Source organism: Panicum virgatum, chromosome 9K, assembly GCF_016808335.1.
Source record: "Panicum virgatum strain AP13 chromosome 9K, P.virgatum_v5, whole genome shotgun sequence".
In the NCBI taxonomy this organism is placed as follows: Eukaryota; Viridiplantae; Streptophyta; class Magnoliopsida; order Poales; family Poaceae; genus Panicum; species Panicum virgatum.
The window spans coordinates 16,724,403-16,857,423 of record NC_053144.1 but is presented as its reverse complement, the minus strand read 5'-3'; the positions used below and the strand labels follow the sequence as shown (position 1 = coordinate 16,857,423).

Below are 133,021 nucleotides of genomic sequence, written 5' to 3'. Positions count from 1 at the left end.
TTCCTATATGAAATTTTGAGTTTTGAGCGGTCAAAATCAAACTAATTTCATTTGCAACTCCGCAGTGCTCCTCCCGTACACGCGCCCATGCCGCGACCGGCACAGTCCGGCGACGACCACCACGCGTCGGCCGTCGGTGAACCTCGGCTGCCACGCGAGTGCGTTCTTTTCCTTTCCAGAGTTATATCCTTTTCTCTCCGTCCCCTTCGTCCTGCTCGAGCTCGAGCTGGGCTAAGCCGCTACCGTGCCGCCGCCGGCGTCCGCGCCATCCACCCACCGCCGCCCCACCTCGACTCCGCACGCCACGACCTCCCTTGCCTCGCCCCGAAGCTTCACCGCCCCTCCCCGAGCCATTCGAGCTCTTCCCCAACCGAAAATCGGCCCGCCAGCCCGGCCGCCATTGTTGCAGCACACCGAGCTCCGCCCCCAACGTTCACCTCCACCTTCCGGCCCTTCTCCGCCTGAGTGGACCACGCGGTGAGCTTCCCCATGACCTCCTCTTCTTCGCCGGCCCTTTGCCCGTTCGCTCTCGGACCACCGACGCCAGAACGCCACCGCGCCGCCGTTAGCCCGCCCTGCTCCCGCGGCCGGCCCTCCTCCGGTCGCCCCAACTCCATCCAAACCCACCCATGGATAGCCCTCGTCGCCCTCATGCTTCCCCACCCCTCCCTTGCCGCCGGCCGGCCACCACCTCGCCGGGATCGAGCTCCCCGTGAGCTTCCTCTGTTTTGTTTCTGCACAGGGACCTTGTGCAAGAATTTAAACAAATCCAGGAGGCTAAGTGCACAGCTATAGACTCAAATGAATAGTGCCTCGAAGGGTCTTTTTCAAAAATTTGGCTGAAAGTTTGGAAAATCATAGTAAATCATAGAAAAATTAGAAAAATGTAAGCTAAAATTTGTTGGATTCCTTGTCCTAAGATCTACAACTTTCCTTACAGGTTGATCTTCAGTTTCTAAATATTTTTTGCTCTAGTTTAAATGTTATTTTAAGTGGTTGCAAGCTTTGAAAATGCATAATAAATAGTAGAAAAATGGTAAAAACATAAAACCAGTTGGGTTAGCTTTGTTTTGACATGTAGAACTTAGGAAAAATATTTAACCTACTGTTTGTTTAATGTTTTCATGATGTATTGATTTAATCATGGTTAATGCTTGTTTACGCTTGTCTATTTAATATCTGCAGTTCTGGATATTCAAAAATTATGAAATTTATGCAGTAGCTTACCCTTTGCATGTTTAGTTCACTGTAAAAATTTCAGAACTAGAAGCTATGTGCATGTTTGTAAATCTATTTTTGTTCTGTTTGTCTTGCTAGGGCTAAATTAAATGTTTTCTGTTGTCAATAAATGTTGGCAAAATATGGTTGCATGTTTTATCAATAGCTCATCATGGTGGTAAATTTTGGTTGCTAGATCATGTCCTCAAGTTAAGTTTTTGCATTTGTTTAGTTTCTAGCTATATCTTTCACTTTCCAAAAGTATTGCTAAGCCATTCTTTTCTGCATAGTTCAATACATCAAGTATGTCATTTTTTGGTGAATCATGTTAAATTTTGTTGGCTAGAAGGTTTGGCTAATTCCTGAATGGTGGATGCTTACAATGGTTTAATTTAAGTTAATTTGTGTGGCATGCTTGATGTGCTTGTCATCTCCTATGAGATGCTTAAGTGATGGTTAAGTTAAATAGCTCTAGGTGCTTATGCTAGTATGTTGTACTTTTATGAATGCCTTGCGTGTTGTACTTCCATGCATTCATACATATGCATTGTCGCATCTCATTTAGGTACGATAGATGAACCGTATGAAGGACGTGCTATTGGAGCCGAACCCGAAGACAATGTTGGTTGACATATCCAGAAGACAGATGGATGGATCCCGATGTGCATGACCGAAGGAAGATGCTCGCCAGCAAGTATCATCTAACTAAACACTGATTTAGCGTTACCTCAGGCAAGCCCCGGAGCATAACCCCTAATTTGAGTATTCAATATTTATTTAAGTATTTGTGCATTTATGTTTTTAGGAGTTGTATGGAACCCTAGTATGCATGTTTCTCCCTAGAAACCTATGAGTCTATACTAGTATACAGGTGTCGTTAGTATTGCCATGCTTAACTAGGATCCGGTAGAAGTCTGAGTGATTGCTGTCACTCGCGAGCTATAGGTTTTTGTTACTTATGGCAATGTGGCTTGAGAATGAATCAATGAGGAAAGAGAAATGGAGACCAGGCGGATATGATTTTGGTTATGGATATGGAATGGATGGAAAGTAAGCCTCCGCCTATGTCGATTGAGGACCGTACCATTGTTGGCAGTGTTGACCGAGTTTGAACAGTACTAACCACATGCCGGAAGTAGGAGATAGTCGAAATCGGTAAGCTAATTACCTGATTTGCAACGATACTTTGAATTGTGACCTGCTACTCTAGGAGTGGTATGATGGCGGGTGATGGATTGTATGTCACCTTCGGGTTCTCTGGGAGTTCGCTGTGAGGGGCCCATTCACCCGGGTTTTGGCAGGCGTGGTTCAGACGTCGGGGTAATGATGGAAACAGTTGACATATGTGGTCTGGTGTGGCTGCACGTGTCGTGTGAGTTAGGTCCACCTTGCAAGGTTAAATCGGATTGATTCGCCGTCTCTCTCGGTTAAGAGAACCTCGGTCACTTTGTCACATCGTAGTAAAGGTTTGAGATAAGAATGGAAAGGTGAGCATATGAGATGTCTATGATTTTTTGAAAAGATAATGTGATCAACCATGCGTGCTCTAGATGTTCAGGCAAATCTAGTTGGTACTTGATAAACTTAAATTGAGCTAAAATATTGAAAGTAAGGATCCAATTTTTAGTAGCTTTCCAGCAAATAAACTCCAGAGCCAGATGCCTTGCATGTCTAGGAGTCGGCTAAGTATATACCATAGTCGGGTAAGACTTGCTGAGTATTAATATACTTAGGGTTTGTTGTCACCCTGTTTTCAGGTAACTGCTGCTGGTTGGAGCTAACCAGGATTCACATCGGTGGGCTTGATGTGACGTCCTCACGTCTTCATAGTATCGTGGTTTTTGAATCAAACTTCTATTTAAATTCCGCTGCAATTCAATGTGATTACAAAGAAAGAGATGACTGGACAATCCTTTATCGAGTAAACACAACAAACAAACTTATAGGGCAAAAAGGGTTGGTGATGCATTACTAAAGTTCATTCAATTTATCTTAGCTTGAAGTATTTCCTACAAAAAGCATTACTAAATTTATCTAGGAAAAGCCAAGCAAAACATAAAATAAGGAGCAACTAGGAAGATTTATTTGACTAGCAAGCAACTTAAGCAAGTTAAATAAAAGCAACCTATAAACTGGTTCTAAGAGGGATTAACATGATTTACACAGGAACAAGAATCAAATTGCTGAATGTGATCATGCTGAAGAGCATTTATTAGCAACAATAATAAAAGGAAACATGTAGCTAGGAACCAAACAAATGCAAAAACATAACTTGCATGTATAAACGGGTAACCAAATTTTACCAACATTATAAGATATGGATAAGGCATGTATAAACAATTAACCAACATTTATTTATAACATAAAGTATTTATTTTAGCCTCAACAAGACAAACAGAACAAAAATAGATTTACAAACATGCACATAGCGTCTGGTTTTGAAATTTTTATAGTGAACTAAACATGCAAAGAGTAAGCTACTGCATAAATTTCATAATTTTTGAACATCCAAAACTGCAGATATTAAATAGACAAGCGTAAACAAGCATTAACCATGATTAAATCAATACATCATGAAAACATTAAAAAAACAACAGGTTAAATATTTTTCCTAAGTTCTACATGCCAAAACAAAGCTAACCTAACTGGTTTTACATTTTTACCATTTTCTACTATTTACTACCACTTAAACTAACATTTAAACTAGAGCAAAAACTATTTATAAACTGAAGATCAACCTGTAAGGAAAGTGGTAGATATTAGGACAAGGAATCCAACAAATTTTAGTTTACATTTTTCTGATTTTTCTATGATTTACTATGATTTTCCAAAGTTTCAACCAAATTTTTGAAAAAGACCCTTCGGGGCACTATTCATCTGAGTCTATAGCTGTGCACTTAGCCCCTGGATTTGTTTCAATTCTTGCACAAGGTCCCTAGGCGGAAACAAATCAGAGGAAGCTCACGGGGAGCTCGATCCCGGTGAGGTGGTGGCCAGCCGGCGGCAAGGGAGGGGTGGGGAAGCATGAGGGCGATGAGGGCTATCCATGGGTGGGCTTGGATGGAGTTGGGGCGACTGGAGGAGGGCCGACCGCGGGAGCAGGGCGGGCTAACGGCGGCGCGGTGGTGTTCTGGCGCCGGTGGTCCGAGAGCGAACGGCCAAAGGGCCGGGGAGGAAGAGGAGGTCGTGGGGAAGCTCACCGCGTGGTCCACTCAGGCGGAGAAGGGCCGGAAGGTGGAGGTCAACGTTGGGGGCGGTGCTCGGCGTGCTGCAACAATGGTGGCCGGGCTGACGGGCCGATTTCCGGTCGGGGAAGAGCTCGAACGGCTCGGGGAGGCGCGGCGAAGCTTCAGGGCGAGGCAAGGGAGGTCGTGGCGTGCGGAATCGAGGTGGGGCGGCGGACGGCGCGGACGCCGGCAACGGCACGACAGCGGCTCAGCCCAGCTCGAGCTTGAGCAGGACAAAGGGGACGGAGAGAAAAAGGATAGGGCTCTGGAAAGGATAAGAACGCGCCCGCGTGGCAGCCGAGGTTCGCCGATGGCCGACGCGTGGTGGTCGTCGCCGGACTGTGCCGGTCGCGGCATGGGCGCGTGTAGGGGAGGAGCAGAGGAGCATTGTGGAGTTACAAATGAAATTAGCTTGATTTTGACCGCTTAAAACTCAAAATTTCATATAGAAATTTGAAATTTGGTCAAAATAGAAGTTGTAGAGGAAGGAAAGATCTACAACTTTAATATTGGGCGAAACTTGATTTGAGGCCTGGATTAGGGAGAAAAATGGGGGTTGAACTTAGCTAAGGTTGGTGTTTACTATGCATGCTTAATTAATGCTAATGACTAAAATAGTACCATGATTAGCAAATTAAACATAAAATTAACACCGGGGTGTTACACCAAGATGAGAGTATATGATCACATGAGGTATTGGTAAGAGTGACCCTGTTTAGTTCCAAAAAAATTTCCTACAGTACCCATTACATCGAATTTTTTGACACATGTATGAAGCATTAAATGGAGTTGAAAAATAACTAATTACGCAATCTAACTTCTTAACACGAGATGAATCTTTAAGCCTAATTAGTCCATAATTGGACATTATTTGTCAAATAACAATAAAATGTATTACAGTACCAAAATCTAAACTTTTTCACCAAGTAAACACACCCTAAGTGATAATGGCTATAGTAAATGTGTTAAACTTTAGCACCGGTCCATCTGCTAACATAAGTGCTAATAGGGTAGGCTAAACTTAAGCTAAGATTTAAAATTTTAGCAAGAGTATAAATGCTAATAGGTGTTAAAATTTAGTAACTAACTTAATCCATCCAAAAAAAAATCCTAAGACAGACGATCCAAATTACTCCAATCTCACAAATCATGTGAGGCGCGCGTAAACATTGTTAATCCGATCCGAAAGAGGAAGAAAAAAAATATCGTGAGAAGGAATAAAATTAAAATAACGAGATAACTTCACCTGACGAGTAAACATGACAAGTGGAATGAGATGTTTTCTTATCTTTGTTTTTGGTTGCATGCACGATATCAATTTGACATGGGGTGCCGAGTCTAGGAATTTTCCGTTAGAATGATGTGCCGTCCCATTTAAGAAAATTAGCCGAACTAACATCTTCTATCAGATTCTGTAATTACTTGCTGTTACTGTTGATAAGTGACTACTTGTGGTTTTAGTTAAGAAATAGCTTTATGTGCGATTTTTATCCCTGTATACGTAGAGTAAAGTACATGGATTCTTCTCTCCTATTTTTTTAAAGTTTTTTATATTTTTCAGAGAACTTAAGTTCTTATGTTTTTTTGAGAAAAATTTCTGTTGTGGTGTGCAAACCCACAGGCGGGTGGCGTAATGCACCCGCCTAAACTCAGAGGGTGAGTACTCAAGGGTTAACTAGGATTAGCCCAATCTCAGAGGAAGAACACGATGAACGCAACAGATTTTGAGTGGTTCGGACCGCCGAAGCGTAATACCCTACGTCTACTGTGTGTTGTATTGCTTGCACTCTCCCGCTGAGTATCCAGAGAGACTTGGCGTGTCTAGTGCGGAGTCTCCAGAGAGTCTCCAGAGAGTCTGAGGATGTGTCTGTGTAGCGAGCGCCTCCAGAGAGTCTCCAAAGAGTCTCTCTCTCCTGTGTGAACCCCCGTTCTAGCGGGCGTGCTCTTATTTTTATATGTCCAAGGAGAGCACGTACACTGAGTGGGCCCCGACAGGTGGGCCCGGTGATATATTATAAACTACACTTTGGCCTTCAATGCCTCAGATCTGGAGATCTTGTCGTCGGCTTTCGTGCGTAGTTTCTGATCAGGGATGGTCTTGAGCTGTCCTGTCGGAGTAGAGTCTAGTCTCTGGAGCCGCGCGTCGAGGTCATGATGAAGCGCCGAACTACTGACTCAGTCCGCTGTAGCAGCGTGCACTGTTGCTCCAGTTAGTAGCTGGTCATTATGACTTGTTGCTCATGCACGCGGCGCTAAGTCTTTAATGATTGCCTTGGTAACTGACGAGCCGCCTCGGTAACTGGCGATCCACAGTGTGGACTGACAAAAGCTGTCCCGTGCTCAGCGGCAGCAGAACATGCCTCAACCGCTCGCACTTAATGCGGGTGGGTGAGGAAGCTTCCAGCGGATGGCTTGCGCCCGCGCCCGCGCCCGCGTCTGCGTGACATGTGGCGGCTCCAAACCCCTCCCGAGCAGCTAGCTGAGCCGAGAGCTCACGGGGTCCGGATAGCCACGTGGAGGTCCCGGACCCATCTGCGGGAGTCCGGATGGCACGTGGAGGTCCCGGATCCACCTGCGGGGGTCCGGGTGCGCGGCCACAGGTGCTGAGCATTTCCACCTCTGGGACATGTGGTGACACCGGACCCGTCCCCGAGCGGGAAGCGGGTCCGGGACCGTTGGTCCGGTGAGATGGAGTCGGACCTCATGGGTCCGGCTGCTCAGCTCCTTAGGATATAGTTACGGATAACTACGTAAGTCTTGGCACAATAAAAATGGGTACCCCAGTTGCAGGGTACCGACACTTTCTATAGAAAAAATAGTGGAGTATGGGCTATGGACTTATGGTACGGGCTCCGGCCCAACCAAAGCCCCGTAGGAAAGGGATCCGCTGCAGTTCGGCAGCCTGCAGTTGGGCCACTGACAGATGGGCCTGCATGTGTGGGGCCCACGTGTCAGGGACACCACTGCAGGGCACTCAACTGCAGCGGATCTCGTTCCAGCCCCGTATCCGTTCCGTTTATAATACATACACGCCTGCTTGCCTGTATTATACCCAAGCAACTGAAGCGAGCGCCCAGAATTGCTGCTGGCCGTAGGGGTCGAATCAAAATCGGCTGGGGCGAGAGATCGGAGCGCAGCATGTCGGAGGAGCAGTTCCTCGACGTGGCGGTGGAAGCCGCCAAGAACGCCGGCGAGGTTCCCCCTCCTCATCGCCGTGGATTCTTTGCTTTGCGTTTCCTTGTCCTTGGGCCGTCTGTTCACCGGTTCTTGATTTCCTGACCAGATCATCCGCAAGGGATTTTACCAGACCAAGAATGTGGAGCACAAGGGCCAGGTATCATCTACTCCTGTTCTTATGATTTAGTTCCCCATGTCGTCGATGTCGATGTGCCGATTGGATTGGGATTTGGACTCACGGTGCTGCGCATTGCTCGCCGATGCAGGTGGATTTGGTGACGGAGACGGACAAGGCCTGCGAGGACTTCATCTTCAACCACCTCCAGAAGCACTTTCCGGACCACAAGTTCATCGGGGAGGAGACGTCCGCGGCGCTCGGCGCCACCGCCGACCTCACAGATGAACCTACCTGGATCGTCGATCCCCTCGACGGCACCACAAATTTCGTCCATGGGTAAAGTTGCTATACTTTTTATATTTGCGTGGTAGGGACCTTCACTGCACATTCTTTTCCCTCTTTTCATATCAAGTTTGTCTGCATTTTCTGAACTTGCAGCTTCCCCTTTGTGTGCGTCTCGATTGGCCTCACCATTGGGAAAATCCCCACCGTTGGAGTCGTTTATAACCCAATCATGAATGAGGTATTGAATGATTCGACACAATGTTCATATCTGTAGTGTTGCATTGAGTCGAAGGATGATATAGATTCCATCCCTATATAGAATGTAGTCACGTAGACTAAAAGAAAAGGGAGGTTGTTTTCTTGTAGTATCAGATTTGTATTGTCTTGTAAACCCCTTACGTTAAATGTCTGTTATATTTTGTCACTGCATTTTGAAAAGAATGTTAGTCTAAAGTCTAAACTCATGCTGCATGTTCCATTTAGCTTTTCACTGCAATTCATGGAAAGGGTGCTTTTCTGAATGACTCTCCAATCAAAGGTATACCCAGATTTGGTTTCAATCAATCGAAGCAACATCTTGGCCCTTGCAGTGCTTGCACACTGTTTTCCTCCAACTGACTATTCTTATTTGAATATGTTCATTCCATATGCAGCATCATCTCAAGATGAGTTAGTGAAGGCTCTTCTGGTAACAGAGGTAGACAACTTATACCATGCAGTTTACACACTCTTCAAGTTTGTTTAACTTGAGGATGATAAATCGATATGCAGAAACTATATTGCTGCTTGTCCTAAGTTTTCATTATTTTATCAGAACAATTTAAGTTACTTCTACAAAAATGAATAAAAACTACCATCTAAAACTATAATAACTGAACAAATGACCTGTGTTTGTTTCCTGAATTTCTTCTGGTCAAACATCCTTCCATAAAGTTACCTTAGAGGGGCAACTGCCCAAGTTCAAACATGGATAGGGCATGAGCATCATTGAAGAAAGTTAATTGTTGTATGGTTCTTTTATTCGTCACCTAGCATTCTTGATGTTTAAATTTCAAATGCTCCCATGTAAGTTAACTAATACATCTTCTGAACTCTGGATGGCAATTTACATCCTAGAGCCTCTTACTCAGAAGAACTTACTGAAAATATTGAACTGATAATATACTGATTGATCAGGCTGGAACCAAGAGAGACAAGAACACTCTGGATGACACAACCAATAGAATCAACAAGCTACTATACAAGGTAAACCCTGTAAAGTATCATCAGGTGCATCAAATACAGCATGTCAACATTCTTAACTTTTCTTTTATGTTTTTTAGATTCGATCCATACGGATGTGTGGCTCCTTGGCGTTAAACATGTGCGGGGTTGCCTGTGGTAGGCTTGATTTGTGTTACGAGCTGGGATTTGGTGGACCCTGGTATGGTTATCCAAATTAATAACAGCAGCTCATATCATCTGCCTGTGCATCTCAAATTGCTAATTTTCCTGTAGGGATGTTGCTGCTGGAGCTGTGATCCTTCGGGAAGCTGGGGGCCATGTTTTTGATCCGTAAGTCAGCAAGTCTTGTCAAACAGCTCTTGTGACCGTAACTCAGAGATTGTCTCTTTCTCTTGGCTGATTGTGCCTTCCTTTCTTCTGATTTGCAGAAGTGGGGGAGAATTTGACCTGATGTCGCGAAGAATGGCGGGATCTAATGGCTTGCTGAAGGATAAGTTCGTCAAGGAATTGGGGGATACCAATTGAAACGAATGCTATCATTATTCCTGAAGTAGAATAAGTGCAATAAGATTGCCTTGCCGTACCAATAATACCATATTGTTTCGGCAATTTTTTCCATGTAATTCTACACAGGGAGTGCTGTCTTGTACAACTATCTTGGATTGAAAAGCATTTTGTTGTTTCCTGTGATTACATGGGAGTTGATGCAATAGTGCCAGTTTGACGACAATATCATCATATACTACTTGAATGGAAGGGTAGCCCAATTTTTTTTAAAAAAAGGAAACATCCTGCTTTTATAGGAAGCAATAAGGTTTGTTACAGTACCAGGTGCGCTGGGAATTCCAGCTGCAGTGAAAACAAAAGGGATTGCTGAGGGCGCAGGCGCGCAGCCTTGCAAAGAACATAACACAGTGTCAGCTAACAGAAAACCACGGCACAAAACATACGTAAATTTCCGCCTATCCTTCTGCATTTTTCTGAAGGGAATCACATATTCTGAAGGGAAATATGAGTGCCAGTTCGTTCTCCTGCTATTGATATTATTTTGAAGTATCAATTTTTTTACGATGGTATTATTTTGGTGACCAAACTTTTGATGCCAAAATACACCGAAAGGCACGCATTGGCGAAGTTGGCCAATGGCTAGTGACCAGTATGGCAACTTGCAGGAATTCGGCGGGGTCCGGTCGGCAAAGAAAGCAAGGAGAACCTATTCCTCTTGACTGAATTCACCCTTTGCCTGTCGGCTGTCGCTGCCTGGTCTGCTCTCTCTTGAGGCATTCAAGCAGCAAGGGGGTGCGGAGCGACCGAGGACGCTCGGCCGCTCACCATCCATGGAAGCGGCGGCGGCGACATCGGTCGGGGCCGGAGTCGGACCCCAGCCACGTCCCGCCCTGGGATTCAGGCGCAGCCAGCTCCGGGTCCGGGCCCCAACCTGTTCGTGCCTGGGCACGCCCCGGCCGGCCTCGCGCCTACTCTGCGGCGGCGGGGGAGCCCGTCCCCGCGGCGCCATCGCCGCGGCGTCTGGCGACCAGCGGCGGAAGCAGCAGCAGCTGGGAGAGCTCGAGGCGGAGGCCGGCTCCGTGTTGGGTCCTCCGAGGAGCAGCCCTCACGAGGTCACCGCGCTCTCACCAGCCGCAGCTGGCATCTCCCTCTCCCTGCTCGTGTCGATCCTGGCTCGTTCGTGGTCCGTGGACTGACTGGTGGTGAGCCGCCGGCTGCCTGTGCAGGTGAGGGAGGAGATGGCGCGGTGCTTCGACCTCGTCCGCCGCCTCGGCCGGGGCGCCGTCTACCTCGGCTCCTCCAGGGTCCCGCCCACGCACCCGCACTTCCTCCAGACCGCCGAGCTCGCCAGAGAGGCAAGCACTACCACTAGAGACCACTTCCTAGCTGTTTCTTCACTAGTTACTCAAAACATGTTGCTAGCTTCAGCAGTCAATCGGTAGTTCAGCAATCAGCACTCTATTCATGACCTCACACAATTCACAAAAAAATTTCACTTTCACTGTGAGGGGATGATGCCATAGTATTGAATCCGACTAGAAGTAGCTGTAGAAATGCTGAATTGGAGTGCAGTATAGCTTGGTGCATTTACTCCAAAATCTGTGGAACAACGGGTGCTGAGCCTGAGCCTGCCTGTCTTAACATCAAAACAGATAGCTCGGCTGCTTGACTGCACCACATGGACCGGAGCCGGACCTGGCCTCATGGACGCCGCCATCCAAGGCGCCCTTGAGGCAGACAAGCCAATCGGTGGCCTCAAGATTGCCAAGGAAGCTGGTGAATGGACAAGCTCAGGCTTCCATCCTTACCTGCCTTCAGAGACCTACCTCACCTGCAGGTACCTAAATGCTGACAATGCAACACCAAGATCAACTAGAGGGTTGTCGGATTCATGGACTTTTACTCTGTGCTAAGTGCTAACTGCTAAGTTGAATTTCAGGTTCTTCTCGGCAAGGAAGCACGGACTGGTGGATGCTGCTGTGCGGAGCAGCACTGCTGACAGAACGGCTGTGATTGCATTGCCAGGCGGGATTGGGACACTGGACGAGTTGTTTGAGATCATGGCGCTGATCCAACTGGAGAGGATTGGGTCGACACTCCCGGTCCCATTCTTGCTCCTCAACTATGATTCTTATTACTCCAAGCTGCTGGACTTCCTGAATGACTGCCAGGACTGGGGCACTGTGGCTCCAGGGGAAGTGGCGGCACTTTGGAAGGTTTGTCATGGGAATTATGAAGCCCTGGAGTACCTGGCAGAGTTCTACAGTGTTCCTGCTGCCAAGAGAAATTACCAAATGTCACCACCATTGAAGCAGCACAGTACTTCATACGCCACGAGTTGATGTTGGAAGCTTTTCACTAGATTTATCTCTTTTTTTTTCTTTGCCTCCCTTTTGATTCTCTTCTGCACAGAACAGATTGTCCTTGCTTCAGTTTTTACAAGTTCTTTGAGCGGATCATATCAAGCCCTTGGAAGCAACATTTCGAAGTAAATGGTGGTGATGAATGCAATCAAAGTTTGCATGAGATTATTGTCTTTGTTTGAGCAGAAAGCATCTAATTATGCTCAGCCATTCTCTTTAGATTCAATTCCTGTTTGCTGTAGCTCAACTGCGGATAAACTACTGTTGCAGAAAGTAGAAATATTTGCTGAAATGAAACTATTGCTGTGTCTTATACTCTTACCCACTGTACAATAAAAAGTAGAAATATTTGTAATAAAGTTATTATAATCACAGCTGCAAACTCAAACACTACAATTCGAATACAATCCTCTTACTACAGTATAAACGGAAATTTTGCCCGGTCAGAGGGCTATGAATCAGCCACATACTCGTGTGTCCATGTAATTAAGAGCATACATGTAAGAAAAAGAAGAAATGACCCTTTCCCAATTGTCAACTAGGTTCAGTTGACGAGTCTCAATTCCCAAGCAATCAATCACGCAAACTACATTCACTCGTACGCAGTTGCGAAGGCAGAACGCCATGACTGGTCATCATCTTGCGTCGTGGATGGAGCATCGCACGAGTACTCCGGCGTCTCGTTCTCATGGTGGTAGAAACCGTCCAGAGCAGACTCCGGCAGCCGGCTCTCCGCAAGGTGCACCTTCATCGTCTCCAGCTCCATCTCGTGCTTCTTCCTCAGCTTCTCCAGCTGCTTCTTGAGCTTCTCGTTCTCTTGTAGCAAAGCGGCACTCTTCTCCTGCAATAAACAAAATAGCCAAATTGCATTGGGTTGCTGTTCACACGTAAATAGTTGTATTACAGAACATTATGATTGTGTTTGTTTGGACTGACCTTTTCTTGTGTCGATGCTTCCTCTGCTTCTCTCAATCTGACGAGCAGTTCGCCAGCAGCATGAACGGCTTCAGCAGTATCGCGGAGCTGAATGCGGAGCCTTCTGTTCTGTTCTTTCAGCTGCGTCCTCTCCTTCTCTCGGTCAATCCTCACGGTGGAGAGCTCCGCGGCAAGGGCAGCAGCAAAGGCCGTCCCACAGCCCTTCCTGCCTGCTTTAGCAGCAGCTCTCTTCACCTCAGAGATCGCCTCCATCACTCGGCGGTGCTTCTCAAGAAGATCATTGTACAGCTCCTGGAGCTCAACATAATGTTCAACCATCCTGGCATGGCCATACATCGCTCGTTGGAGAGCATCATCCAGCTCAGCTGTGCACTTCTTCTCATTGCAGAGCTCCATCTCGGTCTTCTCTGCATGCATCCGGTTCGACTCTAGATCAACCCTCAGCTCTTCAGTGAGAGAGATCCATTTGCTCTCAGACTCCATCCATTTCTGTCTTTCTTTCTCCAGTTCATACTCCTGGTCTATGCTGCCATTCCTTATCTGATCCAGAAGGCTACCATTTGTTGACATATTAGTCTGGTGTTTTAGTTGCTCCTTCAGGCTCTCAATTTCAGTAAGAAGTGCATCCCTCTCCTTTTGATTGAGTGATGACACCTTACCATCACCACACTGTTCATCAATCTTGCTAGTTAGTTCTTCTGCAGGTGTGACACCATTTGGATCTGGACCATCTCTTGACCCATTCCTATATTGATCAATCTGCAATAAAACAAAGGAAACGTCAAGCAAGGTAAATCACTGTCTGAAACATAATTGATTCATTACAGTATGTACCAAAATGCTCAGCTCCTTGATCTTTGCTGCCTGTTCTTCACATAAAGCTTCAAGCTCGGTCTCTCTCTTTGAAGCAATTGCTGCTTTAGCGTTGTCGTCCTGGCCAAGTTAAATTTTTAAATAGATGATACAATTTGAATGCAATATACAAGTCAAAACAACTTTGCATACCTTAACTGAAGCAATAGCTGATTCATTGGATGTAGTGCCCAAGGCCAGGACAATCTGCTTGGCTGAGTTTACATCTTCTGCCTGGTTCTCATTTGCATTCACTGGTTTCTTGCAGGATGTACAAAGGATGGTTCCTCGGCCCTCAGGTAGCGCCTGAAGAGCTGAACTGACATTTGCTATTGACTGACGTGGATTCACCGCGAAATGATCAAATGAAAGGCCAACAAATGATCTTCGTGGGGCTGGATTCTGTTGATGGTACTCTATAATGTGCAAGCCTCGTTGGAGACTTGCAGCCAGTGAGTCAGTAGGGCTAAGCTTGCTTGACTGTAGAGAGGAACGAACTGTACTGTTTTTGCACGCTTCAACAGTTCTATCACTTGGGCTCTCGGAAACCCTAAGCTTGCTTGGCGATAGCCCTGGTGAAGTGATGCTCTTTCTTGCTTTGTTGTGGATCTTCGGAGAAGAGCACAATGTAGGATCTTGTATCGATGACAGACTTGGGGAGGCACTAACTGATAGACTAGATTTCCTATCAGAAATAAGGTCATCATCAGCATTTGTAGTGTCAGCCACTTCTTTGCGCTCTTGCTGTAGTGGACTTTCAAAATCATCTATGATTGGCTGATCATCTTCTTCACTTGTTTCCAGATTCCCCTTGGTGTAAGGAGTGTTGTCATCCCCACTCTCTGCATCCATGAAGTCATCAAAAGTTTCAGATGAAGAGTGAAGCTTGCTAATTTGATCACGCAGTTCTTGCACATCTTCTTCGTTCACATCCACTTCTTCCTCTGAATCAACTTCAATGTGAGGCAAGATTAGAGAGCGATTAAGGCTCATTCGCAAATTATGCAAACTTTCACGGGCATTTTGTGCACTGGAGTATCCAGCCTTGCAAGTTGCGGTGTCTCCAGACTTTGTTCTTATGAGTTCATCCTGTAAGGAATTAAATTTTTAGCAAGTGTTCGTAAAGCTGTAAAATTGTTCTACTTCTATGTGCTTCTGAGGTAATACCTTCAACTGACGTATCTGATCACTCAAACCATTTACATCATCTTCTGATATCTCATTTATCACAGCTTTGTTTGGCAAAAGCTTTGCTCGTTCACCAAATCTTAGTGTACTTAATGTTCCAGATCTGCACCTGCATTTCCCAAGCACCAGTCAGCACAACAGAATCTAGAAGGCGTAAAAAGAAATGCAAGAACAGGAAATACCTGTGCTCTGAAGAAATTGCACATAAAAATGTAACCCTCGAGTTGCCACCTAGTGTATCCTTCAGCACATGTGTCAAACGGGATTGCTCATAGGGCAAATCATCTTTTTGGGATTCTGGTGTTTCTGAAAGAATGTTAACTAGTTTCCTGAAATGAAACCATGTAACTGTGAGGTTTTGGCCTTTCTTAATACATTTCATATATTGGAGTACCTCAATCATACAATGTTTGTATTTGGAAGAAAACAAGACGATTTGGTATATTGCATTCAGAGGCCCATAGGACATATCAAGACAGAGAAACTAAAGTGAAACAAGTAGAAAAAAAACGCGGCCAGGGGGTGAAACGGCCCCCACCGTATTTCATTAAGAGGAAGCGACCATGGCTTCTCCGACCGCGGAAAAACCCCCCGAACCCTGGCCCATGCCCACAAGGGCCATGCCTTGCGGCGAGCACAACGAGGGAGATTTTTTTTACCCCTGCACTGAGTGCTGAAAAATCCGTCCCCAACGGGGATCGAACCCCGGCCGGCAGGCAGGGGGCGCTACTGAGTGCTGCTAGCCAAGTCGGCCGGCAGGCCGTTCGCAAAGTGAAACAAGTAGCAGAATAAATAATGATACATAGTATTTTGTATGACAACAAATAAGTTTAGCTAATGAGAAAGATCATCACAGAATTTTGACATAAATTTACATACCCAAGCCTTGAGAGAGACTTCTTCAGATGCCTCTCCTCCTTTGTACAATTCTTTGCTGCACCATCAAGGTCATCATTTTCAGGGCCAGCAAGGTCAACAAAAGTAATTCTGCTAGTTCTTGAACTACTAAATCCATTTGATGAACCCTGAAATGTTAATTGAACAAGGTAAATACAAAATATATATCGGCACATGTCTATCTGGTAAATATCTGGCATAATTATTGAAAAAGGATAGAATAGAAGGATCCACACTGACATGAGAAAATTGCAATTATAGAAAAGAAAAGAAAAATTAACATCAAAACATACAATGGTAAGAAGGTGTTTACCTTGCTCCATGCTTCAATAATGCAGGTGAATATTACATGAGAACGTGAACTTTTCAAGTTCATACTGGTGGTGCCAACTTTCCTATTTGAAAGTCCCTGTAAAGAAAATAAACTTAGTTATCACGAGAAGTATGATTGGAAAAAAGGATAATTAAGACAAGCATGCTTACAAAACAGAACCTCATGTTGCATGATGTAATCAAAGCAAACTTTTAGATTAAACAAGCGTGATGTCTTGGTTTCAATCCACAGCAATACAACAACAACGACAACAACAACATAGCCTTTTGTCCCAAGTGAGTTGGGGTAGGCTAGAGATGAAACCCAAAAGACACAAAGGTCACGGTTCAGGCACGCTGATAGCTAGTCTCCAAGCGCTCCTATCCAAAGCTACCTCTTCAGAGATATTCCAATCCTTAAGGTCTCTCTTAACCGACTCGTCCCAAGTCAGTTTAGGTCTACATCTACCCCTCTTTATCTTATCGACACGCTTTAGAACCCCACTACGCACCGGCGCCTCAGGAGGCCTCCGTTGGATATGTCCAAACCATCTCAACCGATGTTGGGTAAGTTTCTCCTCAATTGGTGCCACCTAGGCCCTTTCCCGAATAACTTCATTTCGGACTCTATCTTTTTTGTGTGCCTGCAAAACCACCGCAACATCCGCATCTCTGCTACACTCAGTTGCTGGCCATGTCGCCTTTTTGTGGGCCAACATTCAGCATCATATAACATCGCCGAGCGAATCACTATCCTGTAGAATTTGCCTTTTAGCTTTTGTGGCACCCTCCTGTCACAAAGGATGCTAGAAGCTTGACGTCATTTCAACCAGCCAGCTGAGATTCTATGCATAGCAATCAATGTCACCATCCTTTTGTAGCATCAATCCTAAATACCGAAAAGTATCCTTCTGGGCCACCACTTGCCCATCGAGACTAACATCTCCACCCTCATGCATATCAAGTACTCGGTCTTGGTCCTACTAAGCCTGAACCCTTTCGACTCTAACGTACGTCTCCACAGCTCTAACTTCCTATTAACCACTGCCCTACTCTCGTTAACTAGCACCACATCATCAGTAAACAGCATACACCAAAGGATATCACCTTATATGTCCCTTCTGACCTCATCCATCACCAAAGCAAATAAATAAGGGCTCAATGATAACCCCTGATGTAGGCCTATGTTAATAGAAAAGTCAGTGGTGTCGCCATCACATGTCCGGAAAAACATCATCGCATCCTTGTACATATCCTTGATGGGGGTAATGTATTTAGTTGGGACTTTGTGCTTCTCCAAGGCCCACCACATGACATTTCTCGGTACTTTGTCATACGCCTTCTCGAGGTCAATAAAGACCATGTGCAAGTCCTTCTTCTGCTCCCTATAACTCTCCATCAATTGTCGTATTAAGAAAATCGCCTCCATGGTTGACCTACCAGGCATTAACCCAAATTGATTTTGGGTCACACTTGTCACTCTTCTTAGGCGGTGCTCGATAACCCTCTCCCATAGCTTCATCGTATGGCTCATCAGCTTAATTCCACGGTAGTTAGTACAACTTTGAACATCTCCCTTGTTTTTGAAGACCGGTACTAATATACTTCTCCTCCATTATTCAGGCATCTTATTTGACCGAAAAATGAGATTAAAAAGGTTAGTTAACCATACTATCGCTCTGTCACCTAGACATCTCCACACCTCAATGGAGATACCATCAGGGCCCATCGCTTTACCTCCTGAATTCTCTTCACAAAGCGTCTGTAAGCGTCTGTTGGTATCGTCAAAAGAGTCATCTAACTCAAGAGTAGGCCCCTCATTCTCCCCATTAAACAACTTGTCGAAGTACTCTCGCCATCTGCCCTTGATCTCCTCATCCTTCACTAGAAGTCGATCTGTCCCATCTTTGATGCATTTGATTTGGTTGATGTCTCTTGTCTTCCGCTCACGGATCTTAGCCATCCTATAAATGTCCTTCTCCCCTTCCTTCGTGCCTAGCCGTTGATACAAGTCATCATACGGCTTACCCTTTGCTACACTCACAGCTCGTTTCGCAGCCCTCTTCGCTAATTTATAGCCCTCGATGTTGGCTGTACTCTTGTCAAGGTGGAGGCGCTTGAAACATTCATTCTTCTCCTTAATAGCCCTTTGCACCTCGTCATTCCACCGCCAAGTGTATTTCCCTCCCTGTTTGCCTCCCCTACTCACGCCAAACAGCTCTTAGGCCACATTCCGAACACATGTTGCCATCTTTAGCCACATGACGTCTACATCTTCTCCTTCTTCCCAAGGCCCCTCACCTAGCATCCTCTCCTTAAACATTTGCGCCGCTTCCCCTCTAAGCTTCCACTACTTCGTTCTCGCAATCTTGGCATGTTTGTCCTGGTGGACACGTACCCGAAAACAAAAATCCGCCACCACAAGTTTGTGTTGAGAGACAACACACTCCCCAAGAAATACCTTACTATCTAAGCAATCCCGTCTATCCTCCCTCCTAGCAAAGATATAGTCGATCCGGCTCGAGTGTTGTCCACTACGAAAGGTCACAAGATGGGATTCCCTCTTCCTAAAAAAACGTATTCGCTATCAACAAGTCGTAGGCCAACGCGAAGTTCAAAACCTCCTCCCCCTCTTGACTCCTGCTACCATACCCAAAACCCCTGTGCACTCGCTCGAACCCTACATTAGTCGCACCCACATGGCCGTTGAGATCTCCTCCTATGAAAAGTTTCTCGCTGATAGGCACGGTACTGACCATACTATCCAGATCTTCCCAGAACTGCCTCTTAGTGCTCTCACTAAGACCTACCTGAGGGGCATAGGCACTGATCACATTCAGAGCCGAATCTCCAACTACCATCCGGACTAGGATAATCCGGTCGCCTCGCCTTCTAACCTCTACGACTCCATCCTTAAGGCTTCTATCGATCAAGATACCAACACCATTACTACCCGATGTTGCCCCCGTGTACCAAAGCTTGAAGCCAGTATCCTCAACATCCTTCGCCTTCTGACCCTTCCATTTAGTCTTCTGAACGCATAGAATATTTACACGCCTCCTAATTGCTATATCAACTAGCTCTCGCAACTTACCCGTTAGGGACCCTACGTTCCAGCTACCTATACGAATCCTAGTTGGCTCGGCTAGCTTCGTTACCCTTCGCACCCGTCGAGAGAAGTGTGAAGACCCTTGCTCATTTTTCACTACACCCGGGCGTAGATGTAGCGCGCCACTCAGGCTGTGACGACCCGACCCTTACTCACTTATCATCGTACCCAGGTCACGATACGACGCGTCATTGGGGGGATGGCGACCCGGCCCTTGCCATTTAACACCACACCCGGGTTCCGATGTAGCGCGTCGCTAAGAGGGTTACGCCCCAACGAATTTCTTATGGGTTTCATATCCATTAGAGTGGCTTTTTTACGCTGGTTCGCCAAACCTAACGCAACCCTCCTCCTTTACCCGGGCTTGGGACCGGCTATGTTGAGACGACTCAAGAAAGTTTTCCAGTCAACACAGGCAGAGTTTTCAATCCACAGCAATACAAAGATAAAATATCCCAGTTTCAAAAAGAAGAGAAACTAAAAGGCAACTTGTTTGTGAATTGAGATGCTCTTGTTTCTCAAATTTGTTCTTAGAGAAACATAATAATAACTTGAAACAGTATTGTTTAGGAAAGCATAACAACTATATTTAGAACACATTATGGGTGCTATAATGTCTGGTCCAGATGAATTTATATCTTAAAATTATTGAACCAACCAATTTAATAATGTAGAAAATGCCAAATGTTTTGCATATTCCTAACTAGCAGATTCAAGTTAGCAGTAGTTGTCATATAAAGTTGCAAATTCGTGCAACAACTTCCTAATCAGTGCATCTACTATCCAGAAACAGAGAACAACATAAATGGGAAGTTGTTGTGCATATACCTTCATCAAAATCTGATTAATATCCTCTACCGTTGACACATACTCATCGGTCAAGTTTTCGACATGGATACCATTGCCAGCATTCTCCCTTATCTAAAGGAATGAAGTTGGATAAGATACCTGCATATACCAATACCAATTGCAAATGCAGAATAATTTCCTTGTCAAAAAAGATACCTGCAGGTCACGCTGAGATGGTTCCAAGAGATCATTGATCTGCTCGTTATGTACCTGCAACAAAGTTGGGAAAGCAAAGCATGTGTTTCATTTCTGATTCAGTTCCAGAAACCATTCCAAGACATGGTTCAGTTGAAAGTAAACAGATTACTACGCACCTCGAGGAACGAGCACCGGCATTGGTAGCTGGTCTGCTTCTCAGGAGAGCTCTCTTGCGCCTGCACCGAGAGAGGAGAGAGGCAACATCAAGTCAACAAGATCACAGCGATTTACAAAAAGTATTGAACATGTGAAGAATTTCCTTACTGTTTGGATTCGAGAGAAGAGGTTCTGGAAAACCCGAGGCACAACACCGCGGTCAGTGTGGTCAGAGCCGCTGTCAACCATGGCGCCGAGAGGGCCCCACATGGTGTATGTCTTACCAGTGCCGCTCTAGAAGCATTCAACAACACATTGACGAGCATCAGAAAACAGGAGCAGAGAACAGGAAACCGACTCCTTGGATTAGCAGTACCTGACCGTAGCAGACGAGGGACGTGTTGAATCCGGCCAGGGCGTTCTCGATCAAGGGCAATCCAACCAGATCGAACGCATCGGCCTGCAAACAACCACCAATTCACAGAGTTCGTTCAGGATCGCGCACAGTTCGGCCAAGCTCCGCAGTGTAATGGGGTCAGGCTGCCTGTATACCTGCGAGGCCCTGTCGTCGAGGACGCCATCAACCGCGAAGGACCGGTCGCCGACAGCGACGGCGTCCGGAGCGGTCTTGCGGACGAACCACAGATCCTTGCCGTCCACCGGCCGGATCACCGTCGGCCGCACCCTCACCACCACCTGCTCGCACACCCCCACACATCACAAACAAGTACCAAGGATCGCTTCCTCACTCCCAAATCACTCTCGCAGGAAGCGGAATCAGGTGAGGTGGGCGCATGATAAAGGCACCTTGACGGAGGGCTCGTTGTTGCCGGCTGGCGCGGCGGCCGCGGCGCGATCCTCCTCGGCGGTGGCCGTCGGCGGGGGAGCGGCCGCCGGGTGCTTCGGGCGCGGCGAGGCGACGCCCTTGACGGCGGGCGACGCCGGCGGAGAGGGGGCGAGGTTGGGGTGGAGGTTCTCCTGGTCCGCGGCGCGCGGGGAGGCGGCGCCGCCGCCGCCGGCGAACGCGGAGAGCGAGCGCGACGCCTGCCGCTTCAGGTTCCGCCGCAGCATCTCCATGGCCCTCTCCCTACTCCTGCTTCTGCGTGCTGCGGCGAGACGCCGATCCACTCGCGGAATCGCGGAATCTGCGGAATCGAGTGGGGAAGTGGGGAATCTGCGGAATCGAGCGGCGAGCGCTTGCTTGCTTTGCTTGTGTGTAATTGTAGATGCGGGTGGGATGTGCGTGCCTGTCCGTTGGAATTAATTCGAAAACTTTTGAAACGGGGGAGGCGGCGGGGGTGCGGTGCGCCGCTGGCGCTGGGGGAGCGGGCGGAGGGCGACGCGGCCGGCGCGATCCGACGGGCCTGATCGGCGATGGACGGCTGGGGGATTACCCACGTGGGGTGGTGGGCGGCAGCGAGCGCTGGCGTGGGGTCACCGGACCGCACAACTAGCCGTAGCCCGTTGGGGGGTGGGGGGGGGGGGGGGGGGGCAAACGGGAAAACGCCGGCCCGGCGTCGTCGGATGCGCCGTGGAAAGCTGGCTGGGCTGCCTGGCGGCCCAGCCCCAGATCGCTTGTGTTTTCTTTTTTTTTTTGGCAAAAGCGTTTTTGCCTTGTTTTGAGGTGAAATGGTGATTTTGCTCTTACTTTTTAAACTTTCTGATTCTACCGATTTTACCCCTGCGATTTCAAAACAAAGGAATACTTTACCCCTAGTCTGTTAAGTCCCTCTAACGGTGTTAATTTTTGGAAAATGGACAACTTTGTCCATTCATTTTTATTCCTGTTTATTATGAGAATTGTGCTTTTACCCCTGTAGATCAAAATTGTGGTACGCCGGGCTCCGACGCTCTCACCACACTGCCACTCTCGTCACCGCCGTTTGCTTCGAGCTGCCGATTTTGCTCGGCACCCACACCACGATCAAATTGAGAAACAAATCCACGACGTGGGGGTGCATCAGGCTGACACCGTCCATCCCAGCGGCGAGCTGCAGGCGGGGAGGCACAGCCGGCGGCGGGATGTGGGGAGCCACGGGCAGGGGCAAGGATGCGGGGCCCGGGCCAGGCTCCGCACGCCGGGTGCCAGGCGGGCGCGCGCCGATGCCGAGGAGTGGCGGGGGGAGGTCAGAGGGTGGGGAGGGGGCCGCCGGTTCCCCCAAGCTGGGGAGGCGGCGGACAGAGAAAGAGGGGGGCAGGGGCATTACTGTCTCTTCCTCTTGGTGTTTTTTCTTTTTCATTTTTCCATTTAATCCCAGCAAAGCAAACGGTGTTGCATAGTAGGGGCAAATGACTTCTTTGTTTCAAAATAACAAGGGAAAAATCTCAAAGTTTAAAAAGGAGGGGTAAAATCACAATTGAGCTTTGAAGTAGAGGTAGAAACACTTTTTTCCTTTCTTTTTCTCTTCCCATTTTTGTTTCAAAATATCCTTTTCTGTTTGTCATAGAATCATGACTCAAATTTCCTTAGATCTTCCGAACAATTCCTCAAGAAGCTCGAGTAAGCTATATGGGCAGAAAAAATTGAACATGTAGTGTAACTTGGGCATTCAAAAAGATTCGCAAACCTCATGTAAAAAAAACTCAATGCAACAGTTTTGTAAGGAAGCTTGCACTAAAATATGAGAGAATCATGTAGGGGAATTTGGCTAGGTAAGCAAAGCCATGACAGCAAGCTCTTTTGTTTGCCCTTTGCAGACTCTTTTGGCGGCCATACCTTTTTTTTTATGCAACAGGAGGGGCAAGCCCCTACTGATTATATATATTAATAAAGAAAAATAAAGAGCCAACAAAAGTCCGCGGCAAGTGCCGGGGAGCAGTCAAAGAAATTCAAGAAATGAAAAAAGAAACAAAAAAGATGGAGAGGATTACATCAAGGCTTCTAGCCATAGGGACATAGCAATTTGGGTGGGACCTTTTGCTCTAAGAATAACCAGAGCAAATTCAGATTTGCACCTAGCTCTAACCGAGTTTAGAGTTGCAGCAACACCTTTGAAGATCAAATCATTTCTTGTCATCCAGATACACTAGGCCAGGATGATAATGATATCCAAAGCAAAAGGGACACTGAGCTGATTGATGAAGCCATCCAGAACTTGGATGGGATCATTAGAATTGATTTGTAAGTTAAGAATGCTCCAACAGTTGAGGGCAAACGGGCAATTCAAAAACAAATGGAACTGGGTTTCTTCAGCCTGCTGCTGGCAGAGCACACAATTGAAAGAGGGCAAGTCCATTCCTTTTCTTCTTAGTAGGCTTCTGGTGGTTAATCTATCTTTCAATAGTAACCAAAAGAAGACGATATGTTTGTGTTGACATTGAGTTCTCCAGATTTTTCTGAAAATTTGGTGTATCTGCCGTGTTCCTACAGATGTTGATAAACTTTAGAAGATGAAAACTGAAAGGAGCCCCAAATAAAGAACCAGACATCATGCTTTTCACTGAAAACTACATCTTGGATATCTTGAGCCAACTGGACCAGCTGCTGAAAAGCCAACTCCGAAAGATGTAAATGTAACAAACTTTCAAGGGAGGGTGTGTCAGCCATTTTCTTAAGAGAGGCATTTTTCAGCTTTGCAAAAGAATAAAGTTCAGGGAATGCATGCTTGGGGACCCATCCAAGACAAAGATCATCCCATAAGGAACAAGATTTTCCATCAAAAGTTACCATTGAGGCAAGGCCCTTGAATTTATCCAGGAGTTTCAGGATGTCCCTCCACCAAAAAGAACATTTTCTTGTTTGCCCTAGCAATCTCTCATTAGAGTAGTGTTTGTCCCAAACCAGATGAACCCATGGAATATCTGCTCTATTGAAGAATTTATGCAGGAATTTGAGCAGGAGTGCCTCATTTTGGGTTTGTAGTTTTATAACTCCCAAACCACCCTCTTTCTTTGGCAAACAAACCATTTCTCAAGTTGCTTTTGGGGGTTTTCTGTCATTGATGTCAGCTCCACGCCACAAGCAGTGCTTCCTAAACTTGTTGATCTGTTTTATTACTGTTTTAGGAAGAGAAAGTGTGCACATTGTGAACATTGGAAGAGCAGAAAAGATTGAATTTGTTAATTGCAGTCTTCCAGCTTGGGATAGATAGATTGAGGTGCTCAGAAGCCTTTTTTCACATCTTGAGACTACTGGTTGGAAATCCTCGATCTTTGGCTTTGATAGACTAAGTGGTAACTCCAAGTAAGTGAAAGGGAAAGATCCAATAGAGCAGCCAAAGGTATTTACTAGGAGCTCAATTCTTTCTTGCTGAATGTTAATGGGAATCATCATGGATTTATTATAATTCACTTTAAGTCCAGTTGAGGAAGAGAACATGTTGAGCAAGTTTTTCAGAAAGAACAGCTGCACTGGGCAGCCTTCCATGATGATTAGAGTGTCATCAGCATACTGTAAGCAGGGGCGGAGCTGCAGCCAGCCACCGGGGTCCGCCGACCCCGACGACCAACGGCAAATCCCCTTTAAATCACTGTTGTCTATACCAAATGACCCCGTAGAAAATCAAGAATACTACACGTCGACCTCCGGTGCTGAAAATTTCTAGCTTCGCCCCTGACTGTAAGATTGGGAAATCCAGAGCATGCTGTACAAGGATAGGCAATCTGAGCAGCTCTTGTTGTCGGCTTTGTTTAGAAGACTTTGGAGAAGGTTAGCAGCAAGCACAAAAAGAAGTGGGGAGAGTGGATCCTCCTCCCTGACTCCTCTTTTGCAATGGAATGTTTTCCCAGGAACACCATTAAGGAGCACAACTGACGTTCCAGAGTTAAGGATATCTTTAATCCAAGAGATCCATAACTGACTAAACCCTTTTTGCTGCATGATCTTGATCATGGCTTCATGCTCAATTTTGTCAAAGGCCATCTCGAAATCCAATTTTAACACAATGATTTCTTTTTTTTTGACTTTTGACAGATATGAATATATTCATAAGCCTAGGCCAAGCAATCCTGTATTGTCCTTGATCTGATGAAGCCATATTGGTTTTGGTGTATAATTTCCATAATATGTTTCTGCAATCTATTTACCAGCAATTTGGTAATGATCTTGACTGAGATGTTTAGCAGAGATATGGGTCTGTAGTCATTGACAGCTTTAGGGTTATCATTTTTCGGGGTCAGTGTAATGTATGAGCCATTAATGCTTTGCAAAGTCACCTCTCCCCTTTGAAAGGCAATGCAAAGTTCATAGAAGTCATGTTTGACTAAATGCTAGCAGGACTTTATAAAGTCAGTGTTAAAGCCATCCGGACCTGGCGATTTGTCTGAGGGCAACTATTTGACTACCTCATCAATTTCCTCAGTGGAGAAGGGAATGTCTAAATCATGTAAATTGGTGGCTGGATTAATGAGCACCTGCAGATCAAAGAGCATTTGCTGAAATTCAGTCTTCCCAAGTCTTTCTTTAAAGGCCTCCCAAAGAATGGTTGCCTTTTGCTCATGATTAGATACTAGGGATCCATTAGGGTCTTTTAGTGTGGTAATCAAGTTTCTATTGAACTTGATAGTGGCATTTGCATGAAAGAATTTTGTGCCCTCATCCCCAAACTTGACCCATTTAATGGTGCCTCTTTGTTTCCAATATATACGTTGTTGCTCCAGTAGGGATGTGAGTTTATCACAAAGGACTGTTTTAAAATTCCACTCAAAAAGTGACAGATCTCTGAATTCCTCAAGTATTTCCAAGAAGGCCAGAACCAATTTAATGTTATGAATGTTTGCCTTTAAACTAGAAAGATGGGCTTGCCATGCCTTGAGAACTCTCCTCAGATTCTTGAACTTGGCCGTAATAATCTTGGCTTTATCTGTGCTTGGGACTGACAGAGACCATCCATGCTGAACCGCCTCCATGAAATGAGGCAGCCATACCTTTCACTTGGGTTGGGTCAGATCCCGCACAAGCTCGATAACTCGTTCCACATTTTTTTTTGAAAGACCTGGACAGATTCCGGCTTGTATGAAGAAAGCAGTTTACATGAAAAATGTACTTAGAAAGGTTCTAAATAGACGGAGCATCGGAAAGCTCCCCACTGAAAAGAAAGCAAAAAAGATTACTCGCTACTTGGGTTCACAACTAAAGCGGCTAGGTGTTTTGCACCCGCCTGGCACCACAATCTTGCTTCATCCTTGATTTCCTCAACTAACTTTTCAACTATCTTCTCCGTGATGTTGAAAACACGAGCGTTTCGTTCCTTCCAGTTGGACCAAGTCACCAAAATCGCAAAGTGACCGCGATCCGGCTGCCATAGTCGAGCTAGAGTCGCCTGCCAGCCCGTGGAACCAGTCCATTAACATGACCGTTGCGTTCCAGTTTGTTGGGTCCAGACCTGGAGAACCGACCCATGAATTGATCTCTGTCCAGACCCTCCTTGACTCTGCACATTCCGAGAAGTTCTACATTTCTGACACAGTTCACTCATAGTCCCCTTCATCTCCAAGCGGATTGGCAATATGGTGGAGCACTGAAGGCGTGACAATGAGTTATTTTGCATCCTGATACCTACCATTCCAATCTCATCTTTTATGGTCATGCATGCCTATCTTTTATATGGAAGTGGTTTCTTTGTGTGCTACTCCTAGCTGATGATACTAGCTGAGAGTACATGCAGAGGGTGGTGGTGAAGCAGACAAGCAGAGCATACATATTAGTTGATACATAAATACTAGTTTGCTTCCTGATCATTTGAGAGGGGCCCTGTGTGCTATTACTAAATGTAGGTCCCAATAAATGAAAAACTTCTAGATCAACAATGTGTGGGCATTTATTTGGGAAATGTTGCATTGCAACGTTTGTCCATGCTAACACTCATTGTAATTGAAAGTGCTTAATACTGTTTGTTAGCTAGATGGATCACAGGAATTTCTCCATAGTACTGGTAGCCCGCACCCTAATAGGATAGATGCAGAATTTAAGGGCCCTGTTAGCCATGGGGTCCTTGTCATCTTCTTCACTGCTGTTTAATTTATACGCCTTTACGCTTGCTTTGCTCATGCCATTTTATAGATGCCACATGATGTGGCTGGTTTTCAACTTTTGATGTATGCGCTTCCTTTAGAGGGTGGGGCTATATCGTTAACACAATTGATTTGCTCATTAAACTTAACTTGGACTGATTTCTTATTTGAACTATCCATGTGAACATTACATATTGCAACTTTCTCTCAAAAAGAATTATATGACGGTGCTATATATAGTTACCATAGATTGTACAAAAAGAATTTGCGGGTATTCTGCAAATTTAATGAGTAAAAAACATTTGATCAAATTGCTTTTTTGAGGTTGTGGCACCAACGTTGGAAAGAACAATTTTTGGGACACATAGCTAGCCATTCTGTCCAAATAATCATTTTTTAATTTTATAAAGTCAGCCATCATGTAGAACAAAATTCTGTATGTAAAATATTGCTCTGTAATTGCCATTGTGCCAAATACACCAGCTGTGGTCATGCTATCTCTTTTTTATTTGGTGGAAGTGATCAACATGTCATCTGCGCAAAAGAAGATTTGTGTAGTCACTTGTCTTAACAGGCTTAAAAAGCCGTGATGCATTAGTCCAGACCCAACAATTTTACGATCTACGCTAATTCACTAAACGAGATATTGAATTGGGATTTTTCATGCGCTCCAAATCGCATCTTACTCGACACTTCAGAAAAAAAAACAGATTAGGTTTTGCATCTATTGCCTGTTACTACAATAATGCTGGATTATTTCACTTGGGGATTGGGTCTCATGGTCATGGGGTTGAAATGGTGAGGGCAACAGGCAACAGATACAAATCTGGTATGCAAATTAAAAAAAGCTGCGCCGGGAGAGAGTGAACGTCTCCACCCCACCCCTGCCGCTAGAGGCATTTGAGCATACCAATCTCCACTTCTCACATAGTCACATAGTCTAGCACATACCTCACATCCTTGTGGATACATGAATGGTATATATAAATAGTTGGCCTAAACTTGCTTTCGTGTAATCAACGTGATACTGTCAAGATATGTGAAAGTTATGATCCTGATTCCTCGCATGCCCAACCACCATTTTAGGAGCACAACTAGCAGCATGGACTGCACTGATTGACCTGAGGCCTAAGACTTGCATGATCTTGCCTATCAATGTGCTAGTAAAATGCAAGGGGCGTCTTATATAGGCAGCTAGCGCAGCACATGGATCTTACCTAATATTTAGTCACCTTTATGCCTCCTGCTTGCCTTCCATTATGCCTTTTCATTAACTCACCAGCAAATTAAAGGTGTTATTGTTCATAAGGATATAGCTAGTTTCTCCAAATTCATACCATTTTTTCTGTATATATTGCACTGATAGTTAACTTTAGGGCGCTGTATACCAAAAAAGGTCCAAATTCGAAGAAACTATATATGTGTGCGCATTTTTTCCAACCAGATTATATGCCTAGTGTTCGGGCCATACCTTGTATGATATTCTGACCAGCTGACCTATGAATCGGCTGTATACTAGCCCTTGTTAACAAAATATGGATAAAAGAAAAGGCACTCCAAATGGACTTGGATCAGAAGCACATTATATATGTCATTATGCCTCCCTTGTCAATAGTAAACAGAAGCACGTCACATATTTATGACTTCACTTACATCACTGAGAACTGAGAATACATTTTCATCCGATAGACAGTTCAAAATACCCAGCTATAGCCTCTGCTATCTCACGCTATAGCCGATTGAGAAGGTTGGTGCTATCTCCCACTATAGCTGCTTGAGAAGGATACTGCTATTTGCCTCCATGTCCATTTTAGCCATTATAGCTCCAGTTAGCTAGCTATTAGCTGTTTTAGGCTTAGTCCGCTACTTTTTGTACATTATATGACATATTGTTGATCCTAATTGAGTACTATTAAATGGGACCATTTACTAATTGCAGTGATTTTGTTATCACAATTAGCGTGAATTCTTTTCGAACAAAACTTGTTCTATTCTTGTCCGCCATAAACCTCCTCTAGACACTTAATGATGTTCCTGATAACCATAGTTTGGTTATATTTTGCATGCTAACTAAAAGCACAGACAATCTCTGCTACAAGGTACCGAATGAGGGGGTTCTTTGACGTGCCCTAGTAGCATCTTTAATTTCTAGACAGGTACTTCGATACCAATTCAAAGAACGACTAGGCTTACTTTGTTGTTTCGACTGATTCAGCTTGCTGATGAAAGTGATGCGTACGACAGCTAGCAGAGCGGATTTTGCCAATGGAGGCAGTAAAACTCTTCTACCCTACCCATCCTAAGCCTCCACTTGAACAGACAATTTTCTATGTCCAGACATCACATTTCATCGTTTGTACATCGCTACAGATTCGTGAACAATGTAGATAGATAAAGAAGTTGTATACATGTTCCTCATTCCTCGCATGCCCAAAAAAAAGAGTAGGGGACAAGCGCCAGCCTTGGTTGCATTAACTGATTTGGGACCTAAACTTCAACTCGTCTTTACCTTGTCACATATTGATCGAGATGTAGAGGGCATTTTTTATAGGCAGCACAACGCATGGATCCAACAATCACAATTACAGACCTACAACTTCTGTGTGCCTTCCATTAATTATTAGTTTCACCAGCCCGTCAGCCTAGACATTATTATTATTATTGTCCACAAAAAAATGTAGTACATCTGCTCGAAGCTCCTCACCCTTTTTTTTTCTTGACTCACTCTTAGGCAATCCCAATCCATGATGTTTATAGATGATGTCTATGATGCCACATAAGCAATACATCACTTTTAAAAACTAAACTCTGCAACCCATGGTTTCTTAGATTGGATTTTAATAAAGGGATCCCTTTAGTAAATTTATTCTCTCACCTCTCCACCTATCATATTCATTTTCCATCTATCGTGAAGATACTATCTTCTCCCAATGCAAACTTAATAGTAGTGTCTAATATATTGGGTTTCATGTTGAAATTGAGTCTTGCATGAGACTCAGTTTCTTCCCCCTCTCTCTTCTCTATCTCTCATTTATTATAGTGCCACATAAGATAAAAATCTACTTCATTCATCTCCTCTCTCTTCTCTATCTCTCATTTATTATAGTGCCACATAAGCTAAAAATCTACTTCATCCGTATTGTAAAGGAAGTTGTTTTGAGTTTGTCTTAAGTCAAATATTTAAACTTTGACTATAAATAAATTCTTTTGGGTTGAGTTTCAAAATATAAAAGCGATATAAGAAGATTCATTTAGAAATGTAGTTTCGTAAAAGTATATGGTGACTATATTTTATAAATTTTTTATAGTAAAAATTTAGTGGTCAAAGTTTTTTTTGAGACCGTGTCAATATCCGAAACGACTTACTTTACAATACGGAGGGAGTATGTGACAATATATTTAATATCATGGACATCATCCTACATAGAGGGTTGGGAATGCCCTCAGTGCCAATATCATTTCAGTGGAATGAGTGTCTCGACTTATAACTTCCTGTTACATCTTCAAGAACAACTACTTACCATCGCAAGTTACAACTGCCAAGTACTTTCCATTCAAAGTTGCATACCATAAATATCAGTTCATAAGTGCGTGCTAAATTTATATACAAAAGCATCACCACCGAGCTCCCAAATTGCATGTTACATCTCCACTCAAAGAAATGCAGATTTGACTATTTGAGCTACCTAGTCATCATGTTAAGAAATGACAGAACAAGGAAGATAATACCATATAGCCCATAGGTTCCAGGGACACCTTAGCGTTGATTCGAATCTGATGGTGAAGTGCGAAGCTTCAATCCATTTATTTAGTGCAACATCAAAGCTCTTCCCATCCAAAACATTTTTTTTTTGAAATGATTTTTTTTTGAAACGACCCATCCAAAACATTAACCTCTGCAGAAAAGCAGGCAAAAAAGTTAAGTGATTACACAATGATTTTGCAGGATAACTTGAAATATTTGTTCTATGAATCTTGTAGGAATGCCACCGTACCCTGCATAAATGGCTGCAAGCCAAGTTTGTTTTAGTGAATCACTTCAATGGATATCAAGAACACCCAGGGAAGATTTGCTAATGGTTTCAGGAATGTTCTGACTCTTGCGAGCCCAAAGATCTTCCAGTTTCCTAATGGATGCAACACTTGATGTTTTGACGAAGCAGAATCTAAAATATTCAAATTTAATCTAAAATATTCAATCAATTAGCATGATACTTGTCTGTTATTCAAATTCAATTTTTTGTGTTCATAATATTTGGTTGCTTCTAGTTATGCCTATTATATTTGAAAAACTAAGATTCAAGTAGAGCAATAAGCCAATAAAAGATACGGTACATGTTTAGAAAAAAAATTTGGTAGCAGTTTCATATTTTTAATCTAATTAGAATTTTTTATATTTTAAAAAATATAAAACCACCTTAGAGCATCTCCAAGACAATCTACATTTTTTACTCTCTATTTGCCTCTCAGTAAAGATTCTACTCTATATTGAGCATTTAACTCTAACAGACTCTCCATTTTCCGCACTTCAAATCACAACATCTACATTCAACTCTCCCTGCGCATGGGGCCATACTTGGCAAGCCATTTTAGCTAGCCGGACTGGCTAGCGAGGTGGCCAATTTAGAGAGCCGGATGGTTTGGCGAGTGGATAGCTAGTCTATTAGAAAGTTATTTTTTGTGTTAAGTAGCTAAAATTTGGATAGTTAAGCCATTTGGTCAGTCTCTTGGAGATGCTCTTAGGATCCACCCTAAGGGCTAAATTTATTCGGTACCGTTGGATGGTCTGCAGTTGAAGTTTGAAAAATGAACCTTTATTATAGTTTAAGGGTGTAAATCGAAAATTTCCTTTTTTTCCTATAATAATAAAAAGGGCCGTATCTTGTGTGTGTTCATATCTTTAAAATTAACTTTCAGATCCTATATATTATTGCTGTTGATTCCATGTGCAGTACGTGTTCAATTTGTAGCATGTGATATTTGTTTTTTCTTAAATAGTAAATAAAAAGACGTGTCTTACATGTGTGCGTATCTATCTGCAAAATCGGTGGCAGTTGGATGAGGATCCTGCATGCTCTGCTATTGTCTTCAAACCTTCACTTCCAGCTTTATTCTGTTTTGTATTACGTAGGAGTTTACTGTTTACTATTGTAATGAACAAATTAAACTTTGCCAAATGCTCTCTCACCGCGGCGCTAATTAACCCGAAGAGTCCTCACATCGAAGCCCAATTAAATGGCTTATTAAGCCCACAAGTAATCCAAACGACGGCCCAACCCAACCCAACCGTCCGAGACCGCCGCGCTCGTTCCGGAACGCAACTCTCTGAGAGCCTTCTAGAAGGCCTGCTCTGCTCCGGCCGGCTCGTCTCGTCCGCGGCTATAAAGCACAGGCAGGGGCGCATCCGTGTCGTCCGCCGCTCCCCCCGTCTCTAAACGGCAACCGCGATGGACTCGCGTAACGGCAACGCCGCCGCCGCGGCGGCGGCGGCTCCGCTGCCCCAGCACCCGCTGCACGCCCTCCTGGCGCTCCCCGACCTCGACCGCCCGCCGGCGGTCTTGGAGACGTGGGAGCTCGAGGCGGTCGCCGCCGCGCTCCCGGCCAAGAAGCGCCGCCTCCGGGAGACCTTCGACCGCCTCGCGGCCTGCGCCCCCGCGCCGCTCCCCTTCCGCTGGGAGGACCTTGACACGTACATCTCATCGCTCCAGTACTCCGGGACACTCCGACGCCGCCAGCTCCGGGAACTCGACGAGTCCCGCCCCGCCCCGGCCGCCCTTGCGCCTGCCCCGGCCCCGGTGTCCGCCACCGGCGATGGCGTCAGCCAGGTGGCACGACCCGTCCATGCCCCTCGCCCGATCTCATCCGCTATCTCCGAGCCGGCCGCCACCGGCGCCGACGCCCGCAAGCTTCGGGCCCTCGAGGTCGAGGAGCCCGAACCCGCCAATGCCCCTGACCCAGCTCCCGCTCCACCCGCCGTACCCGCGACGGCCGCCACCGCCGTGGACGCCGAGAAGGGCAAGAAGCGGAAGACGTCTAGCCACGAGGCGGACGCAATCCACGCGGAGATCCGTGTGCAGGAGGAGGGCCAAGCGGGGATGCCAAAGATACATGAGGGCGGCGCAGCGGCGGCGTCTCCGTTGGAAGGCTTGAATCGCAACGGCAAGAAGTCAAGGCCGGTTCCTGATGCAGGCCCTGCCGACAGCAATGGCCTCGCGGCGGAGCCGAGCGCGACAGCGCGGGTGGACCCCGTCGGTAAGATCGCCGTCGTTTCGCAGGAGCTCCCTGGACCTGCCGCGGCGCGCCATGCGCCGAACGCCACGAACAGGGCCGGGCGGCTCCCGCTGCAACGGATGAGTCGCCCGCCCCGCCCCATCCCAGCCTCAGCCGCAGCGCCCGTCACCGGCGGCCAGGAGGTGGAGGCAGCCAACCAGAAAAAGGACGACCTGGTGGTCGTCAAGAACGCCTCGCACGACGGCGGCGCGGCCGACGCGAGCTCGTGCCATGCTGGCCTCGGCAGCGGCGATGGCCTCCCAAGGTTGGGTGCGGATCCCATCAGCCAGATCACCGGCGTTCGACACGAGCCCCCCGCCTCGAACGCGGCTAGCCCTCCGAAGGGTGTCGCTAGCTTTCCGCTTGCCATGGTGCCGAAGCAGGAGCAGCAGGCCGTCGAGGAGGAGGTGCCTGACGTAGAGATGGAGATGGAGATAGCAGTGGAACCCGATGAGATGCAGGCGCTCAACGACGACGCGCCAGTGGCAGACGAGAAGGCGTCTCCGTTGCACGTCAAGGCTGAGGAGGCCGACGAGGTGAGTCCGCTTCCTCTAGCCTGTAGCCATGGCCTTGCACAGGCCGGTGCTCGCGCGGCGGCCACCGCGATGCGGGCGCCACCGTGCGCGAAAGCTCACCCGCCGCGACGCCCGACGCCCCGAACCTCGTCGAGGCCGGTGCCCCGAAGAGCGCCGGCGAGGGCGCCGCCACGCGCGACGCCGCGCGGCTTGCACCGGCTGGCTCCGGTGACGACGCCAGTACGGTGAGTCCGGTTCCTCCACGTAGAGGCAGCGGCCTTGCTCCGTCCGGCTCCGGCGTGAGCGCCGACGACGACGCAATGCGGACGGTCGCCGCGGGCAAGAGCGCCGCCGCCGTCGCACGGCGAGATTCCCCGGCCGCGACGCGCCACGACCTCGGGCCGGCTACGGGACGGGAAGCCGCTGGCCCTCCGCAGGCCAGCAGGGCTCCCCCGAAAGCCAGCAATAAGCAGCATGTGCTCCAGAAGCAGCACATGCCCAAGCAGGGCTACCACCCTGACCCGAGTTATTCAGCACACAAACAGAACGAACACCATTCGTTCTCGAGGAATCATGGTCATGGCGGCCGGCCGGCGGGTTTCCGGCCTGTGCCTGAAGCACAGGCCGCGGCTGCTCGGTGGAACGGGCCACCACCCGGCGAGTGGAGAGGCGGTGGCGGGCGCGGTGGGTCTGCAGCAGCCGGAGGCCTGCAGGAAGACGGCAGCAGGAGCAAAGGCGGCAACGCCAAGGGGAAACCCCCCAAGTTCAAGTTCTGCAACAAGTGCGGGTGCAGGGGCCATCTGGCTGAGAATTGCCGCACGGCGAAGCACCTGGTCGACCTGTACCAGAGGGCCAAGGAGGAGGAGAAGAACCAGATCTGCTACAGGTGCGGGTGCACAGGTCACTGGTCTCGCAAGTGCCGCACGCCCAAGCACCTCGTCGACCTCTATCAAAAGGATCGGGCGGCCAAACGTGCGGCGGCACGGGGGGACGCTTCGTCTTGATGGAATAGCATCAGATGGCACAGGTTAGGAATCTCTCTCCTCTCTTTATTAAAGCATATGTGTTTTTGATAAGGGGGTTGTTTGTTCTCAATTTAATCTCTACTTATGTAGAGTTCGCCACTAGACCTATATCCAAATAGATAGAAGATAGTCTTTAGAGAACATATTTTGCAAAATGTTATCTTACTTTTGGTGTTGTATTTGTTATGTTATAAATACCCCAAATTTGTCTTTCCAAACAAGACTTGATTTTGTACTAATTGAGCTACTTTTGAACTATTTGAGTTTGAGTTTTATGAATTTCAAATGCATTTCACAATCTGGTGAAATATAAGGCCAAGTTTGTTTGGACTTCCCCATGCTTGGCTCCTAAAACATGAAGGAGATACTAATGAGACATTTTTGAACTACTTGAATTTGAATTTTACATAGCATGTGGTTGAATCCTCCTTGGAAAAGCATTATACCCAACAATAATGTTGGCCAATGTTAGGGAACATGTGGCTGGTTTTGACTCTCCTTGGTTCACCGATTGGGCTATTAACATTTCTGAAGTGCCATTAGCTTCTCTTCAATTTATACATCTAAGGTCATTAGTAGTCCATTTAGCAACGATCAAACATGTATGAATTCAAATCCGTAGTTATGAAGATACTTCTAATGTGTGCTGTTCAATTTGTAGCATGTGAGAGATTAATATGTAATTTACCCTTCTTATGATATATATATATATATATATATATATATATATATATATATATATATATATTCTTAGCATTTGGTGTGGTTGAATAAAGATTTAATGAATGATTGTCATACTCAAAGTAGTAAATAGAAGATGGTTATTTAAATGTGTTGGGACCGCCACCTCCGAATGGTACCTAAGACCACCGGGTTCTCAAAGATAACCTTCGATTAAGTTGGGATCGATGGCGCACTATGTTTCTTCTCTCTTTCGCGTGCAGGATCAAAGATCCGAGGTTCGAGGGTTACTTACGAATTGTGAAAGGCTTAGACCTTAATGGAGAAACCTTCGACTAGAGAGTTAACAACCGCATATGATGTTTTCCTCTTGGTTTTGTCTGTAGGAAAGGAGGTCTCGCGTCTGCAGGGCATGAACACGATGAGGAATCGTTGGGGGCCAGGGGGGATTCTAGATGACATCGTGGTTCGTGGATACTTGAAGACGAACAACACGTGTGAAGACGATTGAAGGTCACCCCAAGATCACGAGGACCCATGTAGGAATTCAAATTGCACACTCCAAGATGTGAAAAAAACCTCGAAGTTAGAATATTCCGGTAGGATGAGGGTAGACTAGGAATTATGTAACCGAGGTAGGAAGGTATAAATACCCCCCTCCACCACTGTAACGGGATGGTGTTTTAAGATTTTGAAGTGCACATTTTACTTCCCATCGAGATCGAATTGTTTGTTCCCATTTCTGTTTGGAATTTGCTTGTCTGGTACCAACAAAATATGCATTACACTGGTGGTCGCGAATGCTAAGTTACAAGTAGCTAATTATACATATATCAAGACTTCCTCCTTCCATAAAAATCAACTGAAATAGTCTAGTCAATTAAAAGTTAGATTTTAGAAGCATAATTTGCATATAACTGGCACAAAAATAAAGAATAAGATAAAAAATATTAAATAAGAAAAATACTATATATACTATCGGCCCTGGAGAGGGCGCGCTAGGAGCAGCCCGCCGCTCCCCGAGCGTTCCTCGGGCGCCACGTGCCCCGGAGAGAGAAGCCCGACACGGCCCGTGGATTTGCCGCGCCCATGTGCCGCGGTCGCAGCGCCTCAGTCCGTCCGCGCCCGGCCGGAGAGAGAGGGGGGAGGGAGGGCCAGCCCGCCGCCGCCGCGAGGAGGGAGGAGGAAGGAGGAGGCCGGTTGCGCGCGCAGGGGAGGGGGAAGGACGCCCGGCGCGGCGAGGAAGTGAGGAGAGGGGTGTGCCGATGGGGAGGGAGGCCGCCCCTACTCCTCCTCCTCTGAGGACCCACGCCGCTCGAGGCCCACCGCCGCGCGCGGATTCGGCCGGCGAGGAGGCCGAGGCCGGTACTCCCCCCACCGCCTGGATCTGCTCGTGAGCACCTCAGCCGCCGCCGCCGGAGAGGACTGGCCACCGGGAGCAGGGGTGGGGTGGTGGTGGGGCCCCGCGCCCGCAACGGCGGAGCCTGCTCCGCCCGTCGGAGCCATGCCTGCCGCCGTGCCGGTCCCACCTCGCTGCAGCCGCAGACGGCCACGTGCGCCGCGAGGAGCGGCCATCGGCACCTTCGCCGGCACGCCGCGGGCGGGGAAGACAACTCGAGGCCGGCCGAAATCCCGCACGCCGCGGCAGGTCCGCTGCTCCGGTTGCCCGGCGTCTCCAATCCGGCCTCCCACAAGGCCTCTCCGCTCTGCTCCGGCCGCCGCGCGCAAGAGAGAGGGCGGCGCCGCGCGGCGAGGCAGAAGGGAGGAGGAGGGGGCGGAGCTCGAGCAGGCCAGGGATCCGCCGTGGCCCCGTGCGACCTGGGAGGGGGGGTGCGCTCGCCGCCGGCGGAGGGAGCAGGGAAAGGACGGCGAAGGGAGTAGAGAGGGACGGCGCGTCGCGAGAGAGAGAGGGGCTGGGGGAGGCCGGGAGGAGAGAGAGAGACCGGATGTTTACTCCACGATCCAGCCTGGGCGCAGCGTAGCGCGCGAACTACCTAGTAGACTTTAAGTGTGGTAGTAATAATCCACTAGTAGAATCAAATAGGGGCTGCACTCTGTCAACCTAAAAATATCAACCATATAAGGTGAGTCTAGGTCTCTTGTTGTATCTATCACGAATCTCTTGTCATACCTATTATTTCCGGTTCGGATAAATCCTATGTAACCGAACAAGGCCTAATGGAATAACATCATATATGGCACAAAGGTTAGGCTCACTCAGGTTAGAAATCTCTCCCCTCTCTAAGGCATGTATGTTTAGATAAGGGGGTTGCTTCAGTAATTTTCTTGATTTAATTCATACTTATGTAGTGTTTGCCACTTAATTTGGGCCTTTAGAATGTCTTTAGAGAACATACTTTGCAAAATGTTATCTTACTTTTGGTGTTGCACTTGTTATATTAATACCCAAATTTATCTTTCCAAACATGACTAAATTGTATATGTATGTTTCTGTTTTACATGGTCAATACTCAATAGTAATTGAGCTACTTTTGAGCTATTTGAGTTTTAATTTATGAATTTTAAATGCATTTCACAATCTGGTGAAGTGAAGTGAAGTTTGGACTTCCCTATGCTTGGCTCCTAAAACACGAAGGAAATACAAATTGAGACATTTTTTAACTATTGGAATCTGAATTTTACATCACATGTGGTTGGATCCTCCTTGGAAATGTATTTTACCCAACAATGTTGGACAAACTTAGGGAACGTGTGGTTGGTTTGACTTGGACTATTACATTTATTCTAAAGAGGCATTAGCTTGTCTTAAATTTATGCATCTAAGGTCATTGGTAGTTCATTTAGAAACAATCAACCATGTCAGACCGCATATCCGTGGACCATGGTTAAAAAAAACTCGACTTGCGAGGGGCATGCAAACCGCCCCAAGCATTAATATAAGAAGAAGACCTCTCACGCAGGATAAGAAAACCCCCGAAACCCCGCCCCATCCTTAGATTCCTTACGCGGGGGTGTCGTAACCCATGCCATAACCTGTGTGAGATCGGGCCGGGGTGGGCCGAGACCTATTTCCATGTGCTTTGGTGTGTAGGAAGGTGAGGGGATTTTTTTAACCTCGGCTTGAAATTCGCTCCCTCCAAGAGTCGAACTCAGGACCCGAGGGAGTGCTACCGAGACCACCGAACCAATCCGGCCAGGGTTAATAATCCCGACCGGTCCGGTCAAACCGCCGCCCTCCGGTACCGGTTTACCGGACCGGTTTGACCGGAAACCGGTTGAATTCAAATCCAAATTCAAAATCACATGTGTAATCGGTTTGGACCGGTTTACCGGCCGGTTTGACCGGTTTGAATTCAAATTCAAATTCAAAATCGCATGTGTAACCGGTTTGGAACAGTATACCGGTCGGTTTCACTGGTTTACCGGCCGGTTTGACCGGTTTACCAAGTGGGCCTTAATGGGCCGTCTCATTTTTTCCTTTTCTTTTTTGGTTTAACTTTAAATGCCTGAAAAGTATGTTAGATGAACAAATTTTTGAGAAAATTTGACACCATTAGATTCGTCGCACCTTGAAGTATTTTTAGGAATTTTTTTTTTCATTTTTTTGAATTCAAATTTGAATTTTGAATTTGGGCTGGTTTGGTACCGGCCCAAACCGGAACCGGGCCGGTCCGGTTTGACCGGTAACCGGTCAAACCGGATCGGTTCCCACCGGTTTTGTAAACCCTGAATCCGGCTAGGCACCTGTTCATTGCATATCAGTGGTTATGAAGATATTTCTAACTAAGTGATTCTCTGCGCGTTGCTACGAGATTTGAGAGAGTTTTTGTCGGAGTTTCGAATCACCGACTAGTAAACTTATGCGCGCATCACTGGTTCGGATAGTAATGCAAGAATGAGACACAAGGTCTATACTGGTTTGGGCAGAACATCCCTACGTCCAGTTCGAGCTCTCGTGCTCTTGCACTCAAGTTTGCAGTAGGGGTTACAAACGGGCGAGAGAGGGAACGGGGCTCCCAAGTCTCTCTCTCTCTCTCTGTGTGTGTGTAAAATGCGGACCCCCATGGGGTACGTCTCCTCCCTTTTATAGTCCAAGGGAAGAGTGTTTACATTAGGAGAAGAAAAGGAAAGGCGTGGGGGTCGGGCACCTCCCGACCCCTACCTATTATCTACAGAGTGCGGTGGGCCCTGCTGGCCTGGCTTGATGGTAACAATAGGGTGTCTGTCCCCATCCCCGGCATTGTGCCAGTCATGGCAGGATGGGGGCACGGGATTCGTGCTACCGCACACGTCGTCAACTGTTGGGAATGGACGGTCCACCATGTCCCGGCGTGGCATTCGTCACCACTCTCCCTGTCGATGATGTCTGGTGGAGTGGTTGGGCCACGTCTTCCTCTGGAGGACGTGGGTTGACCCGTCGCCCACTCCAGTCCATACAGGGGCGTGGGATGGTCACGTCCCTGTCTCACTGGGGCCACGTCCGTCGACCTCCCTTTGACCATGGGCACTCTCCCTTTCACGGAGATCTGTCGTTATCACGGACGGAGTGGGCCCTCTCGGGCGAGGCTAAACCTTTCCCGCAGGAGTCGGGGATTGGATCGGGCAAGACGGAGTCCTCCCGCGGGGGTCGGGGGTTGGGCGAGGCAGAGCCCTCAGATGAGTTCTAGGCTATCCCAGGCCGCTGGGCCTTGATTCGCTCCTACTGATCCTGCGACCCAGTTAAGGCCTTTACCTGATGGTTAGGTCTTGACATGCGGATTAGGGGTACCCGTTACTTTTATCCTCATCGGTTTTTCTAATAAACTATGAGAGGTTGGGCATCTTTAAAAGTTGTAGGAAGGAAGTAGAGAAGTCAGACGATGAGCTGAAAAGCCATCAGTAGTGGCGTTCGAGTTATGATCATTACGGTTGATGCTAGTGGATAATGATGGTGATGATACATGGACAGATGGATTTTAGAGGACACCGATGATATGACGGTAATGAAAATAGAAGTGACGTGGCTTAACGTGATCACAGAGAAATATGAGTAATTTACATTTACGCTTCTTATGTAGTGGGATATAATATATCCCTATCATTTGGTGTGCTTGATAAACATTTAATGAATGATCGCCATATCCAAGGTAGTAAAATAGCATATAGCTGTTTAAATGGGGGGGGGTTGTCTATTTGTTGCTTTAAGCGACTTGAGCCGATCGCATCGCAGTCGCAGAAGAAAGCCTCGGTGTGGGCGGCGCGCGCAGCGCGTGCGAGGAAGCGGACGCGAAAGCTAGGCCCGGCCCATTAAGCGAATTGAATGCATAATGTTAGACCTGCCATTGACTTATACTTTTTCATATGTTAAACAAGAAATTTCAGAGTGTTTCTGAAAAAAAAATATTTGCAAGGAAAGTTCAAAAATAAGTGTTGTTAAACACTTCAGAATGTTTCTAGTTTTTGTAACATTCTAGATTTTGTTTGGAAAACATTTCAGAGTGTTCCGTAGAAAATTGTTTGTCAAACATTCTCAATTGTTCCAGAACAAGAATATCAAAAATGTTTCGAATAAAGTTTTGCATCTTTTAAAATGTTCCTGAAAATTCAAGAAATGTTTGGAAACATCTTAGAGTGTTTAGTGGAAATTGTTTAGCAAAAAAGTTAGAACAAAATGCAGTGTTCTGAATGAATGCGAAAATGTTCCGAATAAACATTTGCATCTTTTAAAATCATCCAAAATTCAAGAAATGTTTAGGAAACATTTCAGAGTGTTCCAGAACAAGACATAGTGTTCCCACGAATACCGAAAATATTTCGAATAAAGTTTAGCATTTTTTAAAAATGCTCCTAAACATTCAAGAAATGTTTTTGAAAACATTCTAGTGTTTCGTTGAAAAATGTTTACCCCAAAAAAGTTCCCAAAAAAATTGTTTGTCAAACAATCTCAATTGTTTTAGAACAAATCACAGTGTTCTAAATGCAATAACAAAATGTAAATTTGTTGAAGAACAAATCACAGTGTTATGAATGAATGCGAAAATGTTCCGAATAAAGATTTGCATCTTCTAAAATTGTTCCTATTCCTAAACATTCAAGAAATGTTTTGGAAACATTTCAGAGTGTTTCGGAACAAAAAATAGTGTTCCAGTGAATACCAAAAATGTTTCGAATAAAGTTTTGCATCTTTTAAAATGTTCCTGAACAATCAAGAAATGTTTGGAAAAATTTCAGAGTGTTTTGTGGGAATTGTTAGCCAAAAAGTTCACAAAAAAAAGTTTGTCAAACAATGAAAATTTGTTGCAGAATAGATCACAGTGTTCTGAATAAACATTTGCAGCTTTTAAAATCCTCCAAAATTCAAGAAATGCTTAGTAAGCATTTCAGTGTTCCAGAACAAAATACTGTGTTCTAGTGAATACCAAAAATGTTTCGAATAAAGTTTTGCATCTTTTGAAAAGTTCCAAATGGAATGCAAAAAGTTCGGCAACATTTTGAAAATGTTATGTAACTTATCAAAAAGTTTGGACCATTTCAAAATGTATTATTCTATAATTTTTGAAACATCATTAAAAGTTCAAAAAGTAATGCTCAAAAGTTCGGCATCATTGTGATTTGTTTGGGTCCGAACTGCATTGCTTCGAACTTTTCAACCACTAGTTTATACGAGTTGATGTTAATCATGTCACTGATCTCTAAGTTGGCCGTACACCAACGGTGTCCTCACAGTTCCACTTCCATGTCCTAATAGGACAGTCGTTACGCTAGAGGATTTTTTTAGATACAGTCATTACGCTAGATATCTTAGCAAATCAGGCATGGGCACTGCGCTGCGTATCAAAGGATTAAAATGGGCCGTCGTGGTTAATGGGCCGGGGGACACGAAACGGACAGTGCAAACAGGCGCAGGGGAACCTTCTGCGACGGAAGCGCACGCAGCAGCGCTTATTATGCCTCCGCCGTTTAAATGTGCATTACACCGGTGGTGGCGAATGCTAAGTTACAAATAGCTAATTATGCATATATCAAGACTTCATCCTTCCATAAAAAATCAACTGAAATAGTCTAGTCCATTAAAATTTAGATTTTAGAAGCATAATTTGCACATAACTGGCACAAAAAACAATAAGATATAAGATAAAAAATTAAGTAATAAAAATAGACTTTAATGAGATAGTGTGGTAGTAACAAACCACTAGTTGGATCAAATAGGGGCTGCACTCTATCAACCTCTAAAACATCAACAACGCTATTGCGGCAACGCTATTTATTACATTGGCTTATCAAACGATGGTACGCCTATGGTGTTGGGCACTTGTGGCTTCATTAGTACCATGGGATCTCTCGGAGAAAGGAATATGTGCTTATGTATACCACAGGTTTGGTCACATTTTTTGTGTGTACGTGGGAGTCAAGATGCCTTATTAGCTAGGAAATCATGTTCGAAATGGTTTTTTTACTATTTTTATATCTATAAGTAATTATGTCCGTGCGTTGCTACAGATAAAGTTGGTATAAGTATCAGATACGTATTGGTGCCCCTGTGTTAATTTGTAGCGATCTACATGATCGAGTCGTGGACGGAGTGGTCGGTCCGACTCGCATACGAGATGGACTAAGACCCACCTGTCAATAACACAGGCAGACCAAACCAACGTACAAAACTAAAATTTTGGGTGGAAACCTTACTCGCTTTACTAATATATATACTAGGCAATTATGTCCGTGCGTTGTTACGGACAAAGTTGGTATAAATATCGGATATGTATTGGTGTTCGTGTGTTAATTTGTAAAGATCTGCGTGATCGAGTCGTGGACGAAGAGGGTTGGTCCGACTCGCATACGAAATGGACTAAGGCCCACCTGTCAATAATACATACGGACCAAACCAACATACCAAACCAAAAATTTGGATGAAAACCTTACTCGCTTTAGTAATAGATATAGATTAGGCAATTATGCCCGTGCATTGCTACGACAAAGTTCGTATATGTATCGGATACGTATTGGTGCCCATATGTTAATTTGTAGGGATAATCTACGTGATCGAGTGTGGACGAAGGGGGTTGGTTCAACTCCCATACGGGATGGACTAAGGTCCACCTGTCAATAATACAGTCAGACTAAACTAACGTACCAAACCAAAAATTTAGGTGAAAATCTTACTCGTTTTAATATATATATATATATATATATATATATATATATATATATATATATATATATATATATATATATATAAAAGAGAAGGGCGCATGCAGTTGGATTCTATTCATGGTGCTGCTTAGCTCGCTCATTCGATTCCGCCGTATTGGACGCGCCACACCTGCTAGGACAAGAAGAGCGATATTGGATTGAATGTTTGTGACATAGGGGAGCCGGAGATAATCTCGGAACGATGCCAACACCAGTGTACACTAAAAGAAAGAGCCCAACGTCATGAACACTAAGCGTCTAAGCAGGCTCACCCACACGGACTCGAGAATCAGGGTGTCACCATGTTACGGCACACGACAATTATGGAGGATGGAGAGCGATTCGGACTGGGACCGGCAAAGACGGCGTGGCACGTGGTGGATATTGAATCGGACTTGGTCCAACATGCGACAGGGTAATACGAAGGAAACCGGTGGGGACAGTACGATGTAGGTCCACATGTCGGTGTTTAATAACGAACCAAAAGTCAAAGTATTGCAGAAACGGTCCGCTCTTTATAAATAGATAAAGATAAAGATATATATACACAAATGCAAAAAAAAAGATATAAAAAAATGCGAGCGCGGGGAGGAGGGCACGCGGCCGTCGGTGAGCGCGCGCCATGTACCCGCTGTAGACCAGCGGGACGCGGCGGAGGACGTCGGCCGTCGGCGAGAAGACACGCCCGGCGATCTCTGAAATCTGATGAGTGATGACCGGGCAGCCGGAAAAAAAAAGAAGAAGAAAAGACCGCACCGAATCCAACTTGACAGATAAAAACGGCGAGGCCGCCACGCGAACAGGCCCATACCAAATTAGTATCGGACTTCTCCCTTTATCCTGCAGCCCGGCCCAGCTGCAGCGCCGCCCGGAAACCACCTCGGGCCAAGAGGAGGGAAGGGAAATGATTTCCATCGTCGGGGCGCCACCGCTCCTCCCGAGGCCGTCGCGAGTCGCGACGGGCACCGCCGCCGCCGCCACGAGATCCCAATCCCCTCACCACCACCACTGATGGCGCCGCAGCCCGGCCCTGGACACCCGCCGCCGGCCGGGGAGGTGACGGTGGCGGAGCTGGAGGCCGCCGTCGCCGCGCTCGCCGGCAAGAGGGACGCCCTGCGGGAGGCGTTCGACCACCTCGCGGCCTGCTCCCCGTCGCCGCTCCCCTTCGCCTGGGAGGACCTCGACGCCCACCTCTCGTCGCTCCAGTCGTCAATCTCGCTGCAGTTTCGCCAAGTGCGGGCGCTCGAGGCCGCTCGCCCCGCACCCGTTGCTGCCGCGCCGGGGAAAGCTCGCGGCGACGGGACGGGAGAAAACCTCGAGGAGGAAGAGGCGGTGGAAGTGGAGGAGGAGGTCGTGGAGGAAGAGGAAGAGGTGGTGGAAGTGGAGGAGGTCGTGGAAGAAGAGGAAGAGGTGGTGGAAGTGGAGGAGGAGGAGGTCGGGGAAGAAGAGGAGGAGAAGGCCGATGAAGAAGAGGTAGAAGTGGAGGAGGAGGTCAAGGAAGAAGAGGAAGAGAAGGCTGATGAAGAGATGCAGGAAGGCAGCGAGGATGAGGCAGACGATAAAATTGGCAAGGATGGAAAGGGCGAGGAGGCGGCAAGCAATGAGATGCTACAGGAAGAGGAAGTCGAGGAGGTGGCCGACAACGGGATTGGCAATGATGTAAAGGATGGCAACGAGGCAATGTGCGAAGAGCTGGATGCTGGCGAGGAGATGCGGGTGGTCAATGAGGAAGTGCAGAGTTCCGACGATGCCGAGAAGGCCACTCAGGAAAAGGAGAAGGATGCCAACATGGAGGAGCAGCAGAGTATCGAAGATGCTAATATAGCTTCTCAGGACAAGGAGGAGGATGCGGAGGATGAGCAGGATACCGGCATGGCCATGGAGGAGGAAGTGACCAAGAAGGCACCCGTAATGCAGGGCAAGGTGGAAGAGGCTTGTGGTGTGAAGCAGGAGAAAGAAGAAGAGCAGAAGGCTCGTGAGGAGGAGGAAGGTTCCAAAAATGTTACGATAGAGGAGACAACGGTGGTCAAGGAGGTGTCTCAGGACCAGGGTAATCGAGCTCTTCCAGGTGACTTCAGTGATCCCACTGGAGCACGTGCAAACATGGATGCGCAAAGGATTGTCAAGCTCTTATTCACCAAAATTGGGCTCAATTTAGAGTTTCACACTGCACTGCACCATGCCCCAGATGCTGCAGCACTGGCTCTCCATGTAGTTGAGTTATTCCTACACGACAAGATGCTTAAAACCAACAAGGCCTGGGTGAACTGTGTGGGGCTAATTCGTATGGTACCAGTAGTTGTTACCGAGCTTTCTGCAGACACGATTGAGCAGGCCAAGCCGGTGGCTAAGGATTGGAAGGAGATGATAGATAATTCAGAGTGTTGCACAGTCCCGGCAGCCTGGCCTCGTGGGGTTTCCTCTACTTCCTTATCTCCTATAACATTGTATCAGAGTTTGAGACAAAGGAGATCTTCCATCTCTTTGCAGCCATGCCACGCAAACAGCAGAAAATGAACTATGCCATGCTCTTTAAGGATCTCCGGCTCACCGATAAAATCCCAGGTAAGATTGCATCTTTCGCCATTATTATTATAGTAAGTTCTGCACGTCTACTCAAATCTGCTCTCTTTTTTTAATGGACCTGCTCAAACTATGCTGGACAAACATGATATATTTGTTGTTTCCACTACCGAACTGTGAAAATGTAACATGTACATTATTCCTTTGGCCTTAATAACAGAATCGGTATTTTAGGAGTTAATCCTTCCATGTACGACATAGCTTCTTAACTACATAAATATTGCACTCCTTGTGATGCAAGCTGTTAATCATAATAAATTGAGATGTGAGCTCTTAAGGAAACTTCACAATTTTTGAATGACTTGAGTGACAACACCAGAGGCTTAAATAACTGCTTAATTTAACTCGAGTTATGATTGAAGCATGTTATTTTCTGTGTTATCAGCCTAGTATTACTAAGCTCATAGATGGATGTGGCAAAAGTACATCTAAATATCGAAGCTGAAACACAAACACAGTATCTCATTAAGGAAAAATGGGTCTGTTCTGATCCATATTTTGATCTGGTACTTATCCCATGATATGTGAAAATTTGCAAACCTGAGACTTTTCAAGTGAGCAGTAGCAATCAATGCAAGTTGGTAGCTTAAGATGCATAAAAAGGGAAAGTTGATGCTATCCTAGTTTTATTGATGAAATTGTTGCTAATCTGGGGCATGCGTTAAATCACTTGCCCAGTTTCGTGCACTCTTCCTATATGAACCTATTCTTTGATGCCTAGCTTCTGCCTTTATGAATCAATTTCTTAATGCCTTGCTGCTAAGAATTGTGCCAGCTTGCCACGGTTCCACCTCATGTCAAAACCATGTGCAAGAAAGTTTCTGAATTCTGGGGCCAAAATGATATTTTGGTTCATTTGATTGACTGAACCTCACTAGATATGATTGCAAGGATATATCGATTGATTTGGGTATAAACTATAGCCTCCGTAGTAAGTATATCACTATGCAATGATGTTTTGGTTCATTGCTGCAGTGCATATTTGCATGTTGAGTTATCAGAATTCATATGTTCAGCGCCACCATCATTTGAACTCTATGACACTACCTCATCTGCAGTGCAAGGTCTGCTTGTTAATGTTTTTCCTGCCTTCATCTTTTCTGCAGAGTTAATGGACTATCTGATCGAAAATGGGCAGCAAATCGACGTTTTATATTGGGCACGTGTTTTTAATTTGGTGGACAAATATCCTCCAGTTTCTCTTCTGAAGGGATATGTTGAAAAGGCGAAACAGACTGCTATTGAAATATCTCAAAAGAATATTACACGCGAGTCCCTGGTATGTGCTAGAAATAGACTTAGTGGCAGAATATTTTTCTAACTTACATGGCAGAGTGGTTGTACCACCCAACTGCATAAGAAAAATCACAGAGATTTGTTATGCTTGAGCATAGGAGTGTCCCATGATCTTACTAAATTTAAGAACTGTAAAACATATTATATCCATACAGAGAGACTCAATCTGCTCTATGTTCGCAATATATGATTAGTTTAATGCTTTTGCATCTACCTGTGTGCAGAGTGCGGTAGTAAAGGAGCTTGATAATCTAAGAAGGGCACAAGTTCTAGCTGAGCAACAAATCACTGATTCCAGCCTAAGAACCAGTATTAGGGAAGAAATCAACGGTTTGTTACAGAAGTTCAGAAAAAGGAAGCGGAGTTTAGCAAAATCCTACACTGCTTCAACTTCAAATTCACTGCAGCAGCATACGGAGTGCAACAAGAAGCATAAGAAGGAGCAAGAGCATCATGAGGGACAAGAAAACCAGCAGCAAGGGCAACAGGGTAAGCCTGGAGAGAAGCTGGAGAAGAAACGAGACAAGCCACAACAGAAGCAGCAGCAGAAACATGAAGATAAGCTGCAAGAGAAGCAACAACAGAGTATGCAGCAACATGCAAAACAGCCGAGGCAATGTACTCTCAAGCTACGTGCACGGGTTTCTCCGACGGCACAGAATTTGCCATTGAGAGGCCACTTTGGGCATCCACCACACGCCGCAATTCATGGAGTCTATCACGGTTACCCTGTCCAGCCAGGCTGGCCTGGAGTTCATTTTGTACAACCATTCACGCCACAACTTGGAGCACCTGAGTACATAATACCCTTTAATCCCCTCTACCCTCATCCAGAGTTTTATCCCTGGTAGCAGCAGCTGCTGCACTGGTTCCTCAGCTGCTTAGTGAAACATAGATTAGGCATAGGAGTTCAGTTAAGAGAAGTAGCTTGGTAGGAGTTGTGCTTATTCCAGCAGCTTTTGGCGACATGTATATATGATGTGGGTCACACTCTTATTGGTGATCTTCAATATTCTTCTGAGATAGCACAACTCTTGTTATTGTGTACCCGCCGATTCCTCTGATCCAGATCATCAGCTGTCGATCCAAACACGATGCAATGTAGGTGATTTATTCGACTTCATTCGCAGGTCCCTGCCAAGGAAGGTTGTGGGACCGAAGCCGGCGACCAGAGGGGGGTGAATGGGAGCCGATCAAATTTTTTTCCGAAATTCAAACCGTCGGCCTATGTCCCGAAAATCACCCGAACCCTCAAGCGTTCTGGCCAAAGTTTGGAATAGCTATGGAAAAGCTAAACCAACACAAAAGACATCGAACGAGCGAGCGAAACCACAAAGCAAATCGGAAGCGAATTGGGAAAACTGCAGAACTGATCTGCCTGGACCGGTCTAACCGGTGCGCTCGACCGGTCTGACCGGTGCGCTGGACCGGTCTAACCGGTTGTGCCTACCGGTCTGACCGGTAGCACCCAGAAAACCCCCGAGAAATTGGATTCAAACGTTGAATCTCGAGCAAACGACCACGGAAATCGGTGAAACTTGGGGATTGCTTCGCCCCTACCCCGTGAACATATCCCCAAAAGATCTCGTCCTAAAGATCAACGATTCTTGAGAATTTGAGAGGAGATCAAAAGGGTTGGGGTTTTCTCTAAAACTCAAGAACTCGAATTCGAAAGAGCTCGTGATTCCAAAGGGAGTAGGACAGGGCTAGATGCACGGGAATCACAGCTAAGAACTCGTAGCCTCCTCTCAATCAAGTGTGCCAAGAACGAAATCAAAAATCCATTGCACAAGGCACAAAATCAGGGGATTGAATCGAATCAAAAGCCCAGAGGGCACGAGGAGGATAGGGCCTCCTTTCCCAATCAAATCCCTTACAAGGTTTCAATAATCCATGGACAAAATCAACTCAAACGAGAGGAACAGAGGGAGAGAGACGCAGGGGCGGCGGCCTGGAGAAACAGAGAGTCCACGAACAGATTACAAAAGCCGCACTTAACCTAACACAAGTGAAGGGGTATTTATACCCACGGGACCGGTCAGACCGGTACGCTGGACCGGTCAGACCGGTTGGTTAGACCGGTCAGACCGGTTGGTTAGACCGGTCAGACCGGTGCCAGGGACCGGTCAGACCGGTTGGCCTGCAGCACCCCCTGTACAACGATCTCATCCGACGGCCGAAGTTCTTTCTTCGAAACGAAGTCTTCTCCACGATGCCGCCGTCTTGATGAAGATCCAGTCCGCGGTTTTGGAGGGTCCGCGAAACCCGGGTAGGTGGCCGGTTTTGAGAAAACCGCCAAAACCTCACGCGCGGGAAGATTCCCGCCTCCACGCCGTGGCCCTAGACGCCGTTCCCGCCTCGGCCTTCTGACGGCCCTAGACGCCGCCCGACGCCCGTCACCTCCTCGCCCGCAGCGAGGCCCTAGACGCCGTCGACGCCCGTCGCCTCCGTCAGTCCCGAGACCGACGCCCGTGCCTCCACGACTTGGCGTCTTCAACCGCCGTCCGCCTCCTTGGTTTTGTGGCGCAAACCAAGAAACCCGCCTTCCGTCGCCGCTTGCGCCCTCGATCTAGGAGTGGACGCCATAGCTGCCGCCCGGTCCGAGCTCCGGTCCCGGCTGCCCTTCACCGCCGTCCACCGCACGGTCCATCGGCCACAGCACCTCCACGGCAGCTCCCCGTCGACACTCGACGCTCGTGTTCCTGCAATCCAAAGACCAAGCGCACGATCACACCGCACGGTTGACAATTCACTCATCACAGGCAGGATAGAGTACTCTCGTTCCTCAAAGATCGCCTGCTGCATGCTGCTGGAGTAATCAATTGGCCAGGTAACCTTATAACTCCCCTGCTTTGTTTATTTCCAAACAAAACAGATGAATTATGTCAATACAATTTATGAAAACTTGAATAATTTTTTGTTTCAGCTTGAATACTTGAAGGAACTTCTGTTTACACGGTAACCATGTATGTTTCTGCAAGAATTGTAAAAAATGTGATGTGATTTTCCTAGCTGTTTTGCAGTTTCTCCAGTGAAAACTAACTGCGCAAAAATGACCGGAGACAATTCTGGATGGTTTACTTAACTCCGAACTGCTTAGCTAAAGGAATGCTTGGGTCTGAATTAATTCCTTGTTCAGTTTGTACCATCCCTTATTCTTGCAAAGTTAATGTAACGAAAGGTGACTTTAGATCCTAAAGATACAACTCTGCAATTCCTAGTTAATTTACAATGTATTTACATACTGCATTTTCCACACACAAAATCTAATAGAAAAAGAAAAGTTCTTATATTACACTGCTAGTATATGTCTTTGCATTGTATACTGAGCTAAGATCCCTGCTTCCTTTTGTGGACTAGCAGATGTGACATACAATGCTTCGACAAACTCTTGGCATGACACATTTGTGTCAAGATTTGGTGCACTGCCAGCTGTGCACTAGATGCCATGCATGCCCGGGTGGGGTTACGGTGTGCTTTCAAGCTTGGGTGCCAGGAGAGTTTCCTAGAATTTGTGTTGCAGTTCTCTGAAAGCGAGCGGCCCGCTAGCCGGCGATTGTTCGACGCCAAGTGCTGGAATACGTAATTCCGTCCACCACCGGTGAATAACAGAATATCATCGTTCCACCGTATTACTAGTTACCACGCCTCAAGTTTTCATGCACGTGCAACTTTATCTTCCCGAGCTATTCTGGCAGTCCGGTTGGCTACAAGGACGTCGACCAAAAGATATCGCACCCAGCAGGAAGTGGCGCACGGTCGCTGATACCCTACAAAACAACAACTGGATACGTGAGATAAGAAACACCCCCGCCTTAAGCATAACACACTTTATAGAGTTCGTGCAGCTGTGGGAGCTGGTACAGCCAACCATGCTGCAGAATGACGCACATGATACTATTAAATGGAAACTCTCGGCGACTGGCGAATATTCGACTGCATCGTCATACAAGGCACATTTCATTGGAAGCACCACCGCACCCAATTTGCCTAGTATCTGGAGGACGTGGGCACCACCGAAATGCAAATTCTTCGCATGGCTTATACTCCAACAGATAGGTTAGCCACTCGTGGGTGGCCACACAATGCCACTTGCGCCCTGTGCAGGCAGACAATGGAGACGGTTCTACACCTGATTGATGATTGTCACTTCACAAGGAGAATTTGGGACCATATGGCGCTTTGGGTCCAAGAGCCCCTTCTAAAACCATCAAATTGGAAATTTGCGAATACTGCACTTGAGTGGTGGATCAATATCACGACCATAGCAGGAACGCCACGGAAGGCAATACGTAGCCTAGCGCTACTTATTATGTGGGTCCTTTGGAACGAGCGCAATGCAAGAATCTTCAATCGGAAAGAGTCCAGCTTCATCTCGGTAATGGCAAGATTAATTAAAGAGGACGTGTCTGCTTGGATTGCGGCAGGAGCGCGGCCCCTTGCGGCCTTAATTGTGCAAGATTAGTCCTTTATAACTGTGTAATTTTGGCTCTGTACTCTCTTCCTCTTTATCAATAAAATAGGCACATTCTCCGTTCGTTCAAAAAAAATTCACTTACCCATTTCCCTGCTCGGGTCATGCTGTGCTTCTCTTTTCTCATTTCAATGTACATATTTGAGACTTCATAACTATATATAGTTCCAAAAACTTGACTTACATCGTTTAAAAATCACTATCTTTCTCGAGCTTTTAATTATATACGCAAAACTTTATAGTTGATCATATAAAACTTTTGACTGGCTAAAATTCAAAACATCTGAATGTGCATGTTAAAAAAAACCCAGGTATTCATATTTGAAAAATCTTGAGCCACTTATATAAAACTTTGGACCTACATATACCATGCTTTAAGGCAGAATAAGCAAAACTTTAACTCATATGCCAAACTTTCTGGAATCATTAACCAACTCGCAATTAAGTTACGAAACTTTTGCATCACATATACAAAATTTTCTACAACCCAACTTTCAATTCACAAATTAAAAATTTCATACTTGAATATCAAAAACTTACAAATCTTGTATACTAATAAACTTTCAAAATACATAATTTTCAATTTACATATTTAGAACTTTATGCTTGAATTTCAAAAACTTCCGAATCATGTACACAGTTCTTTTGACACCGCATCTTTCAATCATGTATAGGAAACTTCACATTCAGCTTTTAGAGACTCTAGAACCAAGTATATTAAACTTTTTAGATCCCTAGCTTTCAGTTCAATATATTTAAAATTGTATTTTTGTATATCATGATTTGAATCCACTTTATACGGTCTACTTTGCAAAAGTCAATTTGTAAGTGAGACATCAAAACCTTTGCACCTGAAATTCAAAAGTATTGAATTATTCATTCAAAATATTTCTTGATTGCATAAAAAAAACTTTCTACATCCGAAACTTTTAAATTGCATATTACATTTATATGCTACCGGCTCTCTTAAAGAAGTCTGAACCGCTGATTAGCCGAAGGTAGAGTCGGAAGCATTGATTGCTAAACAACATGCTGATTTTGAGAAGGCAGAATTATTAAGCTATCAGGTACAGATAATCAGAAAATCATCACGACATTTTGCTCACACCCACTTGGCTCTAATCTTGTCAGTGTGCCTGAACTCACAGGTGAGTGCCAGGCTGCCATCCATCCTCCTGAGAAGGAACCTCTCCACCAGCAAATAGCATGCAAACTTGTGCCACCGCCCCTGCCCGTCACGACGCCTCTCCACCCTCTCGATCCTCTCGTCGTTGGCGCCGCCATTGGCGGGCCCGACCCACCCTCCCCGGCCCAGCTCCCACCACATCCTCTCCCACAGCACCATGTCCAGCCCCACAGTGGCGCCCGCCGCCGCCGGTCGGAACCACACCGTCCCGCCCTCCACCTGGGGCCCGCCCTCTTTCACCGCCCAGCTGGCGGCGCCGCCCAGCAGCGCCGTCGACCGGCGCACCGTCGCGGTCACCGCGACCTCCGCCGGCGGATGCTGGATGCCCTCGGCCTCGCGGCCGTATATCTGCTCCCAGCTCTGCTCCATGGTCATCTTGTAGAACATGCACCGGCGGAACTGGTCCTTGAGGCTGCGGTCCCCGTCGGCCTTGACGAACATGAACGGGACGTACCATCTGCCGACGACGACGACGCCGGGGTCGTCGAGGTCCGGCATCCGGCGGCGGAGGGCGGAGTCCACCCCTTGCGCGTCGCCGGCGAGGTCGTAGGCGCGCTTCGAGGACGCCATGGTGTTCACCTTCCAGCCCTTCTTCCGTAGGTAGTGCGGCGGGATGCCGTCCGCGGCGACCGCCACCGCCTTGAAGCCCTTGTCCCCGGACGGGAGCTGCTGCACCTCCACCTGCTGGTAGACGTCGCCGAGGTCCAAGGCCCTCGGCTTGACGTCGTTGACGCAGGAGCCGAAGCAGCACGCCGTCTTGTCCTCCTCCCTGGAACACGCCGCCACCTTCCTGCACGCCATGCATGCCCCCACACACTCGAGGACGGTGAGCTAGCTGTCGCCGGCGGCGCGGCGGCCGGCCTGGAAAGGTACGGTCACATGATGCATACACATGGGAAATTAAAATTTGTTACAACATGATGCATACCCTGTGTGTTTGCCCTCGGCCTGGACGACGTAGTAGCGGCCGGACGACAGCGGCTGGCCGACGACGGGCACCATGACGACGTAGTCGGGGAGCGCCCTCACGCTGCCGCCGCCGGGCGGCCCGCCGGAGTCGGAGCCGATGCATAAACCTACTACCTCCGAGAGAAGATCCACAAACTTGGCGCACGTCTCCAAATGCGAGGAGGAATTGTTTTCCCGCAGCGCGAGCTGCCGGCTCTGCGGGAAGGGGAGGCGGCGCACCTCCCTGTCCAGGCACAGGCCCCAGCAGAGCGTGCTGGCTTGCTCCGCCGCCTCGTCCAGCACGACCAGGATGCCGGAGCCCGGGCCTTCCGGCGGCGGCTCCGCCGCGGCCTTGGGTTCGGCCAGGTACAGCGACAGTGGCCTGGTCACATACATTATTGTTATTGTGGATGGGATCGATCCATATATCTGCATGGCAAGAAGCTGCTCGTATATATATTAGTCATGGCTAGCTGCGGCCCCCGGGTGACGTGGCTAGCTTCGGGTTGCTGACGCGCGCATGCCAGCTGGCTAGTGCATGCATGGAAACAGCGGCGTCTGCATGCTGACTGTACATGTTTGGCCTTTGCAGCCGGGGAGATGTATCCACCGTACCGACTTGGAGCAAAGCACCAAATAAAGCAGCGACCCGGCCCCCTGTTGGCACTTGGCACTATACCCTCGCCGTCGATACAGAGCCCTTGATCGTGACTCCACAGACCACAGCGATGCCATGTCGTCCTTGGTCATCGTCAACTAGCAGCTCCACTGACCCCGACCGGCCGGCCAGACCAGAGTAACCCCACAGCCAGCCCATAGATTATCCACTCTCCTAGACCCGGCCATAGACTAATTAAGGCTCTGTTTGGATTGTATGAATTGCATTTGCTAATCACTTTTGTAATCTCTAGCAATAACTCATGGGCCTTTTTGATGATGAGTAGGCGCCATCTTCCGAGAGGTAAGGGTACCTTCCGCCCCATCTTCCGAGAGGTAAGGGTACGTTCGATTAGTGGAGATCTCGACGTTGACGATCCGGCTTTAAATCAGCAAGATTCGAATTCTGCCACCGCTACACCACTGCTCTGTTGGTTATCAACCAAGCACAATTTGATTGATCTCGCCAAGAAGGCTTTTCCTGCAAGCGAATCGAAGAACACAAGCAAGAAAGGGTAAACACACAATCTGATAATTGCAAGTATGGATGAAGCGAATCACAAGAGGGGTTCAAGAACTCGATTCCAAAGAACTAATCGACACAGTGGAGGAGATAAAAAACGGGGGCCCTGGATCAATGTATAAGGACTTGTCGCCACAGATACAACGATGCAATGTCTGTTCCTCGAACGAAAACACAAGACTAAACAAAACACTCTCATTCTAGGCGGCGGCTACTGAGTTTATACCCTAAGGGACGTCCTAGGGTTGCTGGTGGTGGCCAAGGGGGCGTCCACCACTTGGGCCACTTGGCCCGATACAGTACATGAGACAACAACCCAAAAGACGGCGGAGCAGTGCCCTGGCAGATTCTGGATGTCACATTATTTCGATGATTTCCGTTGACTCCTAATGAATTTGGGCCTGAAACCGGTGCCATTGGAAGCTCCTTGAAATTATCTTTTCATCCATATAAAGAACGTTAGAAATGGACTCCGTATGCGACCTGTGCGTTATTTTTGGTGCGGGCTGCTCCTGTACTCCGAGGTGAACTCGAATTTGAGTTGTTTTGGACCTCCACCTTGGGGGTTCGAACTGGATAAGCTTTGGACCTTCTTCTCGACTTGAAAAATCTTGTTGGTATCCTTCATCTTCACACTATTCATCATGTTTGGCCGTATGCATACTTGTCATGTCCTCATCACTTTTAACCTCTAGCAGGTAATGTGTGTCGCTAGAAAAACATATATTTGCACTAGCGGTTTTCTTAGTAAATGGTCTCTATAAATGTAGCCTTTTCATCAAGCAGTTTTGCTGACAAACCGCCAAAAGAAATGTTTGTATGCCTATTGTACTTACTGAAACAATTTTGCTAAAGGAATGCTTGAGTCTGAATTAATTCATTGTTCAGTTTGTGCCATCCCTTGTTCTTGCAAAGTTAATGCAAGGAAAGGTCCCAGATACTCCCTGCTAATGATGTAATTATCTTCGATCAATAAAGCTCGGGATTTTATAAAAAAAATGCAACGAAAGGTGACTTTAGATCCTAAAGATACAACTCTGCAATTCCTAATTAATTTACCATTAATTTACATACTGCATTTTCCACAAAATAATCTAATAGAAAAAAGTTCTTATATTACACTCTAGTATATGTCTTTGCATTGTATACTGGGCTAAGATCCTTGATCCTTCCTTTTGTGGACTAGCAGACATCTAATGCTTCGACAAACTCTTGGCATAACATCTTTATAGAACCACCAACCTGCAAAATGAATAAGTGATACATGACCTGCATCTCTGTACTGTTAAAGCACGCAGCACAAAAAAACAGCTTCAGGGGATAAACATTCTGTGCACTAAAGTTTATGAGAGAATCATGGTCCCTGTCACTAAACTGGCAATCATGCTTTTACATGAGCATATGGAGAGGTATTCAGTATTCTGTTGATTTTGTCGGATGGATAATAATTATTTCATTGCACTTACTAGTAATCTAGAAGAACAAGTTTACTAGAGCACCTGCAATAGTGCAACTGCACTAGCTTAGCCTTGCGTTTACTTATTTATGAAAAATAAATTGGATGTACACCTGTTTTCTCGGGCTGACCATTCTTGTCTAGACTCGCTCAAGCAGAAGCAGCAGCAGCAGCAGAACAAGGCCACAAGCTGGTGCATCGGTTGTACACATATTTGTGGGGCAGTTGCGTTATTAAACCATTTTTTACCATGTCCTTGTGCTAAAACAATAACGTTGTGCTAATCACAAACTACCCAGTGGGCAAGGTCTCAAGGAATCATTCCAGTGACCTAGAGATAGATGAAGCTTTGAAGATTGGAGAAGATGCTGGCCTTGCTTTGGATAGCTTCAGTTCTTTTTTTCCAAAAAAAATTTGGCAGTAATGTTTGCATAATTGTATCGATATATAAACCAATATCTGAAGACTTGATTTACACATTTACTAAGCAGTAAAGTCTTGGTACCTGTTATGGGCATGGCTTATCAGTTTTTACTGTTCTCTGTTTTCTGCCTGACTATATTAAGCTGAAAAACAAAGAAATAAGATTTGAAGTTAATGTACACAGTGTTAGAGAGTAAATTGTGAGTTATCTTTGAATTGATTCTAGCAGTCATCATTTTTATCATTCCATCATTTGATTCTTAATCAGCAGATAATGTGGTGGTTTTTTAGTTCGCACATACTAATTTGGATGTTAGAGAGTAAAATACAGTGTAAATTTGTAACTAACATGATTCATGTAAGCACATACTAAGAACACTTATTAGGTTAGTCATCTCTAACCGGTTAGTGCTCATTAACGAGCAACAATACATTTGAGAACTCATGGTGTCCCTTTAGATGTCAGCTTGCATTGCTCTCTCCATGTTTGTTCATGGCTTACATTTTCTATTACTGAACTAAAGCTTATGACTCCATATATTTGTTGGTTGTAATGCAGGATTGCAGGCGGAGAAAATTTATGCCTATATATTCACAGAAATGGGTACAAAACAAAGTTGATGGTTGCCGCCATGTGGAATAAGCTGCATGTATTTAACCTTCTGGGGTAATTCCTTCTTGCTAATTTTGCTATACTTTGCAGAAGAAGATCTCATATCCGAACCGTCTAACTGCAACCAATGGAATATGTACAACTCTGAGTGGGTAATTGATCCAACCTTGGGGAGAGATCTTGGGAACTTTAATAAAAATAAACGTTATATATTACGATAATAACATATCCGTTTAACAATACGTTATAGAATTACTTTAAATTGACCATTCAGAATCGCCTGAGCCATAAGGGTAGTGAAGCCAGCTATCTTCACCAATCCCTGGGTGCTGTCTACAACTCTTCGTAAGCTAGTTGATAATGTCTGTAATATGTATATTGTATAGTTACATTTGTTTCTTAGTCAAGAGGACTACGTTTGTGAATTTATGTTGTCTAAATATGTTCTCGTGTATCTCGATACTACAGAATTCTATTTTGCGAGGCACTTAAAAAGGGGCTCGGAGGTGGGCGAGGCTCCGGCCGGCCTTGGTTAACCGATGCCGGGCCGCCGGCCGTACAACCATCTCGGCTAATAGTTTAACCGAGGCTAAGAAAACCGTCTCGGTTAATCATCTTAACCGAGGCTGTTGCTTAAAGACAACCGCCTGGTTAAACTACTAACCGAGGCGGTTGTCCACCCGCCTCCGTAAGCGCCTCCATTAACCGTGACGATGGCTTTGAGGCAGTTGGGCTGCCCGCCTTGAAAAAGCCTTTTTGCCCTCCTCCAAAAAGGAGCTCCGGCCAAGAGGAGGCAGCGGTGGCGCGGTGAGCTCCGCCGAGGATGCGGGGGCGGCGTGGTGAGAGAGGAGAAGAAGATGGTCTAGTTCCCAATGCCAAGGTATGGACATCCAAACATGAATTGAAATCTATTAGCTCGCTGAATTCCATCTAACAATTTTATCTACATCTAAACAATGGATTTGGTATTGGAACCCATTACCAATACTACTCTGCTTTGGCATTGAACATATCTACATCCAAACGGAGCCTAAAAAATAAAATACAATGTCTAATTATGTCATTATGTTGCTTGCAAAACCCATTGATTTTAGTCACTACCTGGTGTTTCTTTGTATGTACAAATTCTGAAGGAATCTTCGGTGAAGAAAATCCTTGTGACTCATGCATTCCGCAAATGGTTCAGTAAACTACTCCAGTCTGAAGAAATACCATTGCCACAGCCGGTGTCCTGTGTCTTCGTCTCTTGGGCTTAACAGTGAGGACTATTTTCAGCAACTTGTCTAGGTAAGGAGAACAAAAGGGGTGAAGTAGCAGTTAGGAATTTCGTTTCATGAGATTTTTTTTAGAACAACAGACTGTTTACATGAGACAGGAATTTCGTTTCATACTCCCTCCATTTTTATTTACATGTCCTGTTAGTTTTGCCCTAAGTCAAATTTATCCAACTTTAATTAAGTTTATAGAAAAATTATAATTATATTTACAATACCAAATTTGTCTCATTGGATCCATCATGATATATATTTTGATAATGCATATATTTGATAGTATAGATGTTATATATTTTTTATAAACATGGTCAAAGTTTGGATATTGGAACCTCACACGATAACTAAAGTCTAAAACTACTTCTAAACTAAAACACCGGCTCGAACACCACAGGCCGAGGACACCAGAGCCACCACGCGAAGATCAGTAGCCCAGTGAGTTTTTTTTATTTTTTTTTCAATTTATCAAAAATATATGTCTTGTTTTTTTTTTCAAAAATGTCACCCAGCCGCCGGTTCATCCGGCGGAAGGTTGTTACCGCCGGATGAACCGGCGGTAGGATCGGTCCGCGCTGGGCCGTGGTGGGCCGAGCCTTACCGCCGGTTGAACCGGCGGTAGGTGGAACCTTCCGCCGGATCATCCGGCGGTAAGCACCTACCGCCGGTTCAACCGGCGGTAAGGTCCCTCCTTTAAACCCCGCACGCGCCCGTCCCCCAGCGCCGCCGCCCGCTCGCTCCGCTCCCTCCGCCCGCGCCGGCTGCGCCGCCGCCCGGCCGCCCCCCGTGCGGCTCCCGCACGCGCGCCGGGCGCTCGCAGCGCTCTCCCGGCCGGCCGCCGCCGCACCGAGACGGCGCGCGTAGGTACAATTTAAATTTAAATTTTATTAATAATAGTTTGTAGATTAGAATTAGAAATATTAGTGTTTTTAATATAGTTTTATGTGTAGAAATAGTTTTTAGCGTGTAATTATTTGAGTATAGTTTGATGTGTAGAAATTATTTTTTTATATGTAGAAATATTAGTGATTTGAAAATAAATTATTCGTAGAACATGTAATTGAAAATATTAGTTTACATACGAATATAATTGAAAATATTAATGAGTTAAACAGACATATTTGTCGCATAAAAAATAATATTAATTAATATTATATTACAGAAAAATAGAAATTGTTGTCAGTAATAAAAATTGTAAAGAAATAATTAAGATATATGCAAAAATAGCAGAATTATTTTTTAGCGTTGATTAAATTCTAAGGAAGAGTAATTATTGTCGTAAATATTGACAGGCATGTCAGATGATTTGTATTTTCAAGTGTTCTATGGGTCTGGAGAAGTTAGATATGGTCCTGAAGGGGTAGATTTGTCAGAGTTTAGCTCGATCACAAAAAAAATACCCCGAGCTAGAGAGAGGACTTGGATTTCAATATCCAATTGGCTATTTAAAGGTTTTGGCCTTAGTCGAGATGAACATGAGATCTCTGTCATGGCAGTGGTTAGTCGAAGGGAACCAGTATTTTGGGAGCTATTGCCGCTTGAAGGGACGCAAAACTGGAGGAACTATGTCAATATAAGTAGTAGCCAAGGCTTACCGCTTGTGTCGTTTGTTCAAGCATTCGAGAAGATTAGTTTTAGAATTGAAGCGGGCGGGGATCATGAAGGCCAGGGAGATATAGTTTCCGAAGAAACTGAGAGGATGCATGAATCTCATGAAGAAGATGGTGAACTTGAGATTTTAGAAGATGATAGACATGCTGCACACGAACCTCGTCAAGCAACTGGTCAGGCTGATGAAGGGGAAAACATTCCAGAGATAGTTGAAGAGTTTCAGAGGGAGGGTGAAGAACAGCACAATGCAATGAATGATGACTCCTCGGATGATGATGATGATGACGACGAAGATTATCATGTCCCACACAATTGGTCCGGTTATGAATTTTCAAAATTAAGTGTAAATGAAGGTGAAGCGGTGTCTTGGGAGTACATGCAAAATGAGGTATGCATCGGTTCGGTGTATGCTAACAGTGACAACATGAAGGAAGCTATAAAACGTTGGTCGACTCTCTCTTTGCAAAGACAGTTCAAAGTTCTCAAGAGCAGTCCGAGAACATATGACGTGCGTTGTGTGAGAAACGAATGTCCTTTCAGGGTGTATGCTTCTATGGGCAAGTGGCAGGATTTCTGGGAGGTTAAAAAAATTGTGGAGCACACATGCTTGCTTGAGCAATTAGAACCACAGCACCGCAACCTCAGTGCAGGTTTCATAGCTAACTACATGTACCCTTTGATCGTGGACAATCCTAGTTATGAACCTATGTCAATCATTTGTGCTGTTGAGGAGGAGTTTAAATATAAAATTAGCTACAACAAAGCTTACAGAGCGAAACAGAAAGCGCTGCAGATGAGGTGGGGGACGTATGAAGCTTCGTATCACAATATACCGGCATTGCTGCACACTATATGTCTTAGAAATCCCGGTAGCTACTACGACTTGAAAACGTATCCATGTGCCCAGAAGCCTGGAAAGCAGGTACTCCAACGGTCGTTCTTGGCCTTGGGCGCTTGCATTGAGGCGTTTCCGCACTGCCGGCCAGTCATTTGTATAGATGGGACATTTTTGACAGGAAGGTATAAAGGCACAATCCTCACAGCTGTTGCAGCTGATGGTAACAGACAATTGTTGCCTTTGGCAATTGCCTTTGTGGAGAAAGAATCAGGGGATACTTGGTATTGGTTTTTGCAGAGGGTGAAGCAGATGATTGTTAAAGATGTAGAGAACGTGTGTTTGATTCATGATCGGCACAAGGGTATATTACAAGCAATCGATGACATACAGAATGGTTCTACTGAGCGTAGTAGGACTGCACTTTGGCCGGACCTAAAGAGTAGGTGGTGCATGAGGCATATGGGGGCAAACTTTCATACCCAGTTCAAGAACAAAATCCTTATGAAGCTATTCAAGCGGTTATGCAGCCAGAATCAGGAAAGGAAATTCAACTTCCTATGGAAAAAATTGGATGAGCTAACAAAAAAGCAAACGGCGGAGCTAGCGAAGAGATCTGTCAATACAGAGGAGGACGACCAGGTCTCGCTTGAAGATGTGGGCTTGGACGGTCCGAATGTCAGGCGCAAAAGGAGAAAGGCAATTAAGACATTCTCTGAGTGGATTGAGCACGAACCTAAAGAGAAATGGGCTTTACTGTTTGATAAAGGCGGTGCTAGGTACGGTTTAATGACTACGAACCTAGCGGAGGTATACAATTGGGAGTTGCGTGGTGTAAGATCATTGCCACTTGTTGGGATCGTGGAGTTCTTCTTGTATCGCACTTGCGAGTACTTCAGGGACCGTTATGCTGTGGCACAGAAAGATATGGTCGATAATCGCAAAGTTTACGGATACAAGGTTACGAAGCATATGGAGGAAGCTTTCAAAAAGGCCCGTTTACATCGGGTGACTCCAGTTGGCTCTATGAAACGTCGGTACGAGGTGATGTGTAGGGACAAAGGCCGAATGGGGGGCCGGCGTGAGAAGCATGTGCAGGAGTGTGTTCTCCATCCTGATGCTTGTATTTGCTCATGTCATAAGCCAAAGCTGCTGCACCTGCTGTGCACACATGTCATTGCTGCCTGTTTTGAAGCTGGTGGACTACAGGCTCGTATGTATGTCTCAAATTACTTCATGAAGGAAACTATTTGGATGACTTGGAGGCACGAGATATATGGGTTTCGCATCCTTGGAGACTTCATAACTGATCCTGGACACAATGCAACTTACATTCCAGATCCAGATCCAGAAATGTTTCAAGGGGTGGGCCGACGCAAGAAGAAACGCATTAGAAATAACATGGATCGATCGGAGGCTGGTCGAGATGTCCGCCTCTGCTCGAAGTGCCATGAGACGGGTCATACGTACAAGTATTGTACGGCATTGAGTTATGGTGGCCGCACAGATGGAGCGGGCCCATCTGAAGCTGCTCCAAATCCGGCACCGCAGGCAACGGGTCGTCGTGGCCGCCGTCCTAACAACGATGGCCTTATGTGACCGATGACGATTGTCATTTGTGTCATTCGCTATTCAATCATGTTCGATGTTAAATTATATAATATTAAGAACTAATATGTCGTAAACTGATTTCGTCTTGCCGTACGAATATTTGTTGTAATATGTACCCCAAATATATGTTCAACTTTATTGCTGTAATTGGAATTTGAAGTTATATAATATGTAATTTGTTGTGCATCATTTATAAGTTTATTATGTTATGTTTTATTTAGTATTTTATTAAAAATTTGTTGTATTACTTAATTTATGTTCTAAAATTTTATTTAGTATTTTTTTACGTTAATGTTATTATGCTTAATATTGTTATTTATGTTCTGAAATTATTTGTAATAAATCTCATTATACAGGTATGGCGCACGAGGAAGGAGCTACCCCTGAGTTGCTAGATGCTCTCGTCGACAAGCGCCACCGGTCGTACATGTCTGCGGTCCGTGGCATCAGCTTAGGGACGTTTCGGGCTCGTGTGCCCATGTCGACGATGCCGATACACCGTCGCTGGGTTCCTAGGTACGGATTACATTTGTCACATATTTTAGTTGTTTCCTTAACCGTTTGTTCTAACTTGATTTTCATTTTCGCGATGCAGGTTACGCGCTTCAGGTCTTCTCCCGATTGCGCGACTTGTGGAGGGAGATATGGCCGACCCTGCACGTCGACCTAGGGACAGGGCTCCACGGTTCCAGTTCGACATGTCCCTCCTCGCGGCACTTCTCGACCGTTGGCATCCGGAGACGCACACGTTTCACCTCCCGGTTGGTGAGATGACCCCTACTCTTCAGGACGTGGCGATACTTCTAGGCTTGCCGTGTGCTGGACGAGCTGTGGGTAGGGGTGGTAAAGGGCCCAATATTTTGAACTAGAAAATCTAAGGATCGGACCCTAAAAGGGCCGGGCTCTAAACATATGTATTTTTGAACTAAAAATTTTAAGGGCTTTATTGGGCTGTGAAGATGCCACTAGGGCCATGGCCCATTACCACCCCTAGCTGTGGGTGCAGAGGACGTGGGACTCTCGTGGCGCGACGACCTTTTTGGCTCGGTTCGCCGGGGTTCAGCGCAACGAGCTAGCGTTGCCGTACCGGCCCTTGCCTGCGAACCACGCACACGGACCGACAAAGAGGTGGCTTCTACAGTTCAGTGTGAGTACATAAATATTGATTCTTTCCGTACTTATATTGATACGTATTTGCAATGACGACTCGTACCATTTTGAAGGCGGACTACATGAGGGCAGACGCAGACGACTTTACGGTTGTCAGGCACTTCGAGGCCTACTTACTGTGGCTGTTCGGCTGGGTCATGTTCTGCAGCTCGCAGGGTGACTCGTGCCCCAAACAGCTCATTCCTTTGGCGAGGTCAATAGCTGACGCTCCACTTCACGAGATGCCACAGTTCAGCTGGGGTTCTGCTGTTTTGGCTGCGAGTTACAGGGGTCTTTGCACGGGCGTGACGAAGGTCTCAGCAGAGGAGTCCATTTTTGTTGGGTGTCCTCTACTGTTACAGCTCTGGTTTTACGAGCGCTTTCTCGTTGGTAGGCCAGAGATGGACTTCGAGCCGTACATCCAGCTGTTCGCAGACCACGACGACGTCGACAGACCTACGATGGGTTCGTTGTGGTGCCTCAGGAGGGTACGTTACATAGTTTCTTTTACTTATTGTTACATGCGTGCACAAATGTACGATTTAGCGGTTAACTTTTTTTTCATTGTGCAGCCTTCTTGGGTCGGCGTGCAGACGAGGAAGTCGTACCACGACTTCGTTGGTCAGTTTGACGCTCTTGTGGACACGAACGTGAGGTGGACTCCTTACACTGCAGCCGACATTTACGCCTGGGCACCGAGCGGTCTTTCATCCTTATGCCTGCGAGATCACGAGTACTGGATGACGAGGAAGCCGATCCTTTACGACATCCACGTCGAGGAGTACCATGTTCACCGGGTTATGAGGCAGTTCGGTCTCTACCAGCAGACCCCGGTCCCGATTGTGCACTCAGTGGAGGCCCACGTCCACAGGTACCGAATAAATAGTTTTGTTAATAATTAATAATTTTTTAACCTACCATTTAGCATTGAATCGCTCAAGCTTTCTATTATAGGTGGACACGGCAGGGTCAGCCACCAGGCTCGCGGTGGGCCGACAAGGTCCGTCCTTACGTCGACTCTTGGGCCGCGGCACTCAACGACGTCGTTTTCGAGGATCGGCCGCACAGCGACGAGGCGTTCGCGGACTACCTACGGTGGTACCTGCCGAGGACGCGCACACATGTCGTGCACGTTCCACCAGAGGCTCCGATCGAGGCCGCAAGGGTGTCGGAGACGTATCCCGTAGTTCGAGATCAGAACTTCGCCATAGCGGTACGTTTCTCTGATTGAATTTGCAGTAAAAAAACTGGTTGCATATGATGTTACTACTTTCTCGGTACAGTACGATGTCATACGAGCGATTGAGTCCGAGGCTTCGTCGAGTATGGGCCAGTACCATGACATGACGCCCGCCCAGCACCAGAGCACACTGCAGAAGATTGTTGATATGTGCAAGCGATTCCGACGAGCCATGACCTGTCGTGATGACGACACCTTCCTCCCACCTCGCAGTTCGGGGCCGGTTCCTGTGACCGGTCCATCGTCACGACGGTCTGCACCCGCGGCACAGTCAGGTCCACCGCCACCGCCACCGCCACCTGAAACGATGACGATACCTTCGGGTTCTGCAGTTCGGCCCACGTACGTGCCGCGACCGGCACATTTGTACTCGGCAGGTAAATCGTACTCCAACCTCGTGTCACTTACAATACCGTATCATGTTAAACTTTATTTATTAATTTGTACTTCTTATTCGTGTAGCGCCCGGCTCGTCGCTGTTTCCGTCGATGAATCCCTACGGCGCTGGATCTTCGTCTCTTCGTTGTCCAATACACGATTTAGGTACGTCTAAGACCAGTTGTTAATAGGCGGTAACAAGTGCATTTTTAATTGAATATTGATGGATTGAAGTTTGTGAATCAGAGTACCGGCAGGTGGGAGGGACAGACGACGATGAGGAGATTCAGGAGGTAGACGACCTCGCGCAGATGGAGTGGGTGAACACGTTCTTCTCTTCTGCACCGACGCAGGAGGTCATCGGCACTTCACAGTTGGGGGGTGCCCCACTCGCGACGCAGGACTACAGTCAGGTGGAACAGACGCCTGTTCCTGAGCAGGGTCGTCGGTCGACTCGCCAGACCATCCCGTCGGAGCCACTGACGTACTCACAGCACCACACTAGGGCGGGCCAGGCTGCAGAGCGACGTGGCAGGAGGAGAGGGGGCAAGCGCGGACGCATCTAGTTTACAGGTTGTAGCTTGTTAATTAATTTGTTCCGTCATACTATCTTATGTATGCATGTGCAGACTATGATTCGATGTGTCCATTACGTACCATTATGATGAGTAGGCCGGTGCAATGATTCAGGCGATGGTATATGTCCGTGGAGTGAAATTATAACGATTAGGCCGGTGCCGTGCAGTGTTTCGGGTGATTGGAAATGTCGGGGTAGTGCAATAATCACGCGTGAGCGCTGTGGAACGTGAAAGTGCTGAAGTCATGAGTGGTGAGACGTCGTGTCGTTGTTTAAAGTGGGAGCAGTGAGCGGTGTTGAGCGTGCGAGGGTACAAATCAAGAGCAACGAGAGGTCGTGTCCGTGTTTAAAGTGGTACGAGTGAGCGCTGTGGAGTGTGCGAATACAGTAGGCTTTTCATGTGCATTTACACTCCACACTCCGGGTATCAGACCTTTGTGCGCCTATAAATACTCACAAGGTTGTGAGCTCCCAGCAGCACTCAAACACCAAAGCTCATTGTATACCCGATGTCTGGAGGTGGGTCTAGCGGGAAGAATTACTATGGTTTTGGCAAAGGAAAAGGGGGAAGAAAGGGAGACCCCATAATATGGGAGGGGCCTCTTGGACCCGATTCCTTTCCAGAACCAGTGTTTGAGTTTCCGCCACAACACAAGAGTGAATTTACCAATGAAACTCCTCTTCGACAATACGATAACCGTAGAGAAACGTGGCCAAAATGCAGACATGGTGAGGACTGCTTAGTGCAGATGTGCACCGACGGAATGGATGGCGGTCGGCGTTTCTTCAAATGCCCTCACGCATGAGTAATGCTCGGTTGTTTTATTTCTTTATTCATTGAGACATCTTACATGAAATTTGTTTTGCAGTCTTCAGATGCTCCAGAAAACTGTGGGTTTACCAGGTGGGTCGATCCTGCACCAATTGATTCTGTTCAGGAGTTCATCAAGTACCTCCAGATTAAGATATTTGATCTGGAGTGCAAGGTGAACCATTACGAGGAAGTAAGCGAGGGTAACAAAGACGGCGAAGATGATGATAACAGCAATGCTGCCGCTTCACAAGATGAACCATGCACTATTACTTACTGCAACTGCCCTTGTCACAAGAACAAGGGCCCTGGCCCTCCGGCACCACCGCCTGCGCAACCTACAATGGGTGGATATTGCGGAGAAGGCTCAACGCAGTTTGCTACGTGGGGGTACGGCTATTAGGACTACCTAGTCCAAGTGACATGTTGCATCGTTGTATTTGTTGGGTTTTTTTTAAATTACCTAAGGCATGTTAACTTAGATCAAAATCTGTTTACCGTAGTTGTAACGGGTTCTGCCATGCCACTGCATTTCTGCTGTGTGTTTCATTAACGTTGTATTATGATGTAATTCCTATGGTTAACATTGTGACGATTACGCCGGTACCGTGTAGTGTTCCGGGCGATGGGATGTGTCAGGGCAGTGCAATAATCACGAGTAGGTCGATGCAGTGACAGTACGCCGAGTTTAAAGTGGGCGATGCGATGAGTAGGTTGATGCAATAATCCGTGTTTAAAGTGGTAGCAGTGAACGCTGTGGAGCGTGCGAGTGCTGATGGTACGAGCAGTGAGAGGTCCTGTTGTTGTTTTTAGTGGAATGAGTGCGCACTGTGGAGCGTGCGAGTGCAGAACCGTGGACGACTATGGAGCAGTGAGAGATAATATCTGTGTTCAAAGTGCTTGGACATGTAAGCAGCCCTGCGTCTATAAAAGAGCACCTTGTGGTTCCTGAGAGCACAGACTTGCAATTCAGTTTCCACTTTTTTTAATTAGCCCAACCAAACAGCTATGAGCTCCTCATTCTCCTGGGCAGCTTTCCGTCGGGAAATGGAGGCTAATTTAGGACCCTCTCCTAACGATCTCAATAGATGTATTACAGATTGCAAGGTATGGCCGAAAGGTGTAGAGCCACCAGATTGCTATTGCCAAATGCGTTGTGTTCCGAACATATCTCGTGATTACGAGACTTTTGGCCAGAGATATTGGTGTTGCAAGAATATCGAGGAAGTCCAAAAAAGAGGTGCAACATCACAGGTATAGATTAATTTGTAAATATGCTTTTATTATTTTTATTAATTTTGAATCGTTTCTTGTTTGCAAAAGTACGCTGGTGATGACACGCATACTCATTGGTGTCATTTCCATGAGTGGGTTGACACGTGGATCACCCATCGTGATCAGCAATATATGGAGTGGTTAAAGAAGGTGAATGAAGATTTACGCAAAGGCGAGCGTGCAAAACCAGACATCGCGGGACGTGATAAGGGTACTGCCCTGTGAATGATTGATGTTGTACTGCTACGTCTGAATAAATAATGTAACGTTTGTTCGAATTACCTAAGGCATGTTAGGTTTAGTATTGGACCTCGTTACCGTAGTTTGCAACAGGTCCTGACATGCCATGTCATGTGTTCTGTGCGTTGAATTGTGTGGACCACTATTTAATTTGTGTTCAATGTTTGAACGGTGATTGTTTTCATTGTTTTTATTGTGTGTATTGACCGATATATGCCAACGGAGTTGTTATCGCGTCCGTCTGAAAAGTTTATTTGTAGGGCAATACTTCTGAATAATTTAGTTGCAGCTAGTACAAATTACACAATGCCGATTAATTTGAGATTGAAATTACAAAAACAATTGCACTGGCATGTACATGGAACACGGTAACGTCGTATTCCATCTAGACCTAACATGCCTTAGGGAATATGAAATTCGAACATTACATGATAGTCATCTACTGAGTGCACCGAGGATACTTCCCCTTCCTAATAGCCTCGGGTCCCGCCTCCTTCGCACGGCGGGCCCTCTCTCGCTTCCTCTCCCTATCAGCTTCACGCTCCTCCGCCTGCCGACGTTCAACTTCTGCGAACCTCTTTTCGATCTCTTCTTTATCTTTTTTGCACTTCTCCTCCATTTTTTCCTCTTGCAGCATTCGCTGCCACCTTTCCGCAGCCCACCTTGCTTGGCGCTCAACGTGTTCCTTAGCTTCGGTCGATTGCTCCGTGTCCAGCCACTGTATGAAATCACAAAGAGGTGGTGGACTCTATTTCGAAGCCGAGTTAGAATTAACATACTGAACTCCGAAGGCGCAAACTAGATAGTGCGAGGTGATACCTTCGCTTTGTCCTTGCCGTAGCGCTTTGGCGGATCGAACTCGTAGTTCTCACACATGAAGAACCTCCTGCCGAAGTCATCGCCCAAAACTTTGGACTCCATCAGCTTGCACAACGAACCGCAGAAGCACATTGGAACCTGCACTCCTTGAGGCACAGGTTCTCTAATTTTGTTCCACGGAATGTAGGTAGAACCAGAGGAAGACATGGTGGCCGTGCGTGGATGGCTAAAGACTCTGTATGAGATGCCTACTGACTTCATATGAGATGGGGCGATGTTTTATTTATAGATGGAGCTATTTGGTCTATAGGCATGGTTCACGCATGTCTATCGCCGTTTGAAACGGCGGTAAGTACTCCCATATTTTTAATTATAGTGGGGGTGCAGAAGAATCTGATGCAAGGTGACAAGACATCGAAATGGTAATTGAAACTCATGAATATCTCATGAAAATATATTTTCACAGATTATTAGAGTTAAATCTAATTTGTATAAATTTTTAAAAAATATTTCTCTAACCTCCGCTATCTCTATTATTTTCTGAAATATCTCTAAATGTAAAGATAATAATTACAGTTCAGATAGTCTTTAAAATAATTATACAATTATTTATAGCAGTGAAAGCTTATAAAACAATTAAAAATAAAAATTATAGCAGTGAAAGGTTATAAAACAATAAAAAAATATGGGGAACACCTACCGCCGTTTAAAACGGCGGTAGAGCGCTGCCAGCTACAGCCGGCTGTAGCAGCCGGCTATAGCCGGGCTACAGCGCGGCGGTAGTACTTACCGCCGGATCGATTAGCGGTAAGGAGCTACCGCCGTTTGATCCGGCGGTATCTTCCATGGGCCGTGGGCCAAGGATCTTACCGCCGGATGAACCGGCGGTAACTCCTTACCGCCGAACCAACCGGCGGCAGGGTGGCATTTTTGAAAAAAAATTATAGCCACATATATTTTTGATAAATCGACGAAAAAAATATATAAAAATAAAAAAATTCGTAGCCCAGTAGTAGGCCCTGGCCCATCGCTCGCTTGGGGTTTTCCCTTTATCCCAGCCCGGCCCTGTTGTCTGCCGCCGTTCGCAACTACCTCGGCAAGCCCCGTCGGTTCCATTCCTCGTCGCCGTCGCAGACGCAGACGCGATGGGCACCACCACCGCGCAATGCCCCGCCGCTCCAAAACCCCACCAATACCCTCCTCCGTCGATGCCGCGGCCCGGCCCAGGCCATCCGTCGCCGGCGACGATGACGGAGGCGGAGCTGGAGGCCGCCGTCGCCGCGCTCCCCGGCAAGAGGGACGCCCTGAGGGAGGCCTTCGACCGCCTCGCGGCCTGCTCCCCCTCGCCGCTCCCCTTCGCCTGGGAGGACCTCGACGCCCACCTCTCCTCGCTCCATTGGTCAATCGCGCTGCGGTTTCGCCAGGTGCGGGCGCTCGAGGCCGCCCGCCCTGCACCCACTGCTGCCGCCGCGCCGGGGGAAACTAACGGCGACGGGACGGGAGAGAGCCTGGAGGGGGAAGAGGTGCTGGAAGTGGAGGAGGAGGTTGTGGAAGAGGAAGAGGAAGAGGTGCTGGAAGTGGAGGAGGTCGTGGAAGAAGAGGAAGAGGTGCTGGAAGCGGAGGAGACGGTGGTGGAACAAGAGGAGGATGAGATGGCCAATGAAGAGATGCAGGAAGGCGCCAGCGGCGAGGAAGGCGATACGATTGGCAAGGATGGGAAGGACGAGAAGGAGGGTAGAGGTGAGGTGATGGAGGAAGAGGAAGTTGGGGAGGTGGCCGATGACAAGATTGGCAATGAGATAAAGGATGACAAGGATGCAAGGGAGGAGATGCAGGTGGCCAATGAGGAGGAGCAGAGTACCGAAGATGGCAAGAAGGCCTCTCGGGACGGGGAGGATGTCAACATGAAGGAGGAGCAGAGTACCAAAAATGCCAAGAAAGCCTCTCAGGACAAAGAAGAGGAGGAGCAGAGTATGGAAGATGCTAAGAAAGCCTCTCAGGACAAGGAGGATGAGGAGCAGAGTATGGAAGATGCTAAGAAAGTCTATCTGGACAAGGAGGAGGATGGTGACATGGATGAGGCAGCGACCAACAAGACATCTGCAGTGCGGGGCAAGGAGCAAGAGGCTTGCAATGAGAAGGAGGTGGAAGAAGATGAGCAGGAGGCTCACAAGGAGGAGCAAGATGCTAAAAATACTACAAGGGAGGAGAAGGCCAAGAATGTGTCTCAGGACCAGGGTAGTGGAGCTCCTCCAGGTCCAGTTGAATTTGATGATCTTGCTGCGGCAGTCATAAGCATGGATGCACGGAGGTTGGTCAAGCTCATACATTCCAATGTCGGGCTTAGCTCAAAGTTCCATGCTGCAATGAGTCGTGCCCCGGATGGTGCAGCACTGTCTCTCCGCATAGTTGAGTTATTCCTACATGACAAGACGCTTAAGACCAACAAGGTCTGGAATAACTGTGTTGGGCTGATTCAAACAGTACCTGGAGTTGTCACCAAGCTTTCTGCAGAATCCATTGAGCGTGCGAAGCAGCTGGCTAAGGATTGGAAGGAGATGATTGACAATCCAGGGAGTCAGACAGCCCTGGGCAGCCTGTCCTCATGGGGTCTCCTCAACTTCCTCAGCTCATATAACATTGTATCAGAGTTTGACACAAAGGAGATCTTCCGAATCTTTGGCACCATCCCACGCAAACAGCAGAGGAAGAACCATTCCGTGCTTCTTAAGGGTCTTGGACTCGCTGATAGGATCCCAGGTACATTGCATCTTTCGTCATTATTACTGATGATATGTTATGCACTTCTGCTCAAACGTGATATCATGATGTTATCATTCTCATCAGAGAATATGTGTTTTTCATATTATTTCTTTGGCCTTTAATAAGAAAATCAGTACTTTAGGAGCAATCATGTTTAGGAGTGCGAGTCCTTCCATGTAAGACGCATTTGCTGTGCCCCCTCATTCTGGTATAGTCAAACTTGTACATTATTTTGATTCCAATGCAGAACACACTCACCAACAGTTCTTATATTAGCTGGGGAGACAGTGTTGCTACAGTTTGCTTAAGTCACATTGCAGCACCGTATCCTAACTACATAAAATTGCACTCCTGCAAAGGCTTAAGAAATGCTCTGTGCAAGAAAGTTGATCTTCATAATAAATTAGTTGAAATATTAAGCAAACTTTACACTTCCAAATAATTTGAGTTACATCAGTTGAAGAGGCTTTAATATCTGCTCATTTTTAATTTTTAAAGATGTTTTATTGTTTGATCATGTTAGCTTTTCTGCTTCCAGCCTAGTATGATGCAGCTCAAAGATGAATGTGGCAAAACTACATCAAAAGTCTAAAGAAAATAAACCTGAAACAGACAAAGTATTATATTTATAAGAAATGTGGAGCTATTCTGACCCTTCTTTTGATTTGGTGCTTACCATGTGATTGGTGAAAATTTGTAAACCTGCGACTTTCTTCAAGTGCTCTGTAGCAACAAATGCAAATCTGTAGCTTGAGATGCACTAAGAGGACCAGTTGGTGCAACCCCTTGTTTTGTTACATAATGAATGAAGTCACTAATCTTCGGCATGAGATCAATCATCGAATCTCTAGCCCAGTTTCGTGCACGATATGGTTCTTCAGTTCTGTGCCTATTCCTTGATGCCTAGCTATCAGCCAATTGTGTTAGCCTGCCACAGTGCAGGTTCTTGATCAAAACTAGGTGGAAAAATGTTTCCAAGTTTGGGACCAAAATGACATTGACTAAACATCACATGATATAAGTCCAAGCAGTGGCAAAGCCATGTTGAGCCAAGTTTATGCACTGGCAACATGCTAAAAAAAGTATTAGTCGGATGTACATTATTTTGATTACCTATAAAAGGCTAAACAACTATAATTGGCACTGTTGCTTCGGATTATAAATGTGCATAACCATCAATTTCCTTCTAGCTTTGCCCCCGAGTCCAAATATGATATTAATGGATATGTTTGATTTATTTTGCATGCAAACTATAGCCTCTTTAGTAACTATATCATTATGCACTTTGTTAATTGATGAATCGATTAACTGCCAATGTGCATATTTACCTGCTGAATCATCAGAATGCATGTTCTTTTCCATCATTTGAACTTGTGTTGCTGTTTCATGGTGCTGCTAGACTACGTTAAACTAGCTGACTTTGTCTTTTGGACAATTTACTTATTACTTTGACATAATTGATGATATTTGTATGACTAACTCATCTGCGGCACAGAGTCTGGTTGTTAATGTTTTTCTGCCTTCATATTTTCTGCAGAATTAATGGACTATTTGATTGGAAATGGGCAACAGCTGAATGTTTTATATTTGGCACCTTTTTTTAATTTGGTGGACAAATATCCTCCACTCTGTCTTCTGAAGGGATATGTTGAAAAGGTGAAACAGACTGTTATGGAAATATCTCAAAAGAGTATGACACGCCAATCCCTGGTATGTGCTACTTCTTAGAAATCGACTTTAGTGGCAGAGTGTTTTCTAATTACGTGATAGAGTGGTTGAACCACACAATTGCATAAGAGAAATCAAGGAAATTTGGTGTGTTATTATGATTGAGCTACTGGAGTGGTCCATGAAATTTGAGAATTCTGAAACATATTATATTATTCTAAGACAAATGTATTCATCTCAATCTACCTGTATGCAGAGAGAGGTTATAATAAAGGAGCTTGTTGATCTAAGGGTTGCGCATGATCTAGCTAAGCAACGTATCACTGATTCTGGCCTACACACCGGTATCATGGCAGAAATCCACGGTTTACTGCGTGAATTTGGAAAAAAGAAGCGGAGTTTAGCAGATGCCTCTACTGCATTAACTTCAAATCCACAGCAGCAAAAAGCGGAGAGCAGCAAGAAGCGCAAGAAAGAGCAGGCGCAGGATCATCACACGGGACATGAAAGCCAGCAGGAAAGGCAGCAGAGTAAGCCAGGAGAGAAGCTGGAGAAGAAACAAAAGAAGCCGCAACAGGAGCAGCAGCAGAAGAAACAAAACGAGCCACAAAAGGAGCAGCAGCAGAAACAAGAAGATAAGTTGCAGGAGAAGCAACAGAAACGGCCGAGGCGACGCACTCCCACTTCTCCCTCGGCGTGGACCATGATGCAGAGAGGCCACTCTGGGCATCCACCTTACGCCGCAATGCAGGGAGTTCATCACGCTTACCCTGCCCAACCAGGCTGGCCTGGGGTTCAAGGAGTCCATCACGCTTACCCTGCCCAACCAGGCTGGCCTGGGGTTCATTGCGCACCACCTTTCGCACCACAGATCGGAGCACCTGAATACATAAGACCTTTTGATCCCTTCTACCATCGTCCAGAGTTCTATCCCCGGTAGCTGCTGCTGCTGCATTTTGGGGGTTGCTCCCATGCCGAGCGAAACACAGGTTAGGTGACAGTAGGAGTTCAGTTCAAAGTAGCCTGGCATTTTGGTTGGTTTCTTCGCTACTGGTGTTGTGTTTCTTCTAACCTCCATGTATATATTCGCTACTGGAGTACTGTACTGTACCGCGGTGGTCTTGGGTGACATGAATATATTCGTCTGTGGCCTGTGGGTCACTTCCTGTCCTGATGGACTTTCTGATACACTCGTACTCCAAAACTCTTGTTATTCTAAGTGTACCTGGGGAAAAAGAAAGAGAAAGCAAGACTCATGTTATGGTAAGCTCTAAGCAGCGATTGCTGGAGGCCTAATTGGGATCACAGGCCCGTGAGCGGCTTGTAGTGCTGAGGCGATTGGGATCAGCCGCACATCTCTCTGCTGAAACCGCGGTGAGGAGCTGCGGCCTCAACCTTGCCGGAAGCTGCTGGGTGACGGTCGGCAATAGTTGGAGAGCAAAGTCTGGCTTGCCGCTAAAAGAGTAGGATTGGTTAAACGACCTTTTTATTTCGCTCCCTATCTTCATTTCCCTTTTGAGGCTTTAAAAGGGGGGCATTCCATCTTGGTTAAGGATCGGAAGGTTTACGTCGTTTTTGTGCTGATGGATTTCCTGTAGTACATTTTTTTAAGCAAAGTACTCCTAAGGCTGTAACTGAAATTAAATGGAAAAAAACTATAATTGTGTTTTGCTAGCATTGCCACGTATTCCACTGTTCTTTTCACTTAATGATATGTATGTATATCACTTAAGGGTTGAAGAATAAAAAATAAATATAGCTAATTTTTAAAAAAAATGAAGGAAAAAGGATTGGGTAAAGGCAAAATTAGGTCCACAACATTGAAAAAAGGTAGCATTTGCCACAACACACTAAAAAAATATTTCTTTATCCAAACACACTAAACTTTTAGTAATTAGGTGCTGGACACTACACCTATTAATATATTCCTTTCATTCTCTATCGATAGTCCTATTTCACATCGACACAATGATCAAGCCAAAACAATGTGGCTTATCATCTAAATAATATAGCACAAGGCTTTTTGCTAATCCTTCAATATCTTTGCTAGAAACTCTTCGTTACTGGTGCTATTTATTGATATGGTCCTTATCAATAATAATAGGACTATCATTCGCAAATATTTGAGTTTTGGAAATAGGACTATCAAAAAAGAAATGGAGAGTAATTATTTTTTATAGAATGATACGCAAAAAGACGAAATTACCCCTGCCCATTCCCCTGCTGCCTTCTCCGTGGCCCGTGGGTGAAACCCATCGGCTCCCCGCTCCTCCCTGCGCCGCTCCTCCGGTCCTCCCTGCTCCCTGCGCCGCTCTCCCAGCTCCTTCCGGCCGGCCGTCAGTGCAGCACTTGTGCCCCTCCAATCGCGCCCTCGGCCGGCTCGGGGCAGGGCGGCTGCGATCGGGGCAGGCCGGCGGCGCCCGCTCGGCGGGGAAGGGCAAACGGTGGGCTAGGCAACCCAAGCAGCGAAGGGATCCAACTCCAACTCCGGTGGCGGAGGGCGGCCCAAGCGCTGGCGACCTGGCGTGCAAAGCATCCACCGCTGCTGTGCTAGCGTAGCGTGGCGAGGCGAGCGGCGATTCCTTGAGAGAAGCTGTAGATTTCGCTCCAGACCCAGCCCTGGGGATTGCAGCGCCGGCGGTCATGCCACCGACGGAGGGCCTGGAGGCGGCCATCGCCGAGCTCCCCGCGAAGAAGGAAGTCCTGCGCCAGGCCTTCGACTGCCTCGCCGCCTGCTCGCCCTACCCGCTCCCCTTCACATGGGAGGAGCTCGACGCCCACGTCTCCTCCATCCACTCCTCCATCTCGCGCCGGTTCCGACAGCTGCAGGTCCTTGAGGCCGCCCGCCCTGCCCACACTGCTAAGAACCAGGAAGAGGCTGAAGAGGTGGAGGAAGAAGAGGAGGAGGTGGAGGAAGAAGTAGAGGAGGAGGAGGAGGAGCAAGAAGAAGAGGAAGGTGAAGAGGGGGAGGAGGAAGTAGAAGAGGAGGATATTGGGGAAGAGGAAGAGGAAGAGGAAGAAGAGGAGGAGGTGGAGGAAGTAGAAGAGGAGGATGTGGGGGAAGAGGAAGAAGAGGGGGAAGAGGAGGCCGACAAGGAAGTGAAGGATGCCAACATCGGCAATCAGGCCAAGGATGACAACGAGGGCGGCGTGGGTGAGGAGCAGGATGCCAATGAGGAGGCAGTGTCTATCCAGGTATCCGCAGGGCAGGACAATGAGGCTGAATGGGGGATGCAGGAGGTCGACGAGGATGCGCAGGAGGACAGAGAAGAGGAGCAGGATACCGAAGAGGAGATGATTGGAAAGATGACTAAGAAACAGCTTCGACGGCTTCCTCCATGTGGGAGGAAGGATCTTGTAGCGGCATGTGAGAGAATGGATGCACGGATGCTGGCCCAGTTCGTGATATGTGTCGGTGGCATCCTCAAGAAAAAGTTTCTGGACTCAATGTTCCATGCCCCAGATCCAGCGGCACTTGTTCTCCAAGTGGTCAAGCTATTCCTGTCCAGCAAGAAGTTCAAGTGTGCCAAGGTCTGGTTGAAATGTGCCAGGCTGATTCGTTGGTTGTCTATGGCGTCTGCCAAACCTTCTGCAGACACAACAGAGGAGGCCAAGCTGGTGGCAAAGGATTGGAAGGAAATGGTTGACGGGAAGGGTTCTTGTGGGGAACTTGACCCGCCGGCTGCTTGGGGCCTTCTCCAATTCCTCATATCTTATAATATTGTATCTGAATTCAATATTCATGAGATCATCCGTATCTTTGCTATGGTTCATCATAAATATAATAAGAAAAACATTGTCAACTTTTGCAAGGATCTTGGGCTCACAGATCAGATCACAGGTATGGATGTATCCTTTCTCCATTCCTTGTTATGGTATGTTTACTGTTTTATCTTTCTGCAATTTTGCCCAGTCTATGTTATGCAAGCACAAATTCACATTATAATTGATATATGATATTATCAATTCTCATCTCCACTGCTTGATGGTGAATAGGTACCGTGTATATGGTGCCTTGAATGTTTGATATATATGCTTAAGTTTTAACCCCTCTTTTCTGGCTATCATTGAACAACTGAAAAGACATGGAACTGAATAATGCATTCCTTTTCCTAGTTCGATGTGCTACATTTTATAGTTTACAGAGTTTTCATTTTTATGGACTTTTCAATAATGTTTGGCAAGCTTAGGTTGAGTGAAAGTGCTGCTACAAGTTTTTGCCTTGTAGTCATATTACAGAACCATAGCAGCTTGACTATTAATGACCACATTCTTGCAAAAGCATGGGAAATATTTCTTGCAAGCAGGTTGTTCGTTCATAACAGATATGAAATGTTGTGTGACAAAAACCAATTGGAGAGGCTGCAAAAACCAATTTATTGTTTCTACTTTCTAGACACAGCACCTTTATTTCACCACTGATAGCAGCATCTCAGACATCACCTGATGGTAGGTCTCAACCATTCTGATCCTTCTATCCTGAATTTTACATTAAACACTGAAGAAAGTTACCTATCTTCTTTTGAATTCTTAAATTCTAATTGAGACTCATTGTACTTCTTGTTGGACATGTATGAAGATGTGCCTGGCTACTAAGGGGCTTTTGATGATCCCCAATGGATTCACCATGTTTAATAGTCAATAAAAACATCAAACATCATTCCAGAATACATACAGTATGCATCCAATGATTATTTTAATGATATATTAAAATATACTCGTCACTAATCTGGGGCATGCTAGAAAGAGTGATTCATGAAAGTATTTGCAAACAACTATGCTCACCGTGTGGTTCTATGGTGTTGTGCCTTAGTGAGGCTGTTCCCTGGAAGAGTGCTTACATGCTTCCCTTTGCTGCCAGCCTATCATTTGTAAATACAGTGCATGAAAAAGCCTGAATTCTGTGAACAAAAACTATTTCATTTAATCGATTGATATCAGCCCAACTAGTATAATTTATATGGATATGCTTGGTGAATTTTCGGTTGAAATTATATCTTGTTTAGGAACAATGTCAGTATGGACATCTGTTGATAGTCTATTGCTGCATGTTTGTATGTGTAGTGCTGAGCCATCATTTGGACTTTTACTAGTGTTTTTATGTGCTGCTAGACAATATTAAATGTACTAGCCTCTATCTTGTATGCATTTTCTCTTTATTTTAACAGGGATGTAGACATTTATCCCCATGTCTCTCTCTCATTTGCGGTACAAGGGTTGGCCTGCTTATTAATGTTTTCTTCTTGCCTTCATCTTTTCTTCAGATTTAATTGACTATCTGATTGGAAATGGGCAACATATCGAAGCTTTTCGTATGGTACAAGCTTTTAATTTGGAGGACACGTATCCTCTATTTTCTCTTCTGAAGGGATTACTTGAAAAGGTCAAGCGTACATTGGTATGCACTACCCCATATACGACTCTAAAAACAAAAGTATTTCAGTGATCACCTTAGTTGAGGGTAGTAATTTTCTAGCACTACAGAATTTTGGAACAAGTTTTGTTGTAGATATAAATGTGTATTTATCCAACAAATCTGCTTTCTTGTCAACTATATTACTTTCTATTCTTTTCTTTTTTGCCTCACTTTATTTACATTTACAAGGAAGTAGGGAAGACTTGCGCATGTACACATACTGCACTTGCTTCACTCACACGTATCACGCCCCTATGAAGTCGCGTCCGACTGCTGTTTTTATTAGGGAGTTATTCATGCTTGTGTAATGTGTATAGATGTTTCATCTGGATTTGAATTGCAGTGGGTGGACTCGTACTCTCAAAAACCCCCCACCCCACCCAAGAGGTGGGTCTTGTACATTGTTGTATGTTAGTTTGATGGTTTTGCATCTACCTATGTGCAGAACTTGGCTACACCGAAGGAAGTTAAAGAAAATCTGTGGGTTGCACGTCATCTAGCTGAGAAGGAACTCGCTGATTCTAGCCAACGCGGTGCTATCATGGCAGAAATTGGATATCTGCTAGGTAAATGTGCAAAGGAGCGTAAGCAGATCAACACGAAGCGCAAGAAAGAGGAGCAGGAGCGCCATGAGGGACAACACAGCGAGCAGCTGCAGGAACTGAATCAAAACAAGTTAATTCAAGGGAAGCAGCATCCACTGTTTCAACAAGAAAATATAGCGCAAGTGACACAGCAGCAACAGGATGCCAAACGACCAAGGCAGGCTGCTCTTAAGCTACCAACACCCACCATTCCTCTGGTTCCAAATGTAGCTCAGATCCAAAACTTTGGTTGTCCACCGTATGTCGCTATGCCTGGAATTGACAGATACTGTGCCCAGCCAGGTTGGCCTGGAGCTAAAAAATATCGTGGCAAAACAAGGGTGTGCTACAGATGCAAAGAAAAAGGCCACCTCATTGCTGCATGCCCTATTCAACAAAGTGAGGTTAGATCTAACTTAACCGGTCGGACCGGTTGGTGCCCAGAGAGCCCAACCTAACTCCTACAAGAGCAAGCAAGAGCCAAGAACAGTGGTGAAGCTCAAGGTGGAGCAAGTGCAAAATTTCAAGGATGATTTTGAGTCAAAACCACCTCAGTATATGATTCCGCCATTTTGCCCTTTCCCCCCTCACCCTCCGTTCTGGCCCAGATAGCATAGAAGTTCTGCACTGGATTGCTTAGTAACACAATGAAACAGCCATCTTCTGGCTGCCATCTGCCATTCGGGGATCCAGCTTGTAAATAAACCTGTCATTGTTCGGGTCTTTTTTTATGGTTCTCTGCCGTAGATTGCATCTATGAAGGCCACCTCATTGCTGCATGCCCTACTGGGTTGAGCCCTCTGCAGGGGAGGGGGGGTACTTCTTTTTCCTGGAAACTGTGTCGAACTTTGTAATTTCGTTACCCAAAAGCAATGAAATTCAGGCAAGGCCTTTCCCTGGGGGAAAAAAGAAACAAACAAAATGAAACGGCCTGATAGCGTTTTGTTCTGTCAGTGGTTTTTTGTTCGTTTACTATAGTGAACCCCATGCTGAGTTGGAAATTCTTTTCGTAACATTTGCATACAAATTTGTTAGCAGTTGCCAATCGCTCGCGTTGGCCTTGTTGAAGAACGTCGTAGACTGCCAGACTGGGGTATGCAATGCACGCACATTTTTTTTTTTGGAAAACTCATGCACATTGTCAAGCATAGGAGTGGCATCGTTTTTCCTTTCCGTTTAGAGGAGAATGGTGTGGCACGTGCGTTATTGAGAAGGAAAAATCACTCAGAGCAGCTCATGATCCAGTGGCATCGGCAGAGAGAGAGGCTTGCGAATCAGACGGTGCTCGTTGTATTTGTAGAGATCTCTGTATTTGTAGTAGCGTTGCCAAACCCAAAACCACCGAACTGGAGGTGGTGGTCACGCGAAGCTCATGCAGTTCCAACCAACGCCCACGTCGCTGCCGCCGGTTCGCGCTCCCACCCGGACCCGGCCCGCGGCGGCGATGGCGGCGCAGGCGGAGCTCGAGGCGGCCGTCGCCGCGCTCCGGGGCAAGAGGCGGCGCCACCGGGAGGCCTTCGACCGCCTCGCCGCCTGCTCCCCGGTCCCCGTCCCCTTCCGCTGGGAGGACCTCGACGCGCACCTCGCGTCCGTGGCCGCCCACTTCGGCCGTTTCGAGCTCGGCTCCCCACACGCCGCCGACGCCGACGCCGCAGCCGTATCCGCAGCCGGCGCGGGCCCGGCCACTACTGGTAACCTCGTCGAGCAGCTGGAGGAAGAACAGCGCGAGGAGCGGGACCGGGAACGCCGCGGCGAGCGCGGCGCGTGGGAGGAGGGGCAAGGTAGCAATGCCGAGGAAGGGGAGGAGGGCGGGAGCGCGCCCTTGGACCAGGAACGAGTGGAGGAGGAGGACGGGGAGGTCCGGGAGGCATCCGTTGTGCTTCCCGGCCGAGAAGGTGACGAGGCGGCGAGCGAGCGGGTGGAGGCGGTGCCAATCGTTCCGCCTCGAGAGCAAGACGACGGCGAGGAGGAGGATGATTCCACTGGGGCGACCAGGGGGTCTCCCCTGCTAGACAACGACGATACTACCGAGATGATGGAGGAAGCGGAGGCGGCGAACGCGAGCGCGGACCGAGACGGCGGAGAGGACGAGCCGGAGGGGGAGCTGCCGCGCCCGCGCGCTACCGCCGTCGGCGGCGAAGAGACGGCTCTGGCGAGAGCCATCGCGGCGGACCCCTCCACGCTGGCGGGCCTGCTGCGCCTCGGCAGCAGGAGCTCCCTCCGCGCGCGGCGCGAGTTCCTCCCGGCGCTGCTCGGCGCCGCGGACCCGCACGCCATCCTCGTCCGCGCCGTCGGGGGATTCCTGGCCTCGGCGGCGCGCAAGACGGAAAGGTTCTGGGGAAACTGCGTCGCGCTGATCGAATGCGTGCCCCGCCTCGCCGCGCCGTCGGCGGGCGCGCTGGAGCAGGCCGAGCGGGTGGCGAGGGACTGGAAGGAGATGGTGGTCGGGAAGCCTTGGAGTGGCGGGGACACGAGCCGGATGGCCGGATGGGGCCTTCTCTCCTTCCTTGCTTCCTACAACATTGTCCTGGAGTTCGATGCTGATGAGATCGCCCGTCTCTTTGGCAATCTCGCGCCCGAGATGAAGGACGACTGCGTCGAGCTCTGCAAGCGCCTTGGCCTGATCGAGAAGATGACCGGTATGGTTCCACGAATCTCACTGCTGAATTTGACTGCCTCAAATGTTGTAGTTACAGTATGCTACGGCGCAAATGCATGCAGATGAACGTTCACCTGCATATTTGTAGTTAACTTGTGAACTGTGATTCAGAAATCACACTGCTCAGAATTGCATAAGCTTGCTCTTCAGCTAGGCGTAACTGTCTCCCAGTTAACCACAATTTTAACCGCTTAGAAGTTCAAGCATGAACCGCAGCATCCATCCTTTTCTGCCCCTCTACGATGCCCATGAAGATAGGCGACCATCTGCAGGTATCATCCCCCCTATATGCATGTCCTAAATTAATTCATCCTTCTGCAGATTCAATCAATCATTTCATCGAAAATGGGCAGCCACTTGATGCTATCAGATTGGCACGCACATTCAATTTGACACACAGATATCCTCCACTTACCATCATGAGTGATTATGTTGAGAATGCCAAGAAGACTGCTGAAGACATACTAAGCAAAGAAAGCTATACACTGGACTCTCTGGTTAGTTCTATTTCTTGGAAAGGATGTCTAGTTATGCTAATCAGACATATGAAATTGAACATTTATGTATTTTAGCACTTGTACTAGTGTAGTAGTGTTTTTCTTTTTACTTTGAGAATTTCTGATTTTTTTTAAAAAAAAAGACAGCACAATTTCATGCTTTTTCACAAATCTTGAAGCGGTGCAGTTGAGGTATTAAACTAGGTATGGTGTGCACTGCCACCAGATAGGTTTGGGTCCTGTTTGTGTCAGATATTGGATGCAATCCTGACATGTATTCTTGTTTTCTTTCTACAAGCTGTGTTGCTCACTTTACGAGAAAATTACAGAACCTCTTCCTTTCTCGTAAAAAAAGACTCCTGGATAAATTGCTGCTTCCACATACATAGACATGTAATACTTTTTAACTGTTTTAACGCTGTTGCAAACATCCTTGGGCAGAATCAAGTGATTGCAAAAAAGGTCAATGCTCTATTATTTTCTTGGAGTGCGATTGATGGCTGCAATATCGATCCTGCCCATCGTAACAGCATCAAGGCAGAAATTAACCACTTGTTACACAAGTATGCAAACAAGCAGCAAAGTCTAGAAGGTGTTGCAGCCTTCATTTCAAGTACACGTCAGGAGCACGATTTTCAAGAGCAGTATCACGAGCTACAAATGCCACTGGAGGAGCAGCAGCAGCAAAGGCCACAAGAGCTGCAGCAAAGGCCAGAAGAAGAGGAGCAACAGCACCCTCAAAATCAACAAGAACAAGGGTGGGTGTGTCAAAACCGAAAAGGCAGAAAGCAAGGTAATAAGAATCTCAAGAGAAAGCAGCGTAGGCAGAAACAGCAGGAACTGAATAAACGCCTGAGGCTATCTTCATATGTCAGGCCAGGAATTCACAATCAGTGCGGCCAATCATTTTCAGGAATTCGAGGAGCGCCATTCACGGCCCGTACCAGACCTCCATATTTTGGTCATCGTTTTCAGCCTCGACGTAGAGAGTAGTAGTTGGCAAAGTGATTGTTTGCCTAAACTGATCGTCGAAAACAGAAGAGAAAGTTGTTCAGTGCTGACTGGTTTTGCTTAGCTTTTCATACTGGATCTGTACTGATTAAAAGATTATGACTAGTGTATATGCTATGTGCAGTTATCTTGACAAGTTGACATTACTGGAGCCTGAATCACGACCCGTGACTTAGTATGTTATCAAGTTGTTACTGAAATATGATTCTCTGAACTGTGAATTGTTAGTTTGTCAGAAACCTGAGGAATCATAATTGAGCTTTCTGGATGCTCTATGGCACCTATTCTAACGTGGGGTTTCTTATTTGGGTTCGTATAGCAGATCAACAAAACTTGAGATAATTTGATACACCTGGATGTTAGAAACACAGCACACAAGCTAGCTTTTGTTTTACATGTCTAAGAAAAAAATATCGCAACCAATACATTCGTGTAAATTACTCTCACGTACTAGCGTTTTATACAGACTCAGTATACCAGGCAAGTAGTAGAAAGCAACGAGGCAACAGTTTTGCACCAAAAAGCTTCAATCAAATCAGTGTAGTTCGGATTCTGGGCCTTCTACCTTAAAGAGTTAAGACAAGAGTAATCTTGCCGTGGACATGCTCCGTCTGCAGCGAACTGGATAACATATCGTAATAAAACGGCTTAGGCCTAATCTTCTCAGCGCTTTCCAAGAACTCAAGAACTTCATTATTTGGTCAGAACAGTCCTTTCGCCGTTCTGACAGTTCAGAACAGGGAGGGACGCGGTTTAGATTGGTTGGTTTGAAATTTGAAAGAATACCACGCCTGTTTGAATGGGGCAAAACAGGGCCGACCTAAGGAATGTGTCAAAAACGCATGTATCTGGAGCAAGTGATTATGTGTGCCTGGACTACATTATTTTGTTCCACGTTTCTTGAGGTTTTGACTACGCTACTAATTTGATTATCAAGATGTCATCGAATTCAGGAGTTGAAGAATTTTCCAATAAAAATTCTTTTCTGAACACCAGTTAACACCTTTTTAGGTATTACCATGTTACCAAACACTAACAGAAAATGCGGACCTGGTGAAACACAGACAAGCCTACTCATCTTCTCATTTCAAATAAACGTTTCATAATAGTTAACATCTATCATCTTCTCATTTCAAACAAACTGAGCATAAAACTGTCGCGGGTTAATTTTGCAACCCACCACATGCTCATTTTTGGCACTCAACACACATTGAAGAAGGGGCTACATTATTTCACGTGGTCATCTGGTCATTTTCCTTGTCTTCATCTCCATCATCTTTACCATCAGCTGCTGCCTCGTCGCTCTCATCATCCCCACCATTGGCTGCAGCATCCTTCATTTGATAATCCACCTTAAAATCATAGTCCTCATCCATGTCGTTCAGCACGCTGAACTTGTTTGCCTTGCGCCTTTTCTTCTCTGCTTTTCTCTTCCGAGGATCAAGTATGCCCTCGGCGGTATAAAGCTTGTCATGCTGTGTGCTAGTACTGCTTGCCTTGCTTCCTTCGCAGTCATTTGCATCAGACATCGACTCCTCGTGGCTTTCCTGGACAGGTTCGCTCGGCTTCTTTCCATCCTGTTCAGTGAAGACAAGAATTTTACATCAATAAATATTTGGTTTGTAACAAAGCACATTGGCATGAAATACACCCATATGATTTACATCGCCGAATAGACCCCAAGAGTGTTCTCCCCAGAACAGCATGCACTAACTTTCAAATCATGAAGTTCATTAGTATGCAGCTTAGTGCTTACAAGCATTATCCACAGATGATTAAAAATTTTGTGGATCAAACAGAATCACTGAAATCTCCTACCTGAGTATATATATAGAGCTGAGACCACAGCAGGAACCACACAGACATGAACTCAAACAAACAATGACTTCAAATTTACAAGGAATTAATAATCACAAGGAACAAAACTGCCTATCAAATATACTTAATATCATAGTAAATAATCAGCTGAATTTAGTGAAAACCACTATGGTAAAACATATTACCTCCAGCATCTCTTCATCGATCCCTGGTGGGGCATTCGGTGGAATCTCTATATGATGGAAACCCTCAATAGATTTTAGACCACCAATATAAGAAGACTCGGCTTTGTAAATTTCATCAATATTAAATTCTTTCCCAGATTCTGAAATAATCACTGCATCTGAGTCCTCCCCAGCATCTCTTTTAGGTGGCAGTGTATAATATGGTATTTTACCTAAAAACAAGAGGGTCAGGTCACTAAAGACATAAATAATTAAGAAAAATTAATTAAAGAATATCAAACATACACCCATACCTTCATTCCAGTCATGAAGCACGATTTTTGCAGCAGCTTCAACATCCACTACACCACCTTTTTTCAATTTCCCCCGGAGTGTTGCAACTTTCTGAAGGAAATCATCAACTGAACTAAAGCTTGGCACCTTGTACAGAGACAGCAGCTTCTCATGTGGGCAAAGACTTAGTATCTCCTTAACTAGAAGCATTAAAAATAGATAGAGAACAAAAAAAATTGAAACATGTCAAGTATTGCAGTTTTAGACGCACTGTGTACAATCTAATTATCAACAAAATAAAGCAATAACAGGACTAACTACAAACAACAAAAAACTTTAGCAAAGCTAACAGAAATGACAGAGAAACATGAAAAATAGCCTTACCAGGACTGACTGGATCTTCCATTTTCTCAACTCTTTTGCAGTTGCGAAGGGCTACGGACACACCACTGTTAGAAGATTTGAGCATCACAACACCAGGACAATCCAGCAACTTCACCTTCTTGTCTAATTGAACTTCTTGCATTGATCTAGTAACCCCTGGAGTGGAACCAACATTAACCACTCTGGACCTCCTCAAGCTGTTGATCAGACTGCTCTTGCCAACATTAGGAAGCCCAACAATACCCACTGTAATTGCCAGTTTGAGCTGCAAGCACACCAATAACAAAACTTAAGTAAAAGGCCCCAAAAAAAAGAACTAAAAACTAGAACACTATATGCACATTTCAGGAGCAATAAAAGTTTGGATTACTGAAGCCCAACAAGCAAGAAACTGAAGCAGGGAAACATGACTAATCAAACCGTCATAGTAAGATACTGCATAAAAAACTAAAACAACGACACACATTAAGTCACTAGAGCCAGATACAAAATTAGGAAGCTTGCCGTTGAAAACCAAAAGGATTATGTTAATTTTTTCGACATGGTATGGTTCACACAAAAAGAAGGGCGGGCCTGGTGCAGCGGTAGAGCTTACCGTCTGTAACCGGAAGGTCCCGGGTTCGAGCCCCAGCCTCTGCACATTTGTGTGGGTAAGGCTTGGGGCTTAAAAACAACCCTTCCCCAGACCCTGCACAGTGCGGGAAGCCTACGGCACTGGGTACGCCCTTTTTTTATGGTTCACACAACGTAGGGCACATGAGAAAGAAAGAGGAAGCGATGGTCCAAATTATAATGAAGTCAAGTGGTGAAGCACACAGGATGCTGCAGAATAAGAATTAACAATTAAGTCTTAACAATAATCAACTTGTGAACCAGATGAGAGATGAGCGAAGCTAGATATGCATAAACATTATCTGAGAACAGTATGATCGTTTACCTCATGGCTTCTGGAATAATTCTTGAGTAATCTGATTAGATTCTCAGCACCAAGACAATCACTGCTTTGTGGGATGTTGCTTGTTTTATCAAGTTTTGAAGATTTCCATCCCAGCTTGGTCCTCTGTTCTTGGGTATTGCACTTAAATGCAACAGTTGGCATTTCTTCTCTTAGATATGTAAGCCATTTCTCTACCGCCTCCTTGGGAACAAGATCTAAAATTCAAGAATCAGAAATTGGGATGTAGGAAGATATAGATCATTATGAGTATAATCTAAACTTAATAAAGCGCTGCATAATACCTATCTTGTTCAGAAGTAGCACAATCCGTTTGCTTGGGTCGGCCTTCCTAACCATATTTCCATGTCAATGCAACGGGTTCCCAATGGGTCCCTTGCATCAAGAACCTCGAGAATCACATCAGAAGCTTCAATTACTTTAACAAGTTCCTTGTAGAAAGACCTCTCTGAATGATCTGGGGACACATCTTTAGTCAATTAGTGTAACTGCATCAAGTAAGGCCAATTAAATCACCAGTGAGTGACAAAAATTTTACCATGGTTCTTTGCCACTGCTAAAGGAGCATTCTCTTTTTCTGCATCTTTTTGTGCAAACTCACTGCCCTGCGCAGAAGCTGCAGAGGCCAAATTAGTAATGTCCTCATCCTCAAGCAACCCGAGCTTCCTCTTCCGAGCCTAAGAAGGGGGCCATAAAATGTACCATTGTTCAACCACCACAAGGGAAAATAAAATAGATATCTATAACACTAAACAAAGAACATAAATGAACCTTATTGGAAGAAATTACACATAGTTCACCTGCCTAGCCTAGCAAAGGGTGGCAATATTTAATCATTGCTTGGTCAAGTATAAGGAAAGTTCATGATTGTAACAGAGTGAATGCAAAAGTTTTACAGAAAATATATTTAGTGTCATCATACAATACTTACTACCACTCAGACCCAACCACTAAAATAAGGGAAAATTGGCTGTAGGACATCCATCAATGTTGGTTTTTGCTCTAGACCACTAAAAAATTATGTCTTTGCTGTGAGACACTCTTCAACTATTCCAATTTGCTACAGGACACTAGAGTCTATTCTTTATTCAGATTAACTGAAAAGGAATGGTAAATGACCAAATTACCTCATACCTACGGCTTCTGATTCGCACTTTGCTCCCTCCTGCTCCGGCGAGCAGCGGCCCTCCTGCCTGCCCCTGCTCCGGCGTGCGGAGGCCTTCTTGCTTCCCACCCGTTTCGTAGCGCCCGCCACAGCTTCGGTCCGCAGGCCAGGGCGCAGCAGCCGCCGCGCCACCACGACGACGCCCTTCCTGGGGCGCGGTCACCGCCGCGCACCCATCCGCGCACGCGCACAGCTCCGCTAGCAGCGTCATGGCCAGCTCCGTCGCCCTCCTGCCACCCGCCACCGGCGGCGGCGGTGCATCGAGCTCGATGGCCTCCTGCTTCGTTCCGCGGGGTGCGGAGGTTCTAGACGCGGCCCTCCTGCCGACGGCCTGGTCCGGCGCGCGGCGGCCCTCCCCTGCTGCCACCCGTGACCCGCCCATGCCGCTGCGTCACTGCTGCTTCAGCACCGCTGCCCGCTCCGTCTTCTCCAACCTCGTGCCGGGAAGGGATCGCCGGCCAAGTTGCAAGCTGGTCCGTCCGTCCATCCCTCCCACGCGTGCCGCGCGAGGAGCACATGGTGGCTTGGCCGTCTATTCTGTAGCGAGGAGGAGAGGGGGCACCGCCGGGGTAGCACGCCCGGCCGGGCTGCGAGCAGGAGAGCTGCGCGCGGGGGAGGAAAGCGGCGCACCACCGGTGGTACGCGAGAAAGCATAGGCTTGAGAGAGAGATTGCTGTGCGGGAGAGGATAAGTCAATAGGGGCAAATTCGTCATTTCGTGTGATTATCCAATTAACTTGAACAAAATAGTGGGCGTGATGTCTCCCAGCAAAGACACCTGATTTTTTAGTGTCTACGAGCAAAGGCAATTTTTTTTAGTGGCTTCTAGCAAAAAGCATCATTGAATGGTGTCCAAGAGCAAATTTTCCCCTAAAATAATGGTCAAAATTTTCAGAAACGAAAATATAGAATACAGAGAGCAAGATGTTTTTTAAATTCTTTTACTTTTTTGTAACAGAAAACAAGAATTAGAGCCAAAAGTATCAAGGCAGACACCAATGACAGCAGGCCATCTACCGAATGATACGTTATCTACATTAGTGGCTAGTGTCCACACGACAACACCTGAGTTGTTGCTATCCAAAAATGCACAGCAATGGATCTGATGACATGGTTGAATCGAAACTGAACAGATAGCAATTGTGATATTCACATTGCACACTAACTACCAAAGCGTCTAAGAAAGAGAATATATGCAGGATGAAATTAAACCAACAGGAGGGTGAATTAGGCTGTAAGACTGAATATATAGTACTGGCTCCAGACACAAACTAACAGCATGCATTTCACCAATAGTAACAACAGATGGACTGACGGAGGGCAGGCAGGTACGGCGAGGCCGGTGACATACATACCCTCTCCTTGCGCGCCTCCTTCTTGAGCTCGAGCTCCTGCAGCGCCTGCGCGCGGCGCGCCTCGAGGGCCTTGATCTCCTGCTCCTTGAAGGGCCACTCGTTGGGGATCCCGGGGTCCTTCTCGACCTTCTTCCGCTGGCCCGCCCTGCCCTCCTTCTTGGCCTCCTTGCGCTTCTTACGGTGGTGCTCCTTCACCTTGCGCAGCACCTTGTGCTTCTGACGCAGCGTGACGCGCTTGCTCTTGCTCTTCTTGCTTTTCTTCACCATCTTGCCGCCGCCGCCGCCGCTTCGTGAGGGGGAGGAAGGGCGGGGGACTAGCCGACCTGGGCAGTCGGGAGCGGAGGCGAAGGCGACGGGCATGTGGTGGTTTTTGGCGGCGTCAGCTGGTGAATGGGCGGCCCACTGACATTTTGGACCTTCCTAACAGGCCCGAATATCTGGTCCATGTGGAGACCCGGCCCAGATCCCAAAACGTAATATTTAAAAATTTTCTTCCTGAATGCACCATTAAAACTATTTTTAAATAGAATTTCACATTTTTACCAATATAATACGAAAGACATTAAAACTACCATATCTAAGTTTTAAGACAAGCTAGTTAACTTATTTTAAGACTAATTAGCTTGTGTATATGTCATTTATGTAAAAACGGTGAGCATTTCCAAAGTACAGTCCTCTCCCCTATATGTAGTGCCGGTGCTTTTCGCCACCGAGCCCCAGTGTGAGCATTGTCTAGATGTTATTTGTGTGCTTTTGAAAATTTTGAATGTAACCTTTTCCTGTCAAAACCGTTCGTTCATGCTTAAGCCAAAAATATGAAAACAAAGATAATGTCTATCTAACGTGAATTTACCATGAGATCTTGGGCACGTTTTGCAAATTTCCGTCCTTTGGCTCACAAAGTCCCCTAGAGATAATTATCTGAACCAAAATGACAGGGACGGCTCGCAAATAAAACATAACTGTGCGAGGCAAAAGGATCACGATATTTTCGAAGCTTCAACCTCACAACATTTTCACAAGAGTAACAAAATACAACGGCTAGCTAGTACACAGACATAGTCCAATACGTACAACGACTGTGATGCCTGAGCTGCTTGTTTGGTCCAGATAGCGTTGGATTTGGGCGAGGCGATCTTTGCCTCCACCTGGCGGCCGGCCATTGGGCGCCCTGGCCGCGCGATATCCAGGCGGCGCGGCGGCAGCCAATGGGCTCGCCGCCGACGTGGCGCGCCGCCCGTCCACCAGTCCCGCCGCGCGTCCGCCAGCCGGCGGCCGTATAAAGATCTCCTCTCCGGCGCCGGCCATTCCCATCCACCACCGCTCGATCGGCCGAACAATCTCCCCGGACACGCGCGCAGAACCGAAGATGGCCGCGTCGGCGCTGCACCAGACCACCAGCTTCCTCGGGCAGGCCCTGGTACCCCGCCCCGCCGGCGCCGGCGCCGACGCCGGCGGCCGCATCACCATGCGCCGCACCGTGAAGAGCGCTCCCCAGAGCATCTGGTACGGGCCCGACCGCCCCAAGTACCTGGGCCCCTTCTCCGAGCAGACGCCGTCGTACCTGACCGGCGAGTTCCCCGGCGACTACGGGTGGGACACCGCGGGGCTCTCCGCCGACCCGGAGACCTTCGCGCGCAACCGCGAGCTGGAGGTGTTCCACTCGCGGTGGGCGATGCTGGGCGCGCTGGGGTGCGTGTTCCCGGAGATCCTGGCCAAGAACGGCGTCAAGTTCGGCGAGGCGGTGTGGTTCAAGGCCGGCGCGCAGATCTTCTCCGAGGGTGGGCTGGACTACCTGGGCAACCCCAACCTGGTGCACGCGCAGAGCATCCTGGCCATCTGGGCTTGCCAGGTGGTGCTCATGGGCTTCGTCGAGGGCTACCGCGTCGGCGGCGGGCCGCTCGGGGAGGGGCTCGACAAGGTGTACCCGGGCGGCGCCTTCGACCCGCTGGGGCTCGCCGACGACCCGGACACCGCCGCGGAGCTCAAGGTGAAGGAGCTCAAGAACGGCCGCCTCGCCATGTTCTCCATGTTCGGATTCTTCGTGCAGGCCATCGTCACCGGCAAGGGCCCCATCGAGAACCTCTTCGACCACGTCGCCGACCCCGTCGCCAACAACGCCTGGGCCTACGCCACCAACTTCGTCCCGGGCAACTGATCAATCTGCTCTGCTTGTAGGCGTGTAGTAGTTGCACGCGCCGGCGTATGCTCCGTGTGCTCTCGTCAGATTCAGATTCAGATCATCAGCAGCTGCGTCTGCCTGCACGTGATGTAAACTTGTAAACTACGCACGGAGATGCATGTGTAAGATCAATGGTGTACGTGTACCATACCATTCATGAGTGGATCTTCTTGTCACTCATCCATCGATGCTGATTCTTTCTCTCAAGTAGTCCGGATGAGGAGGAGCAGAGGAGCTGCCCGTTCCCCTCCCAACGAACGACGCCATTGTGCAATTCAGATCATGCACTCCTCAACCTTCACAATCTAACACTCTGTAGTAGGTAGGGTCTGTGAGCTCTTGTCTTGAAAACAAAAAGGTATAACGCGCAACCTGCATGCTTGGGTCTAACTGATAAACGGAATAATTAAGAGAGCAAGAACCTTCAGTTAGTTACTTCATCGAGCTATCAGCAAAGGAACTTCAAGTATTAGCTACAGCACATTTTATTTAGGAGTCCTGATCTCTCGTGCAGGGTTGGATTATGAGAGTGGTCGAACCATGGATTCAACCAGTCTAGAAAACGTAGCGCCGTTGACTTTGGGTTGGGCTTCGCTTCACCCAGATTCAACATAGAGATCACTGTGAGCGAGCCTCTTGAAGATGATGACGCAGTTGACTGTTGACACTCAAGATGCAGTGATTATTCAGAAAGTGCATGCAATAATTAATTAATATCAAATATGGATAATAAATAGGGGTAAACATGATCATTTAGCTTCTTATTATTTGTCCTAGAATATTTAGAATGACTTGTTTTTGGGACGGAGGGAGCTAGCTAGTAACTCTTAAATAAGCATGCATGTTTTGCGTAACAAATTGGTGAGTTGGGGTCGATCTCCTCATCCACACATTAGAAGGCCCTCGCACTTGCCGGTTAAAAGGAGCGTGTCATCATATATAAAATGCATGGTTTGGGCTAACGAATAAAACTTTTTGAATATAACCACTAGCTAGCTAGTAATTGGTGGTCCATGACACGCATGAATAGTGTGTGCACACGCACTCCATTTCGTGCATGCATGTGTTTTCCTTGTCCTTAGCACTTGCAAGCTCACAACATGCACGAGTAGTAGTAGTTCATTGTACAGCAAGCAAGCAGGACAAGCAAGTAGACGTTCCCTGCATGCGTGGTCAAAGGAAGAGCCAGGCACCTGTCAACACGAAGCGCATGTACGGATGCCGGACGACACATCGTAGGAACAAGAACAACCCCCCCTCTAAATCTCTCTCTTCCAAACCTAATACGCCATGAGCTACAGGTCGGAATACCATCTCTCTCTCTCTCATCAGCTAATGCGCCATGAGGTATACGGCCGGTTCAGATAGAGAGTTGGGCAGGTTGCGGAGTGTCCTTACCGAGAGCTGCATGCATCCCTCACGCACGGTGCCACACGCAAGCAGAAGCATCCCAATGGAGGTACGTAATCTTTATCGGATGCAAATTTTTTCCTAGGCACTTACTCCTCCGATCCCCCACCAACTAGGGCACATCCTCCTCGAGCCACGAACAAAACTATCCATCCATCACCTTTGGCTTTCACTTTTCTGTAAAGCAACGGGCTCTTTGCATTGCTAGGTTCACACTTTACTATATGCGTCATTTCCTTGTGATGTAGTACGATCGACATTTCTGCATGCATCACGGCTTTTGCCACTGATCAAGACCGGACAGATTATTGAGGCATCAAAATCACCCGTCCCCTACTAGTAGTAGTAGGTCATCTGATCTTTTTGGAACACGGTAGTAATAACAAGTTTTATCTGATCCTGCAGAGATTGACGAATGAATGAACAATCCTAATCTGCTAATTGTCTGCTGAATTCAGCAGATAAGTAGCAGATTATATATGATCTCTTCTGCAAATTCGCAGCCTCTGTGCATGCAAAACTCCAGCAGCAGCAGCAGCAGTGCGCACTTACCAGCGCGTACCATAGCACAGCAGTCAAAAATGACAGACAGAAAGACAGACGGACGGAAAGAAATAAAGATGCATGTCGATGATGGAGCGAGCCATGCATCTGCACCAGCTCTTTCTCTTTCGGCTTCTCGTCGTCCTCTAGCAGGCGTTGCCTTGCGCCGGCGACGGCGACTGTGCCGGCCCGGCCGGCCGGCCGCGAAAGCAAGTCGAAAAGATGGGAGGGGAGCGACGACAGAGGAAAAAAAAGGCCATGAGAGAGAGAGAGGAAGAAGGAGCTAGGGCGGTCGCTAGGCGAGGCGAGGCATGCACGAGAAGCTAAGGGCGGCGCTTTTAGGGGGCAACCGAACCCCGACGCCATGGAGGCCATCGATCAGGCCATGGATGCGTGATGGGGACATGCATGAGGGCTGGCTGCGATCGCAACGCAAGCGCTCTGCTGCAGCATGCCGCTCGCGTCCACCGGCGCCGCGACAAGCAAGGGATATGGAGCCGTCCTTAAACTAGCGCCTTCTGCGGTTCTGCCCACGCCGCTGCCCTATCGATCGCCACCCTTCTTCCTCCTCGATCGATCACCCATCATTCTGTCTTAAAAAATTACTCGCTCCCATCTCTCTCTAGAATGTTAAGGTGAGTATGCTTAAATTATTACTGAACTAGTTTATGGGTGAAGCCAGGAATAGAAGCGGCAGCCGCAGTAGTAGATTAAAATACTGGAGCAAGCATGGAAAGGTTGGGTACGTACGGTCAGGATCGTAGCAGGGAATTAGCAGGGCATGTTTGGACATTGTGGGCTGTTATTGGCTAACCAGGATAAACAAGTTCATTGTATATGCATGCCAGGCACCTCCAGTTCAACCACAAACGAGGAGATGGACACAAGACTCCAAGTAATTAAGCTTGGATGATAGGTTAGTTTAGAGCTAGATAAGGCTCACTTACCGAGCATCTGTAGGTTAACTACGCCTAGTAGTTAAGGCCCGTTTAGTTCTCAAAAAATTTTCTACTGTACCCATCATATCGAATCTTTGAACACATACATGAAACATTAAATGCAGTTGAAATAAATAACTAACTACATAGTTTTACTGGTTAGGACGAGATGAATTTTTTAAGCCTAATCAGTTCATAATTGAAGATTAATTATCAAATAACATCGAAATATGCTACAGTAACAAAATCCAAACTTTTTCGCGAACTAAACATAGCCTTAGTCTCTAGCACGAAACTCAACTTCCCTCCACACGTATGGGACAACCATTTTTTATCAGAAAAAGAAAATAACGAGTGAATTAATAATTATACAAAACACAATGTTTTAAGGCCAGCTAGCATATTGTCACATTACCTCACCAGTTTAAAGCAGTAGTTGCGCCTTATATCAGGCTCTAGCCTAATAGTATATACCTCATTTCACATGTTTTCATCAAGTACTTCAAATCAATTGATATGTTTATGGGTGGTTCTCGACTTATTAATTAAAGAAGAGGCAAGGTTCGTTTGGGAATCAGAAAGCACAGTAAAAATGATCAAATATTTCCTCTCTCTTTTTGCCCCCCCCCCCCCCCCCCCCCCCAAACGGTGTCCGATTACGCAACGAGAGTGGCGGCGGTAGCCGTAGTGGCGCGACATGTGCACTAGCTTCTTTGTACAACGCTGCCGTCTGGGCCGCGGAGCGAGGCAGCCAGCAGTCTGCCGGATATCGGCAGCAGCGTAGGCTGGCAACTACGGACAGCGGCGGGGCAGCGGAGCCACATGCATGGTGCAGCTGACATGGTTAATGCTTGCAACGACGCAGCCAGTGTGGTGGCAGACTGGAGGCCAGTGGTGCAAAGACCTGCGGGGGTTGGTGCTAGCAGGTCGTGCGGCGCGTGGATAGTTTTGTTGTCACTGTGATAGCAAATAGAGTAGTTGGTGTGGTTGCTATCGTTGCCTGACCCCCTATCCGGCCATTTTACTACTATTTTTTTCTTTTCGAAAAAAAGGAAAACAGCAATTGTCTGTAGCAATATATTTTTCCTAAGGATATTTGTAATGTAATATCTCGGTAACTGTTGAGGCATCCCGTGAAAGAGCCGTTACCGGTCCGTTGGCTATTTACGTGCACCGATCAATCAACTTTTTTCTGAACGCTTAAAGCAGCACGCAACTTCAATGTCACTCCTTTTTTTTCTCACAGAAGGATGAGATGCTGCTCAAATTAACACCACGTGCGAGCGTGCTGCACTCGCAGCCGGATCGTTCGGCGACGCTCCGGTCAAGACCGAAGAAGCAAAGTCCAACAAGGACTTTCTGCTGCCAGACCCCCAAACACGTTCACACAGCCAAGAGGACACGGGCTCATGGAGGCGCACAGTGCCGCACCTGAAAGTGCCGCTAGATTTCTTTCTAGCAAGCGCCTCTATGCGTGGCAGGTAACGCCACAGCTGCTAAACCCACCCCACAGCACTACTGCTATGACACGTACAGGCCCCAGCCCCCAGCGACGCCATTATAGAAAAGCACGCAGCGTCCATCAGCCCGTTTTAGACGCTACTCCGAGCAGCAGCAGCGGAGAGGAGGAACAGCGAGCGGCAGGCAGCGCGGCAGGGCATGGCATGCAGCCGCCTCCGCTGCCTGCCCTGCCGCAGGCTAGACTCTGCGCTGCAATAGTGGGAGAGGGGGCGCAGGAAGAAAAGGTGACAGACAAACAGGGGCGCAACCATGGCCACCACCCCACGACCCACACAGGGCGATTCCCACCCGCGGGAACGCAACAAGCGCAAGCGTCCGAGGCCCATTTCCTTGGACTCTCCCACGCCCTTATTCTCCTCACTCTCACCTGCACGCCTCCCGCTTCCTTTCTCGGGCGACGTGACATTCCCTTCACCTCCCAGATTCTCTCTCACACACAGCGGTGGCGTTTTTTCAATCAGCCCATAACATAGTACTGTGGCCGATAGCACCACGGCATCACATAATGGAAGAAAGAAGAATTAGCCCAGCAGCTTGCAAGACGACCACAAGGCGACGACCGGCGCCGTGACAAAGCTTTGCGGCTTATAAATACGCACATGCCCACAACCACCCCCCTCAAACAACAAACCCCACACGCACCCAACGAAGTAGACAGAGACACACACAGATACACAAACGGGAACTCAGAGGAGCTGCTGCTGCTGCTGCTGTTCCTGAGCTCGGCTCGTCTCAGCCATCATGGGGGTGCAGAGCAGCGACGGCCAGGTGATGTTCTCCTCCTCCATCGCGCTGCTGCAGCAGCGGTTCAGGAAGCTGGAGAGGATCAGGGAGAAGCGGGAGGAGAGGCTTCTCCACGTGCTCGCTCCCCGCCCCATCGCTGTCCCGAGGGAGACGCCCGTCAAGTGGTTCTTCCACCCGGAGCTGCTCTACCCGTGCAGGCCGCTGCGCGACACCGCTGCCGCCGCCTTATTCCCAGCCGTGCCGACCACTGCCAGTGAGTGCAAAACCTTCCAGCTCCGCGGCGACCCCATCACGGTGGAGCTGTGGCCTAGTAAAATCTACAACTACAAGCATGTCTCTGGTGAAGTAGACGTCGACACCTCGCTGCACCTCTAGACTGCTGCTGCTGCTGCTGCTACTGGAAAAATGTTGCAATGCCCTAAGCTGCTGTTAACCTTGCCAGTCTCATCGCTCGTAGGAGTTGCTCTCGCTGTTTTTGTGCTAGCCTACTACTATGTTTTTCTCATCTTCTGTTGTAACAAGGGGTATTAGGAGGGGTGATGGTGAGCTGTAATTATTACCCGTAGTATGATGGTCTTGGAGTTGTTTTCTTGTCACCTTCGCGCACTAGAACTGCTTGCATCTTCCAATTCGGCACTGTTATCGTCCGAGCATGAGAGTACTTCTGCAGGGCAGCCATTCTCTGTAATGTCTGGACACTCGTCATCATCGCTGTTGGACGAATCACCACAGTCTTTCTTCTTCCGTTTGATGATCTTCTTGGAAATCAGACGGTTCACTCCCTTGTCGTCGACATCTACACATTCACTGCTTATTGGCTTAAACAGGACCTTACCCACCTTCCTTGCATTACCCTCTAGTATCTGCAAGAGAAGCCAGGTAAGTTAGAAAGGCAATAAACATGACTATAGAAATGGAAATAATTGAAAGGCAGTAAACATGGCTACAGAAATGGAAATAATTGATCTATCACTCTAAAATAATGATAGAAAAGACAATGGTCCAATGCTATGGGGGTTCCTAGCACTGCAATATTTCATGTACAGTGCAACAGTCTTTTGGAAATGGGAATCGCATTGACTAATTAAAGTATTGTGCAAGGCCAAATTTACTGAAACAACCCGCTGTATGTGTTTTCAATTTAGCAGTAATTTTTTATCAGTTAGTTTTTGTGCTTCAATTTTTTTCTAGTTTCAAACAAGAACACGCCAGTACAAATAGCAAAGATACAAGAGCAGTACATCAACTAAGTGGAGAGTGCACGTGTCTCAGTAACCTTCTGAATATTTAGTAATCTAATATGCACAATCAAACATGCAGAGCAATGTTGCATAATATAATAGAATCTGGAAGTAGGTTCTTACTTCTCGGTATGATAAAATCCTAATTCAATGGGGCCAATCAAGGTCCTTCTGAAAATTTATTAGGGACAAAAACTCCTAGGAAACTCTTCCTTAAGTACATGGGAAAATGCTTCATGTGACAGAGTTCTTTTAACTTCTAACAAACATGTTTAGGGTACTGCATCTAACGAAGACAAAGTGAAGCTTTAAATAGAACTTCTATAGTTATGAACTCCAAATATGCTTCTAGTGACAGAGTTCTGTTAACTTCTAACAAACATGTTTAGGGCACTGCATCTAACGAAGACAAAGTGAAGCTTTAAGTAGAACTTTTATAGTTATGAACTCCAAATATCAGCTCCATTAGCAAGTTTCTAGTGGCAAAATTCTAATGGTAACAAGATAATCTCATAATATTAGCTAAACTGCAGTACCAAAGACCTGGTGCCAGAACTCTGAGCAAACAGAGTACCGTATTGTGACAATTACCTCAAGTTCGTATGCTTGAGTTTTTTCTCTATCATCTTGGCGATCAGAACCTTCCTCCTGATATTCACCATTTTCTTCTCTGTAATCCTTTTCAAGAATCACAAGCATTTTTGCACCCTCTTCTGGAATATAGCCAAAAGATTCACAAACAAAACCGGATACCGTCTCATACTGATGGCCCTGCATTCCAAGTGCCTCAGGATATCAATCAGTCTAAAAGAAAGAGACATGAGAAAACCAGATAGCCACCATATGATGACTGCCAAGGGCATATTTTACTAAATAAGAACATTTGGGAATATCTATATTGACCTAAATATGACGTCTACATTTTCATTGAAAAATACATCCATAATGCTATATCTGTATTACATTCTACAAATACATTGTATTCGAACATGAAAGTTGCATATCAATGACCTATTGACCTTGCATGTCCAGCATCCAAAATAAACATTTTTATGATGAAGAGCACACATAGCAACTGTAGAGAAAGCAAGGCACATATAGTAACTGTAGAGAAAGCAGAGATCTAATGAGTAACAATACCTCTGGTATTTTAATACCAAGCTCTTCAGATAGTTGATCTATTGACGTATTTGCATCAACATGAAATGTTCCATCTTCCTGCCGTACTATATAACCTGTTTTCTTCTGGATTTCCTCCTGAAAGGGCAAAAGATAGCATAGCAGAAGGAATTGAGAGACTGCCAAAGCAAATAGCAAACCAGTTTGTCACATGGACAAATCCAATGTTCTGACTTTTGTGTTTTGATTATGATGCAGAAAACAGGTGGGAAGCACCTGCTTCCAGATTAAACTTGGAGGTACAACATTAAATCTCTGACAGTTTCAATATCAAAATAATGCTAATTAGCCGGGTTATGGCCAACTCAGTGTGAATCTTCAAAACTACAATTAATTTCCAGCATATCATATCTCACAATATAGATTCAGGATACTGGATAATTCCCAGTTGATTTCCTACAAACCAGTGGTGGCTTATGAAACAACGACTCAAACTTCCAAGAAAATTCAAGGATATGGATACCAAGAGCACAAAAGTTGGCAACAGTCCTGTTTGGAAGCTGACAATAGAACAGTCCTCACTGCATGTCTCTTTTCAGGTTTTGTTCTCATTTGATTTGAGACATCTTGAGACAAGGTTATCAGCATTGATATTTGTTAGAAAACTACCAATATAATTTGACAACACATCCCTAGAAGGATTCATACTCTACCTATGCCGTTTCAACATAGCTGGTCCCAAGCCTGGGTAAAGGAGGAGAGATCACAAAGACAGAAGGGGGAGGGTTGCAATAGGCTTGGCAAGCTAAGATGAAAACCCAACCACTCATATGAACCAAGAGAAAATCGCTGGGGCATAAAAGAAAATGGTGTGGTCTTTGCCACAGTACACTGGAATTATATAAGTTTTTCCCTTCATGGTGACTCATGTTGGGTTGTCTCTAGCTACCCCAACTCAACGGGAGTTGGGACTTGCTTCTGGAAAATTTGAAAAATGATAAGACCACACCTAACAGATATCCAGCAGCAAAATTTGACCCATGTGATTTGCCTTAGTTTTTGTTTGGCATGGCTCAAGTGTATTTCGTCTGCTCAATTTCCTAAGTTATTATGAGAGACGATTTCTTAATAAGAATATTAGTTGCAAAGAGTAAAGGGAACAATAAGTAGAAAAGAAATGGATATCCTTATAAAAGTTAATGCCAAAAAAAGCATGTAGAGAATGGCACCGAGCATCCGCTTGCAAAATTTGAGCAGAAAATGTCCTGAAATAATCACCTTTGAATCATTCTCGTCAAAGATTTCACCAACTATTTCTTCCACCACATCTTCTAGTGTTACAATCTGCATTTTTTTTTTACCAAAGGTCAGAAAGCAGTTCCAATGTAATGGGAAACATATGAAATTACAAGCTGTTCTTGATCAACATTTTCAGAGCACAATAGGACATAGTTGCTGCAAGTGGTTGCATAGATATCCCTGCATGAAAGGTAATTGCTCCAAGGTTGTATCTAACAGATGGCATATGTAAGACAAAGGAAGTTCATGAGTAGTAGCTGAAATATGGGATTGTTCTCTAATTTCCCATCCTTTACTACTGAGCATGAGTCTTGTGAGAAAAGTGGCTTAAAGAATAATCTTTACAGTTGCAAATGTAATATAAATATACTCATTACCCATCAACTACTGCCAAAAAAAATATAACCTGTCGAACAAATCGTGAGACCCTATGAATGCTCTGTAACTGTGGAGCACATAGTACAAACAGAAAGAAAACATATATTATTCAGTTTTTGCAATTATCTAGTGGAGCATATTGGAGCACACCAAGGAAACTAGTTAGGGTATATATTTATTATAACATATGCTATAGATGTTGTTAGTACACATAACTACCGCAGAGGAAGGACAGAAGAATGACTTGAAAAGTCTTAGGGTACTTGAAGTGGGAAGCAGACTACAGAATGGCATAAGAGAGCTCAGGACTATCAGTTAATTGGTTTGTTAGGACAATTATCAAGTTGTTAGGTGCCAGCTTATATATACAGAGGTATAGCAGTCATTTGGGAGGAAGCAATCAATGCAGAAGAATTAAACCCAAATCCCCCAATAGTCTAGTCCCCCTCAAGCTGACGCCACACGCCTATCTTACCGGCGGTGTTTACCCTAATGAACTAGGGTTTGTAACAAGTCCCTTCTTGAGAGCAATTGAGATTGCATGGACATCATACGGCTATCTTCCCGGCGGTGTTTACCCCAATGAACTAGGGTTCCTAACAAGTCCCTTCTAGAGAGCAATTGAGATTGCGTGGAATAATGGATTGATTAGGGTATACAATACCTGTACATATATATAGGCAGGCCAGGGAATGTTTATAGAATCACAAGCAATCAAGGGATAACCTGAACCTGCCTATCCTAACCAACAAGGCATGGCAGGGAGCAGGCCATGGGCCTGGTGTGCCGGCCCATCACACACACAGCCAATATATCTAACATTTCTTAGTTCTTCAAAGAAGAAGCTATGCTATCCCTTTTCAAGGGGTTGGCTTAACTTGACTCCTACAGTACACAGCAAGGTCACCCTAAGTATCAGATCACATGCTTGCGTTACACAAATGGCTATTTTTGGAATCAAAATATCACCAGGTACTGAATAGCATCCAGTAATGATTAGCCAGACTATCAAGGCAACGTATCCTATGGAAACCAACTAACCTGTGCAAACTATAGAAACTCGAATCTGGGTCTTTGGATGGGCATCCGATGGATGGGACTGGAGGTGGGACAAATTTACATATAACCTCCCGCAATTATCCCACTTAATTGCGTATTGTGCAAATAGACCCCTCATCCCAAGCGCCGCGCCCTACCTGGGATTTGCCCGCATCCACCCCTGGGACATGCCGCCGTTCGTTTCGTATCCTTGAAAGACTGCACCGCCACCGCCCATCCCAAGCCTCGACGCCGCGTCTGCCCCTTTATTTCTCGCTGCGCCGCCCTCCTACTCGTCGCCCAGTTTCGTTGCTTGGCCGCGCTGGAGCACGACGCCCGCTGCCCCTTTGTTTCTCGCTGCGCCGCCGGCCCTTCGCAAGTTGCCCGTCGACAGCTCGCCCGCAAGTCGCCGGCGCCGTCCTTCTCCGGCGACGGGCCCCCGGCACCATCGCGCGTGCGGTCAAGAGGAGGTGCGGTGCGTGGAGATGCCCCCGGCACCGTCGCTGGTTTGAAGATGCCGCCGGTGCCAAGCACCGCAGAGAGGACAGTGCAGATATTCAGATAGGCATGACATTCAGATAACCAAGTCCAAGCGTGTAAATGTCCAGACTCAGATAATCGCATGTCTACAGGCTGAAACATTGGTGTCCGACATCTCATTTTGGAGACTGACGCTGCTGTGCTGCAACAAGCCATCATGGTGGATTCGCATTCTAGTTCGCCGTCTGCTGGGCTGATTGATGAGATGAAGGATCTGGTGGCAGCTAATCTATTTAGCTTCAGTTGTATGCATGTTCCTCGTGCTTGTAATCGAGCGGCACATGAGCTAGCTGCTCTAGGCCTGTGTTGTGTTGAGGGAATGCTTCTTCTAGTTCTAGCCAATGCTTCTTCTAGTTGTAGTCAATTGTGCAGATATTGTATATGATTTTGCCAATTGTGCAGATAGTGTACATGATTTTGAATGATCATTTAAGTGCAGGCGATGGAGGAGCACGAACAGCAGGTAGTCCCAGGTTGATCCCGAGGTGGCCCTCGCTGTCCTCCTCCTCGAATACGTGCGCGCCGGAATCCACACCGTCAGCGGACTCCATCGGCGACGGCACTGGCGAGTCACCATGCGGCGTCCCCAGCGAGTCACCCTGCGGCGGCGGCGTTTCACTGGGCAGCGTCCCCAGCGAGTCCCAAGGCAGGGCGGAGGGCGTCGAGGATACGAAAGGGCGGCGGCGGTACAGTCTTTCGAGCACAAACAGTAGGAATCCACAACATCGCCAGAATCCCAGGGCAGGGCGGACCGGCGGAGGGCGCGGCGCTTGGTATGATGGGATCTATTTGCATAATACGTTATTAAGTGGGATAATTGTGGGAGGTTATGTGTAAATTTGTCCCACCTCCAGCCTCATCCATCGGATGCTCATCCAAAGACCCAGGTTCGAGTTTCTATAGTTTGCACAGGTTAGTTGGTTTCCATAGGATACGTTGCCGACTATCAAATGACAAAGCTACAATTTAAAACTACCCTCAAAACTGATTTGATTTAACAGTGTTGAACCTCACTGTATGGCATCAGTGCAAACGATTGGTTTAAAATCTCATCGAGCAACTAGCCATGTTAGACGAAATTGATAAGCAGAATCATCAACAACTACTGACTTTTGTTCAGTTTGTAAAAAGAATAAATATAACCGATAGGTTTCATAGGGACATACACCAATAGTTCCACCATATTCATTGAGGACGACTGCCATATGAACCTGCCTGATCCGGAATTCTCTCAATAGGTTCCAAACCGACATTGAATCTGCCAAATGAAACAAGTTATATTTTACAATTATGACATGTGTAGATGGCAGAAAATATAAGAAAGCATGAGCAATTAAATTGATTGTGGAGATAGCTACAAGTTCATTGGAAAACATTCGATTCTGTAAAATGCCGACAGATGCACTGTTTTGAGTTTATCATGAGGCCTGCTTTCAAAAACATTGCTAATAATTACCTGGAACAAAGTATGTAGGCATATGTGCGATTTCCTTAACAGTGATTTCCTTCAACTTTTCAACCTTCAATAGCAAAATGCATCTTTTATTTTTTTTTCCTTTAGAAATACATCATCAAAGCAAATAAGAGTCACTGTGATTAAGTTTCTACATGAAATGGAAAACAGGAGGCGGACCTCTTCAACGTATTCAAGCATGTCCATTGCATATGCGATTCCAACGATATTATCTATGCGCTCCTCAAAAACAGGGACTCTGGAAATAATAAATAGCAGTAGATGTCAATCGCAAGACTTGAAAATACATTTGTCAAGTCATAGCTGGCAATACCTTGAGTACTGATGAGTTTCCCACAGATTTTTGAAATCAATAAGTGTTGCGATAGCATCAATTGCAACTACATCCACCAAAGGCGTCATTACTTCCCTCACATGAGTATCTTTAATTTCCAGGACATTCTCGATCATATCCTGTTAAAAGACTCAAGTGTTGATTTTTAGCTGATCAAGAATAGCTAGAAAAGCATCCTGTGCAAGCAGGTATTAATCAGGAATTCATAATAGTGCAACACAGTAACAGGTTCTAGGCACATAAATAATGTATATTGTGCCTTTCTTTTTTTTTGTGTGTATTTGTGCTGGGGCAGTGGGGCGGATAATAGAAACTAGACTAAATCACATAAAACTATATATAGATTGGCAAAACTATCACAAAATAGTAGCTGTTTTATCTTCGTTTCCTTTTCGTCATAAACCTTGGCCCTATTGCATTTTTTACAGTTTTACCCTGTTTTTCTTTTCATCTTCATATTAATATATACACCACAGTAGGCGCTACCTTCACTGTTCTCACTAAAAAAACTATAAAACTTCCCTTCTCACTAAAAAAACTATAATAAAACTTCCTTTTTTCAGAATGTATCACAGAACTACAGATTTAGTGAGCATTTCTTCACGAAACTTTAGATTTAACAATCTGTATCATAAAAGTACAAATTTAGTATACTTATGTATTCCAATACTACAGATTTTTTTTCATCAGCTAAAATTTTAGCTGGTGATAAGTTGATCTTAAGGCGTCGCCTAGGCAACAAGGTGTAACTAGGCACTTGTGGCAACCTAGATATCCCTTGTCACCTAGGCACCCCCCAGGTGATATGGCATACCCAAATCTTTACAGGATCCTTTACTTCCTTAAGAACCTTGAAATTGTCACACAAAAACTTCAGTTTTGCTGTATATTGCATACTAAAACTACAGCTCTACTTTCAACAACAACAACAACAACAACATAGCCTTTTTTTCCCAAGCAACTTGGGGTAGGCTAGAGATGAAACCCAAAAGGAATAAAGGTAATGGTTCAGGCACATTGATAGCTAGTCTCCAAGCGCTCCTATCCAAAGCTATCTCTTTAGAGATATTCCAATCCTTAAGTCTCTCTTAACCGACTCATCCCAAGTCAGTTTAGGTCTACCTCTACCCCTCTTTATATTAACGACCCGCTCAAGAACCCCACTACGCACCGGCGCCTCAGGAGGCCTCTGTTGGACATGTCCAAACCATCTCAGCCGATGTTGAGTAAGTTTCTCCTCAATTGGTGCCACCCCGACCCTATCCCGAATAGCTTCGTTTCGGACTCTATCCCTCCTTGTGTGCCCGCAAAACCACCGCAACATCCGCATCTCTACTACACTCAGTTGCTGAACATGTTGTCTTTTTGTAGGCCAACATTCAGCACCGTATAACATCGCCGGGCGAATTGCTGTCCTATAGAACTTGCCTTTTAGCTTTTGTGACACCCTTTTGTCACAAAGGATGCCAGAAGCTTGACGTCATTTCAACCAGCCAGCTGAAATTCGATGCCTAACATATTCATCAATGTCGCCATCCTTTTGTAGCACCGATACTAAATACCGAAAAGTATCCTTCTGGACCACCACTTGCCCATCTAGATCACACATCATGTACTCGGTCTTGGTTCTACTAAGTCTGAACCCTTTCGACTCTAACGTGCGTCTCCACAGCTCTAACTTCCTATTAACCCCTGCCCTACTCTCGTCAACTAGCACCACATCATCAGCAAAGAGCATACACCAAGGGATCTCATCTTGTATATCCCTTGTGACCTCATCCATCACTAAAGCAAATAAATAAGGGCTCAATGCTGACCCTTGGTGTAGGCCTATGTTAATAGGAAAGTCAGTGGTGTCACCATCACATGTCTGGACAAACGTCGTCGCATCCTTGTACATATCCTTGATGAGGGTAATGTACTTAGTTGGGACTTTGTGCTTCTCCAAGGCCCACCACATGACATTTCTCGGTACTTTGTCATACGCCTTCTCGAGGTCAATAAAGACCACGTGCAAGTCCTTCTTCTGCTCCCTATATCTCTCCATCAATTGTCATATTAAGAAAATCGCCTCCATGGTTGGCCTTCCAGACATGAACCCAAACTGGTTTTGGGTCACACTTGTCACTCTTCTTAGGCGATGCTCGATAACCCTCTCCCAGAGCTTCTAGTTTTGTGATACACTCACATAAAAATGTATTGTGTTTCCATGCTACAGTCACAGTTATCCCTAGGAATGATTAAGATTGAAAGCTATGCAGAATGGCTGCCTCCAATCAACGCATAAATTAACTGGAATGTTGCCTACAGGGGCTTCAACAAGTGGCATCACCACTGAAAGGTTCTCCAGGACTCAAAAATATCTGTCCTGAATAATAGTCGCTAAAGTGTGGTAACAAATATCAAGACGCAAAGTCCGAGTGTGTAACAATATGATCTAAAAGTTCATAAAAGTGGAGTGACACTGACATTCACTTTCAAATTTATGGATTTATGTGACAACATGGTGCACAGACATTAATCTAGGCCTCACTCTATTTAAGGAGGTATTCATCAGGTCTTAAAAGAATGATAAAAACAGTACATGAAGGGTTGTGCAGAATGCACATGACAACAAAGTATTGCAGTGGCATACACACCAATAGAGGATAAAATAGAAAACATGCAACATGATATAGGAGCAGCTTTACATAGTATATTATAATCCAACCTGTTCATCTTCTGCAATTGCACCACTCAACTCCGCTCCTCGTAACATCAATTTCAGTTCATCTTCAGTAACATATGGTTCACTGAGGGAATAAGTGTATATGATGGGCAAGATTCAGAACTGGTTTTGAGAAGCATATATCCACCACAGTAACAGCTTGAAATTTCGTCAAGAATTTAATTTAATATTAAAAAGAGACATCCTTATCTATAAAGGAGAAATATGTTTTAATTGACAAGCTGATCAGCAACGAGAGAAATATGTGTACCTTCTCCCTTTCAGGCCTAGAATCTTAAGCATTCCCATGGATAGAAAAGTAACAATCCGCCCAACTGGATACAGGATAAGCGAAAGCCATGCGACTGGTCTGGCATATCCCAACAAATACACAATTCTCAATGCACTGTTAATAAAAAACGTTGGAAACTAAGTTATACTTGATTTCTCTCACCTTACCACAAACCTAGCAACCTCTGTGGCATTATGGACTGCAACACTTTTGGGGGTAATTTCTGTAAGAAGTAAGATGGCAACCTGAAAGGGGGATCCATAGTTAGATAGATTATTACAGAATACTTTACACAGGAGTAGAACTGTAGAAGACCAGCATGATACAAGGGACATACAGTCATGACGCCTGTTGCTGCACTAACACCTGCTTCACCAAACATTGCCGTTGCTGCCTCAGTAACAATTGCAGTTGCGCCAATGTTGACCACACTATCTAATACAAAATATGCCCGATCAGAATAAAAAAATGAAATTAAGGTTAGTAAAATAAAATTAGTGATGCAGAACTTAGGAATGCAAGGATTACGTTGTGCCAATGAGAATGGTTGTCAGGAAGCGAGTAACATCACTTCGGAGCATTTTGAAAACACCATTCTCAGGTTCCTTTTCAGCTAGTTCACGAACCTGATGGAAGACAAAGCAAAGTCTCAGCATACAATCACTTAGTTTATGAAAAGTGTACCCATCAGCAAGAATGGATTGAGAGCAGTGTTCTAAAAATTCCCTATGTGAGTATCAGCCTAGCAGGGTGGCATCTTAATTCCTGAATTGAGGCCAACTTGCAATTTGGTGTGATGGTAATCATGTACAAGCCATACATATACTAATACCCAACTAGTTGATGAGATTAGGATGTGATTAACTTTTCAAAAAAAAAGTTCTCGTGACTGATAATCCAATACCAGTGCCAGTAACTCCTAATCTCAAAATAGTGATCCCTTTCTTTGCATACCCAGCTAAATTTGCCTACGGATCACAAGCACAGGATGTCACTAAAGTCCCAGCACACAATGATCGTATCATCTGAAGGCCCTCACTATTGTCCGCTTATCGCTCACCAGTACCTGTTGCTCACCCTCCAAAAAATAAAATGAAATGAAACAACAAAATGTTTTCTCCATAACTGCCAGCGCAACTTACAGCAATGATATCACTTCTCAAATATAAACTCATGCCATAGATTACCTGCACCACCAAGTGAGACAAAATTATTACATCCATGCTGAGGCAGGATGAGCATGGCAGTTTTAACACTCAAAACCGATGCGCACCACCCAACTCAACAACCTAAAATTAGTATCAGCTTGCTTATACAAATGCCCATCAGCTATCATTGTACCACCTCCAATCCACTGCCTGGACATGTAAGTTGATTGCATAATCATCCAAGTGTAATGAGCATAATAGTTCATACAAGGTGCCGATGAGCAATGATTGTAAAACGAGCAGAATAACTCCTAATCTGTCAATACCCTACGCTCTGTTCCCAGGAAACTAAACTGACTGCAAAACGAGCAGAATTAACCTATGAACCATTACGCGTCTGCACGCTAATTGCTATGCTAATAACAGAACTGTCAGAAAATGGGTCTCGGCAGACTTGTTGCACTTACTTTCCAAGGCCACAGCGTCGTGATAGAGGTCTCCGCCATGGAGAAAAAGGCAGAGAGGCCGAGCAGCGCGGCCAGGACCAGGCCCTGCTCCCTGATCAGCTGCAGAACCTGCAGCACCCTGGGCCACCCCCCGTGCAGCGCCAACCCTCCGAACCCCGCGGCCGCCTCGACCGCCCCCGGCGCCCCGGCCCCCGCTCCCGCCGCGGCCCCCACGGCCATCGCCCGGCGGCACCAAGCCGCCGCGAGCGCCCCGCACGCCACCGCCACCGCTACCCTCCTCACGGCCGCGGCCGCGGCGGCCGCCCTCCCCCAGCCATCCTCCTCCACCCCCGGCGGGGGAGCAGCGGCCGTCACCGGCACGGGCAGCGCAGAGGCGGAGACGGGGGCCAGTGGGCGGGGCCCCGCGCGGGCGCAGCATCGGCCGAGCGGGACGTGCGGGGAGGAGGCGGGGCCGCGGAAGAAGGGCGGCTTGGTGGGCGCGCGGAGGGACTGCAACTGAAACCGCGGGAGCCTGCCGCCGCCCAGCAGCAGCGAGGTCGCGGTGGGCATGACGCTCCCCGACGGCGGCTGTGGCGGCACGGTAGGGGAGGGAGAGGGGTGGACTGGGACTATCCGACTAGGTGACGGGAGGGGCGGTGGGTGGTGGGTGCGCGAGGGGAGGAGGAGGAGGGGATGATACCACCATGGAGATGGAGGTGGGGGCGTCGCCGCGTGGGGCGACCGGTGCGTGCACGAGCAGCAGCGTCAAGCCAACTGCGCGGGTGGGCCCCACCAGCTGCCATCAACAACGCGCCGCTGTGTCCATTGCGAAAGAAGATGTTTATTTTTGACCTTCCAATTTTTTCCTTAGTTTAGTTTTGCCCATCAAATTCTGAAATCGGTTATCTTTGTCAGTGAACTATCAAAACCATTCAAATTTGACCATCGGGACTGTTTTGATGGGTGATTTTAATTTTTTATTTACAATTAAATCTTTAGATCTTAAAATGATTATTATTTTTTATCCGTACCTCCGATTTAGGTCATTCTCCGGTCACGTGTTCGTAATGGTGAGCTTTATCCTTAAAATATTCTTTATACTATTTTATCACTATTTGTTATATTATTCTTATGTTGTTGTGTAAAAACAACAATATAATAAAAATAAAAAATAGTTACGAAATAATATAACCAATATTTTAAAAAATAAAACTTATCGTTACGAATGCATGACCATAAGAATCACTTAAATTGGAGATACGATTAGTTACAAAATAATATAAACAATATTTTAAAAGATAAAACTTATCGTTACGAACGCATGACCACAAGAATCACTTAAATCGGAGATACGTATCTCCGATTTAAGTGATTCTTGTGGTCATGCGTTCGTAACGATAAGTTTTATCTTTTAAAATATTGTTTATATTATTTCGTAACTATTTGTTTTATTTTTATTATATTATTGTTTTTACACAACAACATAAGAATAATATAACAAATAGTGATAAAATAGTATAAAAATATTTTAAAAGATAAAGCTCACCATTACGAACGCGTGACCGCAAGAATGACCTAAATCGGAGGTACGGACAAAAAATAATAATCATTTTAAGATCTAAGGACTTAATTGTAAATAAAAAATTAAAATCACCCATCAAAACAACTCCGATGGTCAAATTTGAACGGTTTTGATAGTTCGATGGCAAAGATAATCAGTTTTGGAGTTCGATGGCCAAAATCAAACTGAGACAAAAGTTGGGGGCAAAACTGAGAGGTGTTTTTTTTTTTGAAAAACTCAACTGAGAGGTGTTTGATACTCCGGATTAAACTTTAGTTTATATACTAATTAGAGTATTAAATATAGACTAATTATAAAACTAATTGTATAACTGGAGGCTAATTCGCGAGATGAATCTATTAAACCTAATTAGTCCATACTTTGTCTGGGGTGCTACAGTAAACATGTGCTAATCATATTTAATTAGATTTAATAGATTTGTCCGTTAATTAGCTTCGGCTTATGCAATAGTTTTATAATAGCTCATGTTGATTCCGATTAAAAATTAGTCACCGGATCCAAACACACATGACAAGTGTTAGTCTATTAAAAGAACGAATCTGGTCTCGTGTTCAAAGCTGGAAGGAGAAGATGCGGAAGGAGATTTTAATTAAGGCAGTTGCTCAGGCTATTCAAACGTTTGTAATGGGGGTGATTTGATATTATAAAAGAGATTTGTGATCAGATTAGCACAATGATATGATGCATTGGATATGATGGGGAGAAATTAACTAAGCCGAAAGGAGATGATGAGCTTAAAGAAACTTCAGTGGCCCCTCTATTTGAGCCCCTACTCTAAATTTAAAGGGTGAAGTCTAAAAATTTAACTCCAGTAGGCTCTCTATTCAAGCCCCTAAAATAAGGAGGCCTTCAAATCTCCACCTCCACTCCCCAGACCTGGGGAGTCTCTAGGGAGGCCGCCATTTGTGGGTCCCACCCGCAACTGCTGGATTGAGAATGCCGGCCGTCACTGGTGCGCGGACTGTCCTTGACGCGCTCTGCCACCCCGGCGGCACCGTGCCGCCTTGTCTGCGCCTCTGCCGACTGGCTCGGCCGCACGGCGCCTCCTCCGCCGCCCCTCTGTGCCGCCGCGCGCGGACAGTGGCCGGCCCGCGCCGCAAGCCGGCCCGGTGCGCCGTGTCCCCTCAGCTGCCCCTTCGCGCCGCCGCCGCAAGCCCCTCCTCACCGCTGCTGCGGACCGGCCCGGCCGCGAGCTCCTCGTCCTCCGTTGGACATGAGGAACCGAGGAAGAGAAAAGTTGGAGAGAGAAGGGGTCCCACATGTCATGAAAGAAAAAAAAGTTAGACACTAACATATGAGTCCCATCTTCCGTAATAAAAGTAGGGGCTGAAATGTTGGGACTATTGCTGGAGTTGTACACAGAAATAGAACCTCATAAAGTTGGAGCTAGCTCCTACTTAAGAAAATAGGGACCTTAAGTAGGGGTTATTGATGGAGATGCTCTTAGGGGGTGTTTGGTTCCAAATCACACTTTGCCACACCTAACTTTAGGCAAGTTTGTCCTTAAAAAAACTTTAGGCAAGTTTGATCAAGTCGGTATATATTTGGTTGGTAATTAAGTTTAGGCAAAAAAAAAATTGGCTCCACATGTCATAGAAATTAAAAGTGTGGCAAGATTCCATTAGGCAAGAAAAAATGTGGCTTCCAAATTTTTTGCCACACTTGCCTAACCATAACTGTGGTAAAGTGTGGCTAGCAACCAAACATGCCATTAATTTCAGAGAAATGCAGATATGTTTGATTTGGCAATGCTGGCCAAACAAAGATGGAGGTACATGCAGGTTTGGCATGAGCAAAGTTGACCATGGCTAATGGAGACAGACTTGAAACAGACTCGCTGCTTCTCAAGCAGGCGCCGGAGAATTCATATCGGCTGGTGATGATGGGAGGGATTATCTGCAAGCTACAGAACTTGTTGTCGACGAGTTTTACTTCTGTTATTATTACTTATTATGTCCCGAGATCTTGTGATAAGATAGCTCAGGCCCAATGGCTCTTAGTTGCAAGTGTCCTTGGGTGATGACCTCTCTTGGGAGGGCACATTGACTCTTGACCAGGATCTAGGGGCACTGCTGAGGGTCACCTATGTGACCTAGTAGACTTGTCACACTAAGTCTTTTCACTTCAGATTTTATGTTTTGGATCTAAATTGGCCAAAAAATTGGTCCACATGTGTAATTCAATCAAAATTATTCTAGAAAAAAAGTTTTATTCTAAAACAATTTTTTAATTGTTTTAGCAATAAAAAAATTGGTCGAGAACAAATAAAAATGATTTTAGAACAAAAAATAGTTATTGAACTTTGTGTGATTGTTTGACTGCCAGTCACACGAGCAACTCTTAATATTTGCGGGATCCGGTGGCCAACGACCGCTGCATTCTTAGTTAATGAAAAGCTCTTTCTCCTAAAAAGAGGGGCAAAATAGAAAAGCGGGTGTTAAAGGTGGGGGATTTGGGCCGGCTGTTCGATTGGGCTTCGTCGGCTGGGAAATAAGCCCAGGGTATTGAGAAAGGTATGACCCAATCAATAATTTTTTTTTTTTGGAAAAGACCCAATCAATGATTAGGCGTGCAATTCAACCTTGAAGAGAAGCACCTAGTGGCATCAAGCCTTTAGATGTAGACAAGACAGAGAGCCTTACGTATCACCGTGAGAAAGAATTCTGAGCCTTGTTCATGCCAAGCCTTGCAATCCGTACATACTCCCTCCGTCCCAAGGTCCTCTTCGTTTTACCCTTCACACCAATCAGCATTAGTGCTGTGAGTGCGAACTCACATGGTTCCCACCCCTTCCCAAATTAGCTTTATCGCATCATGTATGTGTTTAATCACATGGTTTCCAAAGTAAGCATCATGCCATCAGCACTCCGCTGAAATATCACATGATTGCTACATAATCCTTCATGATGGCATCATCATGCTCATACTGTTGTTCATGCTCAATCATGTTTACACGACTTCGTAAGTGGATCCTACCAAATGCTCATTTTTAGCCCAAAAAATATTAAAAACACCTAAACATATCAAAATATTGAATATAATAAATTTTCATAGGAGGGAACTAGATGGAGGGGTTCTCACGTTCGAGAGCCCCCAAACCTAAATGCTACTATCTACTGTGAGCGAGTAAAAATAATACTCACTTCATTTCCATTCGCTTGCTGTCTCCTCATCTTTTTAGCTGCGGATCCCGCCCCGCCACCAACCTCCCCTACCGGTATCACCTTTGATCCCAGCGAGAACTGTCCTCCACTCCTCCCTTCCCTGCGGAGCCAGGAATTAATATGACAAATGTTCCGAATGCATTCATATACTGGATGATTGACAGAAAGAACTAACTTGTTTCAATTCAGCATTACTCTACAAGTCAGAGGAAGGAATGACCTGATCAGTTTGTCCAGGGTCATGTAAATCTGCTGCAGGATCTTTCTTGTAAAAGGAATCAAGCGTCATCCTTTTAAGTACCATGATTATCCTTTAGAAATTAGCTATCAAATTAGCATCTAGAATATATAGGCTACTAATAGCTTGAACTAAATTATACTAACTTGTTTCAATTCAGCATTACTCTACAAGTCAGAGGAAGGAATGGCCTGATCAGTTTGTCCAGGGTCATGTAAATCTGCTGCAGGATCTTTCTTGTAAAAGGAATCAAGCGTCATCCTTTTAAGTACCATGATTATCCTTTAGAAATTAGCTATCAAATTAGCATCTAGAATATATAGGCTACTAATAGCTTGAACTAAATTATACTAACTTGTTTCAATTCAGCATTACTCTACAAGTCAGAGGAAGGAATGGCCTGATCAGTTTGTCCAGGGTCATGTAAATCTGCTGCAGGATCTTTCTTGTAAAAGGAATCAAGCGTCTTCCTTTTAAGTACCATGATTATCCTTTAGAAATTAGCTATCAAATTAGCCTCTAGAATAGGCTACTAATAGCTTGAACTAAATTATAATAGTGTTTTACTGGATCCGGATTAGAACACAGTAAACTAACCTTTGCAATGAATGAAAGAAAGTTTGCTCATATGTCACTTTCGTTCACTGCATTATCGTAATCAAGTATCATATGTCTTCAGTCTTCACGTTTTATATATTGTTTGCAAGGCTTCCGCCCTGGACCTTTGGAAGAAAAGCCCTTGGGATTCCGCATGAGAAATTGTGAAAATTAACCAAACGGGAGAACGACAAAGAGACAACCTCGTAAACAAGGTAGGAGCAGCCGAGCAGCTAGGGTACGCTCCCAAACCCAGACGTGTGACGCCTCTGCTTGACCAAGAGCAAGACTAACGATTTAGCTCGCTGCTGGCTATAAGAATCTTTGCAGTTCATCACTCAATCTATTCATACAGTGGTTTAGCTCTCCATCATTAATACATGACTCACATATCTATTTCCCAAAAAAATTTGATTCTTGTGTTAAAGCTAGCTGTAAATTTATAACCCACTTTTCATCTCTCTTTTCTTCTCTCTCCTCCACTTTAACATTTAGTTTTCTTATAAACCTACTATAATATTTGCTCTAACCCTTGCGTGCCCATCAGCCATCCCTGTCTTATCAAAGTATAGAGACAAAAGCAGAAATGATTCTTTAAATGCACGCCAGACACGTGCAGATTAAACTATCCCCTCCGTATTGTTTTCACGTACGGCCGGCGGTACTATCGAAAGCACACGCTAAGGCAGAAATAATTCTTTAAATGCACGCCAGGCCCGTGCAGATTAAACTATCCCCTCGTATTGTTTTCATGTACGGCCGGCGGTACTATCGAAAGCACACGCTAAGGCCTTGTTTAGTTCAATTTTTTTTCCTACGGTATCCATTACATCAAATATTTTGACACATACATAAAACATTAAATAGAGTTGAAAAAATAACTAATTACATAGTCTAACTGATTAGCATGAGATGAATCTTTTAAGTCTAATTAATCCTTAATTGGACATTATTTATTAAATAACAACGAAATATGCTACATCACTAAAATCCAAACTTTTTCACCAACTAACACACAATAAGACCCTGTTTGGGAGGGCTTCCAGAGAGGGCGGAGCTGGAGCAGGCGGAGCCACGTTTTGTGGCTCCACCGGCTCCGCCGGAGCACCTTGCAAAACAGCTCCACCTCTCACAGTTCGTCACCGTGAAGCGCTCCGCCTATTCGTCCGTTTGGCATGGCTCCTAGTGGAGCTGCTGGCGGAGCCGCGGGAAGAGCCCTGCCAAACGGGCTCTAAAACGCAATGGTTGTGGCAGCAACCTAATTGGAACTGAACCACTTGATCAGCTCCTTCCTAAGTACCTAGAGTTGCTTCCGGTTAGCCTGTAAGCACCCGACTATATATGCAAACTGCTACTCTCCATCACAGGCAGTCCTTTACGGCAACCTGCTATCAGTCACACACACTTCTCTTGTAAAGAGAACAACCAGACCACTCTCGTGCTGCTTGAACTCTTGCTCTTGAGGGGGCTAGGCCCTCTTCTCTTTATTTATGGCTTGTTTGGATTGCAGCCATACTATTTGTCATGCCAACTGTGGCGGCGCCACACTTTTGTGGCGGTGTTTTTGGCCGCCGCACCTTCGGCAGGAAACTGCTCTGTAAAAGCTACGTGCCGCCGAAGATAAATCACCAACCAAACGACAACATCGATGTTGTGGCGGCCACAGGGTGTGGCGAGGCGGACGGTGGCGTCAATCTAGCACTAGATATACACTACTACACGGCCATATAATGGCTTACATGCTAAGGCAAAAACTCGGATCACAAGACAAAGACTAGACTTGAACCCAAGTAATAACTTACATGCACCTACTGCGCTACTACTCAAAATTATTGCTAACAATATCAATAACAATAAGATTTATTTAGTTTCACATTGACATTTATTATAATACCTAGGGATGCAAGTTATATATATTTCGGATTATTAGGTCGATCTAAAATATTGATAAAAATGAATTAGAATGATATTCTACGTAAATAATTTTATGCCATCATAATTAATTAGCTGAAAAAATATTATTACGTGCCCACTTGCATCTTCAATAATACTTTATAATTTTTTTTGCACAATCAGCTAACAATACTCGATTACTCTCTCTATATATGTTGGTTCCTCGAGACTCCCCAACAATAGCTGCTAGCTGCCAGCAATAAACTCCCCCGTCCCCGGCGAAATGGACATCAGGATCCCATTTCTTGCCGCCTTCTTGCTCGCCCTCCTCAAGCTCATCAGGAGCTACATCACGCCCTCACGTGCAAAGCCATCGTCGGCGCTTCACCTCCCACCGGGGCCATGGCAGCTGCCGCTCGTCGGCAGCCTGCACCACCTCCTCCTCTCGCGCTTCCGCGACCTGCCCCACCGGGCGCTGCTCGAGATGTCGGGAACATACGGGCCACTCATGCTGCTTCGCCTGGGATCAGTTCCCACGCTGGTGGTCTCCTCCGCCGAGGCCGCCAGGGAGGTGATGAAGACCCACGACCTTGCCTTCTGCGGCCGCCACGTGAGCGCCACCATCGACATCATCAGCTGCGGCGGCAAGGATATCGTCTTCTCCCAGTACAACGAGCACTGGCGCCAGCTCCGCAAAGTGTGCATGGTCGAGCTCTTCAACCAGCGGCGTGTGCTCTCCTTCCGGCCCATCCGGGAAGAAGAGGTGGCGAACCTCCTCCGCTCCATCTCCGGCGAGTACGGCCACGGCCAGACCGTCATCAACATCAGCGAAGGGATCTGCCGCACGATAAACGACATCGCCATGCGCACGTTTATCGGCGACCGGTGTAGGTACCAGGACGAGTACTTGCGCGAGCTCGACGAATTCGTGCGGCTCACCGGCGGGTTCAACCTGGCCGACCTGTACCCATCCTCACCGCTGGTGACCCGGTTCAGCGCCGCCGGGAGGGACATGGCAAGGTGCCAGAAGAATATGTACCGGATCATCGAGAGCATCATCCAGGAGCGCGTAGTCATGCCAACACCAGAGCGAGATGAGGACCTTCTGGGTGTCCTCCTAAGGTTGCAGCGGGAAGGTGGCCTGCAGTTCGCTCTCACCAACGAGATAGTCAGCGCCGTCATTTTCGTAAGAGATCAGCTTACCTAAACGACTTTCCTCCAATGCACTCAATACTTTCCTATGCACAAAATTTTCTTTTCTCAAAGTCTCTTATTTAGAGTGAAGCAAGAAACGACTTTTCTATATAAGTGGCATCTAGGTCCTCGTACTCTCAAAATACATTTTTAGATCCTCAAACTTATCTTGGTATGTTATTTGGGTCCTCAGACTCTCAATATGCATATTGAAATCTCTGAACTTATCACAGAGTATTATCCTGGTCCCTAAACTCTTAAAGCATACTCCCTCCGTTCGGAAATGATCTACGTATTTTGACTAGGAAAAGTCAAACTTTATAAACTTTGACTAATAATTAGTTAAATTATATGTATAATTAGTTTATAAAATTTATGTCAATACATATGTATTCAAAGAGGTTTTGGAGATGACATTGAGTTATTCGTAATTGACATTATATTCTGAGTGATTAATAAAAGTCAAACTTTACTTCGAATGACTTTCTCTAGTCAAAATATGTAGATCATTTCCGAACGGAGGGAGTATATGTTTAGTTTCCAAAGTTGTAATGATAAAGTAATGAGTTTGCAGATTTGATAATGTATTTTCAGAATTTAAGGATCTAAATAACACCCCAGTACAAGTTTAGAGACGCGAAAAAGTATTTCGAGTCTATAGGGACTTGGGTGATACATCAGAACAAATTCAAGGGCCTGAAAATGCATTTTAAGAGCTCGGGGACTTGGTGACATCTAGAGATAAGTTTATGGACCGTCCATGTATAGATGAATTTTCCAAATTAAACAATGTATTGCAGGATATATTCGCTGGTGGGAGTGAAACGTCATCAACCGTGCTGGTGTGGGCGATGTCTGAGCTTGTTAAGAACCCACAAGTCATGCACAAGGCCCAGGCAGAGGTGAGGGAGACCTTCAAAGGGCAAGACAAGTTAACTGAAGGTGACATGGTCAAGCTAAGGTATCTGCATCTGGTGATCAAGGAGACTTTAAGGCTTCACGCACCATTACCACTCCTGGTCCCGCGAGAGTGTCGTGAGGCATGTCAGGTCATGGGCTATGATGTCCCAAGAGGAACCAAGGTGTTCGTGAACGTTTGGGCAATAGCAAGGAACAACGAGTTCTGGCACGATGGCGAAGAGTTCAGGCCAGAAAGATTTGACGGTAGCAGCATTGATTTCAAGGGCACTGACTTTGAGTACACTCCTTTTGGGGCAGGTAGGAGGATATGCCCCGGCATCATGCTCGGGCTGGCCAACGCGGAGCTCTTGCTTGCTAGTCTTCTTTACCATTTCGATTGGGAGCTGCCGGACAGTGTCAAGTCGGAAGAACTTGACATGACAGAGGACTTTGGTATAACTTTGAGAAAGAAGTCCAAGCTCTGGCTGAAGGCTAAGCCACACATTAATGTTGTGGGCGTATCAAACTAGCCGGTTGACCTCCGCTGTGAACTATGTTTCCAGGTTGTGTCTGTAGTCGGTGAATCTTTGCTACTTACGTAATTTGTTGCGACAAAGAGTGCAGTATAATATTATATCAGTTTGTGCCACAAAGACAGTAAACGAATGCATAGTTTGGTCATGTGCTTATTATGTTATATTGATAAATTCAAGTTATGTTTTCTTCTTGTTGAGGACACTATAATGAATAAGACATCAAGAGCACATCAAGTACATCAATATTCAACAGCTAATGCTTGCTAACCTGCAACTTTACCACTTCTTCCATTGGAAGTGCCCGCCGCTAGCCTCTGTGGCGTCAATAGATCTCTAAACAGCCAACTCCGAGCTCCTGTCAGAGGCCAATATTAGCTTTTTTTTTAGATACTACTACAAAACCAGGCGCCCTTTTTGGAGTGGCCAGATGAATTTAAGCATAATATTATTACCAAAATGAAAGAACCTTTAAATTCTATCCCAGGGCCAGAGACATAGTTCTGAGTATATGGAACAAGGTTAGTATATATATGACATATAACATAAGTTAGTAACTGGAAAGACTTCTATACATGGTTTGAAGGGGAAACTCACCCGAGATGTTGCAAGAGTGCCGACAGCAGTTGCCGCCACAGATGCTATAGTAAATGTGTTAGCTATATGCCATCAGATGATTATAATCATGCTTCTGGATACGCAGTAGGATTCCTTCTGGTCGATATTCAGGCAAACATATATGCAGGGGCGTGGCTACAAAGATGGTACAGGAGTGGTTTGCATATTGAATGTTAACAATAAAAATAAATAGTTTGAATGAAAAATATGCTCTAAGAGAATTAAATTACAGTACGTAATTTAAGATTTTTTTCAGAGAAAAGTTTAGTGTGGTCCAATACATCAAATTGAAATTAAGACTTAGCACAACTTTTATTTAATCTAAACGTGTGTTTGGTTGAAGAACGAGGCAGGATGGGAGGAATTTATCCGCCTGTGCACTGCAGCGCCCCCAGCATCCAACGCAAATTGATCTCTAAGCCAAGCTACTCACCTGTGCACCCTCAAATGTTGCGTAACCAAAGCCTAGATCAGAGCCGCTCGCCCATGTAGTAACCGCGCATGAAGCGCCGCCTCACTGGTACCCTGACCTCGGCGGCGGCAATGCATGCCCGTGCTGCCGCGCGCACCCTGTGCCCGACGTAACCGCCGGTCATCTGTCACACGCGCCAAACGTGATGCTTGTCCTGCAAGCGTGCCCATACGTCGTCGTCGGGCGGAGACGACGTGAGAGAGGAAGACGAGATGGATACGTACCGTACGTGGGACGGACCGGCGGAGTGTAGCAGAAGGTTGCCGCGACGGCGACGGAGCCGAGCCGTTCGCCGGCCGGCGGCCGGCCATCAATTGGCGTCGGTAGAGCTCCCGATGTGTCTAGCTAGAACCACTACTACAAAAACGTTGATTTGTCCCGGTTGGGAAACCGCTGTTGTCCCGGTTTCCCCAACCGGGAACGCCTGTTCCGGGACAAAAGGGGGGCCCTTTTGTCCCGGTTGTGGCAACCGGGACAAAAGAGGACCTTTTGTCCCGGTTGGTAACACCAACCGGGACAAAAGGTGCAGCCAGCGCCCACAGTGGCTGGCGCACCCTTTTGTCCCGGTTGGTGTTACCAACCGGGACAAAAGGTCTCTTTTTTTTTCAATGTTTTTTCTTTCTCAATTCTTTTTCTATTTTCAATTATACTTTTGCATTTCAATAAAACTTATGTATTGGAATTCAGTGTGTATGATCTCCACTAATATATACATATATATATAGTTACTTATATAATATTTGTCCTAGATAGTTTTTCATATATAAATTAATTCACTTATATATATATATGTATACACATATCTATACATGTGAATTCCTTTACATATGAAAATGTCTAGGACCAATATTATATAAATATATATATACACATATATATTATTGGAGTGCTTATATATATAATACATACATACTCCATCATATTTGCATAGGTATATTCGTTCTTAATTACATAGTAGAATTTGCCTTTTGGAAATTTAATACATACATACATACTCATAAATAGAAATTTAATACATAGACACACATATATATTTACATAGTTATATTCGTTCTTAATTACATATATACGCGTATATTGTCATATTTACTGTGATTGTCAATATTAGATATTCCATCATAGTAGAATTCGCCTTTTGGATCGAGGACTTGCTCAACAATAAATCCGGAGATTGTTCTTGAATCGCCATAACCTTTTCCTCCGGTATGAGTTTATCGCGCATCTCCCCGACCTATGGAAAAAGGGGATAATTAATTTCGACTAATTAAAATACGAGTTCAAATATTAACAAGTTTTTTTACTTACTTCCTCCTCCCAATCTGTCCAGCCCTTTGGAGGACCTACCAGACCATTGGATGTTCTCGCATACATAGTATGCGCACAATACAGTGCCTGGTTTCTGCCTCATACACTTTAAGAGAGAAGAAATTATCAGGTATTTACATGAATATATAATAAAACTAATGAATCGTGCAACGAATCATCCAAGCGCGTACCGGAAAATCTGTCTTGATCTTCAATTCCTTGTCAAATTTGCCTGGATGATTTTTAGCGAATTCTTTCCAAACCCTGTGCATGATTAGAACAATTATAGTCAAGTAACAAAGTGATTCAAATTATCGTCATGGACGGAGTAGTGGTAGAATTACTTTTCATCATGTTAAGAAGATTTTCGTATTGTTCTGGAGGTCTCCTCAATGAGTCCATAACCACGAGTAGGCTCTTCTCGGGAATTATGACAATTAGGATCCAGTGTTCACTGCAAGATTATACGGAGGCAGTTCCTTGGTAGTTAAGGTTTAACAATTCGATTACAGAATAGAAAGAGTTAGACGGAAGGAATCACTCACGCAAAGTTGTAAGGAAACAATATCATTTGCTTGTTGTGATAAACGCTTATGTACTTGAACAACATTTGGAATATCTCATCGGTATTGTCGCGTAGAAGCCTCCAATTACAAGTAATTGGGTCGATGAAGCCGAGGTGAGAGTATCCCTTTCTTCTGCAAGTATGTATCTCCATTCTACATGATACCGAATAAATCAAGAGATCAGTATGTTGAGATCATGCAAAACAATTACGTAAGGAGAGTAAAATACTTACAGAACCCACAAGGCGACCATAGAGATGTCGAGGGCCTCCTGATGGAATAGTTGGTAAATTTCTTCCCAGTTTATCCATAGAATGGCCTCCCCCGTAAGAAATCGTCATCTTTAATCTTTGCGCCCTGCATGAAGATGCAATCGGCCATCGCACTCATGTAGTGCTGGTGCAGCTATACATTTGCGTTGGAAGCACAGACACTACTTCGGGGGGTACAAGAGTTTTGCCGATCTCAAACGTCCATTTGACGACCACATCGCCTTTGGAATATCTTCTCCCCCTGCAATCTGAGCGGCCGTCGGTTTGATTCTTTCAAAATTTAACAAAGTCTTGTTCTTGCGTCGTCTGTCCCAACTACGAGAGGCTCTATTGATTGTTTCTTTTGGGCTCCGAGCTGTGGAACGTCGGACGACGACGACTTTGATTGTCTCTTCTTTTTCTCAGTAGTTTTGATAATTGTGCGTTCGTAGTCTGAAGGGGGGTCTCTCGGAATGAATTTTCCTCTTATTTGCTTCGCACATTCCCTTAAAAAATTTCAAATCTATCGGATTTATCACTTTCTCGGGCTCCCGGGCTTCGGCTTCGGCTTGAAGTGCTCTTTAACTCTTTCTGAGTTATCCGATCGCATCTTCAAGGCTCATGTCCCAGGGTTTAATAGGAGCCTCCTTGGTTTTCTTCTTCTTTTCCTTCTTCTTTGGAGGCTCCCTAGCCGGTGCAGCTACCTTCTTTGCCGGCCGGCCGTTTCTGCTTCTTTGCCGGCGGCGAGGGGGTACCATGGAGGCGACGGTGACGCTTGAGTGTTCATCGGCGCATGAGATGATGGTGATGGAGAATGTGCCGGTGAACCTTGCCGAGACAGTGCTGCCCTTGGGGAGTTTTGCGGAGATGCCGGTCTTGGAGAGGCATGCTGAGATGCCGGTCTTGGTGTTTGATCATCCGACTTTAGGACAATGTAGCGCTTATCCCATAGGATGTAGCCATGAATGGCTTCTGCTAGTGTCCTCTCCCCATCGCCTCCAGGAATATCAAGCTCGAGCGTCTCCCAACCCTGGCACACCTGCTCCACGCCAACTCTTGTGTATCTAGGCGGAATTTGCTGCCCGTGGTACACGTCGCCTGGTTCGGTTGGCATGGCGGTACCGTACGCAACAGTGAACATTAAGTTCTTACGGCAGTCTGCAGGTCACAAGGTGTCCGGTGGGGTGATCTCATCCACTGGAAATCGCTGCGGGGCCGACGCTTCAACTGCGGCCTGGATCCCCGTGGGCTCGGCAGCGGCGACGTCTGTGGAAGCGCAGCTACTTTTCCGCTGAGACAGGTGATCGGCTGCGACACTAGGCTCTGGAGGCAACGTTTGCGCTTGCTGTTGCTGGCTCATTGCTACGGCCACTTGGCGTTGTACCTCTTCCTCCAATTTTGATCGTGTGACATGAGCCGTTCCTCTAGCCTTCGCAGGTGCTCCCGCTCATCATTCTTTCTTCTTTGCCGGCTTCTATATGAATCAATGTAATCCCTGAACCATACTTCCACGGAACCACGCCTTTGCCTCTTGTGCGGCCCGGATGCTCTGGATTCCAAGGGCGTAAGTCAGCTCGTCCCTCTCTCTATCTGGCTGGAATGTTCCCTCGGCCGCTGCTTGTATGGCCTCCTGTAGTCTCTGGGCTGCTCGCTGGATGTTTGGCCCATAGATGCAGTCACCAGTCATTGGGTCCAAGCTTCCCCGTGACCATAAAACCAGGTCCTTGACCTTTCAGGCCAGTTCATGGTCGCAGGTCGGATGCCTCTGTCAAGCAGATCCTGCTCCATCTTCTCCCATTTGGGTACTGCAAGCTTGTAGCCTCCTTGGCCTAGAGTGTGATGGTACACTTTCTTCGAGGCGTTGTCTTTGGCCTTCTGCACCTTTTGAAGCCCAAGCTCTGAAGACTTGTATTCCACAAATGCATCCCAGTGACCCCTGAGCTTTTCGAGCTCGCCGGTAAATACGGGTGTGGTCCCGGTCTTGATATATTTCTTCGTCAAAATTTCTTGAATGATCGCAGTTGTTCGGCCATCTTACTCAGGGTCCAGCGCTTGCATATCTCTTCGGATTCAGCTGGAACCGTGAAGTTTTCTTAAGCTCCCGCCAGCACCATTCTTTTTCTCTTTCGGGTACCGCATCCCGTTCCTCGCTTGGATTGGAAGCTTTCCAGAGCCTAAAGCTGATCGGGATGTGGTCCCTGACAATACATCCGGATTGTCTTATGAATTTTTTGGCGGCAGCTTCGGGAGCGATCGGTTCGCCATCTGGACCAACTTCCGTTATAATGAACCGCCCTTCCAGTTTTTTTGTTGGGCCTCGCTTCGTCTTTTTCTGCTGCGACGATGATCCAGACGGCTATAAAAAAAACATTCATAGTATTCATATAGATTCAGATGAAAATATGATTGTCACTACAAATAAGTATAGTTTTGATATGTACATTAGCCACTTTGTTCAGCAGCAGCGTCATCCTGAATAGATGGTGCCTCAATTCATCACCGGACATATTCAAATATATGTCGGTATTGCTGCCATCATCAGCTTGTTCAGCGACATCTCCTTGACCTTCGCAATCATATTCAACAGGAACTGTTCGTCTTCCGCGTCTGTGTGTCGCGGGTCCATCGTAACTAAAATATGAATACAATAAAACCCTTAAAAATTATCTAAATAATCCACTCCAGAAATTTGCGGCTAGGGATAGGCGGAGGGCCGAGGCCGAAGGCGAAGGGCTCAAAGCCGAGGGCCGGAGGCACACTGGGGCGAACGCGGAGCGGGGGGGACCGTGGGCTCAGGGCGAGCTATGAGCACAGCTCAGGCTCCTCATCCCATGCTGCAGAGAGCTTATCAACACTGTTTGGACCAGAAGCCCAGCCAGGCAATAATGTAAATGGACACATCAAGAATGAGATGAAAACAACTCGCCTTCTAGTCCGCTGAAGAAGGTGTTAATAGTAAGGTCAGGTTTAGTTTCTCAAAAATCTTTAAGATCACCGTCACATCAAATTTTTAACACATGTATGAAGTATTAAATGGAGTTTAAAAAATAAACTAATTGCATAGCTTAGCTGTAAATAACGAGATGAATCTTCTGAGCCTAATTAGTTCATGATTGGACACTAGTTACCAAATAAAAACGAAAATATTATAGTAGCCAAACCCAAAAAAAAATGGAAACTAAACACGCCTAAATTTTATAGATTTACATATATCTTTACAATATGAAAAAAATACACTCTAAAAACCTTTTTTAGGAACTACACATTCATTTTTTCTCTCCAACGTTTCTTTAATTTAGAAACTACACTCTCAGTATGTTTTAAGGGGTTGGTCCACTCGATAGAATCAGCTCAAACAATATATGAGAGGAGACCAACATTAAAAAGAAAATCTCAACAGAAAGCTCTTCTCTGCTTGTGTTATGATTTTCTCTTCTTTCTTTCCTCCCTTATTGATCCCCTGCACGAATCTTTAAAAAAAAAACAAAATTGATCCTTGCACGCATAGTCCGATAGATCAGTACCCGTGCTAAAATTCTAAACCTTCAGGAAGCAGATTTGTTTACAAAAATACATTCTTTGTGGGACAAAATACATATAATTAAAGCAATACTAATTATACTCTCTCCATGTCAAAATACATCACTATATTCATACTCAATCAAACGAACTCCCGATCTGTAAAAGAACAGAAGAATACCCACGCACACAACAGGGCGGCGGCGCGGCGGCGTGCAGTGGAGGCCGCCGACGAGGGCGTGCGCGCGGAGTGGAGGCCGGGGGCGGCGCTCGCAGGGACGACGGCAGCTCGGTGACGTGGGCTCGCGCGCGGGGGCTCTGGGAGGCGATGTCGACGCGGCGGTGCTCGGGGAGCTCGAGCGGTGGGGGAGCAGGGGAACGGACGGCGGGAGGGAGGAAGGGCGAAGGAGGGAGGAGCTAGGAAATATATGGGGGGGGCCTTTTGTCCCGGTGAAGCCACCACCCGGGACAAAATGACCTTTTGTCCCGGGGTGATCCACCCCGGGACAAAAGGCCCCCCTTTTGTCCCGGGGTGAATCACCACCCGGGACAAAAGGGGTTTTTTGGGCGGGCCGGGAAAATTCCCAGCCCGCGGCCCACCTTTAGTCCCGGGTGGATCTACCACCCGGGACAAAAGGGGCCCGTTTTCCCTCGTTCCCGCCTAATGTTATGTTTGTTTTGTTTCTTTTAACTTCTCTTTTAAAATTGGCTTTCATTTGTTAATTCAGTTAATAAAATTATGATTCCAAAAATTATGGAACAAAATTTCTTATCTCTATATAAACTTGATACACGCAACAAAAATAATTAATTTTCATTCAAGTGATTGGGTCAATGAAATATCTAACTTTTTTGAATCATATTGTTATTTTGACCATGCAAAAATATATTAGGTGAAATTTTTTTTTCAAACTGTTGCTTTTCGATAGAAAGTGGAATTCTATCACGATATTAACATTTAAAAAGTGAATTTTAGATAAATTAAGCAATTTCATGATATTAATGAGTAGTGTGTGTGAGTTTGAGAGATAGTGTGTGTTAGTGAGATTGTGTGTGTTAGTGAAAGAGTATAGTGTGTTAATGTGAATGTAATTTCATGAAATAAATAAAATTAGTTGAGTAATCCATTATTGAATGAAAATTATAATTGAGTCTAGTAATTAAGTGAAAAATATATAAAATAATATAAAGAACACATAAAATATAATTGTACAGTACATATATAATAAAAGTATTCGAATTGCGATTATGTTTTTATACAATAATATAAAATGATTCAAGTACATGAAGGATTAGCGGTAACAGACTTTCTCTTCACAAATGTCCCTTGATTATGATCACGGCGCAAGTATGGAGCATCATCATTGGCTAGCAGGATGCATGGATCAGCATTTACTTCGAAAGGTGGAATGGCAACAAAATTATTATATTCTTCTGAAAAGTCTGTCTTGTCCTCCACTCCAACGATGTTTCTCTTTCCTGATAGAACTATGTGTCGCTTAGGCTCATCCTTTTGCTTGTTGATCCCCTTCTTTGGCTTGCTGGACATGTCCTTAATGTAGAAAACCTGAGCGACATCCTGGGCTAGGACAAATGGCTCGTCTCTATACCCAAGATTGTTGAGATCAACTATTGTCATCCCATACTCATCTTTTGTTACCCCTCCTCCAGATAGCTTAACCCATTGGCAACGAAATAGAGGCACCTTGAAATTGGGACCGTAATCCAGCTCCCATATCTCTTCAATGTAGCCGTAATATGTGTCTTTTTTTCCATTATTGTCCGTGGCATCCATACGAACACCGCTGTTTTGGTTGGTACTCTTTTTATCTTGGGCTATCGTATAAAATGTGTTTCCATTTATCTCGTACCCTTGGTATGTTAAGATATTCCAAGATGGTCCCCTAGCCAATAAGAACAGTTGTTCACTTATATCCATGTTATGCATTAGATGCTTCCGCAACCAGCTACAGAAAGTGTTCATGTGCTCACGTGTAATCCATGCCTCAGACTTTTCCGGGAAATTGGAGAGCAGAATTTTCTTGTGTTCCTCGATATATGGGTCAACCAAGGATGATTGTTGAAGAACCGTATAATGCGCTTTCTTGAATGAGAAATCATCTGTGCAGACATAAGATTTCTTTCCTAATGTACCCTTTCCAGATAGTCTCCCCTCTTATCGCGATTCAGGGACTCCAATCAGTTTAAGGTCATCAATAAAGTCAACACAAAAGTCAATGACCTCCTCAGTTCCGTAGGCACTGGCGATGCTTCCTTCTGGATGAGCTCTATTACGAACACATTTCTTGAGTACCCCCATGAACCTTTCGAATGGGAACATGTTGTGTAGAAATACTGGTCCGAGAATATCAATCTCTTTGACAAGGTGCACTAGAAGATGTGTCATGATGTTGAAGAAAGATGGTGGAAATATCAGCTCAAAGCCAACAAGACATTGCACCACATCGTTTTGCAGCTTTATCAAATTCTCCGGGTCAATTATCTTCTGAGAAACTGCGTTGAGGAAGGCACATATCTTCACGATGGTTAACCGGACGTTATCAGGCAGAATCCCCCGCAGCACAACCGGAAGAAGTTCGGTCATAAGCACATGGCAGTCATGGGACTTGAGATTTGTAAATTTCTTCTCTGCCAAATTTAAGATTCCTTTTATATTGGATGAGTATCCAGATGGAACCTTTATACTGCTCAAGCAGTCAAACATGGTTTCTTTCTCTTCCTTGCTAAGAGTATAGCTGGCAGGACTTAAGTATTGTCGTCCATTATCTCGCTGTTGTGGATGTAAGGCATCTCGTTCTTCCATACGTTGCAATTCTTGACGTGCTTCTACTGTATCTTTTGTCTTTCCGTACACTCCCAAGAATGCTATCAGGTTGACGCAAAAATTCTTCGTGAGGTGCATCACATCAATTGCATGACGAACATCTAAGACTTCCCAATATGGTAGCTCCCAAAATATAGATTTCTTCTTCCACATGGGCGCCATTCCATTTTCGTTCGGAACAGGTTGGCTACCAGATCCCTTTCCAAAAACAACTTCTAGATCTTTTACCATGTTGAAGACGTCTTTACCACTACGGTGCATCGGTTTTGTTCGGTGGTCCGCTTGGCCTTTGAAATGCTTGCCCTTCTTTCGTACCGCATGCCTGATGGGAAGAAACCGACGATGACCCATGTATACAACCTTCTTACAGTGAGTCAACCATATATTATCGGTATCATCTAAACAGTGTGTGCATGCTTTGTATCCCTTGTTCGAATGTCCTGACAAGTTACTAAGAGCAGGCCAGTCATTGATCGTTACGAACAGCAATGCTCGTAGGTTGAAGTTTTCCTGTTTGTATTCATCCCACATCCGTACACCTTCATCGCCCCAGAGCAATAAGAGTTCTTCGACCAATGGTCTTAGGTACACATCAATGTCATTTCCGGGCTGCTTTGGACCCGGGATAAGCACTGGCATCATGATGAACTTTCGTTTCATGCAGAGCCATGGTGGAAGATTGTACAGACAAAGAGTCACAGGCCAAGTGCTATGACCACTGCTCATCTCACCAAAAGGATTCATGCCATCCGTACTCAAACCGAACCTTATGTTTCTCGCATCCAAATCAAATTTAGGGTACGTTCTATCTATTTTTCTCCACTGCGACCCATCAGCGGGGTGTCTCAACATCGAGTCTTTCTTGCGTTCCTCTTTGTGCCATCGCATCAACTTAGCATTATCTTTATTTCTAAACAGACGCTTCAAACGTGGTATTATAGGCAAATACCACATGACCTTCGCAGGAACTCTCTTCCGGGGAGGCTCTCCCTCGACATCTCCAGGATCATCTTTTCTAATCTTGTAACGCAATGCACTGCATACGGGACATGCATCCAAATTCTCGTACTCGCCTCGGTAGAGGATGCAGTCGTTGGGGCATGCATGTATCTTTTGCACTTCCAGTCCCAAAGGGCAAACAAGTTGTTTGGCTTCATACGTTGTGGCAGGCAATTCATTGTCCTTAGGAAGCATTTTTTTAACAAGTTTGAGTAATTCACCAAATCCCTTGTCGGATACACCATTTGTCGCCTTCCATTGCAGCAACTCCAAGGTGGTGCCAAGTTTCTTAAATCCATTTTGACAATCTGGGTACAACAACTTATGGTGGTCCTCTAACAACTTCTGGAACTTCAACCTCTCCGTTTCACTCTCACAGTCTGCCTGCACATTGTGCAATGCTTGCCCCAGATCGTCGCTGGGATCATTTTCTGCTACATCTACTTCGGGCTCTTCCATGGGAATATCGTCATCGAATGCACCGATTCCAGCATTCCCGGGAAAGTGGTCGTCAAAATCTTCTTCTTCGTTGTCTTCCATGGTAACCCCCTGTTCTCCGTGCTTCGTCCAACAAACATACTTTTCATGAAACCATTTGCGAAAATGTGGCTGTGTAGGATTCTTGAAGATGAGTAATCCTTGTTATTGTTGCAATGAACACACGGGCAGCACATAAAACCATTCTGCTTGTTTGCCTCAGCCACAGACAAAAAATAATGCAGGCCATCAATGAATTCTTTCGAACGTCGGTCAGCATTGTACATCCATTGCCGGTCCATCTGCATTTTAAATAAATCGATTTGAATTCTTTACACGTATCGAATAAATAAAATATATCAAACCTAAATTAAACTAAATGTAACATAACATGAATAATTAAAAGATATGCAATATCTATCATACATCTTGATTAATTAAAAGGGGTACTTAATCCATTACAGAACTTAACAAAGGAGTACTATACATGAAATTTAAAATTCGGTCAACAACACATAGGTTTTCAACCGTCCTTGCGTTGGAACGCAGAATGTTCTAACGGATTTCTTGCTGGCGCAGAATAAGATGGCGGAGCTGAAACCTCCGAGTTTGGTGGTGACGAACCGTAACGCCGCAATAAATCCTCAAGATCAAACGGAGGTTCCTCGCCCCTTGCCATGCATTCTCTATATTCTTTTTCCAAATAACGGAGCGCTGCCCTATGAAAAGCACTAGGTTTTTTGGACCGACGACCTACTCGAGTTGTGCCCTTCTCTCCAGAAGGACAACGATCACCCCCACCGGCGCCACTCCCTCCAGCTGTTGAAGCCATATTTTACTGAAAAATACCTTTATTTTCCACAAAATTATAAATTCTTACCATTACAAAGCAAAATTATTTACTATTACAATTACAATGATCAGATTAATAACTCTTGCAAATAACAATGAAATTATATAAAAAAAGACGAAATGTATCATTAATCCTCAAGAAATCTCTAATTAATTGAAAGAAATCTCTATAACTTTAATTACTTTGACACCCTTCAGTTCCAGGAGTACACTCTTTTCAATATCCAGAAACCCTCTAGAAGAAAAATAAACCTTTATTTCTGAAAATGTATATGTCAGTAACCTCAACCCTGCGGTGATGACACTGCCTTTCGGGGGGACACGGTGCGGTACAAGGATGTCACCAATCGGCTAGTCGCAGCACCAACATTTACGATTAATAGGCACAGCACTTGGCACAGGCAGCATGCTCGTTCATATGCTCTCAGTACAACAACGGCATGCTGACTGCGTCAAATGCTGTCTTCTTATCAATCGGAAGTGCTGGTGATGCGACCAACCGATTTGCGACGTCCTTATAGCGCATCGTGTATCCCTGAAAGGTAGTGCCATCACCGTTGGATGGAGATTAACGACGTATACTTGTTTCGAAATAAAGATTTTTTTAGCTTCTAGATGGTTTCAATGTGAGCCTGATTAAATACATCACTAGAGTGTCAAAATAATCCATTCATAATACAAAAAATTCTATAATATACTCATTTCATTAATTCATTCACGAATAAAAAATCAACTATCCACAATATGGTCATATATACAAGTACATCACATGAAGTATCTACACTCATTCTAAAAATTCTACTATCCATATCTAAATCTAAAAAAA

The 133,021-nt window shown here is 45.8% G+C and overlaps 13 protein-coding genes, 1 non-coding gene and 2 pseudogenes across 18 annotated transcripts; 11 read left to right on the top strand and 5 right to left on the bottom strand.

Annotated features, from left to right (window-relative positions):
• Window positions 1-7,479: 7,479 nt before the first annotated feature.
• LOC120650449 (inositol monophosphatase 3-like) lies at window positions 7,480-9,979 on the top strand. The gene is made up of 10 exons (XM_039927596.1): window positions 7,480-7,640; window positions 7,729-7,779; window positions 7,889-8,076; window positions 8,179-8,263; window positions 8,509-8,563; window positions 8,679-8,722; window positions 9,202-9,270; window positions 9,348-9,448; window positions 9,523-9,579; window positions 9,678-9,979. The coding sequence occupies exons 1-10, from the start codon at window positions 7,584-7,586 to the stop codon at window positions 9,772-9,774; spliced, it is 804 nt and encodes a 267-aa protein (XP_039783530.1). The 5' UTR covers window positions 7,480-7,583; the 3' UTR covers window positions 9,775-9,979.
• Window positions 9,980-10,488: 509 nt separating this feature from the next.
• On the top strand, window positions 10,489-12,304 carry LOC120650448 (probable cytokinin riboside 5'-monophosphate phosphoribohydrolase LOGL10). The gene is made up of 4 exons (XM_039927595.1): window positions 10,489-10,868; window positions 10,983-11,111; window positions 11,409-11,593; window positions 11,696-12,304. The coding sequence occupies exons 1-4, from the start codon at window positions 10,587-10,589 to the stop codon at window positions 12,096-12,098; spliced, it is 999 nt and encodes a 332-aa protein (XP_039783529.1). The 5' UTR covers window positions 10,489-10,586; the 3' UTR covers window positions 12,099-12,304.
• A 141-nt stretch (window positions 12,305-12,445) lies between these two features.
• Window positions 12,446-21,796, bottom strand: LOC120650447 (kinesin-like protein KIN-12C). The gene is made up of 15 exons (XM_039927594.1): window positions 21,364-21,796; window positions 21,109-21,252; window positions 20,933-21,016; window positions 20,725-20,850; window positions 20,577-20,636; window positions 20,419-20,472; window positions 20,242-20,334; window positions 16,306-16,401; window positions 15,975-16,120; window positions 15,278-15,424; window positions 15,075-15,204; window positions 14,061-14,996; window positions 13,890-13,988; window positions 13,056-13,814; window positions 12,446-12,960 (listed from the first exon to the last, which is right to left on the bottom strand). Exons 1-15 carry the CDS (start codon window positions 21,631-21,633, stop codon window positions 12,712-12,714), a joined length of 3,393 nt encoding a protein of 1,130 aa, XP_039783528.1. The 5' UTR covers window positions 21,634-21,796; the 3' UTR covers window positions 12,446-12,711.
• An 11,158-nt stretch (window positions 21,797-32,954) lies between these two features.
• On the top strand, window positions 32,955-35,296 carry LOC120647764 (protein MLP1 homolog). The gene is made up of 2 exons (XM_039924612.1): window positions 32,955-34,317; window positions 34,356-35,296. The coding sequence occupies exons 1-2, from the start codon at window positions 32,955-32,957 to the stop codon at window positions 35,294-35,296; spliced, it is 2,304 nt and encodes a 767-aa protein (XP_039780546.1).
• A 9,739-nt stretch (window positions 35,297-45,035) lies between these two features.
• Window positions 45,036-49,057, top strand: LOC120650446 (annotated as a pseudogene).
• Window positions 49,058-53,336: 4,279 nt separating this feature from the next.
• LOC120650445 lies at window positions 53,337-55,029 on the bottom strand. The gene is made up of 2 exons (XM_039927593.1): window positions 54,599-55,029; window positions 53,337-54,460 (listed from the first exon to the last, which is right to left on the bottom strand). Exons 1-2 carry the CDS (start codon window positions 55,012-55,014, stop codon window positions 53,587-53,589), a joined length of 1,290 nt encoding a protein of 429 aa, XP_039783527.1. The 5' UTR covers window positions 55,015-55,029; the 3' UTR covers window positions 53,337-53,586.
• Window positions 53,855-53,986, bottom strand: LOC120653057. The gene has a single exon (XR_005666748.1). It is a non-coding gene; the product is annotated as a small nucleolar RNA Z206 (small nucleolar RNA).
• Window positions 55,030-66,198: 11,169 nt separating the features above from the next.
• LOC120648551 lies at window positions 66,199-67,029 on the top strand. The gene is made up of 3 exons (XM_039925300.1): window positions 66,199-66,381; window positions 66,467-66,547; window positions 66,629-67,029. The coding sequence occupies exons 1-3, from the start codon at window positions 66,312-66,314 to the stop codon at window positions 66,946-66,948; spliced, it is 471 nt and encodes a 156-aa protein (XP_039781234.1). The 5' UTR covers window positions 66,199-66,311; the 3' UTR covers window positions 66,949-67,029.
• Window positions 67,030-71,185: 4,156 nt separating this feature from the next.
• LOC120650444 (inner centromere protein A-like) lies at window positions 71,186-75,731 on the top strand. 2 transcript variants are annotated; one of them, XM_039927591.1, is made up of 4 exons: window positions 71,186-72,068; window positions 72,111-72,864; window positions 74,405-74,577; window positions 74,792-75,731. In XM_039927591.1, exons 1-4 carry the CDS (start codon window positions 71,250-71,252, stop codon window positions 75,473-75,475), a joined length of 2,430 nt encoding a protein of 809 aa, XP_039783525.1. In that variant the 5' UTR covers window positions 71,186-71,249; the 3' UTR covers window positions 75,476-75,731. The 2 variants fall into 2 exon arrangements, with proteins under 2 accessions (XP_039783525.1, XP_039783524.1); XM_039927590.1 differs by having other exon boundaries at window positions 71,187-72,864.
• A 1,026-nt stretch (window positions 75,732-76,757) lies between these two features.
• Window positions 76,758-81,457, top strand: LOC120650443 (protein FRIGIDA-like). Its single transcript, XM_039927589.1, has 3 exons — window positions 76,758-78,376; window positions 79,800-79,933; window positions 80,397-81,457. Exons 1-3 carry the CDS (start codon window positions 77,179-77,181, stop codon window positions 80,991-80,993), a joined length of 1,929 nt encoding a protein of 642 aa, XP_039783523.1. The 5' UTR covers window positions 76,758-77,178; the 3' UTR covers window positions 80,994-81,457.
• A 507-nt stretch (window positions 81,458-81,964) lies between these two features.
• Window positions 81,965-84,916, top strand: LOC120650442. The gene is made up of 3 exons (XM_039927586.1): window positions 81,965-83,174; window positions 83,516-83,691; window positions 84,133-84,916. The coding sequence occupies exons 1-3, from the start codon at window positions 81,980-81,982 to the stop codon at window positions 84,682-84,684; spliced, it is 1,923 nt and encodes a 640-aa protein (XP_039783520.1). The 5' UTR covers window positions 81,965-81,979; the 3' UTR covers window positions 84,685-84,916.
• Window positions 84,917-85,753: 837 nt separating this feature from the next.
• On the bottom strand, window positions 85,754-91,211 carry LOC120650441 (annotated as a pseudogene). The gene is made up of 8 exons (XR_005665602.1): window positions 90,837-91,211; window positions 88,856-88,994; window positions 88,602-88,774; window positions 88,300-88,514; window positions 87,363-87,627; window positions 86,999-87,178; window positions 86,706-86,917; window positions 85,754-86,279 (listed from the first exon to the last, which is right to left on the bottom strand). The product of XR_005665602.1 is annotated as a guanine nucleotide-binding protein-like NSN1 (transcript).
• Window positions 91,212-92,136: 925 nt separating this feature from the next.
• LOC120650439 (chlorophyll a-b binding protein 5, chloroplastic-like) lies at window positions 92,137-93,198 on the top strand. Its single transcript, XM_039927584.1, has one exon. The coding sequence runs from the start codon at window positions 92,206-92,208 to the stop codon at window positions 92,992-92,994; it is 789 nt and encodes a 262-aa protein (XP_039783518.1). The 5' UTR covers window positions 92,137-92,205; the 3' UTR covers window positions 92,995-93,198.
• On the bottom strand, window positions 93,065-110,897 carry LOC120650438 (DUF21 domain-containing protein At1g55930, chloroplastic-like). 3 transcript variants are annotated; one of them, XM_039927581.1, is made up of 15 exons: window positions 110,212-110,897; window positions 109,125-109,222; window positions 108,934-109,027; window positions 108,759-108,841; window positions 108,576-108,674; window positions 108,308-108,389; window positions 105,577-105,716; window positions 105,423-105,501; window positions 105,246-105,309; window positions 104,956-105,047; window positions 101,813-101,878; window positions 100,556-100,672; window positions 100,007-100,186; window positions 98,735-99,037; window positions 93,065-93,408 (listed from the first exon to the last, which is right to left on the bottom strand). In XM_039927581.1, exons 1-14 carry the CDS (start codon window positions 110,758-110,760, stop codon window positions 98,768-98,770), a joined length of 2,013 nt encoding a protein of 670 aa, XP_039783515.1. In that variant the 5' UTR covers window positions 110,761-110,897; the 3' UTR covers window positions 93,065-93,408; window positions 98,735-98,767. The 3 variants fall into 3 exon arrangements, with proteins under 3 accessions (XP_039783515.1, XP_039783516.1, XP_039783514.1); XM_039927582.1 differs by having other exon boundaries at window positions 93,065-93,331; XM_039927580.1 differs by lacking the exon at window positions 93,065-93,408 and adding an exon at window positions 93,430-93,676.
• On the top strand, window positions 97,525-98,765 carry LOC120650440. Its single transcript, XM_039927585.1, has one exon. It carries the CDS (start codon window positions 98,172-98,174, stop codon window positions 98,547-98,549), a length of 378 nt encoding a protein of 125 aa, XP_039783519.1. The 5' UTR covers window positions 97,525-98,171; the 3' UTR covers window positions 98,550-98,765.
• Window positions 110,898-117,902: 7,005 nt separating the features above from the next.
• Window positions 117,903-120,529, top strand: LOC120650436 (zealexin A1 synthase-like). The gene is made up of 2 exons (XM_039927579.1): window positions 117,903-118,850; window positions 119,659-120,529. The coding sequence occupies exons 1-2, from the start codon at window positions 117,948-117,950 to the stop codon at window positions 120,286-120,288; spliced, it is 1,533 nt and encodes a 510-aa protein (XP_039783513.1). The 5' UTR covers window positions 117,903-117,947; the 3' UTR covers window positions 120,289-120,529.
• Window positions 120,530-133,021: the final 12,492 nt, after the last annotated feature.

Excerpts from the sequence above, each read along its gene's own strand:
- LOC120650449 (XM_039927596.1), top strand. The coding sequence starts at position 7,584 with ATGTCGGAGGAGCAGTTCCTCGACGTGGCGGTGGAAGCCGCCAAGAAC. Across the intron at positions 8,077-8,178 it reads ACCACAAATTTCGTCCATGG|CTTCCCCTTTGTGTGCGTCT; the intron begins GTAAAGTTGCTA and ends CTGAACTTGCAG. Across the intron at positions 8,723-9,201 it reads AGGCTCTTCTGGTAACAGAG|GCTGGAACCAAGAGAGACAA; the intron begins GTAGACAACTTA and ends CTGATTGATCAG.
- LOC120650448 (XM_039927595.1), top strand. The coding sequence starts at position 10,587 with ATGGAAGCGGCGGCGGCGACATCGGTCGGGGCCGGAGTCGGACCCCAG. Across the intron at positions 10,869-10,982 it reads CGAGGAGCAGCCCTCACGAG|GTGAGGGAGGAGATGGCGCG; the intron begins GTCACCGCGCTC and ends CTGCCTGTGCAG. Across the intron at positions 11,594-11,695 it reads GAGACCTACCTCACCTGCAG|GTTCTTCTCGGCAAGGAAGC; the intron begins GTACCTAAATGC and ends GTTGAATTTCAG.
- LOC120650447 (XM_039927594.1), bottom strand. The coding sequence starts at position 21,633 with ATGGAGATGCTGCGGCGGAACCTGAAGCGGCAGGCGTCGCGCTCGCTC. Across the intron at positions 21,253-21,363 it reads ACAACGAGCCCTCCGTCAAG|GTGGTGGTGAGGGTGCGGCC; the intron begins GTGCCTTTATCA and ends GTGTGCGAGCAG. Across the intron at positions 20,473-20,576 it reads GCCGGTGCTCGTTCCTCGAG|GTACATAACGAGCAGATCAA; the intron begins GTGCGTAGTAAT and ends ACTTTGTTGCAG.
- LOC120647764 (XM_039924612.1), top strand. The coding sequence starts at position 32,955 with ATGGACTCGCGTAACGGCAACGCCGCCGCCGCGGCGGCGGCGGCTCCG. Across the intron at positions 34,318-34,355 it reads TGAGGAGGCCGACGAGGTGA|GCCGGTGCTCGCGCGGCGGC; the intron begins GTCCGCTTCCTC and ends GGCCTTGCACAG.
- LOC120650445 (XM_039927593.1), bottom strand. The coding sequence starts at position 55,014 with ATGTATGTGACCAGGCCACTGTCGCTGTACCTGGCCGAACCCAAGGCC. Across the intron at positions 54,461-54,598 it reads GCCGAGGGCAAACACACAGG|GAAGGTGGCGGCGTGTTCCA; the intron begins GTATGCATCATG and ends CATGGCGTGCAG.
- LOC120648551 (XM_039925300.1), top strand. The coding sequence starts at position 66,312 with ATGACGATACCTTCGGGTTCTGCAGTTCGGCCCACGTACGTGCCGCGA. Across the intron at positions 66,382-66,466 it reads GGCACATTTGTACTCGGCAG|CGCCCGGCTCGTCGCTGTTT; the intron begins GTAAATCGTACT and ends TTATTCGTGTAG. Across the intron at positions 66,548-66,628 it reads TTGTCCAATACACGATTTAG|AGTACCGGCAGGTGGGAGGG; the intron begins GTACGTCTAAGA and ends TTTGTGAATCAG.
- LOC120650444 (XM_039927590.1), top strand. The coding sequence starts at position 71,250 with ATGGGCACCACCACCGCGCAATGCCCCGCCGCTCCAAAACCCCACCAA. Across the intron at positions 72,865-74,404 it reads ACTCGCTGATAGGATCCCAG|AATTAATGGACTATTTGATT; the intron begins GTACATTGCATC and ends TATTTTCTGCAG. Across the intron at positions 74,578-74,791 it reads GTATGACACGCCAATCCCTG|AGAGAGGTTATAATAAAGGA; the intron begins GTATGTGCTACT and ends ACCTGTATGCAG.
- LOC120650443 (XM_039927589.1), top strand. The coding sequence starts at position 77,179 with ATGCCACCGACGGAGGGCCTGGAGGCGGCCATCGCCGAGCTCCCCGCG. Across the intron at positions 78,377-79,799 it reads GCTCACAGATCAGATCACAG|ATTTAATTGACTATCTGATT; the intron begins GTATGGATGTAT and ends TCTTTTCTTCAG. Across the intron at positions 79,934-80,396 it reads AAAAGGTCAAGCGTACATTG|AACTTGGCTACACCGAAGGA; the intron begins GTATGCACTACC and ends ACCTATGTGCAG.
- LOC120650442 (XM_039927586.1), top strand. The coding sequence starts at position 81,980 with ATGGCGGCGCAGGCGGAGCTCGAGGCGGCCGTCGCCGCGCTCCGGGGC. Across the intron at positions 83,175-83,515 it reads CCTGATCGAGAAGATGACCG|ATTCAATCAATCATTTCATC; the intron begins GTATGGTTCCAC and ends ATCCTTCTGCAG. Across the intron at positions 83,692-84,132 it reads GCTATACACTGGACTCTCTG|AATCAAGTGATTGCAAAAAA; the intron begins GTTAGTTCTATT and ends ATCCTTGGGCAG.
- LOC120650439 (XM_039927584.1), top strand. The coding sequence starts at position 92,206 with ATGGCCGCGTCGGCGCTGCACCAGACCACCAGCTTCCTCGGGCAGGCC.
- LOC120650440 (XM_039927585.1), top strand. The coding sequence starts at position 98,172 with ATGGGGGTGCAGAGCAGCGACGGCCAGGTGATGTTCTCCTCCTCCATC.
- LOC120650438 (XM_039927581.1), bottom strand. The coding sequence starts at position 110,760 with ATGCCCACCGCGACCTCGCTGCTGCTGGGCGGCGGCAGGCTCCCGCGG. Across the intron at positions 108,675-108,758 it reads GTTGCTAGGTTTGTGGTAAG|ACCAGTCGCATGGCTTTCGC; the intron begins GTGAGAGAAATC and ends GGGATATGCCAG. Across the intron at positions 105,310-105,422 it reads TGCTTGAATACGTTGAAGAG|GTTGAAAAGTTGAAGGAAAT; the intron begins GTCCGCCTCCTG and ends TTGCTATTGAAG.
- LOC120650436 (XM_039927579.1), top strand. The coding sequence starts at position 117,948 with ATGGACATCAGGATCCCATTTCTTGCCGCCTTCTTGCTCGCCCTCCTC. Across the intron at positions 118,851-119,658 it reads TAGTCAGCGCCGTCATTTTC|GATATATTCGCTGGTGGGAG; the intron begins GTAAGAGATCAG and ends AATGTATTGCAG.